Here is a 121896-nt window from a genome sequence, read left to right on the forward strand (position 1 = left end):
GATTACCCAGCAGGCCATCTGGCATCGGCTACGGACGCTGTCATGACAACAACAGCAACAACCACAACAGCATCATGTGACTCAGTTTTCAGAGTTTTGAGTCGTGCCTTGCTCAAGTTTTCAGGGTTTTTTTTTTTTCTGAATTCCCGGGTCCTTTAAAGTCAAACGTTTCGGCCAAAACCCTAACGTTGGGTTTTTGTCACAATATTTGGTTTCACAAAGTTGGGGTATCTTGTAAGTATCTCTCAGGAAAATCATTCTAAATTATTCTAAAAATGCAGACGGAAAAGAAAGAGGTGGATCCAAAACTTTTGCTAGAAACCCCAGAACTGATTCGAGGTAAATCGGAATATTCAAACAACGTATCAGGGATTTTTTGCTAAACCTGAGCTCTAAGTTAAGATTCTGGCAAAAATCCGAATATACACTTACTGTCCAATTTTTTCTTTTTTTATGCCAAGTTTAGGGTCAGCTCCAAATCAAAAAAGATTTTCAATTTTATTCCCATTTATACCTACATTTTCAGGTTTTAACCTTTTTTTTGGGTTTGTTTTCACTCAGTTTTTTCAAGTTTGGTTTCACCCAAATGTTCTTGTCGGTACACGTATTCTCATCAAATGCTTACAAAAGTGTGGGGTCGGGTTTTTTTCTTTAGCTTTTGTTGAAAAGAAAAAACTACAAAAGTGGCCAAACCTGACTCTTTTAACTGCTCATCTTCATGGAAAACTGTGACATTCTTGGAAAAACTCTCGTGTTCTGTTCCCGCCCGGGGTCAGATGAGCAGGCTGACATGTTTGATGCCGGCTGCAGCGAACGCAGCCCCGCTGTGTGGTTTGGCCTGATAACTGGGACACGGCTTGTGGTGTAAACCTTCCACGTGAAGGGAAACAGAGGCTGTAATGGAGAAGCTAATGGGGATCCAAAGACACCAACAAACAAGCCATCTATTAACTAAACAGCACGTCAGTGGAGGAGCTTGTTGTGGTTTTAACCTCGGCTCGACAGGCTGAAGTTCCGTCGGCCTGTAGGGACCTCTGGTGTTCGCACAGCATCACTGCAACTTACGTTTGTATCACAACAGCCTCGTATGGCCTCTCGCTGACTCCTAAAAGCACAATGATACCCTGTTTAAGTTGGGTGCTTCATTCTAGATCGTTCTAAAAGCGCACGCAGAAAAGAAAGAGGTGCCTGGAAGATAATTGTGGATGTTTTATTGAGGAATATTTTGTGCCAATATGTAAATTAGTTGGGGTTTTTTTTGTTTTTTGTTTTTTTAAATATATGGACACATTGGGTAACTGGGTCATTATCTCCAAAACATCCAGATTTTTACAGCAGTCTGTAAAAAGACATTTCCAAAGTAAATAAGTAAATAAATATGTGTGAGATGTTCCTGCTTTTAACATTTGCAGAACCCAATTTTAGCATCTGTGGACATGGCCAAGTTTTTCACGAGTTAGTTTACATCCTGGTATAAATTGTTGTGTCTTGAGGTTAATGTTTCAAAGCAGAGGCGGAAAGTAACTAAGTACTTGTCCTAAAGTGCTGTACCTAAGCACACATTTGAAGTGCTTTTACTTTACTAGAATATTTTGTTTTCATTCTACTTTATACTTCTACTCGACTACATTTAAGAGAAAAATATTGTATTTTTTACTCAATGACACTTATTTAACAGCAAAAGAAATAATTACTTTTTTACAAGTAAAACATATAATCAGATAATAAAATATGATGCACTGTGGATTAAATTTGACAACATTAAAATTCAGCATACATGTTAATGCGTCTGCAATAATATTCCAAGTATGTACAGAGCTGTGGAAAAGTTTCAGCCACTGAGAGTGAAGTGAGGATGCTTTCAAAAATGATGCCATGAATAGATTTTATTTATCAATTAACTTCACACAAAGTGTAGTGAAGAGAAAAAACCTAAATCCGATCAGTATTCGCTGTGACCCCCTTTGCCTTTAGACCAGCACCGGTTCTCCTCGGTACACCTGCACACAGTTTATCAGGTTCTTGTCAGGTAGGTTGTTCCAGCATCTTGGAGAACCTGCCCCCTTTCTTCTGTGGATTCAGTCTGTCTCACTGTCTTCTGTCTCTTCATGTGGTCCCAGACTGACTCCATGATGTTGAGATCAGGTCTCTCATGCACTTTTTTGGTTCACTCTCACCGCTCTCATAGCACTATTATCGGCCGCAGCAGGCAGATGTTTTCAGAGAAACAGCTGTAAAAAGCCACATTCCACTACCTGGTCAGCAGCAACCAGCAGGCGGACACAGTCAGAGACCAGCTGGTGAACATAGTGGAGCATTTAGCAGCTAAAGAGCCAGATGTTTTCCCTCAGGAGCTGGTGGAGACCAAAACCAGAGCTAAAAGAGAGGGAGCACTGGACTTGCATCAGACACCAACACATCTCCAATGTGATGATGACGTTGCTCTGTATCTGATGGACATGTTAACAGCCAACTGTTTGCTAACACGTTAGGCAGGACAACTTTATAAGTCGATAATGTTAGGACTGTGTTTTTCAACTTCTTGTGGGGCTCTTCTGCCCTCATGTGGCCAAGAAAACCCCCAATTCATGCTGCTTTAGTTATTAACATTTACATCTGTTTCTCCCTCAGAAAGGAGTGGTGTTGGTCCACTGCAACGCCGGCGTGTCCCGGGCACCGGCCGTGGTCATCGGCTACCTGATGTCATGTGACGGCCAGTCCTTCGATGAAGCCCTCTCATTGGTCAAATCAGCTCGACCCGCCTCCTCACCTAACCCCGGCTTCCTTGACCAACTCAGGAGCTGCAAAATGCCGACGATGAACGGATCCAAATGCTAAAGGATCAAAAGAAACTGTTCATGGGGGTTAGACAGTAAAAGAAAAAAATATGTTTAATTTTAATAAGAACATTTTTAAGTCTTTCCGAGAACTAAAAAAAAATATTGTAGTAAACAACTTTTAGTGGTTTTTACAGTGTAGGATCTGTTTTTGGACTGAGAAGAAAGGGTCTGGTTCTGTTTTGGTTTAATAATCTATTATGTCAGAATGTGAGGTTGATATGAAATACCACTTTGACTCCTTAAAATAGGCTTGACTCAAGATACCACAAGCTAGAATGAAAGGATGGATTTGTCATCTAAATTAAAAAAATATGTACATTTCTTCCTTCCCTCTAGCAGGAGCTGCTGTACCTGTGCAGATTTGATCGAACGTGTCCAGATTTTGAGACAAAGTGGCATTATTGACTTCAAACGACACTCTTGTTTGCGTGTTATTATTAATGACGTCTCCCTTGTGTTTTGGTGCTGTCGTTCTCGTAGTTATCTCTGTGTTTTGTTAAATTAGATTAATATCTGTGGGGGAAATGTATCCTCTGCATTTAGCCCCATCTTCACTGTTTCAGTCACAAACTCCAGAATGTTATTTCTAAACGTGAAAATCAATAAAAACTGCAATGACAGAAGCAGAAATGTTTGCTGTAACTTTTCACCGAAGTTACTTTAAGTATGAAACCAGCTTTTTTTTTTTTCCTTCAGCCACAGACTGTGTTTTCATTTCCACTACATGGATCATCAACTGTTGAGGATGGACACTTTTTGCCTTGGACGTGTAGCAATAGCGTCAATCTGTCAGCGTAATATCATGTATGTATGTTGTCATCTAGTTCATATTTAAGACCCTGTTACAGGATTCTCGTTGGAGAACATTAAAGAGCCCTTGAAGCTAACTTTACTTTAATTAACTAGGCAGCTGCATTTGATAAAATCTGCTGAAGTCAGTTGTCATTTCAGTTGGCAAAATCAGTGGTCGCCGACTACAAAAAAAGGAGAGGTAGTGATGAAGCTACAGAGAATCATCATCTGAACCTGCAGCTCCCGTCGGCTTCACAGAGCATTATAATGAGTTTCAGATCATTGTTTATCCGTCCGGACCACAGCTTTACTGCTCTGGTTCACTCTCACCGCTCTCATACCGTCGTTTTCGGCCACAGCAGGCAGATGTTTTCAGAGGAACAGCTGTAAAAAGCCCCTGTCCACTACCTGCTCAGCAACAAACAGCAGACAGACCCAGTCAGAGACCAGCTGGTGAACATAGCGGAGCATTTAGCAGCTGAAGAGTCAGATGTTTCCCTCAGGAGCTGGTGGAGACCAAAACCAGAGCTAAAAGAGAAGGTAAACTGGACTTAGATTCATCCGGTGACACAGACGCCAGATCCAGATGAAGGATCATGTTGCTCTGTAACTGCTGGACGTTGAAAGACGCAACTGTTCCTATAACAAGTTCAACAAATCAACTTAAAAGGTAACGATATATTAATGTTGCGTCCCATCCTGTTTCAGGTTTAAAAATGACTGTGAATTTCAATGGTAAATCTGCTACTATTAACAGTATAAAGTGCATCGGGAAAAGCCCGACAGGTGTAGCAGCAGAAGAAGGGTGGGGCTTAGCTAATGGTCAGTTCACATGTGAGCAGAGATTCAGTGTTAGAACTGGAAACAATCTGAATCCAGTTAGAAACTTTTAACTGGCGTAAAATTCTGCTGTTGCAGTAGGAATTCAAATTGAAAAAAAAAATCTGATCTAACACACACACACACACACACACACACACACACACACACACACACACACACACGTACAGAGACACACACACAAAAACTGACCGTCCTTTCCTGGCTTCAACCTCCTGCGTAAAAGGGCAGGAGACCTGAATACACTTCTGAGTCTGAGAGAGGGAGGGAGAGAGCCAGAGTACGACAACCGTGGGAGAGAGCTGTGCTGAGCAGCATGTGGATGAAAGCAGGGGGAAGATGTCTCTCCAACAGGTAGAAAAACACAAAGACAGAGAGTCCTCCGTCTGCTTGGAGTCTCCTTCCTCCTGCTCCTCCCGTGGTTTCTGCTGACGATGGGCTCCTTCTGCTCGGCTCTGGACAGGAAGATGGTGGTGGTGACGGTGACGCCACGTGAGGAGTCGCCGGTTCAGATTGTGACAGGTCAGGCGGTCATTTTTTCTACCTCTCCACACCTGTCCGAGCTCTCTCTAATGTAAACTTGCAAACTTACTTTTGCAGTGAACGTGGATTTTGTAATTTTTTAAATGTCTTCCATGTTCATTGTCATTCGTCGCCTCATCATTTTGATGTTTGTCCATGTAATACGTAGCCGTCAGACAGTTTTGGTGTTTTATGAGCCGTTTATACGTGCAAAGACGATATTGCAGTTGATATTTTATACTGACATTTGGCCAAGTCTTCTTGTAAAGGAACCATTGCATCTCAAGAGACGTCCTGGTTAAGGTAAAATAAAGCGAAATGAAATACTGGGTCAAAGTTTGGACACTTTTCCACTTTTCAAAATGATCTGGAAATGAACCTATTTGAATTTTTCCATTAAAGTGATAGTGAAAGACTGATTTGTTCGTTTTCACATTTATCCGCGAGTTTTCAAAAGCAGCACCTGCTGCATTTAGGAAAGCATCGCGACTAGTGGGGGCCAAATCACAGCCCAGCCCAACACTTTACACAGGCGTGACGTGGAAACGCACCGTAGCACCTCCAACATTTCGGTGGAGTAGGAGAAATCTTGTGTCCGGCAGTTCAACTTGTGAAATGAAAAAATATTTGCATGTGTTGAGTTTCTGGATTTTAAATGTCCCGAAACATGTCCCGAGGGGACCTGTAAGACGTGCTTCATAAAATCCAGACTGTTTTAGAGCTTCTGTCAGACGAAGGCTTAAAAAAACAACATGTCCCTCAGCTCTGCCCGTGTTGTGCTACTTGTTGCCTCAACAGCCTTTTGACAAACAAAGACCTGAATATATTAATAAAACACACACACACACACGCACACACACACACACACGAACACACACTCCTCCAGCCGCCCACACAGTCATCTTTAATTGTCTCCTAAGTGTTGGTACTGATTATGAAGAACCAATTAGCAGTCAATTTGCCAGCTGACCAATCAGATGGTCCGTATGTTGCCATGAGGGTTTGTTTATAACCACAAGAGCTGCTGTGTTGGACATGGTGGACTCACATGGACTGTATCAAACACCAACACACATGAACACACTCTGCTAAACTTGCCTCACAAGTCTGCAGTTGTCTGTTATCATAAGGGACACAACAAAACCTCTCAATAGACAGACAGAAGCAGCTCCGGGTCTCCTTTGGTCTCTGGTCTCTTCAGGTGTCTTCTGGTCTCTTGTCTGGTCTTTTCTAGTCTCCTCCAGTCTCTGTCCTGGTCTCTTTTGGTCTTTTCTGGTCTTTTCTGTCTTCTTCTGTACCCCTCTCTGGTCTCCTCTAGTCTTATCAGGTGTCAGTCCTTGACACTTCTGGCCCGTTCTAGTCGATTCAGGTCTCTCATAGTCTCTTAAGATCTCGTAAGGTCTCTGGTCTGGCCTTATGTAGTCTCTTATGGTCTCTAGCATGGTAACTTCTGGTCTCCAGTCTGATCTCTTCTGGTCTTCTCTAGTGTCTTCTGGACTTCTCTGGCCACTTTTCTGGGTCTTCTGGTCTCAAGGTGGATCTCCTCTAGTCTGTTCTGGACTCCTTTAGTCTTTTTTTGGTGTCTTCTAGTGACTGTTAGTCTCTGATCTGGTCTCTGTTAGTCTCTGGTCTGCCTCCTCTGGTCTCTTTAGTTGTTTGACCTGCAGCATAAATGTACTAAAGCAGCTCCTTTAAATGAACCAGTTTAAACCATGTGGGCACAGATTAACCCAGGATCACCCACACTAACCCAGATCCAGATCCGGATTAGACCATATAAACCATGTGGGACAATGTGAACCCAGACTGATCTGTCTAGGTGAACCAGTCATATACGGGTGTAACACAGCTGACTGACCAGCAGAGGGAGACAAATTCACACGAAACACACACACACACACACACACACACACACACACACACACACACACACACACACACACACACACACACACACACACACTCGTCTTGTTTCATTCTCTTTGTTTTCTGCAGTCATTTCTTAACTGCTTTTATTCTTACTCGTGTCAAAACTAATGACCAGTAATAGACAGGAAGCAACAGGAAGTGACTGTATTTTCTAACGATAATGTATAAATGTTGAAATTGAGATCATCTAATCATATTTATTGTAATTTTACTCAGAGCACAACATTGAATTTTCTCCTACAGATGTGAACAGAAAATCCCGTGAAGTCTTCCCAGCATCACATCAAAGTTTCCTGTTTCCCTGGTGTTTCCTCTTTTCAGTCTGTTCCAGTTGCTGCTGCGGGTCCCTTTAATTTCCCCTCTACAGTTTTGAAAATGGACTGAGTTTCTGTGAAACTCGGTTGCAGTTGTTAAAACAAACTTTTCCCACCTCTCCCTCCCTCAGGTGACTCCTTGGAGCCAATCAAAACAGTGAGTCGACTGCAGCATCCAATCAGGAGCAGGTGCAGCATCGGGAGGCGTGTCCGCGGACCCACCAATCACTGCACTGTGAAAAGCCCCAAGTCCTGGTAAGAGAATTTCAGATTCAAGATTCAAATCTTTATCGTTTAAGCTGCTCCGTAGAATGAGATTCTTAGGTTTTCGCCATCTCCGATTACCATCTGCAGACCGCAGGCAAGAGTTAGAACAGGAGAACAGTAGAAGTAGAACTGGTGAACGAAAATCACTAGATATAAAAATACATATCATAAACGTTACAAAATTGTACAATAAAAAAAAGTCTGTTCTCCAACAGAAGTGCAAATTCTAGTTTGGTTTAGATTAGTTTAGCTCTTTATGTTTATTTGCACAAACACATGAATCTCAAACAAGGAAAAGAGAAGCATTGTACCAGATTTAGCTACTAACTAATTTCCGGTCCGCAGTTCCTGGGCAGGTAAACACCAACACTAATATAACAAATGCAGTTAATACAAATATTATTTCAAAATGCAATAAAAAAAGTGAATTCAATCATAGATCCAAACACATACAAATTTCAATCATTAAACACAACACTATGCCATATACTGCATATGTATAATATCAGCCCCCTCACTGACCCGCCAAAGTCAGTTTAGCAGCCACTTGTTCGACATCTCTCCCATGAGTGTGTGCAGCTGCTTTCACACATACAACCCTGCAACGCTGAACTTATCGAAACATTACCTGGAGGAGCTGTATGTGGGAACTCAAATGTCCATATTGGTTGGACCCGACGTTAAGCGGACCTCACCCTTCCGGCTCCCTAGCTCAGGGTCCCCTGTAATGTCCGCTTGAGCTGATGTGTGAACAGAGCCGACTGTTCATCTGGATCATCTGCGTACATCAGGATTTCTGAATCATCACAGACAGACAGGAGATCATTGATGTACAAACTAAATAAACATGGCCCTAGTATGGAGCCTAGTGGTACTCCAATAGCACGAGGCTCTTATCGATGACAATATCAAAAGCCCAGTGTTACAGTTGGGCACATCAGGGGCCCCTGTCACCAAATTTACAACATGTAAGTTGGAGTTTGCAAAATGAGATAATGTCTTCCTGCCAATTGGAGGTTTATCTGCAACTTATTAGCAATAACCAGTTGTGAAACATTTCCAATCTGTGTGCGAGCAAATTGTGGTTCTAAATGGGGCTGCCATATTACATTGTGTGTGCAGCAAAAATGTGAGTTTGTACTGTAGGTGTGCAGTTACAATGTTTGGAATGAGGCAGCAACTGATTAAAACAAGTTCAGCGTGTTTGCTTAGATGGGGGGTAGAAGTTTAGCTGATGACTGAGACTCATTTTCCATACTGTCATTTTATTTTGGTCTATTCCGTTCCTTGTACATGACGTGTATTTCGAACCCTGTCTCAGAGAAATGAAATAAATTAATTTATATATTCCTAAATTGTTTTCTCAGTTACGTTGTGGTGGCAACATGATCGCCGACTGGATTATGTTCAGAGGCATTCAGTATCAACATGTTTGTGACTTGACAACATTTTAGTTGTGGCTGGATGATTTTTAACCCGCAACATTGTCTGACAACATCACTTGCTCAGAGGGAAAGCTCAGCCTCTCGCTTGCACATTTTGTGAAGAAAAGAAATTAAATGTAAGCGAAAAAAGCGCTAAAAACCCCTTGTGACATAATAGAAACTGTTTGCACCAATTCTTTTGAACAAATGGAGAAACTCCAACACGGCTGACAAATATTCCTGCTCTCGTGAGGACAAACCCATTGGATTTTAAGGGATAGTTCTGGTTTATTTCAACCTATTGCCTATAAATGTATCAGTTGTGGCTCTTTGGGTTGCGCTAACTTTGCACTCACCACCTTCGTTCTAGAGATTTTGGGAAACGAGGACTAGAACAGCATAGATCAGGGAAAGCTGCGTGAGCCTCCTACAGCTTCCCAAATTAACACAATATTTACAAACTCTTGTCTCCGAGTCTGACCCAAAGTAAACGCAGAGTATTTGCCATAACAGCCTTCATGGCTAACTGTGTATGGATCTAAATCTGGAACAACTTGGAGACTGTTTACACGCGAGGCTGTGGATAGCTTTCCATTTAGCCTGTGCTTTTGATAGAGAAGTAGTAGCAAACGACCGCCTGCAAGAATAAAATGACATACACACCGTGCAGCTCTCTGAACGATAGACTCCAGTTGTGACTGATTGCTCTGCAAGTTGACTGAAACACTACTCCGAGATGTCGCATTCTTTCTATTTTTTGCCTGGTTAATTATCCAACACGGTTGTAACCCGTAATGTCAGATCAAAGTGGGTCCCCAGAACATGACCTGATGCTGGTGTTTTAATCCCTCACATAGTGTTTTGCATGTTGTAATCGCTTTTTCTTGTCGTATGGAGCTGAGTGTTTGTCCAGACGGCCGCGACCTTTTCTTCAGCTGATTTTGGGGAAGGTCTCCAGGGGGACGATGTTGACAAGCGCAGCAGCTTCGTTTGCTGTAGTTGCACAGCTGGAATCACTCTTATCCGTTGGCACATCTGTGTGAGGTGCGTTGTCTTTGTGAAGGCTCCGTTATCTTTCTGCGTGTCTCAAAGTGAAATGACTCATCCTCATAATGCTCCACAGGATGATCTGCCGCTGCATTTAGCAGAACGAGACGGTAAAACCACAGATGATGAGCGTGTAGGCGTGATTGGGTCAGAGACGGCTACTTTCTATGCTCAGGTCCGGTCAGACTCAGACACAGGTGTTTGAAATGATTCATGTAAAACCATGTTTATTTGGAAAGTTTATTCTACAGGCTCGCACTAGTCGCCTCGCTCCTTATGCTTGAGTCTCAAATCCTTCTTTCACCCAAATCTCTACCACGGAGGTGGCGAGCGCACAGTTAGCGCGACCCATAGAGCATCAACAGCCACGTTTGTGGGAAATGCGCCGGTTTGAAAATAAGCGCAGTCCTGTCCAACATTTTTATACTGTGGATGTAATGACTGCTGTGGCCTCTAGGGGGCGCCAGCAGGACCTTACACTGATTGTCTGGGTCTGCCACTTGACTCGAGAGATTTTGTGACTCTCATTTTCAGGAACATTACATCATCATTGTCTAAAATCCACCCACGCGCACACACACACACACACACACACACACACACACACACACACACACACACACACACACACACACTCTCAGATGCAGGGGATGAGCGAGTGGAGGACAGATTGCGATGCCTGTTTGCTGTTTGCATCTGAACGGAGTGTAAAGTTATGTGTGCTTGAATTTGGGAGGGAGGAGGAGGGAGGTCTGTCCGCTGCAGGATTCCATCACTCTTAGCAACCGTTGTTGAGTTACCACGGAAACGCTCTGCGATGTTCTATGCTTCTCCTTTGTCCTCCTCCATCGCTGCCCCCCCCCCTCCCTCTCACTCCATCCTGTCTTTATTGCTGGTCGACTTCCTCTGTGTGTTGCTACGGCGATGCTCTGGGACGTTCAGCTGGATCATTTTGCCGCCGCAGTGCTGGAGTGCAGAGCTGGACTGAGGAAAGTCGTCAGGATGCCGTCAGTCTGTTCCTGCTTTTCAACTTTGTAAAAAAAATAACCTACACTTTCTTGCGACCTTTAACACTTCTGCTTCCCTTACGGACCACATCAAAGATCGCTGTTTTGGATTGGCCGGGGCGAAATGTGACATCACAGGAAGTTGGGTGAAGTTTCACAGAACCAAAAGGGCTTTGATCGGCGTCGATGTTTTCACGACTCTGTCAGTCTGAGAGACGTCCGGACGCTTCTCAGAGACCGAACTCTGCTCCGTGAACACAGCGACTCTACAAACGCCTAACATAACCCCGCCACCTCCTTCTCCTCCTCACCCGCGCCGAGATGAACGAGGAGGCGGAGGAGTCGCAGATGCCCGAGCAGGAGCAGGAGCAGGAGCAGGGGCAGCAGGAGGAGGAGCAGGTGCAGCAACAAGAGATGCAACAGGCAGGAAAGCCAGAGGAAGAGGAGATGCAGCAGGATGAGGAGATGGAGGTTGAGGAGCAGCAGAAACAGGAGGAAAGACAGTCTGAGGAGGAGCAGCAGGCGGAGGAGGCGCTACAGAAAGAGGAGGAGCGGGTGCAGCAGGAGGATTTGCAGCACCAACAGAGGGAGCAGGAGGAGGAGGCGGACTTTGAGGAGATGCAACAGGAAGAGGAGGTGCAACATGAGGGACAGGTGCGACAGGAGCAGGTGGAGGTGCAGCAAACTGGGGAGGTGCAGCAGGAGGAGGGGATGCAACAAAAGCAGGAAGAGGTGCAGCAGAGTGAACAGGAGCAAGCAGAGGAGGAGCAGCAGGCTGAGGAGCTGCAGCAGTGGGAGGAGGCGCTGACTGAGGAGATGTCACAGACTGAGGAACAGCAGACGAAGGAGGTGCCGCAGCGGACTGACCAGGAGTCTGAGGAGGAGCAGCAGCGGCAGAGTGAGGAGGTGCAGGACTTGCTGGATGTTCTGGAGCAGAACCACAACAACCAGGTCCTGATTCGACTGAGAGGAATGTGAGTAAACACACACCACACGGTCAGCTGGCTGATGACGCAATGCTGATGATGATGATGATGATGAGGTCATAATTGGTGACTGCGTTGCCAGGATCAGTTGATCACCGTTAGTTTTGGAATCGGAGCGACAGCCTCGGGGGTGATGGCACGGACCGAGGACGGAGGGAAGAGGGGTGACGGAAAATAAGTGGAAGACACTGGGCGTCCAACATGACTGAACATAAAAGAGAGAGAGAGAGAGTGTGTGTGTGTGTGTGTGTGTGTGTGTGTGTTTGATGAGATGACACGTCTGTCAGATAACGAGCGAACGTCGCAGCAGGGAGAACATCACCGCATCCGTCTGAACCCGGGGCTACGGCAGCACATGTAAAAAACAGCATGTCTCTCCGTTCTCCATAGTTTCCATGGTAATGGCAGAGCGTTGCGATGCTGCAAAGAAAGACAGATCGGGAGAGAGACAGAGAGAAAGAGAGGGAGAGAGAGAGAGAGAGAGAGATAAAGGCAGGGCAGTGAAACACGGTGGATGAAGAGGAGAAAAAAGGAGGGGAAGATGTAAATGTTCGATTTAACTTCCTGTTGATGCTTCACATGTATTTTTACTTCCTCACCAAAGCCTCATCACATGGTCACCACACGCACCGAGCACATACACGTCTTCAATGGAGTCCTGGCGAGGAAACAGCATCGCAGCTGATCGCGAAAGTTAAGAAAGAGCCGGACATTTTTTTTGGAAATACGCTCATTCGCGAGAGTTGACGACGAGAAGGTCGATGCCACTCTCAACTGGCTCAGTTAAGAATGAAGCTACCACCAGCAGCCGGTTAGCTTAGCTTAGCACCAAGACCGGAAACAGGGGGAAACGGGCAGCTAACAGCTAACCCCCCTAAAACACATATTGTCATTTTTACGCTTCGGTTTTTGTACGACTGCATTTATCCACGCCCCCACAGTCTTTATGCTAAGTGAACTGGCTGCTGGTGGTATGTGAATACGTTGAGTTGTTCCTTTGACTTTTCTCGGCCTTTACGGCCACGACGTCCTAAATCGAACGAAACGTCTACCTGCTTCCCCCTTGTCACAACTTGCACTTGCCATTAGATTTGCGTTCTAACCTCACGACCAACCGTTAGCGGCCTGAAACTGTAAAAACTCTCCTGCAAATCGCAAGAAAAAGCAAGTGTCAGAGCAAAGTCAGAAGGAAGGGGAACTAGTTTTGTGTAGATGAACGTGGTCCTTCCTTCTTTCCTGTCCCATGACTCATCTTGTGACCCATCGCATTTATCCTGCGACCCTTTGATGGGTCCCAAACCCCAGGGTGGGAACCAACGTCACAGAGGATACACAGACTATTATTTGGATAATTTCTGCAGAGTCATTTTGAATCTATCCACAGCAAAATGGCTGAGTTCTTACCATGAAAACACAGGTTTGAAAAGTTAAAAAATCCGGGGATGTGGAGTTTTAGGAGCTGAGTTTTTCAGACATCTGTAGCCCCCCCCCCATCTCTGCTCCAGGCTGCAGGCTCCGGGCTACATTAACCGCTACTGACACACTGTAACACACCTGGATCCTCAACCGATCTGTCAGTGGTCGAGTTGCATTGTGGGTAACGTAGGCGCCAGGTTTTGACAAGGCAAAGAGACGATGTCTCTGGTTCGGCTGCTTTTTTTCTTCTTTTTCTTTTAAACTGTCCATTGTGGATCCGACAGGAGCTCAGTGCCAAATTGGTGGGTTGCTCTTTTAATGCTGCAACATGTCCTGATATTTTAGAAAATAGCGAGCGTCCGTGCAGATGTGTGTGAACAGGTGAATAAGAGGCTAATTGCAAAACGCTTTGGATTAAAAAGCTTCACATAAACGCGACCAGTTATCATCCACCCTTCCAACTTTGGTCTTGGAGTAAGACACTCAACTATGAGTATTTGTGTGTCCACCTTCATGTCACCGTACGGTGTATTTCAGTCCTGATGTGTAATATTTCCCCCGTGAGCGCATGAATTTAACATGCGCTTTATTTGTCGCTGAACCGCGACTCCTCTGCCCGCAGACCTCAGTCCTCCTCAGACCTCAGACCAGTCGGTATAAAAGCTGTACATTTCTGGGAGGACCCTCAACATGCGGCGGCCACAGTGCTTGTTATGACCAGTGGTGGAACGTAACTAATGCATTTACTCAAGCACTAAATCCAACTACGGTTTTCTACTTCAGGCTTTATACTTATACTCGTTAAAGACTACATTTATTTGCTTCACCGCAAAAGTCTTCATCTTTCAAGTGACTTGTGTCTATTGCTGATTCATAAAAGTCTTATTTTCTTAAAAAGTGAAGAAATTGGACATTGCGCTTAAATAATTTCCATCTGCTTTAACAGAGGTCAAGTAGTTTTTAATTCTGCAGAATAAGGTGACGGTCTTCTTTATTCTGGAGCAGCGATCCCTTATTCTGTCTGCTATCAGGATTCTCACACTGAAATAATTCACTTCTTTGAAGGAGAAAAACAGACTCAATATCTCAGTAATAATTGCTTTGTAGGGCAGAGATTTTGCAGTGCAAAATACAACAGGATCATCAAATAAAATAGTTAAAATCAGCTCCACTTCGATCAGCTACCATCAAAATGCTGCTTACCAGCCGTGTATTCCCACTTAAATAACATTTTCAGTGCAGGACTTTCACTTGTAACGCAGCATTTTCACACTGTGGTGCTGATACTTTTATTTAAGTAAAGGATTTAGCTGCAGGTCACCAGCGATGTTTGGTCTAAGGAACGTTCCCCGTATCGGCGGCAGCGGTGAAATGAAATGTTCCTGGTATCATTTCCATCAAACGCACACAGGCAAATGTGTTCCCTTTGCCAACTCTTCTTCTTTTTTTTACCAGCAGAAGTTGGTGTGCTGGTTGAAGAAGTGGACGTGTTTCATTTTAGCCAGATCCTGTAATAAACATTGGCATGTGGATGTGTCCGTCTGCAGTGGTTCGATGAGAGAGAAACACTGAAGGTGTAAAAATAAAAAAGCAGAATTCACCACGGAAGCTCATCTTGTAACCTGAAACTCAGCCGTAAGGAGCGAGACCATCCTATTCAGTTAGTTTTAGAGGAGCTTTGTCAAACCTGCAAAAACAACCCAGACGATGTAATAGTGAGTTCATCAGGGTTATCTCATGCTGCGTTCAAGTCATGTCGGAGTTCCCACAATTACCAGGTTTCCACTTGTAAATCAACAGCATCGAAGTCGTATTTCTCTGAAGGCTACGATACGTCTGACGTGGTGCTAAGACAAAAGGGGGGAAGTCTGTTGTTAAAGGTAATTAAATGCTGAAATTTAACAGCTATGGTGCTGAATTGAACAAACACAGTCCAACTCTGAAGAAGAACAACCGCCACTCGGCGTTGGTGCACATAAATGACACTCCCGTACAGTCGCCGTTGATAGCGTTACTCAGCAGAAATGTGGCTGCAGCGTTTGTGTGTACTGGCGAAGACAGCTGGAGTCTCCAGTAACGAGTGAGAGGCAGCAGCATAAAGAGAGCGCCGGCGGCCATCTTGTGTCGTCTGATGACGTTTGCGGGTCGTGAACATGGGAACCGTTCCCATCGTTACCTTCCCTCCCACATGTGCTTGGAGCCTATGAATTTATAACAGAAGGCCTCTGTTAAAACCTCTTTTTTTTCTTTCTTCTCTGCTCCCGTTGAAATTGAGCAGAACTCACCTCTTTCTAAATCCACACCCCCGCACTTTATTACTTTTCAGACTCGTGGTCTCCAGACCCGCCCGACGCCGACTCAGGTGATTTATCAGGCTCCACACAGCCCCGTCTGGAGACACCTCAGGCTTTAAACTGCCGTTTTCACGCAAGCAGCGGAGCGCCCCGGAGTCGCAGGAGTAGATATGTTGACGTTGCCTCCTCTGGCACATTTTCTATATCAGCGACACTACAATACTTAGCGACCAGTACCGATATCGAAACAGTACTCTGTTTGATACGTCCGTTTGGGGAACACAAACATGTTTTGTGGGGTTTTTTTTGTTGTATTTTTCTTTTAAACCTCTGTAACAGATTTTTCGGCCACTTCGGGGCAGTGGAATCAAACTGTGATCTCAACTGATAGGTCTATAGATAAAAACCGTATCTTCAGATCAACAAACAGCAAATGTCTGTGCTGTTTGGAGGGAAAACAAATAAGTAGATTTGTGTTTTTTTTCTCCTTTTTGTCGTCCTCCCTAGTTTCCATGGTAACAGCAGAGCATTTTGATGCAGCAAACTCTCCGCAGAAGAGAAAGAGAAAGAAAGAGAACAGCACGGCTTTTTATTTTGGATTCCTTGATCTTTACATATTGTGATTCATATTTTATCTAATTCATTTTGTATTAATTGTATTCCTTTTACTTAACCTTCCTTTTTTATTGATACGCTTTGAGAGAGAAAAGAGAGGATGTGAGTGCATCAGGTTGTTCTGTGAACCATTAAATAGAAGAGAACTCAGTTGAAGCGGTTTCAGTCACGGCAATAAAAACAGGATGAAAAAAGCCAGGATAAATAGTTTTTTCATGTCCAGTCACTTTAAAATCCCCAAACCAGTCTGTCCAGTTCAGTCACCGAAGAAGCAGCAGAAACCAGTTTAATGCCTCCAGAAAGCGGCCGAAACTCAGTAGGAACCAGAATGCGATTCTTGCTCTGCGTTCTCGCTCCTATTTAACCACTGGTGTGACTCCAAAGCAGCATTAATGGATGTTCTGCTTTTCCCTCACGCTGGGGCGCTCGGCCTTGACGTAGGCGGTGTGCATGGAGTTAACCACTAAGAAAGCGAGAAACGCATCACAAACGGAGTCGTGCGGAGAAGCAATGCACGTAGGAGCAAAATACACTTCACACGCTCAGCGGTGATTCTGCAGGGAAGAAAGCGTGTGAGGTGAAAGTACGAAACACGTGCTCATCAGGACAGAAAATCAGAGAGGGCAAATTCATATGAGGAAGAAAAAAAAATCCATGTTCTGTCAGAGAGGTGACTCATTCTCCAGAAACTCTCTCCGTCCTCACCTGTCAGCGCTGCCTCTGCAGCAGGCTTTTGTTTCTCGACTTCTGGAAACACACTGCAGCAGCCCGCTCTGCGCTGCTCTCCGCTGCCGTACCCTGCTTTGTAATTCAGCGCTGATCTGCCCACGCAGGCCAGTGCTCAATTACCAGTCGGCCGTGAAATAACAGGTCCCCGCTGTCACATTTCAAAGCCGAGACGCGTCAAAGCCCTGATTAGCAGTCGGGGTCGGATCCCAGAGCTGCCATTGGCTAATTTCAGGCCAAATGCTCCACATCAACATGTGGACTTTATATCTGGTGCACATATTTATATCCCTGGGGGGGGGGGCTTCATCAATGGTCCACTTCATGTCACGGATTCACCAGTGAGCATCGACCATGAATTTATGAACTCCTGTGTTTTCTTGACATTTTCTCACTGTCCCACAGTTCAACAGTAGCCGTACATCTAATAACAGTAATAGAAAAATCTATATATGTATATTTTCTTTTCTTCTGACCTTATTAGAACCAAAGAAGGAGAAAAGTAATGAAGATTCACTTTGTCACAAACTGGGCTAGAACATTTAATGAAGGTGACAAAATATGGAAGTGAGCAGCGAGCGTTGCTACAACACCAAATTGTGTCTCTTTTTTTTTTTTCTGTTTTGTTTGTTATGTTCCGTGAAACCTCACATGTGGAGCAGCAGCGCAGCCGACACCAAGCGTAGATACAGAGCAGCCGAAAATCCATTGTATTCACCCACGATTTGCAGAAGTAGAGCCTCACTTTGTGTAGCGGACGTCTCCGACATGTCATCGGTTCAAAAACCATGCTAAAGCTGCGCTCACACGGCGGGGAGCGTCGGCTGACATGACCCGATACCGGACACGGTCAGGTCCTATTTAGATCATGCGACACAGAAGCACAAAATACAAGGCAGAGCAATGAAATGCTGAATATTAAGCTTTAACTAAATGAGACGACATTATGCTGCTTTATTAGACCCTAATGGAAACATGAAGAGCGGAAGCACGGACATAAAAGGTACATTCATTACAGAAACCACAATAAATCACGTGGTGATTGTAACATAGCAACAGGTGACAGCACGGACAGAGAGATCTTCTTTCAATGAGCTCCAAAGGAAACTGCATGCGTCCATTTCTCCAGTACGTACGTGCCTGGACAGCGTCCCGTCCTCGTGCAGCTTCAACAGAAAACTGCTGCTTCGTTTATTCAGGGACGTTCCACTGAGAGAAGACGAGCTGGCCCAGAGTTGTCCTGCTGGTCTGGGGGTTTGCATCGGACAGCTTCGCTAACCTCTGGGCCACCGCTGCAGTTGAAGCAACTTAAAGCTGATATTTTGCCCAGCAAATGTTTTTAGTTTTAGTTAATACGATCGCGATGTTTCGATATTTAGAAATGCTCCTCATTCATTTGTCCTCCATCTTTGTCGCAGCACACAAGTCGTGTTCAGCCACTGGCGAAGTTCTTTTTTGCGCTTTGTGGCTACACTCTCCTCCACCGACCGCTTACATCAACACAAGACCGTCGCACAACGGGACCCGGGGCTCTCCAGCCCCCCAAACCGAACATTAGGGTAGGTGGAAGTGGCACAGGTCGGCGTCTGTGTTTCTGGGTAGAGGAGCGCTTCCCCTCACACTGAAATTTGCAAGCTTCCAAAATGTTACTGGTGCAACTTTTTTCGACCTCGGAGGTCTCGGTCAGGCAAACGTCAACGTCCCCTTCAGCATAACGCGGGAATCATCATCCCACGTGGATTCAAATGCTGTGCTCGAGGCAGTGAGTTCAGCATCAGCCGTGATGTCCAGATGACTCCACCGGAAAGACTGGAGTCAGAAATAAGGTGCAACACCAGGAGCGTGTTTGGAGAACAGACGCTGGACAGTTTGCACATCCAGCCAAGGAAAAGAGGATTTCAAAGGCTGACACTGTGCGTCTGCCAGACAGAACTGAGACAAATGCTGCGGCAAATAAGTTGTGGAACTGCATTTCCCATAATGCTCCGGGGAATGTAAACGTGAAGTATAACATCGCCATAGTGTCAGTGAGTTACGATGCGCTCCTTTAGCCCGATTTTGTTTACATTTCGGCAAATGGGCGACATTAAAGGTCCTGAATGGGCGATTAGGCGTCCGTGTTTGCCACTGGATGAACTGACCACTATCGCTGGAACAATGTGACACTGAAGAAAACTTAAAAACATGAAGGTTCTCAGGCAGGTTCTGCAGTGACAAGGAGCCTCTTGTTTTCTCTCTTTTTAAAGTGGATTACGGACATTTATCCGTGATTAATATTGGAAACAACAATATCCACAGGAAGTGTAAGTCACGTGAGGTCTAAAAGAATGTGTATCAAGTCTCTGTGTTCAGATTTGACTGAGTTGGGCAACTCTGAGAAGGAATGCGAATTTTGATGCAGCCTGAGGAGCCTCGACGAGCTGCGTGTCGCAGCCACCGCCGCTGCAGCTGCTGGCTGTGTTGCTAAGTGGCGTCTGCAATGTGGCCGCTGTTCAAAAATGTTCCTGGAAGCTCGGCCTTGACCACCTGAACACACACACACACACACACACACACACACACACACCACACGGACAGTTTATGACTTCATCAGCGTATGATGAGGACTGTCCGATGGCAGCGTGTGATTGGCTCATTTGACTGACTCTGCTTTTTTTTGTTTCTGTTTACAGGCAGAAATATAAAAGTGCATCGCAGAGGTAAGACACACACACACACACACGCACACACACACACACACACACACACACACACACACACACACAAAGAGGAAGCTCTCAGGCTGAATTACAGGACTGAAGAGGCTCTCGGTCCTCCTACACACACCTGGACGGCCTGTCTGTCTTCCCACCTGTCTTTTTGTCTCTATTTTTGTACAGACAGCCCCTTCCACACTGTCTTCACTGTTTGTCTGACCGTATACATATGCGGGTTTTTGGTGTGACGCCGTGTCCGCCTGTTGCTCGGCGACAGGGGTTGTGTTGCTGTTTCGACCACTCATTAAACAGACGCTCCATCACACGCTCCCCTTCCCCGCGCTCCTCCGTCAACCGGAGAAAACGCGGAGGCGTCGAACCGCAGAGGGCGAGACGAAGACTGACTCTCCCGTTCACGCCCACAGGCTCAGACGCTGACAGGCTGTCGCCCACTGTCGCCCCGAGCCGTCAAGATTCAAGACGAGAGAGTCGTCAAGCGGCGCTGCCGGAGTGTAACTAAGACATTTACTCCGGTACTCTACACTTCTCTACTTTAGTACACATTTGAAGTTATACTTGACCTTTCATGCCACATACAGGTAAAAGTCCCGAATTCAAAATGTTACTTACGTAAAAATACATAGGTACTGACAACAAAATGTACTTCGAGAACCAAAGGTCTCCATGTTGCATTATAAGATCAGTTATTATTGGATTTGTAGAACAGATGTTTATGGAGCATTGTCATGTTGCAGGTGCCGGAGTCGTATTTTTCCGGCAGTTTAATCTGTAACAGTGCATCACATCTTGTCAGTGGGTAAAATCTACATCTGCAGAGTAACTAGTAACTACATGTGTCTGACACATGTAGTGGAGTAGACGTATGACGTAACACAAGCAGGAAATTCTCAAGTAAAGTACAAGTCCCTCAAAACTGTACCGATGAACAGTACTTGAGTAAATGTACTTAGTTACATTTCACCTCTGCTACTACCACTATTAGTACTAATAGTAATAATAATGATAACGAGAGGATTTTAGATGAAAGTGAAACGCTTGAATCTCTGCAGTCCTGAACTTTAGTTCTCTCTCGCCCCGTCTCCCATGCTGACTCCAGCTGTAGCCATGACAACTAAAACAGATTTCACCCAGTTTACGAAAAACGGTGTTTGGTCACCATGACGACGGCAGGATGCCGAGTCTTTATGTCTCCCCGTCGCCGTCCCTCCGTCCTGCAGTGGGAAAAGACTTCGCATCCACCCATCGGTCCCTTGACCCGTCCCGCCGTCCTCAGTCTGGATACCAGGGCTGCATGGTGGAAGCTGGCTGAATGCACAGCATGAGCCCTCGTCGGGGCACAAAATGTGGCCTCGTGCCCCCTCCTCACTCTTTTTTTCTCAGAAAAACCTTTTAAAGGAACAGTAACAGTGTGGTGGGAAAGCTCAGGCGAGGAATAAAGTATTCACTGTGCTCAGCGAAGTCAAGTTCCAGTCGTCTCTCCGGACGGCATTTTAACCAGCGGGAAACCAGGACGTAGACGTGGACATTCAGCAGGGACAAAGACGAAAGAGAAAGACAAAAGCCTGCTCAGTGGGATGAGGGGGAGCTGAAGCGGAGGCAAAGATCAAAAATGATCCTCCTTCTCCGAGTCCTAACTCTGAACACACAGACATGAAACACACATCGATACGATTCGGTGCGGCTTACGCTTCCCGAGGACATCATCATCTCTGATGTCCACCCAGAGTAAACCTCCATAAATCTGATAGAAATCAAGTTTTCTTCAGTGTCACAGTGATCCAGTGGTGGTTGTCTGGACATCCATGGGTTCACTGCTGACAGGAGCTGATCACAGCTGGTTCAGCGGCTTTTCACGGAGACCCTTTGCCAGAAGTGTAAACAAACACGGGCCAAAAAGAGAAGGGCAGCACCCACCTGACGCTGGCATTACAACAGCACGTCTGGTCGGCTCTCGCTCTACTGATGGTTTTCATTTTGTCTGTCGTCCCGTTAGATCCCAAATAGACCCGCTTGTATTCGCTGGACAGACCAGTGGGACGTTGCAGATTTAATTATTACTGGGACGGGGTTGAAAAACTACCCACATGCCTGCTTTGGACCGGATTAAAACGGCTGAAGTTAAAATTAAGAGAAATGAACCCAGTCTGGATGCGGCTTCAAAGATAGAGCCATGTCTACCTTAGCGTAGTGTGCTACGACATTTTGTCTTCAAACCGAGATGAGTTGCTGTCCTGGCTGACGGAGACACGGTGAGGATGAAGTTTATGAGACGACGCGTTTATTTCCTGGAGGAGACTCCCGCTACTAACTGTGGGTGTCAGCTGATTGACAGGAGGCAGACCATCACGTGTCCATCTGGAGGGAACAGATCGTCACGTTCCGGTCGTGCGCTGGGAACAGGACAGCAGCTGTGTCGGTTAGCAGGTGTGCGAAGCCTGCGGGCAGGATTTCTGAGGACTGTCATGGTGCTGGGCTGAGTAGAGGACCGTGCACCGCAACAGAGGACGTTGCAGTATACAACAGAACCTGCACTCGATGAACAAGGAGCGTCAGACTCAGGTGGAGGCGGGGCTTTTGAAAGCTGTACGAGCTGCCCTACGAACAGCGGCGGCAGCAGAGGCGGAGAGCGACACCGTAGCCTGATGGCGAGCGGCAGAGTCCGAGGAGCGGCGACGGTGTGAGTTCCACCGGAAGGTGAAGCAGCAGGCCTGAGTTGCCATTAGATGTTGTTGGATGAGCTCTGACCTCTGTCTCCTGCCATTTCATTCACCTTTAAAACATTAAAGCCATTAATGTCAAACCTGCAATGTTTCTCTGTAAGAGAAAGAAATTCATGACAACAAAAAGTAGAGAGAAAACATTGCTAACATTGTCTAACTCTCAAGCGCTCCGCCTCATCAGGACTGTGTGTGCGACGGTGGCCTGGAAACAAGCAAACAGCCGCACGGCCGTCATCAGATGTTGGTGCAGATGTTCAAACGCTCGTCACGTCAAACGAGTGAGAAAAGTGAAGACGGAAACACAGAAATCTATGAGATGAAATAACCAAAACTCTCCTAACTTTGCCCCCGAGGAAGATGTAAGAGTGAACAATCACACCAGCCCACAAATGTATTGCCACCGTGATAAAAATAACAGTTCGGTGAATAACTGAGTGGTTGATTGTGTAGCTGTAAGAGATTTTTGTGTTGTCTACTTCATCTTCTGTGGCCATCGTTACGGGGGCTCTTGCCTCTTGACTCACACGTGAAGCAGCACCACAGTCGCAGATACTGCTGCCTTCATTTCAGCTGATTCCTTTTTTATTCCCACTTTTAACGAAGAAAAAACCTGGCAACGCTGCTGAGTCTGACGTGAGGTCAAAGGCTGAAATCCGTCCCAGCCATCAACAACAGTTTATCGTCATCCTCCAATGAACTAAATTAGATCCAAGAATAACTGCTCAGAAAATAAAATAGTTATTAATTCACGAGCCGAATCATTTACATTATTATGTTGCTAATTTAGCGATCGGGAGACATTAAACTTTGTAAATGGCTCTAACATACAGTATTGTGTAATCTGTCCTCTCATGTATATTCTAGTAACTGAGCTCATGAGTGCGCTGTGTGTGTTTGCGTTGTCAGGCTGAAGGGGGTCCTGGAGCAGATGGACCGCGGCATCGTGGACCTGCAGGAGCTCCGCAGGAACCTGGAGCTCGCTGCTGCCATGTTGGACGCTGTTTACACCGATGAGACCAGGTGCGATGGACGGAAGTAAGAAAGGAGTGAAGGCAGGAAGGGCAGGCGGGTGTGCGGAAAAGAAATCTCTGCGCCCAGTTATCCAAGCCGTGACACTGACGGCTGTTTGTTTTCTGCCCGGCAGGCGTCTGTTGGACACGGAGGACGAGCTCAGCGACTTGCAGGCAGAGTCGGTGCCCAGCGAGGTACGCGATTGGCTGGCATGTACCTTCAGCAGGAGGATGGGCTTGGCCAAGCGTCGTCCCGAGGAGAAGCCGAGATTCAGGAGCATTGTCCACGCAGTGCAGGCCGGGATCTTCGTAGAGAGGTAAACGCTGCTCCTGTCAGGTGACGGTGCAATGGAGATCATTTCTCCGGAGGTCTGCAGCAGATGTTTCCACAGGTTTTTGTGGAGTGAATTTTGGGGAACACCAGCCTTCACACTCTCACTCTAGCTGGTACTAATGGCCACCAAATGGTGTCTGCAGAAGGTGTAATCACGTACACAGGACTGGTCCACAGTTTACTGAATCAGTGTTCAGCATATATACTGTAAAACTGTAGGTAACCGTAGCAGCAGTACTGCAGTTAACTGACTAGTGAAACTAACCGCACCACGGATTAAACCACAAACACGCCCTAAATCACGGAGGAGGATTTAAACAGCCTGTCTTTGTTCCCTTTTGCTCTTCCAGGGGCGCTGATGTGGAAAACAATGGTCTCACCTGCGCCTCGCCCATTGTTTTATTACATTATGGTCCTTCATCATGCATCGTCAAGCGCTGCACATTTTCACTTTTAAACAGAACAAAATTACCACGAAGTAAAAATAGCAACTAAACAAGCAACACAATAAACAAAATAAATGTCAGAATGAAGAAAAAGGGAAAAAATGATTTTAAAAAAATGGCCGACAATGACATTTTAGACAATAAGGTTCTTCCAACTTTGTGGCAGCCGTTTGTGTTTGTCCCTTTCCTGTTTCAACGCGGTAATACCCCCAGTGCACGAAACTGGTTGTCCCAGTTTGGTGTGGAAGAAGTTGACTGGTCTGGCCAGAGCCCCGACCTAAACCTGAAGCGGAACGCAGACTAAATCAGACCTTGTTACCCAACAAGACCTGGACCTCACTAACGCTCGCTGTGTCTGAATGGGAGGAAAGGCTGAAACCAGAGGAGAGGAAGCTGTTAGAGCAGCACGTCAATGGAATAAGATGTCCGACATCCATCTATATCTATCTATATAGATATATATTTGTCCAGGTAGCGATTTAGACTAATAACAAGTGAAGGTCCAGTCAGGTGATTGTCTCAGACTGAAGTCGGCTATTTTTGTCTTCAGCATCTGAAGAAAAGGCAGAAAACAATCAACGACTTCTTCAAAACGCACATCAGAAAGCATCCGGCCGACTTCGCCGCAGATTCGATTAGCGGGTCGGACATGAGGTGTAATGATGTTAGCGTGTGAGTGAGCTGGAGATGCAGATCACATATAGGGAAGCCACGAGGTGCAACATCATTACAGTGTAAATGACTCATAGTGGTAGAATGATATCAGTTCATCTTCAGCAGCTTAATGACGCATGAAATCAAAAAATATCTGCTGCACCAAGGCAGCGCTCGCCGTGTGTGTGTGTGTGTTTGTGTTTAGACGACGGTCACCATGGCGACAAACAATCCATCCTGGTCACAAACTGTGGAGGAGGGTGGCTGGAGTGGGTCCATGTGAGGACTGCGTCTGTGCCTACACCCGTCCGTATCCATGTGCGAGATTTGCGCATGATATTTTTATCTGTGTGTTTGTGTGTGTCTGTGTCACATCAGGATGTACAGACGGACATCCAACATGGCCGGTCTGACCTATCCTCCCACCGCTTTGACAGCTCTGAAGGTAAAGACTGTTTTGTTGCTGCGCTCCCACCGGCAGGAAGTGACATCGTCCTACTGTATTTACCCTGCGGTTCAGTAGAAGTTGAAAAACTCCAGTTAGATCAGAGTCAGCACAGTTTTGTTTTCCCAAGCACCAGTTCACAAGGTTGGAAAAGCCCTGATGAGTTCCATTAACTTAAGAAGGAAAAGAGGAGGGAAGGAAGAAAGAGGTAGGCAAGGAAAGTGAAGTAAAGAGGGAAAGGAGACTTAAGGAAAGAAAGGAGGAAACTAAAGGAAGAAGTAGAGAAGGAGCGGAGGGGGAAGCACTGCAGCGAGAAAAGAGGACGTAGAGAAGGGAAGGCTAAAAAAAGGAGGATGAAGGGAAGGAATGCATGAGGTGGCAAAAGGAAAGGAGGAGGTAAAGAGGGGAAGGGCAGAGGTATGAAAAACAAGGAGGTGGGGATTAAAACGATGGAAGGGCAAGAGAAGAAAGGGAAGTGGTAAGGAAAAGAAAGGAGGAGGAAGTAAGGAATGAAGGAAGTGAAGAAGGACACGGAGGTAAGGAGGAAAGAAGGAGGTAGGGAAGGAAAGTTGGAGGCAATGATGAAAAGAGGGAAGAGTGAGGTAGGGAGAGGAATGAAGGAAGTGAAGAAGGACACGGAGGGAAGGAAGGAAAGAAGGAGGTAGGGAAGGAAAGTTGGAGGCAATGATGAAAAAGGGGAAGAATGAGGTAGGGAGAGGAATGAAGGAAGTGAAGAAGGAAACGGAGGGAAGGAAGTGAAGAAGGAAACGGAGGGAAGGAAGGAAAGAAGGAGGTAGGGAAGGAAAGTTGGAGGCACTGATGAAAAGAGGGAAGAGTGAGGTAGGGAGAGGAATGAAGGAAGTGAAGAAGGAAACGGAGGGAAGGAAGGAAAGAAGGAGGTAGGGAAGGAAAGTTGGAGGCAATGATGAAAAGAGGGAAGAGTGAGGTAGGGAGAGGAGTGAAGAGATGGCGTACGACAGGAGAGGGTAGAGGGAAAGAAAAATGACATGAGCTTCCTGTACAAAGGCAACTGTTCTGCAGCCGTTTCACATTCCTGCTTCTCTCGTGACATAAAACAAGTAGAAACAATACAAATTGTGTTTAGAGGTTGGAAAACAGCTCTGTATTAACTGTAACGTAACCAACCTCTAATGATAACTGTCATCTAATGCACAATTATAATCATTAATGTAAGTGGGTGTGATGGTCCAACGCCTCCCAGTGTGAGCAAACATCTTTCTCACACTGCCCTCTACTGGCAAACATCCTACATTACCCTGGATGGAGGCTGGATGAGCGGAGCCACTCGGCTTGATGTCACTTGATATTAGATGTTTGTTCAGCGTATGAGATGGTGACGTTTTGCTGGTTGTTTTCCAGGAAGTGGACCAGTGGTCGTTTGATGTTTTTTCCTTCCACGAGGCCACCGCAGACCACGCCCTCAAGTTCCTGGTCTACGACCTGCTGACCCGCTATGACCTCATCAACAGGTTCAGGGTACACATAACAACTTCATATCATTAACACCTGTGGAGAAAAACCTACCCCGACACCACGTGCGTGAATTGATTTTCAGATAAGAGAGACCGGATCTGAGGCGGATCCGGTCCCGGCCAGACCCGAAAAGACCCGGGGCTCAATAGATCCGATCTACAATGCGGTGGACCCGAACAGAGAAAGAGCGCAAACACCGGCAGCAGCATCAAACACTATCAGCTCATTCCAGCAATTAACAAGCAGCTGCAGTATAAAGAGACGCACTGTAATAATAACAATAATAATAATAGCAATGATGATGATGATGTCCTGACAACGAAAGCAAAATCACAGAAACTAAAATAATCTGTTCATATGTTTGATGGGTGAATTGATAGAAGTAACTGAAAGTCTTATTTCCACCTCCTGCACCAACAATAAAAGATTCTGCTGCCAGCTGACTGATAGATCGGCAGTAGCGCTCTGACCTACCAAATATCTGTGACTCAAAGTCCCATAAACCCTCAGTTCACTTTAGTGGTAGTGATTGTCACAATGCGTCACGCGCCATGTGATCAGCGCCGATACCGGGCGCACTGGGGTCTCTGCGGGTCCGCTATTTTGGATCCAAGACCCGTGGCAGTAAAACGAGATCCCAGCCGACCTGATTAGAACGAGTAGAATTTGGACCTGGCTCGACTCGGATCCTGGCTCAGGTCCAGGTTCCTCAGAACCACAGGGACCCCCGAGGACCTCTGCTGTGGGGTGGGTGGGGCCTAATGTCAGGATGGGTGGGGCTAAGTGTACTGAGTGGGCTGGGCTGATTTTGTTCGAGGCTGCAGGTTAATCAGTTTCATTCCTCTGAAGACACAAATGTGAAGCTACAGCCAGAAGCCGATTAGCTTAGCTTAGCACAAACGCCGGGTTGGAGGTGGGCTGGCTTTCTCTGCGTCCACTAACCAGCACCTCCCCAGCTCACTAATTAACACATTGCACTGTATCTTGTTTGTTCCGCACAAAAAAGTGAAGTTGTAGTTTTATTGGGGCGGGGGTTGTGTGCCAAACTGTTTCCAGGAAGTTACTTCGCCCAGCCAAGAAACAGTCCTGCACATAACCTTCCTTAAAACCACAACATGTAGCTGTCTGAAGAGATTTCTTCTTATTGGGCAAACAGGTCATTAGCGCATTACTTTTCTTTGCTTTACTTTACATTAATGATCTTTTTATCACAACACACACATTTTTTGTTCGCTAACGAGATGCTGTAATAAATACAAGAGAGTGAAGTCATAGTTACAAGTAAACCCCTCGAATGCACTTCCATCAAACAGAACGATGCTCCGTCTGCCTCAAAGTTTAACCCTCTGCGAAGATGAGAACTTGTTTTGGATTCAAGGTTTGACCTGGTTGACTGCATCTTCACTTACAAACAAATCACCAACTGGCTGGTTTACTGTATGTACAGATGAATAAACAAAACCAGTGTAGTACTCATACCGCCTGTATCCCCAACCTGTGTCACCTGTGTCACCTGCGTTCAGATCCCAGTGCAGGCTCTGGTGCAGTTTGTCGAAGCCCTGGAGACTGGCTACAGCAAACACAGGAACCCCTACCACAACCTCATCCACGCCGCTGATGTCACTCAGACCGCCCACTTCCTTATGCTACACACTGGACTCATGGTAACACACACACACACACACACACACACACACACACACACACACACCCTTACCGTAACCACTAGCCTAACTCTTACCCTAAACTTAAAGTCTTCACTCTAAAATTTAATAATTTACATGGTGCAGACAGGACATGAAAAGATTTTTGTCCGCATAAATTCGTGTGTGTGTGTGTGTGTGTGTGTGTGTGTGTGTGTGTGTCTGGTCAGCACTGGCTCAGCGAACTGGAGATTCTCGCGATGGTTTTCGCTGCAGCGATTCACGACTTCGAACACACTGGAACCACCAACAACTTCCACATCCACACCAGGTGACGCAGACAGTTACACAATCAGATTATACCATGTTCTATAAAGACGATCGGAGAATCTGTGGGATCTGATCGAACAAGGACGGTGACCCCCTTTGGGATTCGGGTCTTTAGTTTAACTTTGAGGAGACACTCAAATACCAACTGATAACAAAGAAACAAGAGTCTACAGCCATGCCAGCAGCTTGTAGCCAAGATGGCGACCATTGAGGGGGAGAAGGCGTTTCACACTCAACTTTTTGACCGTTACGACCGGGTGCTCATAGTGCACCGCACTTATGCACTCAAGATAGAGCGCGAAATGAGACACAGTCAGAGTCTTGTGGGCACACGAACACAGTGCTGCAATATGTGTGTGTGGTGGTTAAAGAACTGCGTTTGAAAGCCCTTTAACGATGCATTCACCTCATGAATCACGACACTACATTATTTCTCTCCCTCACATGAGGGTACGTCAGCTGCTTTTAACAACAAAAAGTATCGATATCAGTATTGGTATCGGTGATCCTGGCACTGGTATTAGTTGGGATCGGATCGAAACCAGATTTTGCGGCGTCTCTCACCCCATCATAAAGCAAAGATATGAAACAAATTGGATTTTTGACTAGACCGTGATGGCACTAGATGGAAAGTTAAGGGTTCACCAGAGCATGAATGCCCGAACCTAATTTTACAGCAATCTCTCCAATAGTTGTGACATTTCATTAAAGATCACAAGTGTCAACCTCAATGTGATGCTAGAGGACAAGTCAGCCGAGAAGCTGAGGTGGCTGGAAATGCTAAAAAATTGTTCAAAAATATGAGATTGACTCTTTTAGACGGTTGTTGGGGGTTCTCGATGTACATCTATATATAAGGCGACAGCAGTCGTCAGCGTCTGATTGGATGCTGTGTCTGTCTGTCAGGTCGGAGGTGGCCATTCTGTACAACGACAGGTCGGTGCTGGAGAACCATCACGTCAGCGCTGCCTACAGGCTGATGGCAGAGGAGGACATGAACATCCTGGTCAACCTGAACAAGGACGACTGGAGGTTCTCACACTCACACACACACACAAACACACTCACACACACACACACACACCGATCGCTGATGAGTTAATACTTGTGTACATGAAGAGCTGAGGGCCCCGTCATGCTGATCGATCACCGACTGTGTGTACTGATTATTGGCAGGGAGCTGAGGTCTCTGGTGATAGAGATGGTGATGTCCACAGACATGTCCTGTCACTTCCAGCAGATCAAGACCATGAGGAACGCCCTGACACAGACACACAGGTCAGTTCTGCCAACGTGACCTCTGACCTCTTGTCTTAAAACACAAGTGGAAAGAATAGAAGCCAGTTTTGAATGAATTTTCTATAATCGGGGAGAATTAGCAGGTAGTTCAAGGTGTAATTGCAGGGTGGATAATACTGAGTGCTTCAGGTTCAGCCAAAAGGCAGTGGAGAAGTTTTCAACCTGGACTTAAAGGTCGTCAGCGTCAGTGTTGGAAGAAGCACTCAGATCCTTTACTTAAGTAAAAGTAATAATACCACACTGTCAAAATACCCCATTACAAGTAAAAGTCCTTTATTGAAAAGTATGTAAGTATTATCAGCAAAAGTACTGAAAGTATCAGAAGTAAAAGTACTCCGTGCCTTTTTTTTCCTGTTTATTCCTGTTATGCATCAATGTGTGAGCAGAACTTTACCCTTGAAGTTGGTTAAGAGACAAAAAACTGTCTCAAACAAAGCTGCAACTGACGATTGTCTGATTTGGTTCGGCCTGAACAAAGTCAGGACGTGATGAGAAATTCCCGTCACAATCCCCCAGAGCCCAGACTGACACCCTCAAAGCCTCAAATGATTCCCTTTAATGTGACTGTGTGCCAAAGAGAAACATGAGGCTGGAGCTGTCACGCTCGCCAGCTCCCACTCGGATGAGATTTGGGGGAAGACGCCGCCATCGGCCTGTCGACATGCTGGTCCTGCTGGCGCCGCTGCAGCGTCTGGCTGGAGACCCGCACTCTGCACGCGATGATCAAAACCCAAAATAAAAGACACAACACTGCTCACCTTTCATACAGTAGACCGTAGGAGAGCAGTCCTGAGACACCCCTGAGTGTTGTTTTCCTGACTTTACATAGTCACAGTTTATTATTGGAAGAAGTTTGATTGAGGTTTTGTTCTCTCCCTCTCTCTCTCCAGCATAGACAAAGTGAAGGTTTTGTCTCTGATGCTTCACGCTGCAGACATCAGTCATCCGGCCAAAGCCTGGCCGCTGCACTACCGCTGGACTCACAGTCTGATGGAGGAGTTCTTTAGACAGGTGTACACACACACACACACACACACACACACACACACACACACACACGCACACACACGCACACACACAATATTTGGGAAAAGACCACTCTGCCAAATATTACTCCATCTGGAAAGACTGTTAAAAGAAGAGAGGTGGGAACCAATACATCAATGTAACACACGCGTCAAATGTCAGCGAGTGTGTTGTGCTCCCTCCACATGTTGCAGTGGTGTATATGGGGCCGTAGTGAGAGCCAGGTTCCACATTTAAAGAGTTTGGAGGGAGGCACCTTTCTTCCAGCCTTTCCAAAAAACCAAAAACACGAGCAAAAGTGTAGCTGACTGAACTAAACTATGTGTTTATCTGCTCTAACGTGAGCTTCAGTCGACAGCCAACAATACGCCAAGGTAGCATTACGTTAGCCAGACACGTTGTTTGTTAGTATGTCAGCTAAGCAGCCAAGCAGGGTTACACTAGGACGTAATAACAGTCTGATCTGCTCTACGCTGCAATACGAAAACAATGCTGTTTCTTCATTTGACCGGTTGAGGATGCTGACTTTTTCGCCTGGGACATGCAGCTTTAGCCTCAGTGGTTTTAGCACAACCTTATGTTTGCGGCCACCAAGTACATGAATATTCAGCACTCCTTTGGTTATATGGTTTTAAAACGAGTCAGTCGAAAAACACTGAAAAGCGAGTCGTAGCTAACAGCCAACAACCAGGCAGTGACAGCGTAACTGGACCGACCCAGACCAGTGGAAAAATTTATGATTCCTTCACACGCTGCCTGCTCTGAGATATAATCCTCTCAACTTTACCGGTCTGTCCTGAGGTTTTTGCCGTTTTTGTTTTACATGAGATAACCCAAGGAAATTCCTGTCCGCTATGTTGAAATGGCATTGTATTGAATCTTGAATTCACTTATTACTTATCGATCGAGTATTGATCCTCTGAGATGGTCGTGGGAGTCTGGACTGACTGTGTGTCAGTGAAACAGCTTGCTATCCATCAGCCTTATCCTCTCAGTGTAGCATGTGAACCTGCTATAGGAAATGTTCGTTGGGGGGTCAGGTTGCCGGTTTCTCTCCCACCCCCGTCCTTGTTTTCATTCACACTGCTCTGCTGTGCTCAGGTGGCAGAAAGTGGATGCAAATACCACACAGAGTTGATGTGAGTAGTTAAAAAAACCCCAGACACACATGTTCATGTTGCCTTAGTGACTGTATCTTTTCCAGGGAGATAAAGAGGTGGAACTCGGCCTTCCTTTTTCTCCTCTCTGTGACCGCAAGGCTACCATGATCGCCCAATCACAGATAGGTAAGAGCAACCATCGACCAACCGCGGGCAGGCGAGGAGTGCCGTTGACTGGTAGCAGGCACTGGGACTATGACAGGGGGCTGTCAGTGCTTATTAACTTTGGTCCAACTGTGACACCTGCTGGTGGTTTGAAAAACGGATCTCAGATGAGTCTGACTATTGTATTTTAAAAAGAGGAGGCACCGATGTTTGTCTGCCATATCGACCATCTACCTTTCCCCCCTTCTACACCTTTCCCTTCTCTCTATCCCGTCTGCCCGTCGCTCTGTCTGGCTGCAGGTTTCATAGACTTCATCGTGGAGCCGACCTTCAGTGTTCTGATCGACACAACAGAGAAGGTGATTGGTCCTCTGATAGAAGAGGACAGGAAGGCCAGAGAGACTGGAAACAGGAGGTCCAGGTACTACTACTACTACTACTACTACTACTACTACCACCACCACCACCTTATGTAAGGTCTTTGGGCCTTGGATAGATATGAAACTCTCCCGGTGTAATCATCAGTACAAAACAGCATTAGAAAATATCTGGTTCTGTGATGAAAAGACAAAGGCAGAGCCCTCTGGACATAAGAATGGAAGGAGAGGAGTCAGCTCCACCTCCCATGGTGTATTCCAGCAAGCGGATGTTCAGACTGAGCTCAACCCTGCCGTAGGACAGGTCAGGGGTTTGTGTTGTGGTGGGGGCGTGTTGCCTCGGGTACCGGTGGGACGTGGAGTTAAAATCCAGGAAGTCCAGTTTGATTAACAGATCTGTGAATCGGAAGGAGTCTCATACGCCACAACACTGCACAGCAGTTATCATGCAAGTTGCCATGAGAGGCTAAATGCAACCTAACACACACTCAGTCACAGACTTAAAAACTCTGCCGTGAACGCTGCTAACGTGGAGCTGAAGCTACGGCCCAGCTAGCGCTAGTGCTAAGGCCCTCTAAAAAAACCATTTTTATATTTTATATATATTTTTCGTTTTATATTTTAACCTCTCCCCTGATTCCATAACAGAAGCTGTCTGAGTGGCTGTTCAAAACATGTGCTAATAGGTTTCCTCGTCCAAGACACAGAGTCACAATGGAGACTCATCTGGTTACACTACGGCACACCGTCCATTCTCCATGAAACGGGCTTACTCTTGTGTAACATGCTATTTCTATTCCAAATGACTGTATATCATCAGTGAAATGTTACGTCATCATTTAAATTGGTGTTGATAAATCAGATTCCAGACCAACGAGGTAAAAATCAGCCGGTTCGCCGATCGTTTGTGAAGACTGCAAATGATATTAATAATATAACAACAACCAAATTTAGTTTAATCCGATATCTGCGGTGGATGTGGCGTGGTCAGCTCATGACCTCCTCCTCACAAATTTGGACGTGCCTTACCAACTTTTAGCAATTTATGGTGCGCTGCGAGGACCTTTTTTTGACTTGAGTTTACTAAAGCCAACAATCGCAAGCGGAAGTTAAAAGACAAACCTGGAAAAGGACCAAACCTAAAAATGGACGGGCCGCATAAGGTCAATTGGCAAGGTCGTCTACAAAGTCACAGAGGAACCGTCAATCACAGAGCTGAGTGACGTGTCTTTTACCTGGTAACTAGCCAAGGGGAGATTCTGTTTGGGCGGCAAACAGGGGGATTTGTATTCATTTCTGTTTTTAATTTGCCCAATACACAAAAATTGCAGTGTTTCCTGGCAATTTTTGACTTGAAAAACATTTTGATTTTATGCTAAATGATTTTTAGAGTACGAGTAAATATAAACTGATTCATTCATCTTAGTCTCCCTCCAAGGGCTTAAAGGGCCCTGGTGGTTCCCGCTGGTAGAAACCTGATGAAAACCTGAAACCTGATGTGGTTCACTTTCACTAAATCAGGTTACATAGTATATGAGCCTTTTAGTTGCTGGAGACGAGGTCGTGTTCTTATACAATTGGACAAAAAACAGAACGTGTGACTTTAACTGTAACATGAGGCCCCACTGGTTCGGACCCTCGGTATGTGGTTCCTCCTGGTCCATAACCCTGCTCTGTTCCAGTTTAACAGGAAGTGGCTCCGTTACCGTGGAGTCGGTGCAGAGACATAGTAGCGGTCGCCAGGGAAACAGTGACGATGGACAGATGGACTTTTCTCTGACCGCCATCGACCTGCCGGCTCTGAGGCTCCACCTATCCGGCGTCATCGCCAGCAACAAGGACCGCTGGAAAGAGCTGTCTGTGCAGGGTACACACACACACACACACACACACACACACACACACACACACACACACACACACACACACACACACACACACACACACACACACACACACTAATCTTAAATTAGTTGTGAGGGCACTCAATGACATAATGCATTCCCTAACCGCTAACCTTACCCTAACCTAAACCTAACACTAAAATCTTCCAATTACTAGAAATATGTTTCAAACACAATGACTTTGAATTGGATAACCAACAGTACCTACAGGTAGAGGGTGTGGCAATGGGACACAGGTATGCGCCGTCCCACGCGAACCTTCACGAGAGCGAGAGGTGCTCGACGAACTTTTTACCTCCGACTTTTGGATGACAACATCGGAGTGCGGCTGCACGGCAGGGAAAGCTTTTAGGAATTCATAACCCTACTGAACAAACATCACCCCTCTGTTCGAGCGAAAAATAATTTGGTCCCGCGTGAATTGAATTTCTCCAGTCACCGGAGGTTTGTTTACAGGCGGCAGAGGACGAAGGGATGCCGCCAGGCAACAGTGAGTGAAGGACGGTGACGGAGGTTGAACGACAATAAAACGCTGCGTGTTTTACACCTTTGTGGGCTGCTGTTGTTAGCCCACTGGCCATGCTAGCTCCTGCAGGTTGTTTACAACCGTAACCTCGCTATTTTCTGTCCCCTCCTGCTTTTTGTCAAACCCCGTGACTAAATTTCACCGGGCGGACTCTGGTCTGACTGCACCCTAACTTTAAAAGCCTTGGTCAGTACATCACACGTTTTCCCTCTTACAGATTTGGAGGAAATGTGATCCTTTGGCAAATTTCCTGTAACTCAAATCTTCCCGTGTGTCTATCGTGCGTAGAGCTGGCCAGTAAGGAGCAAGAGGAACAAGAGAGGGTGGAGTCCAACATCAACCCGGACATCCAGTCGCACGCCTCACCCAACCACAGCATCCCTGATGGACACACCTCCGACCACTCACAGAACTCAGACAGCTCCCCACCTGATGAGACCCACGACGACGAGTCACCTGACCACGTGCCTGCAGAGCACCTGACCTGGAATGGTATAAAACATGAAAATCCCTGCAAACCTTTCACAGACACAGTGTCATACATAGACACTGACACATCACCGCTCGCTGCCGTTCACCGCGGCAACGCGTCAGCGAGGCCCCTCCTAATGCATGTACGTCCGTCGAGGCAGGAGGTCAATCCACAATAAATATCATCACAACTCACTGAATTTTCAGTTTGGCTTGTAACTAATGTCAGACGTGTATTTATGATACAGGATACTTGTAAGTTTTCATACCAAAATACTTTATCTGTTGTAGATAGTAATCGTAACGTTTCTATCGTATAATATTTAAAATGAACTCATGTAGATAGATGGATGGACAGATGGATGGATGGACAGCTTTAGTTCAGGATATTCACCTAACTTTTTGATTGATTGTGTGGAAAACTGAGGGGGGTGTTTCTTACGTTCGTTCTAGTCCAAAATCTCGTTTTTGTGGCCGACGTTAAGAAGCAGCTCCAGCAGCTGGTCGCCGCTGATCTGACTGAAAGTCCACGCAGAACAGTTGCGTCCGGGCGCAGAAAACAACACATGAGAGCAGCCCATGAGCCGTGATACGTAAAAACACCGTCACGATACAGGATTTACTGACGGCACATAAAGTCAGCTACAGTGACCAGGGCAGAGCTGTTCATTTAAAAATTACCGATGACTTGAATAGTTCATCGTAGCGTTAGAAAAGCTAATGGTTGTTTGTCAGTTTTTTGAGATATGCACCCGATGTCTATATGTATGTAAACTTTTCCAAAACTTACGCTCTCAATGAGCTGACCTGTTGCTGTGGTGACTGCTGCAGGGGCAGGGCCTGGCGAGGACAAGGAGGAGGACGATGACGAAGTGCCTGAAAACGCCTGATGACAAGCCGCGGCAAACTCACCACTGTATCTGGCCGTGGCCGATCACCATGGCGACGGGTGGCGCGGTGCAGTGACAACAAGAGTTCGGACTCGTCCGTTCTCAGTGGCCCCTCGGTGGACCCCGAAAGGCCACCGGACCTTATGTTTACAACCGACCATGAAAACATCACATTCAATGTGACAGCATTCATCAGACAACAGCTTCTTAGCAGCTTCATGGTCCGTCCACAGTGGTGAAAGTGTTTTGTGATTGTATAAGAGCCTCAGAGGAACGTTGTCTTTGAAATAATTGGAAATATCAAAATTTAAATCAAAATAAAGAGCGACAGGTGAAAATCAAAGCGCGCACAGCGACTGAAAAATTCCTGTTTGTGGCTAAGGCAGGCTAAATGTTCTCCATCTGGAGGACTGAGTCATGGAGCTGTTGAAAAGCAGACGTGGAGGTTTTGTGAATGAAGCTCATCACAGCGACACACGTGTTCTTATACATTGACCTGTAAAGAGTGATTTCTGCCCTTCTCTCTGTTCTGTGTTCAAATTGTTAAGCATGTCGTGCTTCTGGCTTCACCCCAGCTGTCAGAGCTACAGAACAATAGTCGATCGATATCTTCAGGATATTGTTGCTGTTTAAAGTCAAGTCAAGTCAAGTCAAGCCGGTTTTTATTTATTTAGTGCCAAAACCATAACAGAGGTTATCTCAGGGCACTTTTCATACATTGCAGGTCTAGACCGGACTCTTTATAGTTATATTTACAGACACCCAACATTCCTCCAGCACTTGGCGACAGGTAGAAACCTGGGGGGGGATGTGTACAGATGGAGACGGAGAGGAGCTCGGTGCATCATGGAGCGTAACTTCCGGATGGTTCAAGCCAAGTCTGAGCCAGCCTCACCTATGAGCTTTACCAAGAAGGAAGGCTTTAAGCCTACTCTTAAACCTGGCGTCTGCCTCCCGGACCCAAACCGCACTAGAGGTCCACCACCTCGGTCTAGACTCAAATAACTCAACAACTCTTCGACGGATAGCCATTAAGTTTGGTTCAGGATAAATAATGTCATTCCCATCAGCCTCAGCTTGACTACTTTGTGTTTAGTGCTAATTAGCAAATGTTAGCATGCTAAAATGCTAAACTAAGATGGAGGTAAACATTATACCTACTAAACATCAGCATCTTGGCATCAGTGCTACTGTGAGCACGTTAGCATGCTGATGTTAACATTTAGCTCAAGGCACAGCTGGGCTCGAGTAGCCTCACACAGATGCAAGCATGACTGTTCCCTCTCAATGTTGTTACTTGAGTTGTTGGTGATAATTTGTTTCCTGGGATAGTAGGGAAAGGCTGGCACTTTTATTTATTTTTTTCCTCCAGTCGTTAAACCACCACAGAAGAAGAGGACGCGGCGAGACGAGGTGGTTAAAAGAGCTGATCAGTCAGAGCTCAGACGACGGGAAACCACGTGGAGAACGTGATGGAAATCTGACGTTTCTGTTGGTTCCATGTGTCAATGTGATGAAGGTTCCAGTCTCCTCATGGCTCCTCACTGATCTGATGCTTTCCTCTCTCCATGATTCATCTACGTCAGCGTTTAGTCACTTCGTCCGTTTCCATTGCTCCTGAGTTTTTTGTCTTTTCCGCTCAAGTTTTTTTTTGTGTGTGTAAATTGAAAAGTCTTATAAAAACAGGTGGATGGAGACACACCTATTGACTCCTGTCTGACTGGGAGAAAAACCATGCCTCAGGCAGGGCTTGTCCCGGGAGAGGAATCTCTGGAATAAACCTTACGCGGTCAGAGGTCGGGCACGTTTGACAGTTTGAACCTACAGAGAGCAGAGCAGCAGCGTGTCTCTGACCGTGGGTCGCCTTGTTGTACTTTTTGGCCAAAATACCCGTAGGTTGGCATAACATTTCACTCTCCGCCGTCGTCGTAGAAACCGCGGACACGGGCACCGGGATGGAAGCGGGTGAGGCCGAGGAATTGCGGTCGTCAGAGAACACGTTCAAACGGGCAGGAGCTCAGAGTTCAGGCAGCTTCTGTTGTTCCTGTTCTCGGTTGTCAAACTGTCACTTCTCCTGACTGTGAATAAACAATAGTGCCCTCCATAATATCACCATGGTGACGAAGGCAACGGAAAACACCAGTTTCTATAGCAACGGCCAACTAGCTGATGGCCGACAGTGAAAACTCTTTCGATCCTCTGGGCACTGTGTTTGTTAATGCAATGTGTGCTACAGTCATCGTATGCTCTTTGGCTCTGTGTGCGTGTGTGAGTGAGATTTTGAGTGTGTGTGTGTGTGTGTGTGTGTGTGTGTGTGCGTGCGTGTGTGTGTGTGCGTGCGTGTGTAATGTATACTGTACAGCTGTTTTTCTGTATTATTGTATTAAACATTCAGAACCCCAGTCCCTTCCTGGCATCATTTTATTTCCTGCCTGTGCGGTCAAAGGTCATCTCTTACACAACATTTTAAAAAGTCCCCGTGGGAGGGGGGGGGGTCTGTTGTTGGGACCGGCAGTGAGCGGCAGTCGGATGGGAGGGCGGAGAAACCTCAGATCGATAACCACACTCAGATTTACCTTTTGTAAATCTAAACCCCCGCAGCACTTAAAGGAACAGTGTGACATTTTGGCAAATACGTGTCCACTTTCTTACATGAGATGATTGACAGGACTCTCAGATCCATCCTTTCACCTCAGTCAAGAAAGTGAGCTGAGGAGAAGCGGATTTCCCAACATGTGCTGAAAAGGTTCATGAATTCATTTTAAATCACTTTAAATAACTTATTTACTGTATCCGTGGAACTGTTTATAAGCCTGTTGCCTGTATAACACATCAACTACAAATCATAAAAGAAACTAATGACTTGGTAGAAGCGTTTATTCATTGAGTAGGTCGTTCATATATAATATCTACAGTATAGATATAGATTTCTATATCTATATATCTGTATATAGATATAGAAATACCTCTCTTTGAGCAGGATGGCAAGTAACAAAACTGGCAAAAGAAGTATGGAGTTTCCAACTGAAGTGTCTGAAAGTATAAAAACCAGCTGGTGAAGGTGCAGTAGAATCAGCTGAGGACCTAAAAGCAAGTGTCGTAAGGCGGACTCGTCCACACTGTTGACGTAGGGCACGTGAGTAAACAAATTCAGGTAAAATAGTTTTATTGTTTTATGTTGTGGAATATTATCCCCAAAATTTGGATCGAAAGACACCTGAATAAAATGGTATCAGAAGAGGCCTAGGATGTATCGGGTCGCTGTGTTCCTGGTTTTTAGGTTTCTAAGTATTGGAAGTACGCGGACCAACTGACAGTATCACAGAGATTTTAAGATGCTTTCTAGCAGTTGGTTTTCTCCGGGAGTGTTGATCATGGAGTGACTGCGTTGTCTCATGCTGAGGCTGCACTGTACATACACACCAGCAGAGAGCAGCAGATGATTAAAATTAGATACAAACAGATGCAGTTTAACACGTTTTCACTTCCACTCAGTTTATTTGATTTTTTAAAGCTTGTTTTGTCAAATTTCTTCCCAAATGGGAGAATTTGCTGCTTTTTTTTGTCGAATAGTTTATGAAACACCTTCTAGTTTGGGACTGAGGGACAGACAAATGAAGGCGTGGGAAGTCTGAACGGGTATTTTTCACTTCTTGTTGACATTTCCCAGACTAAACAAATAATTGAGAAAATAGTCGGCAGATTAATTGACTAGGAAAGAATAATTTGTTGCAGCCTTATCAAAAAATTTGTGACATGGAAGCAAAAAAAGCATTTTTGAGTCTTGCAGCCGATCATAATTGCAAATATAAGCTTGTTTACACACATTGCTAATGTAAACAAACCTTTAGGTTTTTAAAGAGGATGAATAAGTTTGATTGATTTGTTGTCTGCTGTCAGTCTGTGCATTAAATGACCCGCTGAAAGCAGTTACCAAAAAAATATTATTTTGAATTTAGTTTAGATAATCAAGTCAAGCAGACTCTGTTTTATGAAGCCCAAAATCACAAATCACCCCCCTCCCTATCCTTAGACCCCCGATTCAGATCATGGAAAAAACCCATTAATGGGGTGAAAATGGAAGAAACCTCATATGTTATGACTGAATGCAGGAGATGACATTCTATTATTTCCTTATTATGGATTGTCTTTGTTATCTCCAAATGAAAGAATCCAAAGCGGTTTGTTTTTGCACTGACACACTCTGCTGCTGCTCCACTGATTGGTCCAGTTCAGAGAAACTACAAGTGTCTTCAGTCACAGTCAATCAGCTCCTGATTAACGGCAGCGGCTGCAGCAGCAGCAGCAGCAGCAGCTGCAGCAGCGACACAAGAAAAGACCGAAACAACACGCGGCGCTCTTCAACCCAGACCTGTGACGCAGCTGTTACTCCAAACACGTCCTGATGTGAAGATAACTTTAATTAAGATGAACAGCAATCATTATTGATGAGCAATAATAGTATATTTGATCAACAACACGTTGACATTTTATCTTATTTTATTTCTCTGCGGTTTGTCTTTGCTTGACAGCAAACAGTCGAGACAGAAACGTGGGGAGAACAGGCAACAAAGCTCGTTGGCTGAAGCCAAACCGGCGGGAATTGTGTTTACATTTTATGCACTGGGATAAAAAGGACACCCAGGGGTAATTTTTAACGGGTCAATCAACTAATTTTTCCTCGTGAAGATTACTTTACTCCTTGTGAAAGGCACTGTTTATATTGTGAAAACAGTTGTAAAATGTCGTCTGTGGCTCTGGGGAGTTTTGTCAAGTCTGACAGAGTAACCCGATGATGTCGCAGTGATGTAATTTTTTTAACAGAAAGTTTAAAGCTGCAGTAGTCAATAGTCCACTCTTGACTGTCCACTACCTGCTCAACAGCAAACAGCAGACAGCAAACAGAGCAAACAGAGAGCAGCTGCTGAACATAGTGGAGCATTTAGCAGCTAAAGAGCCAGATGTTTGCCTCAGGAGCTGGTGGAGACCAAAACCGGAGCTAAAAGAGAGGGAATACTGGACTTGGATTCATCAGGTGACACACACACCACATCCAGATGAAGGATCATGTTGCTCTGTAACTGATAAAACTTTTGGCCAACAAGTTCAACATATCAACTTAAAAAGTGATAATTTGTCAGTTGTTGTGTTAACAGCTTGTTTCCGCCGCCCCCAACTGGCCAAAATATCAGTTGTTGCAGGTGAAGAAGTTGTATGTGATTATGGCATCTTTCAGTTTAATCTGATTGTGCTTTTTTTTTTTGTTTCTTTGTTCTGGCACTGGGAGGCACTAAAGGACAGTCTGTACAATCTTTTGTGTTCTGTGTTTCCATTTATGATTTTGCGATATCTCTGAGTTATAATCACAAGAGTTGTGATAGCAGAAATGTTTCCTTTGCTGATAATGACTTTCACCTGGAACTCACCTGATCAGTCCGTTTCTCTGACATCTGGATCCATCTACCTGAGACCCTGGTTTAACTAAAGCTCATAATTAGCCCATTTATCGGATTTAAACATGATTTCTTTCACTATAAGCAGACTGTCATTCATCTGTTAGTGTAACAGACATCTACCTGACTCGGCAGAATGTCGCCATCCAACAGTTCTCATTATAATGAAGACTATAATTTTGATTGACAGTGTTTGCGAGCAGACGCAGGCCTGTGAAGCTGGAGAAGGCGTCACCTTTGCCAACTCAATCAATTCAAAGTGGCAGGGCCCCGATAAAAAGGCTGAGCCTCAGGTCAGTCTTTTAAAAATCTTCTGTTTACTGTATGTCTTGGCAGATTTGCATCTGAAGTGTTGATTGATTTTACTGAGCCAGTGTGGAAATAAGGCTATTGCAGCGACAAATAGGGGTACAGGGATACAGCTTGGGAAAAATACTAACATAGGCATACACCCATCAGCCAAAACATTAAAACCAGTAACTGGCTGTAATGTTGTGGCTGTTCGGTGTGTGTCTGCAGCCCTGCTTGATGTTCCCTTCATGAAGGTCTAGCCAGCCTGCCATTTGACTGGATTAAGAACATCCATAATTATGTGGCACTTTGCACTCAAGGTCAGAAAAAAAACTAGTTTGTAGTACAGAGGTGCCCTGAGGTCAAATGACTGTCAAAATAAAAAACAAAAACATGAAATCCAAGCTTGGCTACATGTGTAGTTTTACTGGTTTGGAATAAACTGGTGCTAACTGGAGCAGCAACTCCGGGGACCTACCAGCAAAAGGTACCATCCTACCTGTTAGTTTAAAAATCATATTAAATGGAATTTAATGACTAAAATGTAGATGCAATATGAAATTGTATACCACACCTTATATATATATTATAAATACAAAATAAATATATAAATATACCATATATTAGGGATTGCAATGTTTGTTTGGTCCCGACTGAAATAATGTATCATTATATATAAGGTACCACAGCTATCAGATGGCTTGCCCTGAAATTCTGGACAGACTCTTATGTTCCCCAGAGGATGAAGCCTAGATATTTGATGATCCTCTGACTTTTTCTCTAGCCCCACCAATCGATTGAAATTTTTGCTTTTTAGTGGAATAACTCAACAGTTATTGGATGATTTTCCCATGAAATGTGGTTCAGACATTTGGTGATCCTCTGACTTTTCCTCTAGCGCCATCATCAGGTCAATATTTTAATACGTCAGGGGTGTCGAGCGTCACAACTTAAACCACCTCCTTCATCTTTACCTTTGTTATTTCATTATCTTTCAAACACGAAGTGACATTCATCCAACCAAATTGAAATTTTCAGTAACATACTGTCAAAAGTATGTGGACACTTTTGGCTTGGGAAGTTTGTATTTGTCCCTTTCCTGTTTCGACATGAAACCAAACCAATATGACAATGTGACATATATGTCACTGGCTCTCTCAGTTTTGGTGATGAAGAACTTGTCAGGTCTGCACAGAACCCTGACCTCAACCCCCCTCCTACACCTTTGGGACTAACTGGAACACCACCTGTGAATCAGAGCCAGCATCGGTGCTGGACCTCACTGATGCTCTTGTGTCTGAATGGGAGCGAATCCCTGCAGCAGGTTCAACATCTGGTGGAAAGACTGAGACCAGAGGAGCCCAGAGCCGTTAGAGCAGCGGAGAACTTCCCCTGGTTTCAGAGAGACATGTTCAGCTATCACATACTGGAATATTCAGGGGTCCACATATAATTTTATGAATGCATTTTTCTCAAATAAACACAGAGTTAGAAATCTATCAGGAACAAATGCACCATCTAATCCAATCCGGTACAGCAGCTCTGCAGTAAATCTTATCTTTGTGAAGCTTGTAATGTCTGAGAGGGGTTAAGAAGACCTTTATGGTCATTTTTACAGCTGTAGCTAGAGGTGTTGTTGTATTGGATTGTTGCATTATACTGAGAGGCGTATGCTGCTTCTACCCCCCCTCCTTTCTCTCCCCAAACAATAACCTGATCCCTGACGATCATAAACAGTCCTGAGCTCCAGTTTGTTAACTTCTTTTATTACTATGCTGCTGCAGGGTGGTGGTTTTGACATGAGAGAGCGGAGGAAATTTAAATACCTGTCAGCGTAGAAAACATCTGATGACCAATGTGTTAGGAAAAGGAGTTTTAATGCCTTCAGAGAACCGGCCGCCCGCCGCTCATTAATCTGTCTGTTCAGATGTGAATGAAGAGTCTGTCTCGTCGTTGACACTCAGTGCGTCTGCGCTTTATTTTGGCTGATGGCGTGACTAATCCCATCAAACTGAAAGGGAGGAAGAGGTCTCGCCACACCGAGGATCATAATAATTGGATTGTGAATACAGTCATTTAGTTTGCTGCTGAATGGGAACGTTATTAACTGTGTTTGTTTCATCACCCAAACTTAATCCCTATTGGTGATAAACGAGAGGTGCAGCAGCATAGAAATGACACCCATTAGGGTAAAATAGGATGGAGACAGTGCAAGTGTTGAACCTGATCTCATGGAAAATTTTTGCACAAAAACAAACTACATGTTTTGTCACAATTCGTATGAAAACCTTAACCTTATCTCTATCCAATCACTTACCATCTAAATTAGATTAAATTCTCTTTTTAAAGACACAAAGAGGGCGACATAAAAACAGTCTTAGAACCATAAACACACCACAGACATCATAAACAGGCCAAATAAAAATTCTCCCAAATTTAACCTCACCTCAATGCTTCTCTGAGCACGTAAACAAAACGTGCGTAGGTGTCGTTCTTCGAATCCGCCTCGGGCCAGAAAGTTGGATGAACCAGTCAGCCTGTTGAACCACACCAGGTCCATGTTGAGATTACGGAGGCCTGCCTCTACAATTACCCATAACACCCTTCCCGGTGTAGATCTGCAAAGGTTTACATCTATCTTCACAGAACTTTAATTCTAGCCCGACATTAATGGTAATGTGAAACGATGTTGGGAGTACGTGTTGAGTAAACGTTAAATTGGCTTTTGTTCAACCTTTTCAGGAATAGCACCTCCGCGGTGGGGGAAAGTAACTAAGTACACTTACAGGTACAAGTACTTCTACTAGAGTATTTCCATTTTCTGATGCTTCATAATTCTAATCCACTAAATTTCAAGTCGAGACTTTATTGAAAATTCACAAGCTACCCAGCAGCGTACAAATAACTGCAGTCCAATAATATCATATACTTAATCATGATATATACATTATTATGAAATGGGCCATTCTGCAAAATTAGTACTTTTACTTTTGGCACTTTAAATATATTTTGACGCTTTTGTAATTTTACTTAAGGGATATTTTTGATGCAGGTTGCATCAGGATGCATTTGTTGTTTTCAGCTGCAGCAGGCAGCTGTAAAAGCTGTAAAAAGCCACTGTCCACCACCTGCTCAGCAGCAAACAGCAAACAGCAGACAGACCCAGTCAGAGACCAGCTGGCGAACATAGTGGAGCTGGTGGAGACCAAAACCAGAGCTAAAAGAGAGGGAACACTGGAGATTAGATCCATCAGGTGGACTCAGACACCAGATCCAGATGAAGGATCATGTTGCTCTGTAACTGCTGGATGTGGAGATAAAAAACTGTTTGGTAAGTTCATCACATCAACTTGAAAGGTGACAATATGTCAGTGTTATGTTCACAAATTTTTTCCACTGAAAACAGGTGGCCAAAAAAAAAAAAAAAAAACACCTGCAGCAAACAGATATTGACTGTAAATACAGAAATGCTGCAAGTTGTACACAACACAACAGAAGTGTCTGAGAGACAGATGAACACACCTTAGGTCACACACTGGATGTCAGCCAGCGTAGTAAAAAAAAAAGGCACAGGCACAAGGTGACACACGGAGAATACGAACTAGGAACAGGAACGGCTGCAAAGCTTGACGGACAGATAGTACGAAGACAGTCTGGCAACCGAAAGGGGGAGAGGCTGGACGACATATACACAGAGGACTGATTGGCTAATGAGATGCAAGTGAACACAAACTGGTGGGGGAAAAAAAAAAAAAACCACAAAGGCCGGAAGAAAAACAACCACAGACGCATGAGATAAGTTACAAAATAAAACAGGAAATAGTCACAAAGAGTCCGGGTGGGACGTCACGCTCCAGAAAGAGCACCTGAACTCCGGTTTCCTCTGGGACGCTCCGCCAGCTTTAACGGCCCGTGGCCCGGCTCCTGGAGGGGTGGTGCGTCACATCGCCATTCACCGTGCTTTATGAGTGGAGAATGAAGTGCCTCTGTGGAGGCGGTGGGCGGTAACGAGGACGCGATAGAGGCAATTCCTTCCAAATCAGAGTGAGATTTTACATCGCAGCCCTCGCTGAAGTGCATTTCTGATGGGAACAGAAGACAGCGCGTCTTCGTGACATTTAAATGCCACTGGCTGTATTGCACTCAAACCCTGCATGAATACAGTGGATCTCCTCATTAATCTCCTCTTTAATCAAATATTTATTATCTTTCTGATCCCATAAGCAAAGCTGATTGAATCTGTAATTCAGCTCCTATCTCATGTAAATTTGATAAGCCTGAGCGGTATGTTGGACTGCGTTAATGTAACGAAAATGGGATTCAGCTCCCCGGGATTTGTACCCCAGCCTTTCAGATGGATGATGTGTCGGTTTCCTTTGTGCAGCCGGGGAGAAAATCACGAACCAGACACGTGGTATTGATGCTAGAGTGAGATATGCGGTCTCACCTCAGACCACTACCTTCACACCTGCCAATGACGACTGTGATTTGAATTCTTCTCTTTTTTAAAGATTTTTTTCGTTCCCTGCCGTCACCATTCTTGTTCCGACGCTGCAGCGAAGGCTTCTGATAAATAGAATGTCTTCCCGGTATTTATATTGCAGGAAGTTGGCATGAAAAGTTTACCTGTCCTTCATTTTGGATTACATTGGTAAAAACACTAATGAAAGAAAAAGTGAGCGCTGAAGAACGCAACCTACATGTCATTTTATGTCTTTGTGTCTTAATTACGTTTACCTCCTTTTAATGCTGTGGTTCTTACATAGTGCTGCATATTATGACATTGTATTTCATTTCACCATAACAGCTGCCAGCCGGTGGGTCAGTTGCTCAAAGCGTCATTTAAAACACACAGAAGTTTATTTGAAATGCCGGTGAGTGAAGATTCCAAGGTTTCCAATAATCCCAAACCTGTCAGGCTGAGCTTTGAGGAAATGTGCACAAAATGATGCACGAGACGTGTGGAGTATTTCTATCTGACGGACTGGCGCGGAAGTAAAGAAACGTGGCTTTACAGCACGATGCTGTCAGACAGTGTGGAATGAGAGGATTTCTCTCACCTTAAAGCTACTCCAGGGGAAGCGAAACAAAAGGGGTGAACTGGATGTTGAGGGGTTAACTGTTATTTTATCTATAAATGAAATAATGAAGCCTGCTGCCGCTCTCTTCGAGGAGCTGTGAGTTCGCTGCCGCTGCTGACAGATGACGACTGGAAGCGGACGCCTAGCGTGAGAAACGTTTGCTGCTTTTTCAGAGGGGGGGGGGTGTTCGGCTAGTAAGCAGCGGGTGCTCTCCGTCTTCCGTGTGACGGCCGGCAGAGAATATCGGTCATGTGGCCGAGGAGCAAAGCGGCGTGTTTGATGAGCCGCACCAGGTGGGTTAATGTTGTCTGTGTGGGTTCCAAGCTTGGGAAATAAAAAAAAAAAGAAGAGAGAGATTACGAAGAGAAGAAGGCGAGAGCCAGGGAGAGAGAGGATCGTAGAAACTTCATCCTCATTGCTGAAGTACTGAACCTCAGCTCTGATCTCTCTGAGGAGATGAAAATGTACAAGGGACATTTTTCTCATCACATCCTGAACCTTTCTTCTCGTACGAGTCTTCCCAGTTGGATTCACCAAACTCTCTTTTTTCAGCCTGATGGGTGACACCCGTTTATGTGGACGTACGCGTTCAGGAGATTTGACCGTTGGCGTAATTAAACCCGCCTGTTCTGGTCCGTTTGCAGGCGAGTTTCATTCATAATCCACAGAGGTTAGAAACAAGCATCTCACACTGCAGAGCTGTCGGAAATCAGCCAGCGAAAACGCAACAGGTTTAGCAGCGCTAGCCGTGTTAGAGGACCTGAAACAACTAGAAACTATTTGTACGGCTGCGTCATCACAGCATCACAGACTTAAGAGACATAAAGTTAAATGCTAACTGACGTGTTTTCAAATGAAAGGGGTCGTGACTGATTAAACTCCCAATTCATTCAGATTGAGACATCATGGTTCTTTTTATCCCTGTGGAGAGAGACTATCTGGACTATCTGACTCATGCAACTGGACCCCTGAGAAACCTCTCTTTGTTCATAAATACTAAATGCTTGATATTAATTGGTGAGTGTGACAAATTCTCTTAAGTCACTCGTACAAACAAATCTGTCTTTTGCCATTGGTTCCTGCCTGAGGCCTAACGTGTGTTGAGCAACGACACGTGTTGTTACGCGCAGCATCGGGCCCGTAAGAGGAAGAAATGAACATGTTATATTTGTCTGTATCACTCCCTAACTTAAATAGAAGGTTAAGCCGGATTTGCCTTCACAACTGAACTTTATCAGTGTTTTTAAAACGAGTCCTTAGCTCTGTGTTTCACAACCACTTGGCAGCCAGGAACCTGCGCATGCCTAATTGTTGCTCTTGATATGTTACAGGGGTGTGCCGTGAGCACCTTTTTTTAAAGCCTCGGAAATCTTTGAAAGACACGGCCGGGCACTTGTGTTAACGCCAGCATCACTTCATGCTTAACGAAAAAGCTCCACTGAGACGATGATAGGGCTGGACCTCTGGAAACCACGTAATCCTAATTACCATAATAATGTGAGGCTGTAATTTTAAGCCTGAGGGCTCGTGAAGGGAAGAACTCTGACAGCTGAGATTATGTCTTGTGCGCGTTGACCTTTGAGAGACAATCCAACGTGGGGGAATCTCTTATCTCATTATCTTTGTACAACACAGAAGAGCAGAGACGACGTGGAGCGGCGTGACCGAAGGGAAACCTTTCAACGCTTGAGACCTCACCTCACGCAGACACTCTCAAGTTTTAAAAACAAGCGTAGCTAATCACGTCTGTAATGGCTGCTTTCCTCTCAGGTGCCGGGGGCCGGTGTTGCCCCTGTGGGATCACTAGCTCTTAATGTTACTAGTTACACCTCTGCCATGACAAGTCAAAACGCCTGTCATGAGCGAGGCCATGTCCTCCTGAAACCGAACACCGCCCCAAAGTGTCCTGGCATCTAATAAGGCTTCGGACCCAAGGATCTGTTACTCCAACTGGACTTGCTGCGTCCCGTTTCAGCAAATCTGCAACACGCAAGCGGTGATTTTGCAACAAGACATTTTCCTCTGGTGCTTATTTTGACCCGTTTCACTGATTGAAACAAACACCATACATGACCCAGGCATGAGAATGTGAGGGTTCTGTAGGACCTGCAAAGACGTACCAGCACTTGAGACATGGGATGCTGCCACCATTTGCAATCCACATGCAAGCAGTTCTCATAAATCTTTTCTGTGGAACAGAAGAAAAATCTGTGGTCAGTTTGGTAGCGGTTGCTCGGACAAACTAACCAATCGCCAGTCAGTTTAAGAGTTAATGTTATTTCTGCAAACCTACGTACAACCATCCGCACAGTTGCATCGATCTCGCTCGCGCCCGTCGCTATTTTTGTGGCAATTTTTCTGACCAGTTAGCTATGTAGCAAAGATTTGGTTGGTTGACTCTTTGACTGTGCCGTCAGTAGGGCGGCAGGTCAAAGGCCCGGAACCAGCCTGGTCAGTCAAGATTGCGGGCCAGCCTGCACAGCACCAGGGTCCGCGAACTGGAACCCTCAAAAGGAGCAGTCATTACGCCGTTCCTCTGTGAATTTGCAGTCTTGCAATCATAAAGAATCATCACAAATTCAACCGAGCCTTGCAATACTTCTTCAATCTTGCAGTTTTTTCAACCCGTAGGAATGCTTGCCAACTTTTCCACATAAATATAATCCAATCAGAACTCCTTCTATGAGGTACAGTCAAATAAAAATCAGGCACCAATCTTCACAAACTCTGTAACCACAGAGGGGGGGGTTCGCTTCCCTAAAAGTTGTATTGTCAGGCAGCACTGACCCTTTTTAAAGTTGCTGAAACACAAAAATGTAACACATTAAAGGTACAAATGGTTGGTCACAGAGCTTGTTTGCGCTACCTGCCATGTAAGGAAAGACTAAAGCAAATGTATTAACTCAGTTCAGGGAGGGGAACGGTTAGAGAAGCGTCTCCGCCTTCCTGCAGACCTAACTACACAGGCTGCGGTTGCTGACGGAAATGCCCACAAACAGGTTATTTCTCAGATGCCAGGGGAACTAAAGATGTACTCTTACTGGAACTCATTTCCAGACCATGATTATCAGTAACTTCAGTCACAGGTTTGTTTCTTTCTTACCTGCAACTTTTAAAAATCAGTGGTTATAAATTTCAGCGCTTTGGTTGTTTGAGAAGCAAATTCATGCGTTTTTGGCCTCAGTGATCACAAGAAAAAAAATCTTCGAGATCCTGTAGGGGGCGATTATTGTGTTATAGTTTCACCTGCGCTCAACAAGTCAGGATGTCGTCTGTGAGAAAGCTGTTTTGATCCTGTGATCAGTTTGAGTGGTTGGTCGATGTGAAGCCAAACATTGGTGTTTAGCGAGCTTCCTTTTCCCAACAACAGCGCGACTGACTGCTGAGGGGCTGCTTGTGATAAATATTTGATGATGTTTTTTCAGCAGATTTCCTCTCAGGCACTTGAGTTGCACTCGCCGCTGTGCTGACAACTTCGCCGGTGCAGTTTTTACGCCGCCTCACAACCACAGGGTTATTACAGTCAAAGTTATTCCGCACAGGAATCATCACTTTGATCGAGAGCATCTACTCAGACTCGTCTGTCCTGCAGCCGTGCTGGTTTGCCTTTTGCTAAGTTTAGACACAGACAGTATGTGATTCTGAACTCATGCTCTTGTATGTTATGATGCCCTGAAGTCAGTTAACATCACTGTTTGAAAGCCGGCTCACAGAATAATGACGTCTTACTCTGCTGAAATTCTACCAGGCTGCTATTCATTACCGACGAACTTTCTAACCGCCGTCTCTCTAACTATACATTCATCCTTCCACCCATCAGGCAGCGGCCAGTTGAAATCTGCTCTGTTTATCAGGAGCTGGGACGTTCTGAGTGGTTTCTGTCGGCAGGATGAGATTTTTTTTTTTACAGAGGGATTGTTTTCTGATTAGGTGCTTCTGCAGATCGCTTCATGGGTTTGCTGTTAAGACACAAATACAATTCTGCGGTAATTTTCTTATCTTTGGTGGAGGAAATTCAAAATAATGAAAGTTCCTTCCCTTATCGTCGAATCTTCCCTCACCACGTTGTTCTTTCACGTACCTTCTTCAAGCCTGGAAACTAGAAACTGTTCTGCAGCGGTGGAAGAAGTACTCAGATCATTTACTCCACTAAAAATCAATAACATTACAATACCAATACAACTATGTAAAAATACAAAGTCTTGCATTCAAAATCTTAAGTAAAAAGAATAAAATTATTATTTTCAACAAAATGTGCTTAAAGTATCAAAAGCAAAAGTTCTCACTTTCCTGTGACTGGTCTCTGATTCTCTCTGACGTGATCAGATCATTGTTCCTGAGTCACGGAGGCTTCAGCAGCATTTTACTGGTGGAGCTGCTCCAGGTGGAGCTGCTTTTAGCTACGTCACAGACAGGGAGAGAGTTCAGTCCACTGGTTCCCAACCTGGGGGTCGGGACCCCCCCAGAGGGTCACCAGGTGAACCTGAGGGGTCTTCGGGTGATTCATGGGAGAGGACAGAAGAAGAAACACTGGTTTGACACCGAAAGCTGGTTTCAGTTTTTGGACTTTTCTCTAATCTGCTCTTTTTTGTGAAATATTGTTACAGTTACCTCTTTGGGTTTCCATCAGATAAGTTTAGAGGGGGAATCTCTTTGTAGAACTGATGACAACTCATTGACATTCAGAGTAAAAAATCTGAAAAGCAACTAGTAACTACAGCTGTCAGATAAATGTAGTGAAGTAGATGCATAAAGTAGCATAAAAGGGAAATACTCACGTAGAGTACAGGTATTTAGAAATTGTATTTAAGTACAGTACTTGAGGAAATGTTCTTAGTTTATTTTTCCACCACTGCTGCTCTTCTTTTGCTACTTTAATTCTTTTATTGAGAGATAAAACCGACAGACGTTTGAAAAACAACAGAGCCCTGAAAGTCACTTTTTTTTTCACATAGAATAACAAGGAAATTGAATCCGTTCTACCAGCGGGACTTCCAGGTTTTAAAATAGTTTTCGGATGTGCCTACAGATTAAGTGAAGGTGTGTGGATCAAGTATAGGTTTGTGGAGTATTGTGAAGATGATGCTTTTATTCTGAAGGACATAAGTGTTGTTGCTGTAGGAGGACCAAAAGCAAAGTACATCTTGGGAGGATCATTCAAAAATTTTCCCGGGACGTCCCAGAAGTTTTCTCCTCCTGTGTGTAATATCTTGCTCCATGTCCCCACCACGCCCCTGTATCGAAACACAACTGCGTTACTGGGAAAAGCTGAGATCATCTCGTCACACCCAGCACCGGTTACCATCATCACCACTCTGCAGATACCGAGCTCGTCTCCTCCTACAAATAACGCTGATATGAAATGAGATTAACATGTTTTATCAGACAGGAAGTTCGTGTCGTACGTGACGGCAAAACATTTTCCGGAGGCTGGTTAAAGGATTGATGTAGTGTGGTCTTCCATGTTCTTTAGACATGTCAAGATGCTTTTTCTTTACTGTTCCAGACAGCAATTTGGTTTCTACTTATTTTTTGGTAGAAAAACAAGTAGTATTTTAAATCTATTGATGATGGTTGAAATGTGTTATCCATCGGAGAAAACCACAGGCCTGCGTCGCGTCAAACTCAAAGTATCACTTTGAAATAACGCAGTGCATGTTTTTCAAATGAATGTGCACTGAAACTGCTCAGTAACAACCCCTCAGCGACGACGGTAACAAAAATAATGCAGAACCGAAGTTCACCGAGTGAGACCAAGGTGGTGCCGTGGCACCCAGGGGTGCATTAAGGTCCCGGCCAAGCGTAAGGGGGGATTCATTTCCATTTTACTGCACATTTTAATAATGTTTAACTACTTAAAATTTACATTTACTACATTTTTATATTTATGTTGAATCGGAAATCAGGAATAAAAATCAGAACTAAATATGCATTTTGCTGCTTTAAGACTGCTGAGGACAACTCACATTAATCGGTTATGATGGCAATGCGACACGCAGAGCAGGCGATGGAAATGTGCTGCTGCTCACTCCTCAGGTCCAACACAGTCTGAGGCCACTGAACCTGAACCTGAGCCGAGCAAAAGAACTCGAATCACAGTGAAAGCTAGTGCGCTTACCGCTCTTCAGGAAGAAAGGGAAGCCAGAATGACTCCTCTGCAGGAAAAACTGTTAAACACAGTAATAATGACAAGCAAGCTCAAGAGACATCAGCAAAGATAATGAATACTCCCTCACCAAGTGAGAGCGGGGAAAAAAAAAAAAAGGTTTTTGTCCTTGGAAACCTAGAGTGAAAGCTGAAGGGGTGCCCTGGTTTAAAAACATAACGGCAACCGCTGCGTCACAAAACACGGCTCAAGGTAACATTAAGTGTCTGCTAATAGATTTCCATACAGAAATGAATGGAGACCGACGGCTGGATGGAAATGCACTGTGGGAATAATACATCCAAAAATCTAAAACGGGCGAGGGACACGCGCACCGCAGACACTGGTGTGGCTCTTAATGTTTACGCAGATAAGCCCACCTACTTAAGTCAAGCGAAAGACAATAGTCGTGGTTGGACAATGAAAATGTCAACACTGACCGAGACTAAGACAGAATGTGAATGTGGGATGTGTGGGTTCCAGACAAACACTTGTCCCCCCCCAGTCTTCATTTACTGGCCAAACACTGACCTGCGTGAACTTTGCAGTAAATATAAATGGATTATACACAATATTGTCACGAAGTCAATTTGGTGGAAAACTGCTTGAACACTCTGTGCTGCCGGTACCAATGAAAAGCTGGACATGAGTCGACTTCTTGATAAAAAATGTAGAACTGTGGCCGTGGTGGAAGTTCAGGGAAACAAAGTGTTTGTCCTGTCAATAGCCGCTCAGAGGTTGGTGTTCCTTCCTTTGTTTGGCTACTTCCAGCATTTCTTTCAGAGGAACAGCTGGGGCTGACATCTCCCGCAGGCCGGGGGCTGAGTCATGCTTTTCTATGCTTAACTGGGCTTCACTAAACCGCTGCTGGTTAATTTGCTCACGGAGACAGTGTGTTTGTACCATCACTGTTCCAGAACGTTCGTTCTGGCTCTGCATGTTTTCCCTTCAGCTAATTATCTGTTAGATAAGATAAGACAACAGTGGAGGCATTTTATCTTTTTTTTTTTTTTTATGTTATTTTTTATCATCAGGAGTTTTTCTGATGAAGCCAAAACCAACAAAGAACCCGCACTGATCTGATCTGTGTATCCTGCTGTCGTTTTATATGAGGGTAGAGGTGTTTGAACTAACTCGGCAGGTAGAGCTCTGGGATCAGTACTGAAGTTTCAGATTATGCTACTGGTACGTTGGTATCTCCGTAAACAGGTCAATTACAACACCGTACTTTTCAAAAACAGGTTACAGAGTAATATTCATAACACTTAGTTTTACTTTACAAGTTACTTTTTGCTATCAGTAATTTTAATTCACGGGTATATTTGCTAATTCAAAATCAAACATGTTCCTGACAGCAAATATCTCTCCTTCAAAATTTGTGATATAAAAGCAGGTTGATGATTTGCACTGAGTATCGTTAACAGATCTGCTGGATTGCTTGTATGAAGCCACAGGTGCTCAGCGGTGCAGTACTCCAGAAACAAGACAAAATGACACTATTGGCATCATTTCCCTGACAAACGTGTGCAGGAGGGATAGTTTACACTACATCCATTAGCAATGGGTTTGTCCCTTATTATACCCGCACACCTCTGGGGGTTTTGATGGTACGCCTGGTCAGGAGAGGGTCTGAATGTACACACGTTTTCATACCTGATCAATTTGATCGTATGCGTAGAAATGAGTGTGTGAAAGGTTGATAAACGAGGCCCAAGATCTTGCCCATGAGAAAATTTCACAAGGCCCCCCCCCGGAATTTATTTGAAGTAATTTTTTCTCCTATTTTTATTGTTTCGCAGTCTTTTATTTTGGAGTAATCCTTTAGCGTTCTAGCTGGAAAATTAGGCTGCAAAGTTGAGGGCATAACAATTGTCGCTTTATTTCACCTTTAACATTCACACTAACGCTCCTTAGTTCCCCTGGAGGGAAACCTTAATGCGATATTTTAGACAATAGTAGTCCTCCAGCTTAGGGTCAACAGGTTGTGTTTGTCTCTTCATTGTTTCAGTACACACAGTCCCCCTGTTCACAAAACCTGCCCTAAAAATAAATTTTCCCAGTTTGGTTGTGAAGAACTTGACCTCAACCCCACGCGACACCTTTGGGATGAACCGGAACACCGACTGCGAGCCAGACCGTGTCACCCGGCGTCGATGCTGGACCTCACTGATGCTCTGGTGTTTGAGCAAATCCCCGCATCAGGTCCAACATCTGGTGGAAAGACTGAGACCAGAGGAGTGGAGGCCGTTACAGCAGCAGATTAATGCCTGGAAAGTTCATGCGTCCACATACTGCATTTGGGTGTCCGTATACTTTTGGCCATGAAATGAACTCTCCGGAAAGAAACTAAACCTCCAGCGATGACTTACGAGTTTTTGTCCGTGAAGTCAGATGTGTACACAGTCCTCACAGCTGCTCAGTCTACCCAGAAGCCATCAGTGCATTTTACCGTACGTGGTGGAATTTTCTGTAACAATGGCCTTAATATTTCACCACCGTCTTTTTTTATATAGGTATAGACAGTATATGTGTAAGCCAGTACATTTCATCCATGTCTTCCACTGAATATGAATCGAGATTATTCTTCTGGCTGCTCATTGTCTGTTCTTTTGTGTTTTTTTTCCTCTCTCTTTCTTACTTTTTGGAGCATGAAACATCAAACAATTTGCTAGGTGTTCTGGGTGGTTACACAGTGGACATTAGCTGCAGATATGTTATGGACTCAGGATCTGATTTGCTGCAGACAGGCAGGAGCTTCAGAGTCGATCAATTCCTACATCTCCACCTTTTCATTCATCAGCGGGATAATGACGACGCTCGAGACCATCAATCAATCGGATTCTGCTTTTTCTCTCTTTGTACGTGTTTGTTTTCAGCCATGCTAGTGGCTGGCGGTGGCAGACTGAAACATCTTAACAACTGTTGGATGTATGGCAATGAGCGTTTGTTGATCACTTTCCCCCTATTGCCTCCATGAGGTTGACATTTTGTGGTTTTACTGGGTAAAATGTCTCGAAAACAATTACTGGATAAGTAGCCATGAAATCTGGTACAGACTCACGTGTCGCCCTAACCAGCTGTAATAACTCCGGTGATGCCTTAACAGCATTCAAACATTCCCATCAGCATCACCTGTCCTTTCTGTTTGGGGCATCGACAAATGTTAGCGTGCTACCGTGCTAAAGTAAGACGGTAAACGTGTTACATATTAAACCTGGTCAAGATCAGCATGTTAGCGTACACGTTAGTACAGGGTTTGGATTCCAGTTGCCATGTATCCAGTAGCGTAGGTTTAGCGGTGCGTGAGCGCCCCCCCTCTCTAAAGGTGGTAGAGCGGGTTGCCCGCTAATCGCAGTGGGGGCGGTTCGATCCCCGGCTCCTCCCCTCCCTGCGCCGAAGTGTCTGAACCCTGAGGTTCAAAGCGTCTGCCGAATGCTGCGTCCGAGTGCAGTGGATCTATTCTGTTCCTATCCAGACAATAAACAGGCAGCACACGAACAGACCGCCCTCCCATCATCCCTCTGCCCAGCACAACACAACGCAGGGTCGAGGGGTCGCTTATGGCCATCGGCAGCCTCTAGCTGAGCCCACATGCGTCACGTTGCGCTAGCAGGATGACGACATTAGCGTGAACTAGCTGAATGCCCCGCTGCACTGAGGTGAGGCCTCTCAGAGCTGCCAGCGTGGCTGTCGCCCCCAGGGAGGCTGTTGCCTTCAGCGTCTGCTGTCCTCGCCAGCGTCTGCTGTCCCCACCAGCGTCTGCTGTCCTCGCCAGCGTCTGCTGTCCCCTACTCGCAGTCTCCAGCGCTCTCGGTGTATATGTGCAATCACGTGGCACCAGGCGGCAGGTAAACTTTTCGCACATCAGAGAAATGCCGACGCTCGGTAGGCTCAGCCCACACTGGACGCACACTGGTGCGTCCCACAACTCACCACGGCCTACTTCTCCACCCCAGTCCCGTAGATAGTTTGCCTATGGGCTGTCGCCGTTCCCGACAATAATCAATAAAGTCGAAGCAGCTGAAGTTTGTTTCGAGCCGGATTCAGTGTGAATATTATTATTAATATGCCAACACTATGCAGTAATGGCAGAACCCCCAAGGATGGTCATGAGTTGATATCGGTTCTTCCTAATGAGACCGATAAGAATGTCTCATATCTGACACTGCATCGTCAACATGCAGTAAATATCAGCTCTCATATGCTTTTATATTGAAAATTTATCAGTTGGAAAACCTTCAGAATAATGCGTGACATGTCTCTTATGTACAGCAGGGCTACGGGCTTTTAACTTGATTTAACTGCCTTATTAATTGTGTTAATCCCCTGAGCTCCTGAACTTGTGTGTGTGTGTGTGTGTGTGTGTTTGTGTGTGTGTCCAGTGCTGTGATGCCGTGTGGCCGATCCTGCTTATTTATTCATTATGCGGGAATGAAATGAAACTTTGTCCTTGCGTGCGCGATGCAGCAGAAGAGCCACGTCCGCGTTAGTGTCCCAGTGAGCTCTGATAAATCTCCAGGCGCTTGTCTTTTCTCAACGGGGGGGGGGGCGCGTGTCACACAGGCAGGCGCTTGACCAGTGGCAGGCGTGGGTTATGGGCCCCTCTGGGGGGGGGCAGTGGCTGCTTCAGCCGCCCAATCCTCTGACTTTTACTCGTAGCGGCAGTTTATACTGACGGGACACGATTCGTCTCGGTGACGGACAGTGTAACAGAATTCAGCTAAAACAAAGAATGTCGTGGTCCCGCAGATTTTAACGGACTCTTGCAAAGACTGCCACCGTCATGGAGGGATGGAGCCTCTTATCTCAGATGTGGAGTCTCTGTGGAGCTTGAGGCTAAATTTGAGATTCTGTTCCTGCAATTTCCAGCGCAGATCATAAATGATTCTGTCAGACGGTTTAAAGCGTGAGTCAGCCCCGTACCGTCGGCCGGGAGTGGCCGTCCATGTCGGCCTGTTTTTAGCGCCAGAGCCTCTTTAAATTCGGTGTAAATTTCGAGTCTCACAACGTTCGGCGCTAGTGGTCAAACCCGGGAGGATCCGACCGTGTCTCTGATCACACGCGTAGATGCTGACATCTCTCTGACCCCCCCACCCCCTTTAATGCCGGGTGGTGGTCCAAGTGGAGCTAATTTAAACAATTGCGTATTTACACTTTGCACCGCCGGGTTGGTCTACGACAATGTGTCGTGGAACTGCATGTAAAAATCCTAATCTGCAAAGTAACTAGTAATAATGTGAATAAATGAAGGGGAGTATAAAGAACAAATTTTGCCTATAAATTTAAAAGGAGAGAAAATGGAAATACTCAAGTAAAGTACAATTACCTCAAAGTTGTACTTCGGAGGACTTGAGTAAATGTACTACTTTACTTTCTACCTCTCATTACCTACGACTGTTATATTAGTTACATATTGTAATGCGCGTAAACAGCGGAGGAGGAAGGACTTAGATCCTCTGCTGAAGTAAAAGTACAGATACATTCACGTTAAATACTCCGTTGAAAGTAAAGTTCCTGCTCTCAAAGTCCCACTTCAGTAGAGGGACAAAAGTATTATCCACAAAATGTACTTAAGAGTATCAAGTGTAAGTGATGTGAGTTCTCATGGAGCCGTAAAGTGTCTCCGGTGACTGGTCTGATTCTAATGGATCATGGATCATGGGTCCCGGAGGCTTCGGCAGCGTTTTAGAGCTGGAGCTGCTCCAGGTGGAGCTGCTTTTAGCTACGTCAGAGACAGGGAGAGAGTTCAGTCCACCGGTTCCCAACCCGGGGGTCGGGCCCCCTCCAGAGGGCCACCAGGTGAACCTGCGGGGTCATCGGGTGATTCATGGGAGAGGACAGAAGAAGAAACACAGGTTTGCTATAAAAACGTATATTTGGCTTTTTATTGTGAAATACTGGATCATATAACCTGCATGAACCACCAGACGTCTGAGACGTGATTAGGGATCCGGACTAGACCCTGCGTTTTTTTTTTGTTGCTAGTTTCGATGTCAAATCTGAGAAGTGAGAGAATTTCCCTCTGAAACGTTGTGAAGTGGAAACATGACAACATGAAAGTCAACGCACTCTCCCCCTAAACTGTACCTGAGTAAATGTACTCAGTTACTTCCCAGCGCCGCGTGCAGCCTCTGGCAGTCTCTCCTGATCCAAACTATCACTGTGTGCTTGATGTTGTAGTTTTGTGGGGGAGCTGTTGCCTTGTGTGAGAGTCTGGTCCCACTAGTCCTCCAACCCCGGTCCGCGCTGGCAGCGCACTTCTCCCTGTGTCCGCACCACATCTGCGCGGAGTCGGAGTCATTTGAACCAGAGAAGTGACATCACGTCCTTATGGAAATGTGTCCCGGTGAGGCCCCTCCCTGTCCCGGTGACATCAGCCGGAGCTCGGCTGCTCTCCTCCAGGAGGACTCGGTGGATCCGCGCATACGCGACCAGCACGACGGCCGGGGAGGGAGCTCGACGGGAACCGCGCCTGCTCGGCTGTTATCGCCTTCTTCATGGGACGAAACGAGACTTGAGCTCCGCCAGGTAAGCCGCCACCTTCCCCTCGTCTTCATCCTGCTCTGAGCCCCCCCCCAACATGGAAAAGTGTTAGAGCCGCTTCCACCTGGAAGCGACTGGTTTCGTCCCGACGCCTGCAACTTTTTACTTTCTGGCCTCGGCGTAACGCGTTCCGGGGCCGCGGGTCAGAAAACGACGGTTAATCGACACCGAGCCGGTCTGCTCCGAGTCTGGAACGTGCTCAGAGACTCTTTTCTCCCGCCCCCCCCCGTTCGTTGGACCGGTCTAAGTCCCAGAAAGCCTGTCCCAGGGTGTAACTGTGTCGTACCTGCGGTGAAACTACACCGACGCCTGTTTCTCCGCCACGCTCACGTTATCCCAAGTCCTTTCCAAATCCGTTTTAAGTGTGAAACCCGCCCGAAGGACGACCGGAGCCCCCCCTAGAGCCCTAGCGGCGCTCGGAGCCCACGGTCCGTTAGGTCTCGCCGCGGTGCCGCTGAACGCGGTGCGACGGGGGTCCGGGTGTAGCCGAGGCGGGACCGCGGGCGACGCCGGTTGCCATGGCGTCGGATAACACAACCCCCCCCCCCCCCCGATTACAGGTGAGGATTTGACACCGCCATCATCTTCATCACCTTTCCGGCCGTGGTCAGGGAAGAGCAGGGCCACAGAGGTTTCAGGCCGCAGGACCCGGTTCAGTCTGAACTGTGTTTTACCAGGAGCTCAGGACGCCAGGAGCCAAAGTAAACACACGAAGGAAGAAGAGGGGGACCGGTAGAGGTGAAGCGATCGGTTCGCGGATTAGTCGATTAACGGAAAATGGATTGGCACTGCATTTCTTTTTTTTTTTTATGGTGCCATCTTCACGAATGATGACGATCTTCGGCGACAGTAAACCGGACGTCTGAAGACGTCGCAGTCTGCAGACCGAGTCGTCGATTATTCGGTAAGACTCCGCGTCGATCCGTAGGTAAGGTGAGGGTCCGATCGAGTCTCCCCCGGAGGTGGGTTACTAAAGGTCTGCGTGCCGGGGCGATGCATCCTGTCACGGTCGAGCAGGAGCCTCAAGTTAAAAGTCAGCGACGGAAAGTTGCCTAAAATAAAGCGTCACCGGAAACGGACTTACAGCAACATCAACTCCGAGTGAAAACACAGACACAGGAACAATGTTAAAGTTGAATTAAGGCGCGGAGACGCAAGTTTCTTTGTTTATCAGCAGCATCAACACCGAGGCAACTGGAAGGGCTTTATGCATTTGAGCATTAAAAATACAGAAAGAGTGACAGTGAATTTATTAAAATGTACATAAGATGAATGGAATAGAGTTTAAACAAAGATAACAGACAATAAATACAGTTGCTCTGCAGTTATCAGTCAAACCACGTCATGAGAATGAAGAGAAATGAGCATAATAAAGCATATATTACATTAAAGTTGGCCTCCAGATACATGAGTCGGGCTCTGCTGAATGTCTGATGGTCGAGACTGAGTCAAAGCAAAGGCAGAGTATCTCATGATTCTGACTCTGTATCCTAACTCTGATAACAGACTCGTGTCAGGTCTCCATCCGTTACACAGAGGCCACCGAGGGTCCCGTAGCACGTGAACCCTGAACCCGATCGTCTGAAAGCGTCCTCGTCGTCGGGCGGTTTCGGGATTAGGTGACGTGAAGCATCATCGTCAGTTGCTTCTCATGCTTCGGCCGTGGGTTTCCCGGCAGCAGTGGACAGAGAAGCCGTAAACACGCCGAGGCCCGGTCTCCTGACTTTCTCCCTCTCATTCTCTAAGCTGACCCGCTGTTCTCCACACATACCACGTTAAGTGGCTTAGTCCACATCTGACAGCAACCCGCTGGGTTTGTTCCACTCCGTAAAGTTGGCGCTTTCAGGCCACTTTTGGGGGAAAATCACACCAGTTTAGAAAAATACCCTGGCTCCGAGGATGTTGTGACACCATTGGGATTGTTATTCAGACAGTCAGGATGAAAACGGTGTTCGGGCCTTTGAGCTAAAACCAAGTGATTTGTAAGAGAAGGCGAAGGTGAAGGTTAGAGTTTGAAAATAAGTCTTCTGTGAACATCCATCATCCGTCGCAGACCGACTTCCTGCTTCAGTCTTGACCCGCTGTACTCGCCGTACACAGTTTTCCTGTGCCGTGAGGGATTATTACGCACACGTCAGGTTGAACTGGGAGCTTGTTTACAACCTGTCTGACGGTCCGACCGCTTGAGTCCCTGCTTCGTTGGAGTCGTGCTGCTCTCCACTCAGTAACGAAGTCAGATGTTTTAGTCTTGCTCACGGCGTGGATCCAGGGATGGCAGTATCTGTCCGTTTTACCCTGACATCGCATTCACGTTCCCCTCAGGATGAACTGTGATAACTTTTAATCACCCTCTGTCTTCTCATTTACAGACTTAATTTGTCCAATAGTTTGGTTTTTGACCAAATATCTGCAAAACTAGTGACATTCCCGTCGGCGTTTTGTGCTAATTAGCAAATATTAGCATGCTAACACGCTAAACCAAGATAATGAACATGGTAACATTACGCGTGCTAAACGTCGCCACGTTAGCATCATTGTGAATGTGTGAGCATTAGCATTTAGCTCAAAGTACCACTGAGCTGCTAGCATGACTATAGTAGCCATGTGCCCGCACGCTAAGTCTAGTACCCACGCATGGCATCCAGGCAGTTTAACTCATGAGCACGTCGCTAGTGGGGGATAACTGTCAACAATCTTGTTTTCAGAACGGTGAATCATTTCTTATCTCATGTTGAGGAATGACAACCACGGATGGAGAGAAAGAATAAAACGCTAACGTCTAGGGTCATTGAAAATTTTTACATCACAACTCATGGACTCCACAACAAACACAACCCACTTAAAACAAGAGATGTGATGTCTGTCATTTTCGGCAAGCATCAGCCGTCTGCAAGTTGATGTTCAGATTGTACTGAAATAAATAGAAACCGATCATTGCTGAAGGAAAAGCACATTTGTTTGTCTGGCAGCAAAGCTAGTTTGACATGAGAAGAAGATGTGATAGTTTCTACTGCTGCAGAAACAATGTGAAAAGTCATAAACTGGGTGATTTCCCAGCTTGCTGAACTACAGCAGCCAGTTTCTCATTAATTGGATTTAACCTGCATGTGGCATCATAATCACAGACTGTTATTTACTCGTCATATAATTTTCGTATTGAATAATACATGAACCTTTTGATTCAGAAGTGCCTCACGCTGCTGCAGCAGGCGGGGAAGATGTGCACATTTCCAGAGCGCTGGACCAGACACTGTGACATTGTGACTCACTCAGTTTACCTGTTCACATGAAAGGAGCCAACACACAGCTGAACACAAACACTGAGGGTTGAGAGAGAAAGGAGGGTGAGGAAAATAACAGATAAACCTTCATTTCGGCCTCTGACTTTCTGTCTGTCTGTGTTTCAATTTAAACTAGCTCTTTTCGTGCTCATCTAATGATCCATTTATATTTAATTTAAAAACAGTTACATTAGCAGTAATAACACATGAATGTTTCCTTTATTTTTTTAAAAAAAATACATTTTTTTAATTAAATAATGTATTTTCAGATAATTAATGGCACCAAATGTTACATGCTGTTTGCAATGACCCAGATTGATTAAAGGGTGGTGTCCCCTGCTGTTGTTTATACATTAGATACACCAATCAACATTAAAACTGGTAACAGTATCACAGCTCTGGTATCATTACAAAAGATTTAATTTTATAGACATTTTATTACTTTTATTGACTTTGAATAACACTTTTTTTAGGAGACTAAAAAGGCACCACACCAGTTTTTCCGAATGTTGCTATAACTCACATGTACATTACAGACGGGAAATGAATCTGCAGCTATTTCGATGATGAGGAAGTTATTTTAGTCACTTTTTAAGCAACAAAAGCTCACATTTCTGCTGGTTGAAGCCTCTAAAATGTGAGGATTTGATGCTTTTCTTTGTCACTCATGAGAGTAAACTGAACATCGTTGGGTTCTGGACTGTTGGTCAGAAAAAACAAGACAGTAGTAGCCATCACCTTGGTCTGTGGAAAATGATTACAGGCATTTCTCAGGTCTTACTGTCATTTTATAGACAAAATGATTAATCAAAAAAACCAAAAACGGACAGATTAATTAATAAACCAAATAACAGTTAGTTGCAGACCAAAGCACACACAGTGTTTTACACATTGTTTTACATTATTAAGTCCGGTTTCCATTCATTGTTGACACTATGAAAATCTATTCAAATTTGACTGAGATAATCCATCACAGTGACCATTGTGTCTGCAGCTCAGTTGATAACATACCATAAATAGACCATAGTAGTTCATTCTTGACCTTTGAAGCACTAGACAGACAAGGAAGTCCTAACTCAAGGGCCACAGACTCTCTTCTCTCTTTCCCCGGAGCTTTCAACCAGATCTCGCAGTTTTCCAGAGTGGATGAAACTTTGCTCGGTTGCCATGGGGCGTAGTTTTGGCAGTATTTTAGATTTTTGTTATAGTCAGCAACTCAAATGAAAAGACCAAAAGCGTGTTGGTCGGTCTCTCAGTAATTTCTGACTTCCCTCCTCTGTGTGCGGCTCTCAGCTCCAAGCCCATCGGTTCCTACTGAATATGTAAATCATCGTCATTAGGGCTTCAGTAGGAACGCAAACATATAGATTCATTTCAAGAAGGATCAGTCATTTCCCCAAAAAGCTGATCGCTGTAGTTTTTAACAAACATTGCTGAACAGGATCAAATGGTGCATTTTCTTAGGGCCTACTTTCAGCGGCGGATTAATCCACATCCTGTGCTGTAGTGAGTATTCGGGGGAAGCAGGACGGTGTGTGTGTGTGTGTGTGTGTGTGGGACTGAGTCAAAATAAACTACAGTGTGTGTGTTGATGGGGATGAAGGAACGTGTCTCGCGTGTTTAAATAGTTGTTGAACAACAACGGAGCTCTGTGTCACAGATTGTGATACACACATCATACGTTAGTAGAATCGGTTTATTGACGGTTTTCATCTTTTCACAGGATTTGATGCCAATAAGAAAAAAAATAATAATATCATGAGACTTGTCCTTGACGTTGTGTCTGACGGAAATGTCCGTAAATAGCAAAGGTAGTGTCCTCAAAATCAGTGTAAGACTCCAAGAAATGTCTTGATATAAGTTTTCGGTTTTGCAAACATCCGTAGCAACAAACATAGAAAACAGTGCGACTAGTATCTTGACAAAAGGGTAAAAACAGGAGTTACTGTCGAGATCTTATCTTGTCCTTTATGTCTTCTTACTTCAGATTGGCTGATGTGTTCAAACCATGTTTGCTTTGGAGCTTTCGTTTGTCAGCTTCGTCTAAGAAGACAAGCGTCTCCTCCTCAGTCCTGTTTGCTCTTCTCTGAAGGGTTTACCAGATGTTCTTATTCACTCTGCTGTGAATAAACCCACAACAGAAACATTTTGGATTACAGTCGAGATGTGATCAACCTCCAACGTGAATGGTGGGAGCGTGGAAATCGTACCTGCTGGACTGTGAGAATTTACCCAGAATACCTCAGTGTATGAATCTGTTTGTGGAAACAGTTTCTGGAGATTTTATCGCTTTCTGGGCAAAACCATCCCTCCATCATTGAGGACCAGATCTTTGGTTGCAGCTGGACCTCAATAGACCTCATTGTTTGAATGAATGCATGTGATTCCAGATAAGCGTCCCCCCACCTCCTCCCCTCCAGGGGTGAACGTGCGTCTCCCGGTGTCGCCGAAGCTCAGCTCCAGCTGATTACAGCACGAGTGGTGACAGCGAGGGCACGGCTGTGGTTGGCAGCTGGTCCCCACCCTCTGTCCCACCCCCCTCGTTCTTGCCCCCAGCCCAGGGCCACCCCTGTCAGCTTTACTTGTCAGGGACTGAAGCCAGCCATTATAGCAGGGGTGAGTCATCCTTGAGCTAAGTCTTTCCCTAACAACCCCCCCAGCCTCCGTCATGCTTGGTGTCAGCTGGAGCCCAGGGTGAGTGTTCCCGTTGCCTGCGAGTCGTCTCTACCTGTAATCAGGACAGAAACTCTGCGTTTGTACTCTACTTGGGAATCGTGGTCTGGTCCAGTGGAGTATGAGGTTTCTGGCACTAATTCAGAGCAGACTGGGTATCAGCAGATAACCCATGTTCAAGGCCTCGGACCGGGCCTTAACTTCTGACCGCCAGTATGGCCACAAAATAGTCTTGTTGAAGAAGGGAGTCTGAGTGTGTGTGTGTCTCTAGGATGGGTGGTGTTGTCGGGGGTTAGGGGCGTGTGTGTAAAGGCATTGTTTTCAGGTGCGTGACAAGACTGGCAACAAGGAAAGCGGCCCAATGAGTTTCCTGATAAAAGCCCAGAATGACAGCTGAACACGATCTCTAACCTTCTCTTTGTCGTCTAAAGAACGATAAGTTCTCCGGTTTTTTCTCCTCCTTCACTTGAATAATGCATGATTTCATTTGGAGCTCGGCATTCCTCACATTCCTCCTCACTTTATCCCTGCAGCCACTCCACCTTGGTATGTTTATATTGTGCGGAGGGATGAATGATGGCTGCAGCTGCTGCAGCACTGACAGAACTGCACTGAATACAGTTCAGAAGAGGAAAACAAACTAACTAAAATGGCTCCAGCTGCAGAATATGTAGCATAAACATATGTAAATATGCACTTAAGCAAATGTTTGCCAGTGTTTGCAGCCCAAATATTTTCACGTGCAGTGTTTATTTGCCCCCAGCCAGCAGCATACTACTCCCTGGAAAGTTTGTTAATCTACAAACACAGACACCGTGCGCCTTAAAAAAGCCAAAACTGCTCTGAAAATTCTTAGTCTACATGTCTGCGGCTTTGTCTCAGATCGGGCAGTCGGTTTTCAGGCTGTCCGGACCCCAGGCTATCAGGAGTTCTGGCTGCAGACTCCCCAACGGCTCCGACAGCGAGAAAAGCGTGAAATAATGAATGTGGTTGGTAAAAAGGAGCGAAGCTGGGATGTGATACGTCCTCTCAGTGAAGCTGGCAGATCACACAGAGTCAGAAGGGTTTGGTTTTTATTTTCTAGCTGGAAGACTTTGTGTAAAGGAGGTGGAACTTTTTTTACTACACCGCTAACATGTTTTTGAGTATTTATTTTTTGCTGCTTTCGGCTTCTCAACAGCGAGGATTTGCTGCCTTTTCCTTGATTTTATGTAATTGGCTCGTCTTCAGCCAAGCAGCTCCAGGAACTGTGGAGCTACAGAAACTAAAAGTCCCGCATCCCATTCCTGTTTCCATTTTCACCACATCTAAAGAACTGTGAAGATTAGGAAAATTGGCTGATGATGGATTGATGTCATTTCCACGTGTGAGGATGAGACGACACAGTCATCGTGTTGTCCTTTGTGTTTACTTTGGCATCGAGCTGATGTTTGAATAAAAGGGGACATGCAGAGGTGGGGACTCCAAAGCGGTGGCAATCTGCTGTGTGTTTTATGGTGATTCACTTCTGCGTTAGAAAGTATCCGCAATGAGAAGAACAGAATATTAAGAATATTGTTTGTCTCATTGTCCCTTTGCTTATCTGTCCTAGTTGCCAGTCTCGCTTCTTCACGTACGCTCTTGGTATCTCGCTCTTTTTAGACTCGTCGAGAAGCCGACAACACGAGTCTGTTGTCTTCAGTAAGCGTCACAAGAAATCTCCGTCCCTAGTGGCTCTCGTCGCTGCTCGCCGTGAGACTGAAGCTGTACGAAAGCTGTAGTAGCCTCGAATTTGTGTTTGGGACTTTAATGGCAATAGGAAGTAAAGGCCCTTCCAGACATGCAAACCGTTACATTAATCTGATGGTAGCTTAACGTGTCGGACTCGTGTCCGATTAAGCGAGACGGCTGATCTTATTGGGTCGGACCTAGTAGCATTTCCATATCGACACGACACAAGTCCGAGCCGTATGGTGTCAGGTTAACGTAAAGGCTGCAGCAGCGCAGGGCAAAATATGCACAGAGAGAGACGGATTGATGCCACGCGGCCTGTGAGAGAACAGAAAACCCTCTTCTTCCTTTGAACTCACGGCTCTTTATGCAGATAAAGTTTCAGAGTTTCAGACATAGTTCCCCTGATTACTGGAAAGGTCCCTGCGGTGGAAACCAGCTAACTGTAAACTGAATACACTCGGGCTTTGGGCCGTTTGTCAAAGTGCGCCATTCAACGTATACAATAGACAGATTCCCTCAATAGCGGACTGAGTCGTTAACCTGCGATTCAAGCTAACCGTCGCAGTTTTTGACCTCCTTCTTTTGTCGCAAACAAAGACGGCCACAATCAATGTGCCGACAGATGCGGGGAAGAAAAAGACTGCTGGCAAGTAAACGTGGATTTAAACAATACAGGTCAAAGGAAATACAGGTTTCGAAATGTCCAAAGATTGGCTTTGCTAGTGCTTTATGAGGAAGGAAATGCATTCTGCACTTCTGTTAGAGCTCGGGGACAGACACAATGCGTGCAAATGTAACGTTCGTTTGTTTACGAGAAGACTCAACAGGGCACCTCCAAATATTCATTTTATTTCAGCGATAATGTTTTAAGGCGTGGTTGTGACGTTGAAGTGGGAAACATGTCTCTCTGACAGTCACCGTGTGGTGTGCTCCGCAGAGTGGCTCCGCCTCGCTCCAGGACGTGAGGGACTGGGGCTTTTTTTCCCAACACTCAAGGCCTCAGCCGTGTTGACTCAGTATCAGTGTTTGTGTTCTTGCTGCTCTCTCCGAGCTGCTGCCTGAGAACGCTGCACCTGGGTTTCTCTCGTTATCCGATGAGCTAATTCGGGGGCAGCGAGCTCGTTCAGCCGACGCTCGTCAGCCGCTACGGTCTCCCTCGCTGGAAATAAAACCAGCCGGCTCTGCGTGTTTGTGGTTCTAAATGCGAGGCAGGGCTGGGATCAGCCTAACTTCTGTTCGGTCCACATGTGGTGAGAAAACGTGTGATGAAAAGTTTGCTTTGTTGCCTTCGTTTCAGATAATAAACTCCGGATGTTGTAGCACTTCACCTTAAATACAGCTTCCCTTGTATCCTCTCTGCTCCTTGTTATTTAAAGAATTCATAGATTCAACAGAAGTAATTCAGTGCATTTTAGAACATGAGACCGTGGTCATCTGAGCTGTGGTTTTGCGAGAGTCATACCTCTAGCCTTTCTCCCTCCGCTGTCATGGTCTACACTTTGTAGAATATGGGCTGTGTCTGTCCATATTGTGCAGTAATATTAATTTCTGTGGTTGGTGTCGTTGTCAGAGCATTAAGTGATATCTAAAGAATACATCGCATTTGTCCTAACGAACGTCTTAACTGCGTTTCATTGCTCTTTCATTTGGATTTATACTTTACGCAGGGGGTTCACAGAAGTCCCGCCGTGACGGCACCGACGGGCGTCATGTATCGCCCATTGATAAACCGTAAAATTCCTGTAGTATCACTGCAAAAACACAGATATTGTTTTCACAGCGGTATGGATTCTTTTTTTTTTCTTTTTCGCTTTTTGTCCATTACGTAACAGGGTGCCAGACGGACTAAAGTCATGTTTAGAAGGCAGTCTGCATTTTATTCTTTACGTTCCTTCCTGTGTGGAGATGGTGTCCATACGTACAATCTGATATTTTTTTTGCCCTCGCCTCTCAAACATCCTTCTGGACTGTGAGTGAGCAGATGAGAACAATGCGTTGAAGGTGGTGCTTTGAAGAAACTGTGGCAGGCTGGGAGAGTCAGCAGAGATCTGGCTGCCTCTCATCACAAAGGCATTTCCTCCTCAGCCACTTCCTGCTCAGGAGCACTCGTCCTTAAACTCACAGCAGAGACTCGGCCCAAACTTGGGGATAACGCGGAGCCAGGCTGTTGGTCATCAGGATGCTTTTATTGCTGCGGGGTGAAAGTCGTATCTTTGACCTTTGACAGTGATCCGTTTTATAGCTCAGGCCTCACTAATGATCTGTTTCCTATGTACGGATAATTAATTAATGTAAGAAACACGATGGGTTGTAATGTAAACACAGGTACTAATACAAGACAATAACTAAATCGGACTCATTTATGTTTTCTGATGCTGGTAAATATTTGTTAAACAAATAAATATTTGTTATTTGTAAAAATACATTTTTTTCAGCTATGATCAATCGATCAACACAATACAAAGGTTTCATGTAAAAACTTGAACTCTTCATATACTTAGATATGGTCAGAAACTGCTTATTGGGCTTCTAATATTGAAAACACTTTTGTGATCTGATGCCAGTAGCGTTCGTTATATTGTGTTAAGGCTGTAACGTTTAGGGCTGCAGCCAAGAGTCCTTTTCATTATTGATTAATGAGGTGAGGATTATTTCGACTCATTGGTGAATAGTTCAGTCTGTGAAATGTCAAAAAATGTCCATCCCAGTTTTTCACAGTTCAATATGATGCCTTCAAATGTAGGTTTGGTCCAACAAACAGCCCCAAATTATTCAGTTTACAATGATATGACAAGCAAAACAGCAAATTATCTCATTTGAGAAGCTGGAACCAGAAAATGTTTGTAATTTTTTTCACAAGTTTTGCTTGAAAAATTACTGAATCATTGAGGAAATGATCATCAAAATAAAATCAGAATCTGTCGATTGATTAATCCACTAACAGACCAATAGTCTGTACGGAAGACGTACACACAATTATTCTAGAGTCTAGTGGAGAACCCAAAGTTTCCAAAGATGCCAAATGCCAGGCTGAGTTGTGGGGAAATGTGTCTAAAATAATGCTCGGGACGTCTAGAATATTTCTGTTTGATGGAACAGCGTGGCCGTTAAAAACAGGGAGTCGTGAGTCTTAAATATTTCCCTCAGTGTGAACATCATAGAGCTTAATGAAGATCTGCACTCCTCAAACACTGAAACTAAAGTGATGCAAAGGAGAAAACAGGATTTTTCATCTGTAAAGTGAATATATCCACTCTTCATATTTCAGTGACCATACCTGTACATGGTCCAGAAAGGACTAATTGTTCCTACTACTGTTTGCCCTCTGACTTTAATCCCACCTAACACATCGAATACATCTCTCCAGTTGGAGAAGGAAGCAATACAACTAAATTATTTACACAAGTCATTTAACAGGCTCCAGATTGTCCAGTAAACGTGGGTGCAGTGGACTTTTCTGCAGGCTGGGAGAAGATAATTTGGTCATATCTTGTGTTTGTTGCCCTGCTCTTCAGAGTTGTTTACGGCACTGATACACTGTGAGCCCTGTTAAAGCTCAGACAGCCTCGGGACCTGCTGGTCTGTCCCTCCAACTGTCTGCAGCAGGAAGAGGAGGAGGGAGGCTCTGTTGTGTTAACTGCTCCTTCAGACTGATAGGACTTTCCCAACACAAACCAAAGCTATGAATAAGAAATTATAATCACGTCTGAACTTCGCCGACCTCTGCTCTCATTTCCTGTCTGGGCTGTGGGGTGGTCATTGTCAGTGGGCAGGAGGAGCATCAACGCGTAGACCCTGCCAAGGCGCCGTAGGCTGATTTCCACAGTTCAGTTCACTGCAGCGGCCGTGGGAGAATAGTCCGTCTATAAAAAAAATATATAATCATTCAGCTTTTCCCTCAGAGGAAGTGCTCTATGAAGCTGTCATCCGTGCCACTTCTTTTATCCAGCAGTTCAGTTCCTGTGGAGTGGATGTCCCCCAGGAAAAGGCTGGTGCCAAATCGGTTTTTCAGTACAGATTCACGGGGAAAACACAAAGCGTCGTCGATCGGCTTCTAGGCCGCAGCAGGTGCTCACCTTCATCTACGAAAAAGGACTAACTGTGCGGTAACAGACCTGAGGATTTTTAGGAGCTACAGTGACCAGACACCCAACACAACAGCCTGTTCTGTTCCTATAAACAGTTTTTCTCATGAGGTTCAGACGGAAGCACATTTTGGACAACTCTGCCAATACAGAGGACAGCACACTGAGCCACAGGGGACTCTGTTTAGAGTAATGAAGCTAAGCAACTCCCCAGATCCTGAAAGAACATGATCATGCGCCTTTACCAGAGAGACGGATTAGGTGGAGATGGTGTTGATGTGGATGTTAATACCGAGGTAAATGCAGCCAAACTCTCACTTAAGCAAAACAGAGAAAAGTTAAGTTGGATGTCTGTCGTGATTTTACATCACTGATGATCAGTGACCACTGATTAAGTTCTTTTGAGATCCAGGTCTGTACATAAAATCTAACATAACAGACAAACCTAGAGTGAAGGAGTTTCCGTGATGATCTCGGATTACTTCTAAAATCGACTTTTTACTGTCTCCAAATGTTAAGTTCCACCCCAACGTCCGCAAAGACTGGTTTCGTAGACCGATACACCAACATTAACTTTATACACTGAATCAGCAGTTGGATCTTGTTTCTGTGTTGTTTAGGTTCTGAGGAAAGTACCGGCATTACAGCCAAGGACTTTCCTTCTTGACAAAATCCCCCAAGGAGACATGGAATATTGTAAAATGTTAATTCCACACATTATGGAAGTCTGTGCTAAAGGCCGAGTGGTTAAACTCCGCAGAAATGTTATTAGAGCGGTCCAGAGGGAGAGTTTTTGACACGCTGACAGCAGAGAAGCTGGCTGAGCCTCATTACGGCCTCTCCAAGCGCCTTATTACCAGGCAACATGTGGTGATTTGCATGGCAGAGTTTTCTTGTAGCCGTCCTTTCTCAGATTTACATGCTGAGCCGTCCCCACCCACAATTGTTCTGTGGTGGGAGCTAAACAGTGCAGGGTGGTCAGGCCATAGGTTTAGATAGCTGCTGCTGCAGACCACCCAGAGTTTACGTCTGACCTCACGCCACCTCCCTCTCCCCCACACCTTCCCCACCTCCCCCTGCTTCAAAGAGATGAGATCCAGACGTCATGTCGTCGAGGTTGCAGAGCACGTTAACATTAAGGTGGAATTAGCAATGACAGAGTTGCCTTCAGGGTCTGACAAGCATGGGTTATTGAGTGGGATACTAATATTTTTAGGTCAAAGTTGCTGATAGCTAAGTATTTGTACTGCACCTTTTATACAAACCAGTGCAGGTCAAAGCGAAAAACCAATAAGACAGTAGAAATAAAAACAGTAAAACAACGGTCAAAGTACTAGAAGATCTTAGAAGATTCAAATGTGAAGAAATATAAATTGTTATAAACAAAAGCCTGGCAAAAATAATGAGTTTTAAATTAATGCATAAAGCTGTCAACACTTTCCGCTCCTCTCACATCCTTGTCAGGCTGTTACAACAACACAGAGCTAAAATCTGTCTCAAGTAAAATTTTTGTCCTGCACTTTGGAACAACTAAAAGGCTCCTTCAGAGGACCCGACGGGCCATCTGGTTCCTCCAGCAGAAACATTTCAGGCATGTATGTTGGTGTACGACCATGTAGTCCTTTGTAAACAAGTAAAATACATTTAAAACCAGTACGAATACTGACAGACAATCAGTGCAAAAACTTGAAAATTGGTGCAATGTGTGTAATTTATAATCTATATCAAGCTGTACAGTTATTGAAAAATAACCTGCCAACACGAAGTGTGTTATTTTTCATAATGGAGGGGGACTTGTTTTGGGGGAACATTTGCACTTGGGGAGGTGTTCAGTGTCATTAAAATGGCTAATTCCCCGCAAAGAAAACAGCACAAAAAAGTCACAAAAAAGTCTACATCCGTTGAGTCAGTCTAGTGTCACCTGATGAGTCTAAGACCAGTACTCCCTCTCTTTTAACTCTGGTTTTGGACTCCACCAGCTCCTGAGGGAAACATCAGGCTCTTTAGCTGCTAAATGCTCCACTACGTTCACCAGCTGGTCTCTGACTGGGTCTGTCTGCTGTTTGCTGCTGAGCAGGTAGTGGACAGTGGCTTTTTAGAGATGTTTCTCTGAAAACATCTGCCTGCTGAGGCGTAAAAAAGGCGGCATGAGGGCAGTGAGAGTGAACCAGAGCAGTAAAGTCGTGGTCCGGACAGCGAAACAATGAGCTGAGACTCACTGTAACGCTCAGTAAAGCAGAGGGGAGCTGCAGATTCAGCTGATAATGTAGCTTCATCACTACCACAGACTCCTGAATCTTGATTTCCTTATTTTATTTGATCATTTTTATTATAAAAATATTGATTAAAGCTACTCTAAAGTCATTCATCAGGCAGAAACGTCAAACCTCTGGTTCCATCTTTTTTAATCTTAATTGAATATTAATTGTGTTTTGGACTGTTGGTCAGACAAAACAAGTACTTACATTAGGACATGGTTATGGGCTTTTCTGACATTTTACAGGCAAAATTAATCTGAAAAATGATCATTTGGCTGATAATTCATACATTTGTTAGTTACAGGCTTAGTTCCATCGTGTTTTGGGGAACTAAGCTTTTTTTTTACACTTTCTGGAAGAGCCTGACTGATATTGGATTTTTCACGCCCGGGAAATCGTTGAGCAGAGGTGGTACACCACCCAGATCCTGAACACATCCTATCTCATGATCAATTTTTACTGTAGCACTATGCACGGAACAATAGGAACACTTAGTAAATATATGGCATTTGCTGCATGAAATATTACCCCCCGCTCTTTCTCACAGAAGGGTAATGTTTTAGTTGATAATAATTTATTATTTTTGGCCACCTCTGCTGTGGGAACAGTGTGGGAAGTCCCGGATACTGATGTGAGCCAGTGATAAATGTTGGATAATATATTGGCTGATGATCATGTTTTTGGTAGGAATTGTACAAATGTGGTTATTAAAAGAGTTAAAACTGAAAATAAAACTAGCTACAAACGATTTGTCACGTTTCTTCCCACATATTAGTGGATACAGATTTCTCATTGGGCTTATATCAGTCGGTAGTGTAGCCTTGTATTGTCCAGTCTAATCAGGCTCATGCACTATCCACGTGTCGGCTGGTATAGCAGACTGCGATGCAGCTGTAAAGTAGCTGACCTTGCAGGTTTTAAACATTAAAATAATAATTCAGCCTCAGTGAACGGTCTAGTAACGGTTTTAAAAGCCTACTGGAATATTTCCTCCTAAATGTCAGCAGAAGACAGTGGGAAGTTGTTACATGGTCACTTCTTGTTTTGCAGCTGAAAACAAACACTTTAGGGGCAGAACTAAAAGCAGAGTCACTGCTTGACCACTCGTTTCAACCTCAGTGCTCCCTCTGTCTCAGGCCAGTGTGCTGCACATGTGGATGTTTTACATGTAGCAAGAGGAACAACGGTGCCAACTGTAAGTGTGACGCCCACATCACATTGTTTTCCTTTCTAGATGTTGAAACAAACTGGTTTCCGTGAGCGTCACTGAAAGCAAGAAATAAATCTGAATTTGATTTATTTAAACATGAGCTGGCTGATCTGGTTAAATCAATATCATGATATTATTAAGAATATTTCTTAAAGAATCTAATATGCTAGGGCTTCTCACCCTGCTCTATGACTCTCTCTGCCTTCCAGTGCGGCCATTTGGGTCAGGTATGAACACTTTTGAGATGTGGTCATAGAGCACATCTCTCAAACTGGTTCTGACAGAGCATGAACAACCGCGCTAGCAGCTCTGTGAGGCTGCCCTTAGGCACGGCAGTTAAACAGAGTCTGACAGCTGCATGCTAACGTGCTCACAATGACAATGCTAACGTGCTGATGTTTTGCAGGTATAATGTTTTCCGTGCTCACCATCTTAGTTCAGCATGTTTGCGTGATAAGGTTTGATCTTTAGCACTAAGTGCAAAGATCGGATAAACCAAGATACTGGACAGATTGAAAGTTTTGACTTAATTATGGCACTGGATGAAAAGTTAAAGCACCGCCAGAGTTACTGTGATTCATCCTGAGGGGAACATGATCGTCAGTACAACATGTCAAGGCCGTTCATGTAAAAGTTGTTGAGAAATTTCAGCCTGGCCTAAAGTGCTGGACCAACTGAACCAACCCACCAACAGACCAACATTACCACAGAAAAAACTTGATTACAGGATGCTCAGATATATACTCAAGTAATAGAACTATGGGAATGAATGTGATATGAATTCCATTTAGCTGCTTCGGTTTCAGGGTCCTGGTCCTGGTCCTGGTCCTGGTCCTGTGCATGCTGGCCCACTACCGCAGCTCACTGGGACGCTGGATTAAGACAGAGCAATCATTAATGTTATCAGCGAACACCTGTGCTTCTCTGACTGTGACAAATCCAAAAGTCTGCCGTGAAAAAGGCCGTTTCACCTAACAGCTAAAACCCAGAGTGCCCGAGGAGGCAGTAGGTGAAATCGGTAAAATAAATTAAACTAGCAAAACAAATTCATCAGCAGTGGATTCTCCCACTAGAGATTCCTGTATTTTTCCAATCATCTCAATCCAGGATACTGAAACTCTCCACTGAACCATGTTTATTGAAGCTTGGTGAGGCAGATTTCTCTGCAGGTGAAATCAAAATATGTGCATCAGTATACTGTATAACACAAACATATAAAACGGTGTTAAATGAGTGGAGCAGTTTTTTGGCCTTTGCTGGCAGAGTTCTCCTCAGAACTGTTCCAGCTGAATGTCTTCTGCCGTGGGAGCGTGTCAGTAGTAAATTATCATCAGCCTCCTCCTCTCTGGGCAACGCGTCGTCCCTGAGCTGACACTGTTATGAATTATGGATTCAACTAAAAAGCCTGGTGTGTCTCAAACCAGTGTGTGTTCCACTGACCCACATCTGCTGTTTGTGGTTTTTCACCCTTTTTTAAACAACAGTGGCGTAGATATTTTTTTGTAGTTAGTTAAAATTAAGCATTATCAGCTGAAACAGAACTGTTCAGTGTTAAACTTTCCCCTCTATAATCTGCTGGAAATGCAATGGATTTGCAAAATGTGCTGACTGAAAACAAATGACAAACCATAATGTTTCCAGTGTGAATTCCAACAAACAGAGCTTGGTTACTGTGGGACATTTTATTACAATGGTATGTTGAGCAACTAAACATCATTCAGACTAAAGGCCCCGTCACACCAGCATTTAAAATGGCGAGATTTTGCAGAGGAAACAGTCCATTTCAATGGAATCACTGCAAAATAGCGGATTCACTGTCCATTTACCTGCCCAGGGTCTCAGATGGAGCTAGTAGCTAAATCTGGCACAATTCTTCTCTTCTATTTGTATGAAATTAATGTTTTTTTGTACATGGGTCCTGACAAAACATTTAATAAATTAAACTAAAAATTCTCTGTTGGAGTACGAACTGCTCCACAAGAGAGGAATGGTTTTCAGACAGCTCTTAGACAGGAGGCGATGGTGCGAATACGTCTTTTCAATGAACTGTGTGAATTCATTACCCTGTTAGCGACCAAGCTAACAAGCTTGCCAACTATAAGTTAGCAAGAGCTTTTCTTGTCCTTCGGCGAATCCTTTGGTTGATATAAAATAAGATAATATATAATCCTGAGAGCAAAATGCTGGGTGGAGTAGACATGCAGAGAAAACAGAGAGAAGCTAGTGCTAGCTAGCTAACGGTTAGCTAGCCTGCTACAGAGTAATCGTTACACCACCAAGACTCTAAAATCCACATATTTTGCCAGGACAGAGGTGAGATTCGCTTTGCCACTTCCTGGTGTGCCCAGAATATGACACACTAGGCCGAATCATGAAGTTTCTGAAAGTAAAAGCACAATTACAGCGTGTTAAATTATGCACAAGACGTCCATCTTAATTGCATTTGATGTAATGATGCGGTCCACAATTCAGTGTACTGTAATTAAATTCAATATAATCATGACATAGCTTGTTGTCAGGCATGAAAAAATATTATCAAAGATAAAGGTTACTTAAGTCATTTTTGAAAATATAAATTACAGGTGTATTCACATATATTTAAAGAGTTTGACCCTATGGATGACACTAAATTTTCAACTGCTTTTATAGAAACTACTTTTTACAGTAGGAAGAGTCCCTGTGAAAACTGTCAAAAGGTTAAAGGTGTTAAACATTGAAGGTTGAGGATAAGTTTGTGTCTTATTCCGTATTTTTCTAATCGTCAACAAGTCTCATTAAAAGTCAACAGCAATGAATATCCCCTACTGACTCGAACTGTGTGTGTATCACAGCCTGATGAATGTTACTCCTCTGAGCCTCAGAGCGCCACTGTTTCCAGAAACTATTAAAAACGCATCAGTGAGTCACACTTGTTGCACTGGGTGACATGTTCCTTCATCACCGTCAACACACACACACACACACACACACACTGCAGTTTATTTAGACACAGTTCCACAAACACCGTCCTGCCGCCACAGATACTCACTACTGTGGATCGGTCCGCCGCTGAAAATAGTCCCCAGCAAATGCACTTTTTCCTCCTGTTTGTTTGATAAAAACTAAAGTGAGCGGCTGTTTTAAAGATGAAACTATATATTTGTGAGTTGTTTTTAAAGATTTCCATCTTCAGTAGGACTCATGGGGTTTGGAGCTGTGAGCTACAGCTATGGTAGGGCTGTCAAAGTGCTGACAGATGAACTGACAAGTGTCGGTTTTGGTCTTTTCATGGGATTTATTGACAGTAAGGAAAATATAGAATACCGCCAAACTTACCCTTTAATGGGTTAATAGTAACTTCTATGGAGGATGCGCTGATAATGTGCTATGTTTTTGTTTTGTAGCTGTATTCATTTGAAGCAAACAGTTGAGAGTTAGCAGCAGTGTAAGTACTGCTACACAATCCAAAGGAGAGAAAATATGTTTTGGCCAGTACTGTAAAACAGCTTTGCAATTATTTATGTTTGGGCACATTTTCAAAATATCTTACCAATGAAGTTAACATATGGCTAATGAGTCATTTCATCACATGTGGCAGCACATACTGCAGTCAGTTTTTCCTACTATGCTTTGAAAACCACTGTACATTTTCTAAATAATGAAACAAACTACAGATTTTTAAATATTCATTTTCCACTCAGTTTATCAGTGTGTTAATGATCCATTAAATCATTTATCAGTATGGGCTAAATTGGTATAAATAAATAAACTGATGTCTACGAACATTAATCAAACATCTGCATTTATGAGTCAGACAGCCGAAACTCTGCGTGATATAATTTGTTATTCAGCTCATGTTTATTTTCTGATTCTCCTCTTGGTCTGATTCTGGACATGAAGATCCAGACTCCGAAGCGGAGGCTGGAGGATCAAAGTTACTTACAGGACTTTAATCGCACGTATATTTATTCACATCCACTTTGTACTGGAAATTATTGCTTAGTTTATGTCGATTTGTAGCATGTTAAAAGCTTATAGGCAACAAACAGAAAAAAAACAAACTGTTCAACGGGGGTTGAAAACCACAGTAACAGGGCAATGAGCAGGATCAACATCAACAAGACAAATTTCAAAAGGCGAGAGGACGGGGAGTCGTTTGAGTATGTTGTTTCACACACACAACGCTGTACATCTTAAATAATGACAAGAAGGAAAGAAAGAAACACTTAAATTTTTTTATTTTTATTACTTCGTGTGTATTTCAGAGACCATGGGAGGCTGTTGACATCCGACTTGGCCAGAAGTTCAAAGGACAGCCAGCAGAGTAGCCTGAACACATCGGCCGGTGCACAGAGACGGGTCCGAACATGGCCGCCCATCGAATCAGAGCCACCACCAACAACAACAACACTTCTCTCCCTCGCTGCAAGTCCGAGGGGACGCTCATCGATCTCAGCGATGGAGTGTCAGAAGCCAGTCTCACTGATGTCAAAGGTCAGCTGCCCAAACTGAAAGATGCACTTAACAGAAACAGAGTCGCCTCTGTAGTTGTTTAGGCCCTGAAAATGTGTTTCCTCAGTCAGCTTCCCGCGACGAAATTAAAAACCATTTTGGTTTTTTCACATGACAGATTTCTGTGCTCTTCTCCCTGGTTTGAAGTGGTTGAGAAAAGGTGATGTACTTCTGTGCACCAGTCATAGGTTGGCAACATTTACAGTAAATCAGAATCTGATGGCAGTTGGAGGCTGGGTCTTTGAGCATTAAACTCATAATAAATAATACCTGTGTATATTTGTTTTAGCTTTCACTTTGGTTGTTGATTAGTCATGAATATTTAATGTTATAGAGAAATAGTTAAGATTAAAACCAAGTTTTCAGGGGCTTTAATGACATAAAACTAATGAATAAATTTAAAATGATTTATTCATTAGTTTTATCTGTTGACTCATCTATTTATTTCTGTTTTTGTGTGATGGTTAAAGTATGTAAAACGTGGAAATCAAGTTATCACAGCGTGCACTAAAATATTATAAAATATCACAGATGAAAGCTGGTTACATTAGACTGTGGATCGACAACTGACTGGTTTTCTTGTTGCAAATCTCAGACTGAAAAAAAAAGGTTCTTCACACATCTACGCTCTTGGTTTGTTGATGAGATGTTAGGCTGCATCTGGTTTGAGAGGTGAAACTGAACAAGTAAAAAGATTCTGGTTCAGGATATCTGCAGGCACTGAATTGAGTTTCCTTTAAAAAAAAAAAAAAAAAAAAAAAGGCCTTAGAAGCTTTTAAAGTCTTAACCTGGAGTTGGCACATAATCGGCAAGTGTTGATTTTAGCACTTAAATGATCTTTATGCTGCTTATCTCGGTCAAGTTTGTGCTAATTTACTAATTTACATCTTTAGAAAATATTGTTATGTAAAATGCTGGGGAGTAATGAGAAAAAGGAACAATAATGAATTATTTGAGGGCATATTGTATCTAACAGTGTTACATCGTAAAACTTTGTAAGATTACAAAACAGATGTTAAAAGTCATTCTACGTGGCATTGAAAAGATCTTGATCCCTCTGATCCTTGCAGGAACCCTTAGTTTAAGCATCTGGGAGTGACAGTCCATAGCTGCGTGGGATAGCCTGTATTTTTCTAAAGATGCACAATGACGACGTCCCTGTTTATTATTATTTGTTTCGCACATGTAGGTTTTAGAAATTTAATTTGAAAAATTCTGACTGAGCGTCCCCAGTGGCAGTATAAAAAAAAAAAAAAATGTGTCTGCTGTGTACGCTTACACTCACCCTCACCCTCACGAATCTGACCCAGGGATTCTGAAATGTAAAGGCGAAGAGCAAAACATCGACTGCACCTGCTGTGATGTGACAGATGCTATAATCGAATTCAGTGCTACTCATGGAAAAATCAAGTTTTGCAATTCAGCCCACGTCATCCACCTTTACCTGAATCTATTCATTGTTTTCCCTAGTGCCTTCTCCCAGTGCCTTACGACTGGACGCGACTGCCTCCTTCGGTGCTGCCAGGGAAGTTGTTGCCATAAAGGACTACTGCCCATCCAGCTTCACCACCCTGAAGTTCTCTAAAGGGGACCGCCTCTATGTTCTGGACTCGTCAGGAGCAGAGTGGTGGTACGCCCACAACAACACAGAAATGGGTTACATCCCTGCAGCTTATGTGCAGCCCATCAACTACAGAGACTCATCCTTCAGTGACAGCGGGATCATTGACACTGTGGGAGACTGTAATGAGGAGGCAGCCAAAGAAATGGACCTTTTAGGAGAGTGGGCAGGGGTGATTCTGAAACCGACCACCTTCCAAAACGGAAATCCTTTCGCAACAACCCATACCTCTACGAACCCTTTCCTAAACGGGGGTCCTCAGAGCTCACTTGATCAAAACAGTAATGAGAAATCACTTGACCTCCTTCTGTTTGACACGCTTACTCCATCAGTGCCCAATTCCACCAGCAGCACTGCCGACATCCATGGTTTTGGCAGTGGTGTGTTTAATTTGAACCTTCTTAGTCCCACTGTAGGGTCGGGGCAAACGTTGCGCAGGGACAACCCATTTTTTAGAAGCAAGCGGTCCTACAGTTTGTCTGAGCTGTCCATCCTGCAGGCTCAGTCCGACGCCCCTCAGGCCTCAACCGGTTTCTTCGGAGGCCTGAAAGCACCAGCGCCAGAGCAGTTCCAGAGCAGGGAGGATTTCCGGACAGCGTGGCTCACCCACCGCAAGCTGGCCAGGTCCTGCCATGACTTGGACTCACTTGGTCAGAACCCAGGCTGGGGTCAAACGCAACCGGTGGAAACCAACATTGTCTGTCGGCTGGATAGCTCAGGAGGTGCTGTCCAGCTTCCAGACACCAACATAAGCATCCACATACCCGAGGGCCACGTTGCCCCAGGGGACACCCAGCAGATCTCAATCAAAGCTCTGCTCGACCCGCCGCTAGAGCTGAACAATGATCGCTGCACAACCGTCAGCCCTGTGGTGGAGATCAAACTCAGCAACATGGAGACCAAAACCACCATTACCCTGGAAATGAAAGTGTCTGTTGTGGTGAAAATGGAGAACAGGCAAACAACAGAAGTCTTGTGTGTCAAGAGTGATTGTAAAGAGGGACCTTACACTCCCATTCCTCAGGCCTACATGTACGGGGACACAGTTCAGGTATGCCTGGATAACCTTGAACCATGCATGTATGTGTGTGTTGTGGCTCAGTCCCAGTCCATATCTCCAGACTCCACAGTTTGGGAGCATGTGGTTAAAAAGATCACCTTAGGAGTGTATGGTCCCAAACATATTCACCCGTCCTTCAAGACAGTCGTGGCTATGTTTGGCCATGATTGTGCCCCAAAGACATTATTGGTGAGTGAAGTCGGCAAGCAAGCACAGTCTGCACCGCCAGTAGCACTGCAGCTCTGGGGTAAACACCAGTTTGTCTTGTCCAGACCGCAAGACCTCCGCGTTGGAGTTTACTCCAACATGGCCAACTATGAGGTGAAGGCTAGTGAGCAGGCCAGAGTGGTCCGGGGCTTCCAGGTTAAACTAGGCAAAGTCAGCAGGCTTGTCTATGTCATTGCCTCACGCAACACTGAAGAGGTTTCTGATTTCACCTTAAGAATCCAGGTCAAAGACGACCAAGATTGTATACTGGCTCAGTTTTGTGTCCAGACACCAACACCACCACCCAAAGCAGGACCAAAGACATCAGTGCAGCGGCGCTTTCTAAAGAAGAAGGAAGTTGGCAAGATAGTTTTGTCCCCGCTTGCGATCGCCACCAAGTACCCTGTTTTCCAGGACAGGAGGATAAACAACCTGAAGTTTGGTAAATTAATTAAAACTGTCATCCGACAAACAAAAAATCAGTACTTGCTCGAGTACAAAAAAGGAGACTTTGTAGCTCTGTTGAGTGAGGAGAAAATCAAGCTGAAGGGCCAGTTGTGGACAAAAGAATGGTACATTGGATATTATCAGGGCAAAATGGGGCTTGTCCATGCAAAGAACGTGCTAGTGGTTGGCAAAGTTAAGCCCATTTACTTCAGTGGACCCGACCTTACAACTTCATTGTTTCTGGAGCAAATACTTAAACCCTGCAAGTTCCTCACATACATCTACGCCTCCGTAAGAACTATACTGATGGAGAACATCGGCAACTGGCGAGCGTTCGCGGACGCGCTTGGATATGTCAACCTGCCGTTGACGCACTTCTGCCGCGCGGAGCTGGACAGCGAACCTGAGAGGGTTGCATCGGTGCTGGAGAAGCTGAAGGAGGACTGCAACAATACAGAGAGCAAAGAGAGGAAGTCCTTCCAGAAAGAACTCCTGACGGTAAGTTACAGCTTTGGAGTCCTCCTCTGTTCTAGTGACTTAGCATTTTCTCCAAGCCGTTGAGAAAATGCAAATTGTTTTCCCCAATTTTTAAATTTTTAAGTGTCAGTTGCATATATTTTGTCCCTCATGTGTCCAACTAAATGGCCGTGTGTTTTTGTGTGTATCCTCCTGGCAGTAGATTTCTCTCTCGGGGTACAATTCAGCCTTTCCCCCGTTATCTGCCCACAGTTGCTTTAGGCTTTAGGCTGTGGTCCAGTCGGCTAATACAGCTTGGAGTGCAGTTGATAACTGCTGTGTAGGCACGGAAGTCTAATCAGGGCCTGAGGAGCAGTGGAGATCAGCAGAATACTTTGTCCTCATATGGGCATCTGTTGTTTAAGTTAGAGGTAGTGTGCAGTTTGTGTGCACGATGCTGATCTTTTAACTCCACTTGATTGCTCAGGCTACTCTGATAATTTTCTCACTTTATATACCTATGAATCAAAGCCCTTAGGGGGAAAACAGCACAGTGAAACAGAAACAATTTCAGTGTACCAGTGTTATGAACGGTTTAAAAAAAAAAAACAGAGCCACGGGTGCTTGTCGTTTATAGATTGACAGTAAACTCACAGTATAACTTCTGTTCTTACGGTAACGATAGAACTGTGTCTTTTCCAGAAAGTATTCGGCTGTAATTAGCATATCCGACGGTTTTTCCTTGGCCATGTTCGACATCAGTTGGGATTTTATTTGTGTCTTTCTTCCAAAGTGAACAGATGTGTCTGCAGCGGACAGAGGCCCGTTCATGCGTCTTGCATGTTTCTTTTCACTATATTCAGCTTTTCTTTAAAGTAGACAAAATGCTGAGCTGTGTTCACTGTAAATGTGCAAACCAGCTCTTTTGACAATTGGTTGTTCACCTTTTGTCGTGGAAATGTAGATTTTCAGTGTCAGTGTCAACATCATATACAGTCTGACTTATGCTTTGGCCTAATGCTCCATAAAACTTTTCATTTTCGTTATTTCGTGTCTGTGCTTGTTTGAAATACTACAGAGGGTTGAAGCTTTCCCTAGTGCCTTCATACCAGTGTTCCTTCACTCTGTTTCTCTTTCCGTGTAAAATCCTGCAGAGAGTCTGTCAGAGGTCATCGACGTACTACAGCTGAAGCAACACGTAGCAGAAACACTGTAATTTACGCAAGGTTGTAAACACTAGTTAGAACCATTTAAAGACAGAGAAACTGCAGTGTGGAAAAGAACATAATAAAAGGTGGTGACCAAAAATGCCCTTTCTGGGAGTCAGCACTGTACAATTCATTTCTGAATATAGGTCTGTTTTTATGTTATTTCTGTCAGGAATACAGCTAAACCACTGGTTACTGTGGGTACAATCAAAGCACGCAGCAATCCAGCAAATTTGAAATCAAGAGGGGTTTTTGTTTAACCGACAAATATGCTGTTTGCGCCATGTGAAAACACGATGTTTGTTTTCTGTCCTCTGAAAAGTGGATTTTGTTGCGTGTGTGGGCCTCAGAGTAAAGCTCGGTGACTCTACAAGACTGTCGGATGAAATCCTGATCTTCCTCTCTTCTTGCAAATGAACTGTTTTCTATGTCAGAGAGGACTATCTCGTATGATTTGCCAGTGTGTCATTTCAAATGGACGGAAATCTATTTTTAGAAGAAAGAGAACGAAATCAAAAGCACTGTGGTCGCAGCAGAGAGCTGCCTTTGTGCTCAGATATCTGAATGCACTCTGGCCTGCTTTGATTGCTGGTGGAGAAAGGGACCATAGGCAGTGTACGTACACACGTACAGCGTATACGTCGTACAAATATAGAACGTTCCCTTCCCTCCTTTCTCTATTGAACTGCTTCTCAGATGGGTCAATGTTGCCTGTATAATAAGATTAAAAACAGAGCAAGATACAAGTGTGCTGAATGTGTTAATAATGGCCACGGATGGATCCTATAAGCCAGAGAGACAAAAATGTGACGTGAGCTATGAGTTCTTGCATCTGGAATCACTGTGCTTCACTTTTAAATGGCCTTGTGACAGAGTTGCTAGAATTTGTTTTTTGCTACAACATGGAAAATCCGTAAACAGTGTCAGTAGCACAACATGTAGGAAGATATCACTTAAAGTAATACACAGTAAATAATCACAATGCTTGTAGGTGACTGAACGAAGAGCTGCGTGGATACTGAAGTTAGAAATTAAGAGGCAGAATTCAGCATCCTTGCTGTGGAACGAAAAAGCCGTTTGCAGTACATACATACAAAACAAACTTTATTGAACAGTATCAATCCAAATATTGTCTAAAGCCTGGTAATAAAAACCCTCATAATGAAGCCGGAGGGGCTAAGAATAATGTCTGTTAATCAGCTGTTGCTCCATCGCCAGATTGGTTCATAGCAAAACATCTACTGGCCTTACAGCCATGAAGTTTTCAGAGCACATTCCTGCTCCACAGAGGATAAATCCCATCTATTTTGATGACCTCCTGACTTTTTCTATAGTGCCACCTTCCGGGCAAACATTTCCCTTTACCAACATTTTGTTAGTAATAGAATACAGTCTGATTTAGATATTCACCGTACTCAGAGGATAGATTCTGATTATTTTAATGACCCCTGCCCTTTCCTCTCGTGCCACACTCAGGTCAAACTTTCCACTTCTACACAAGAAGTTTTCAATTGGAGTTTTCAACAGAAGCAGCAGCAGTAGTCGTTGTTACATGATGAAAGTTTGCAGGCTTAGATGTTGCATCTTAATAATAATCAAGGTTTGTGCCGTCAGTCCTGTATTCTGAGCTAAAGGTGATTATTAGTTATGTTTACACATGATACAAATTACTTGTTTGTAGTACAACGTAGACCAGTGCATACAGTGTGTTTCCAGCTCTGAGGGTTGGATCTCAAGGTTTGTCTTTAGCGGCAAGCAGTAACAAGCCTGAGGTTGAGATTTACGGTGCGTCGCTGTGCCAACTACCTGATGGGTCGATGCCTCGCCCAGCCATTATTCTAAAAAAAAAGGAAGAGAAAAAATAAACCAGTGGAAAGGCTGAACCGAGTGGAACAGAGTGCACCCCCTACTGCATGTTTGTGCTTTTTGAATTATTATTATTTCTTACATTTTCACCTCGTTCAACATTTCAAACATTTCCTGTTAATCTCCGTCTTTGCCTTTGTATATGGACAGATAATTCTTAACAATACCAAATGGACTGAAGCAGACTCCAAATTTGTTTGATTCATTCATTCGTTCTGGATGTTTCCAGATAATAATGTCTGAGAGGATGAGGCTTCCATCATATAGGGATCAGTCTGGACTTATAGAACAGTCTGATGCGAGTCCTGTTGTTTTGTGAAGCGCTTGTCTTGTTGTCAGCGGATGATGGAACGGATCCAGGTTGTGTCTGTTGGATCTCAGGCCTGCAGATGTTTCCTGCTTCATTGTTCAGAATTGAAACAGAAGCTCCAGTTGTGGACCTGCAGGCGCCTGCGGTCCGTACGACCTCCGTATCCTTCCCATAATCCTCCTCGACCCAGTGGCCCTCTGCACATTCGACCAGCCACAGACTCCTAACTCGTACATTATCTCTGGCAGGGGAAATTCGTTACATAATAGAATGATTTCTGTTTAATGTCAGCGTATGACTGCACTACAGATGGTCATGTTACATAATTCATTAGATTGATTGATACTGAATATCTTTAATGAGTAAATTATTAACTCAGTTCTTGTCTTGTGGTTTTTAGCCACATCTTAAACATCCAACCAGAATATTGGCCACAATGTGGGAACACAGAACTTTATTTGTTCAGATCCCCTTGCATGGAACCTTCTGCAATTCCATCTGAATTACATTACAAATAATTGCAAAATCTGGTGTCTTGTGATGTATTAGTATCTTCAGCATTTTTATTTTTATATGATTGTACTAGAAATGCTATTCCTGACTTTATAATCACATTTTTGTTTATTCCTGACTTTGTAGCACATGTTGTGTGAGTTGTCCTATGTGGTTTGTCAGTAAGTCACTGTTATTTTTTCCTATCTTGGTCAAGACACTGTGAAAAAGAGATTTTTAATTGAAGCGATACTTTCCTGGTTATTAACTGTGACTGTAATTAATATTTCTGCAGTAACAATGGATCAGTTTTACTTTGTCTAATGTTAAAGGGATTCGCTCATAGTGTTGACCCCACAAATAATTATAATCCAACTCTGCCACTGTCCACTTCCTGCTCAGCAGCAAACAGTAGACGGCCACAGTCAGAGACCAGCTGGTGAACGTAGCGGAGCATTTAGCAGCTGAAGAGCCAGATGTTTCCCTCAGGAGCTGGTGGAGACCAAAACCAGAGCTAAAAGAGAGGGAGTACTGGACTTAGGTTCCCCAGTTGGACTCTAGTCTTACGCACTGGATGTAGACTGCAGGTATATTTGACAAAGATTTGGATCATGTAATCCCACAGTGGCCATACGTCTTTTACTGTTTTTTGTGCCGTTTTCTTTGCTGTCCGCGCGCAAACGTTCCACCGAAACAAGTTCCCCCCAACACTATTTTGCAGGGGCACCGTCGCTGCATCCCGGGCTTAGAGCCGCCCAAGATGATTATGATTGGTTTGAAGAAATACAGACAAGCCAGCGCATTATTTTTTCCCCTAAAGCGGAATGATAATAGGTGCAGCCAGACCCATCCTCCAGGGCTGACACAGCACTGTGGAGATAAGGTCTGGCTAAGCGAGACACAACCACCACTCCGATGAATGATTCTGTTGTTCCGTAACTGCTGGATGTGTAAATAAGTAAATGTTTGCTAACAAGTTCAACATGTCTACTTAAAAATGATTGATTATATGTTAGTGTTGTGTTCAGGTTGTCTCTGCTGCCCTCAGTTATTGCAGGTTTAAATGAAGGCTAAATATTTCAATACAATAAATAAAAGATAGCATTTAAATGTAGGCAAAATGCGACATAATCAACATGACATCTCCTCATCTCTTCCCTCTGGCTGTTTGGGATTCACAGCCAGCTGTAAGGACTTCACTTAGTGTTATTCAGAGATGCTGTATCACAGAAAACAAGAATTCTTTAGACTCTGGGAGGTTTTCCAAATCAGAGATTTGATTTCACTGCTTTTGAGACATGACGCTAATACTCCTCAGTGTCTCCCCAATTTTATAATGTGATTTCAACATAGGCATTCTGGACTGACTAAATTCATTCTGAGTTGGCCTTTACAGGTTCTGTCCATCTCTCACTCTCTCAAGCTGCTGCCAATACCTTTGTGGATTTAGGCACATCAAAAATGAAAAGCGCGAGAAATGATTGTAGTGGTTGGCACACTTCATTCTGAAGCAGAAATATCAACTTCATGGTGGCACCGGAGGAAGAGTGATTAAATCGTCTGGTAACACAAAGTTTGTGCTGATCCATTTGGTAAATGTGGAGATTTTCAACTGGAGAAGGGAAATCTTTGACCTGGTGGTGGCGCTAGAAGAGCAGTCAGGGCATCACCCCCCGTCAGCAGGATTCATCCTCGGTAGACCCTGAATGACGGAGCAAAATTTCTCAAGTCCATCCAGTAGTCTGGAGCAAAATGGTGGGACGACCATGTTTATTCCTGAATATGTATTTATCAACAACAACAGTAAAGACACTGGCGCGTTAATAGCTAAATATATCTTTTTCTCTATTAATATGATTTGAAAAATAATCATTTACTCTGTATTTTCTTTGTGTGTTCATGGTGGGTAAATGCACCAGACCCTGAGACCAGTCTGCGTTGGTTTTACCGCAACAACATTCTTTGCCACATGACGTGAATAAGACTTGAGCCGCACCGATCAATCGCTTAATCCCCTGACAGAAAATTAACTGGCGACTATTCTTACAATCCATGAATTGTTTGAGTTATTTTTCAAGCAAAAATGCCAAATGTCCTCTGGTTCAAGCTTCTCACCGTGAGAAGTTCACCCTTTTCGTTTTCACATAGGAGAATGAACCGAATACCTTTTGGTTTTAAACTGTTACTTGGACAATCGCATTTTCAGTTTCAATCTCTTCAGCTGTGGGAAATCATGACGGGTCCTTTTTGCGATTTTCTGACGTTTCATTAACAAAGAGATTAATTGAGAAAATAATGGAAACACTAACCAACAATGGAAGTAATTGTTTGTGGCAGACCTAAATAAGACTGAATGCCACTGTGAGCTCCTCTGCTTTAGGTTCAGTCTGAATTCCTCCCGTTCAACTGGAGCAGAGAAGCACCAGGGAAAACCCTCCTCCTCCTCCCTCCTGTTCTGGATGCGGACAGAAACGGTTGTAAACGACTGCAGATTCCATGAAATCTTGAGGCATGAGACCACAGAGGTGGATCCTTTGTTGTATCTTGGTGCTAAAAGGGGGTTTTCATTTCAAAGCTTTCGCTCAGCTCTGCAGCAGAGCGTCCGACCCGCCCGAATTATGTGCAGTGAGATCAGTGCGGCAGATAGAGCCTGGGAATCATAATAACAACCTATTTCTGGAGGAGGACTCTGAAAAATGGAGAGGCCCCCAGGCCCATTATGTACAATTAGCTCTGTGCTTTCCCATTTTTGTACACAGATCAAGATTTTTTTCCACCATCCCCGGCCTCCTTCCTCTTTTTTTTCCCCTCACTTCCTCTTCTCCCCTCCTTCAGCGGCTGGGTGTGGCAAGCTGCTGCTTTTGGAATAATTGTCTGAACGACAGATCACTCACTCTTCAGATATTTGGCCTTGTTTGGGAATGTGCCGGTTATTTCGGGGCAAGTTTGTGAAGAATTACGAGAGTTCACATGTAGGGTAAAAAAGTGGAAACCGGCAGCCACAACTGTTAATCTCCCCCAGGATCCCCAGGTGTGGGTTTTTTGAGGTTAAGGCTTGTTCACAAAAAGGTGAGGAGATGAGAAAGGAGCTTTAAAGCAAAACTGGAAGAGGAATGAAATTGCAAAGCCGCGCGGCTTAGGTGGAGTGTAGAGGCTGCAAATGGGAAAGGTGGAGGAAGTGGGATGGAAAATGAAGATGGGATATAGAAATAATAAAGAAGAGATTGGGAGAGAAGTGGAGAGATTGAGTGGCAGTTTTGGAGCTGAGAGTAAAAACAGAAACAGGATGACGGAAGAAACAAGTCATTAATCAAAAGCCTCACTGTTGGTTATACCAAGGGTTTAGCTTTGGGAGTGTGTGTGTGTGTGTGTGTGTGTGTGTGTGTGTGTGTGTGTGTGTGTAATGACAGACATGATTGAACTGCCCGCTTCGTTCCCACATCAACGTTATCTCTGAAAATATGTCTTCAGGAATTTTCTTCTCGTTTTGACAAGCAGATGATTTAGGTGGTGGTGGTGGTGGTGGGGAGGAGGGGGTATGGGGTTTGGGTGTGGGGGGGGGCGCTTCAGGGCGCTGATTGCTGAGCTGGTGAAACATACTCTCTGGCATTCAACTGAACCGCACACACACACATACATTCAGAGGGTCCTGCAACCCGTCCACATAGACCAGCTGACATTTTAGAAAACAACAGCGCAGCATTTAATTCCTCCACAGTGGCAGAGTATTGTTGTGGCGCGTCAGAGCTGTTTAAACTGCAGCGACGACAGTGCACCCGGCCTCGTCTGCTGCAGCGCAATTACTGCTTTAAAATCCCGCTGCAGACTCACAGGCCACGACTCCGTGATAAATTCTTTACGGCACGCCATCAAACATTTACAGCGGCCCGAACGTTTCCAACCGCCACCAGATGAAAGCGCAGCTTCACGGAACTTCTTAAAGCTCTGACCAGCGACGCCGACCTCAGAACAGCAAGACACGGGACATTCAACGCACTCTGTACTTTAACAGAAGTCTCGGCAGTTTGACATAATCATGGACAGATTATGAGACAGCAGTCCCGCGGGCACAGACAAGGAAAGGGCCCCCTCCCATATAGGAGCGAGACCCCCAGACTGCAAGAGATGTCCTTTGTGGGGATTTAGTGTCCCGTTGTGGTGCTGCTGAAGAACGGTTAATATCGAGGCCCCGCTCTCAGAATACAACCCAAGCTGTTACCACGAGACGCCCTATCGCTGTTTATCAAACTGTTTGACATTGTTATTCCAACTGCACTGCAGTGAATGAACAAGACATAATATCGTTACCAAGCAGCGATCCTGTCCAGTGAGCGACTTAAGGCCGTAGTAAGACAGGAACTGATCTCCTTTATTTTGGCAGCGACTGCCTGTCGTCGTTATCAAGCGAGGAAATAGGAGCTTGTCAAGGGTTTATCTCCCTGACAGTTTCTTCCCCTCAGCATCCACAGAGAAACAAACAAACGTCACTCAGAGCCAAAAGGACACGTAACTTCGAACTGGTCACTGAACTGTCTCGGGTTTCTTCTTCCACGGATTTCATTTGGTGGCAGCTCGGCGGTCAGCGGCGTCCGATTGGTCGACGGCGGCTGCCATCTCGTCCTCCGGTCTCGTCTCAGAGTGAAAGAGGCTGCTGGATCATGGCATCTGCATTCCTCCCCCCCTTCCCCCAACCCACTCCGTCCTCCTCCCCCTTCATATCCTGTCATTCCACACATTCCTGCACGTGGAACTGGAGCCCAAAGTTTAAATTCACCTTCGCTCTGTTGAGTCTGTAAATCAAAGGCTGTATCTGACTGTGTCAGGCCATTGCTCTGTCTTTGTGTGTGTGTGTGTGTGTGTGTGTGTGTGTGTGTGTGTGTGTGTGTGTGTGTGTGTGTGTGTGTGTGTGTGTGTGAGAGAGAGAGAGCGAGAGCGAGAGTGTGTGTGTGTGCTGAGAAATTTAGGCCAGTCTTTCAAAGTGAGGACAATTTGCAAAGGGATGACATTTCTGGAAAGTGAGGAAGTGTCTTGGAAATGCGGACATTTTTGCCATGGTGGGGAAATGTTGGAAACGTCAGGACAATCTTTGAATTTTTGCAACATAAGGACACTTTTAGAAAGTCAGGACATTTTGCAAAGTGCGGACATCTTGAGAAAATGAAGACATTTTAGAAAGTGAGGACATTTTTAGAACATTTTGAAGGTGTGGACGTTGTTGTTTGAGTGTTAGAGGAGACTCTGTTTTGTGTTAGTATTTTATTTTTCCTTGAGTTGAAAATCAAATGACGATTTGACCTGAAATTTACTTTGCCATTGTATTCTACTTGATTTTTGCTTAATTTATCTTATTTCTAATCTAATCTGGTTTAATATCTTTAATCTACGTTTTTCTTTAAGCTTTTGTTGTCATTGTTGGTTTTTACCTTTTGTGAAACACTAAGTTACAAACACTAAAGACTAATTATTATCATTACTACTGTTAAGCTCAGGAGGCAGGTGCTAGGGACTTTATTATTTGAATCAGGATCCTAGTTGAGAAGGATGTGTGGAAATGTCAATGTAGTGCATGAGTGAATGCATTCGTATCCATCAGTGCACTTGTATTTGCATGTGCCACATTTGTATTTGCTAATCCCTCCTGACATGCTGCAGGGTGAGTCTGCCGTAGGAACAGACTGAGTCTCCACGGCGTTTTCTTTTCCCCACACACACACACACACACACACACACACACACACACACACACACACACACACACACACACACACACACACACACACCGGTCGTCAAGGCAGAATTGATGGAGACAGATGTGCTGATGGGAGGAGCCGTGCTCCTGTCAGGACCAGTTAGACCCAAACAAACAAACAAACAGGAGCCACTTCAGCACGTTACATTTGTCTTCCTCATTTCTCGCCTCGGCCTGAGGATGGAGATGATGTTCAACCGTCCAGACTCTGGTCCAGAGCATGAAAAGCCTCACGATTATCGTTCATTAGTGACCCGACGTTTTCTCTAAAACCACCCTCGGGAAAATCTGCCTTTGAGAGATGCTAACAGTGCTTTAGACCGTGATCTTGTGAGCACAGCACTCGTCGTGTCCTGCTGTGTATCCTTGTCCGCTCTGTGTCCCTTCAGTGTCCTGCTCTGTCGATCAGTATCGGTTACCGGGCATTTTCCTCCCCTCAGTTCAGATGTGACATAAATCCTGAGCGGTGCTGCTGAAGCAACACGAGGCTCTTATTTCTGCTTCCAGCAGAAAGCATCTGAAAAATGCACAAAGCTGAGATTTGCAGGGGGATTGGGGAGGCATGCTGTGGAAAATAACAGCGGATCAGGTCAGTGGAATGAAACCTGTAGATGTACATTGATTAGTCTCTTTGTAGTGTGTGGTTTTAGTCAAACTCCACTGACTTTTGCCAGTTTTCTGTCGTCCTCTCTCTTACCCCGTTCTCTGATCCCCCCGTCAGCTCACATCTGGGTTTTTTTTGTTGTTGCCCCACGTCTCATGAAACCAGGATCTAAAACCTCTGCCTGCCCCCGTCATTTCAGGCTGTACTGCTACTCTTCTATTTATCTACCTGAGTCTAAAGTCCTCTCGTGTCCCTTCTCTGCAGGCTCTTTTGAAGATGGACTGTCAGGGTCTCGTTGCCAGACTGGTCATGGACTTTGTCCTCCTGACCACGGCTGTGGAGCTGGCCGGGCGCTGGAGGGAGCTGGCCGAGAAGCTCGCTAAGGTTTCACGCCAGCAGATGGACGCTTACGAGGCGCCGCACCGCGACAAGAACGGGGTGGTGGACAGTGAGGTACAGAGATTACTATTCCCCCATTCACTATACATAGAAAAAAATATACACCATATACAACATATGAGTTTGCATTATACACCCATTGGTGTGTGTTGCCCTTAAGAAATCATTCTGCATGAGAAATACAAGTCACAACTAGAGAGGAACAAAACACTCAAGGCACAGCTTGAATAGTTGCCTCAGCTACGTAATTACAAAGTTCCGGGGGTGTGTGTGCGCGCACAAAAGAGACATTCAAATAAATAAAATAAAAGTTTGCAAACAGAACAATAGAATACAATTAAACATGATAGAATTATGTAGATAACATTTAAAGTAAGATAAAAAGAAATAAAACAACTGGTAGTTATATTCAGTAGAAATGAAGATACAGACTGATTAAAGCTAAGATGGAAAAGTTGAGATGCTTCTTAAAAAGAAGTGACAGAGGTAACATGGCGGATATTTACAGGAAGCCGTTGCACGGTTTTAGCCCATAGTAAGAGAAGACTGCCGCTCTGGACTTAGTCCTAACTGTTCCTACACTTAATGCTGTGGCGTTCGTTGACCTGAGGCAGCTTCGCCTTTTGCAATAATTCTCACTGGGCTTAGTGATGTAGTCGGTATGTTTACTGAGCTTTAAATCACATGGGTGTCATTTCATGATCCGACAGAGGGTCACACATGCTCCCTGCTAAGGCTAAGGGTAGTTTTTTCCGACAACAGAAACAAAGATGTCCAAAACAACGGCCCCTGATCCGACACGTAGAATCAGCAAACACTGATTTGGAGGAGACAGGAAGTTGCTGCTGCACACGAGTTCTTGACATCTGTCCACAATCCACACCACAACAGAATCATCGGGTTCGGATCAGTGCGTTTTGTAAAAGCTTTGATTTTTGTGCTGAAAAAAAAGGCGCAGAATACATTATCAATCTGCAGGCCAGAAGAAAATCGGTTCTGTTAGCACAAGGTGGGTCAGTGTGTCAGCAGATCAAGCAGGATATTTGCAGCTCAGTTTCCTAAAAAAAAAAAAAAAAGCAAAAACACTGGAAAATCTCCAGAACCGTTGTTCCAGACCTCCGATGTTATTTAAAAGTCATATGTGGACCTGAAATACATTTTCTCTTTGGTTAATCCATCCATCCTTTTTCTGCTGCTCACCCAGGTCGTGTTTAATGATCCGTTAATGATATTAATAGGAATTATTGTTATATCCAGCTCAGAAGTGCTGACTAAAATGTGATCCAAATGTCAATAAATTCACGACTGGGTAAATAATTCCAGGCTTCGTCATCCCTACAGGTTTTCTGTCATCATTTGGTCAGTATGATGAATGATTGTGAAACTGAAATGATCTTTCAGTCCATGTGGTTTTCAAAAGGCTTTAAAAAGTCTGGAGTTTATCTCGTTGAACCCTGCAGAAACCCTGTCATGAGACCCTGCTCTCTCTCCGTCCGCAGGCCATGTGGAAGCCGGCGTATGACTTCCTGGTCACGTGGGCCGCTCAGATCGGGGACAGCTACAGGGACGTGATCCAGGAGCTGCACATGGGCCTGGACAAGATGAAGAACCCCATCACCAAACGCTGGAAGCACCTGACCGGCACGCTAATCCTGGTCAACTGCCTGGACGCCCTGCGGAGCTCGGCCTTCAGCCCCGCTGTTCAGGATGACTACGCCATCTGAACTCTGCTTCGTGACTCCTTATCTCCCCCGCCGGTGTTCTCCAAACACCAGCTCACCTCGCTCCTTCTTCTGGAGCATTTTAAAAAGTTACACAGTGTGAAATGCTGCATATCAGCTGTCTGCTCACTCCGAATGCCACCACTGCTGTCCTATATAGTCGTTTTGTTCCTGTGGCGCTGCCTTTAGATCCTCGTGCCCAGGGATCATCACCGGACTGCCCCCATGTCTCCGCCAAACAACCTAGTGCCGTATGGAGCTCACAGTATTCACAAAGACTCTTTTAATAGTTCCTGTCTGGCATAGTTATGTATTTTTGTACTCTTATTATGGCACAGCATTTTGTAAAGCAACACTTTGAAACCTTTTGGTGTAGAACTGTGGATTGAATGCCAAGAAAGACGCCTTTTCAAAAAAAGACTCGTTTAGATATCGTATCCTTGTTGCCGTAGCCTTGTCATGTGTCAATCCTGTTCTGTTTATTTATACATCAAAGAGAGAAGTCACATTTTCTTCTCTTCTTCAGGTTCTCTCTCACTGTGGTCCTTCTCATTTCAGAGATCCGGATATTCTGCAAGTTTTTTTAAGGCCTGGCACTGAAGAAAACAGGATAATTCATTAATCTTGAACACCCGAGTTTTGAAATCAAGCTGCCCACTTGTGCTGAAATGATAAGTCGGTTAACTGAAGTCATCTTACAGAAAATTAATCGGCAACAGATTTTGATCGTCTAAGCTGATTAATTGCTTGTTGTAAAAACTTAAAAAAGGTCTCTGGTTCCAGCTTCTCACGTGCGAATTTGCTGCTTTTTTGTTTCATATCATCAGAGACCGAATTTTTTCGGGTTCTGAACTGTTGGCCGGACAAAACAAGGAATCTGAGAATGCCATTTGAAAATTGTGACAGACATCTTTCAGTTCTCTGATTAAACTGTTAATGCATGGAGTTGACAGTTCATTCTCTACAAACAATCTCAACTCAAGGTCCGCCTACTCAATTTGTTCTTGTACTTTTGACCATATCACATATTCTTCATCAGCAGCTTGAGTTTGCTCATCCGTCATGAAACGGTAGATGGTCGGACGTCTAGGGACAGGGGTGTCCACACGTTTCATGCCACGGGCCACACGGAGAACAACATACACAGTCCTTGGCCATGAGCCTTTTATTATAAACTCATTTTGATAGAGACTATCTTATCTAGGCACTTTGCCCTGTGCACTTGAGTCTGCAGTAAGATGATATGGTCACTTAAATTTTACTCAGCAGTAAATATCCCTCCTAATAGGAGCACTGATGCTGGCCTTTGGACTAAAGAATTGCTGGCAGGTCAGGAGGGAGTCTTAGTAGTGGAGATTCATCACCGAGGTGACCGTCGGTCTTGGACCTCAGTCTGCTCTGGGTCACTGTCATCAGAGAAAATGCTTGCTCACATATAAATGTAGAGCCAAATAAACTGAGCATCCTTTTGGCATCGCCAACGCCTCGTCTGGGCAAATCTGGACTTCTACAAACCCCAGTTGAACTCTTTAGAGAGTATCATCACATTGCATTTCACAACAACATGTCCTCCTGTACTCCTTCCACGTCAACAAAGGAAGGATTTGAGAAAAGGCCCGCGTCCGCCTCAATGGCAGCCAAATCTTGAAAGTGCTGGTTAAATTCAGTGATCCGTGATGTGAGCAGAGTCACATATTTCCCCATTCTCACTGAAAATGCTGGCGTTCGGGAACATGGAGATCATTTCCCACAGGGTTGGGAAGTGTGCAGCACTGCAGTCATGGATTTGCCTCAGAAAGTCAAAGCTTCACAACAAATGATTTCATGTGTGCGTACGCTTCAACTAAAACAAAGCGAGTTCTGCAACCACTCAGGGCTGCTCAGTCCAACGAGGTTGTGGTCTGTTTTCCAAAAAACAGAAAAAAAAAAGTCCCTCGAATAAGCCAGCACACATCTAAATGGTAGATTACGTCCCAGTATTATGCTTCATTTTCTGACAGGAAGCCCGAATTTCCCGGTGATTAAGCGTGTTGAAGAACTGACTTGTAATATAGTCAGCAGGCCAGATATAATTTTAAAATGTCTCATGGGCCATATAAATTAAGGTGATGTGTCAGACATGGCCCGACTGTACGACATCTCGTTGCTGCTGAGAATCGTGCGATCGTTTTGATGAAGCCGGAGAACAAGCTAGCAAGTAGACCTGGAGTTGAGATTGTTTTCTCATCAATGAATCAATATTTTTTTGATTAGTTGATTAAAATAATTATTTTCAGTCGTACCCTCCATATAACAGCTGAAGATTATCCACTCTCTGCCGTCTCCTGCTTGTAATTTTCTTTGTCCCATAGAGAGTACCTTTTACCAAAGCTTGCCAAAAATGAATACAGTTCTACACAGCTTGTACAATGTTGAGACCACTGTTGTAATGACACTGTCCATCAAAGCTTCTGGTTAGGGTTTGTCTCAGTGCTGCATACTGTATAATGTGGTAGTAACACATCCAGTGGTCAGTTTGAAAACCTCTTTGTGACTGCATACTTTTGTTGAAAAGACTCTAAATAAAATGTAAATATTTGTACATGCAATTGGTCAGGTTGTACCTGCTTTTGGCCGCAGGCTGCGGTGATCATTTCCCTGGAAAAGCAGACACCAAACAGAACATCACAGTCGGGAGGATTCCTTATCTGAAACGGCGGCGACAGGTCAACATGTTTTGTGTGTTATCGACGGTCCGTTTTTGGCAAAAGCCTCCGAAAATACACCAGCTGGAGAAAAAAAAAAGGGCAGTGGAAGGTGAATGTCCACGTCTTCCCTCCTGCACCACCCCAGAGTGTTCAGGCCAGCTTCCGGGTACAGACAGAGCAAGGCCAGTGCAGAGCAGCGGCGGGTGGTCAAGGCCACATTAAGATACCGTGGGTCCGGGGACTAAAACTCTTTCAAGGCTGATGTGTGATGATTTAATGCATGAAGTAATGCCGGATGTATCATGATTTCCCATCGCTCACCAATAACAATGATCAAGTCACTATGACTTTGTGATTAGTTTGCACTTAATAGATCATCAGTCAAGGAATGTTAATTCACAGTTACTTCATACAGTGATGTGTGAGCAAATTAGCTGGATTCCTCTTAGATGAAACTTTATCTCAGGACCATGCGTTTGCTCAGCCACTTGGATTAAAAAAAAAAAGCTTAATATTTCTGAGAGCAGACCCAGTGGTGTTTTTGACACATTGACAACTTAGTGGGTGGAACATGTATTTATTTATCTACCGAAGAACGGCAGAGAAAGATGCACCAAACCCAGAATAATCTAGCAGGTTCCAACTGACAGATTAGAGGAGAATGATCTGACGGTTAAATTCAACAGAAGTTAAAAATGCTACGATGTTACGTGGTCAACTGCAAACATGTATATTGAACAAAATGTCTGTGTAAAATTTCCTTGCAACAGGAGTTATTAAGAGCTGCTCCACAACACGCCCCAAATTCCTGTCGTCACACACGTCGACCAAGGTGATTAGTACGACAGCTTCTACCGATGTCAGATGTTAAATCAAAGTGTAATTTGCGTGTTTACTTGCTACTGTTACCTCTCAATGCTCTGGAAGGACACGCCCACAAAAATAGAGACAATAGCCCGCTGCTGCCTCAAGAGGGCAGTATATTACAAGATGAATGCAAAACAGGCAATCGGGTATCGTTCTAATCGATGTCTATTTTTAGCTTTAACTGGTCAAGCGCTGCTTGCCCTGCTTGTCCTCACGGCTTCGCCACCGGTGCAGAGAGACAAGAGAAACTTAACGAGAAAGATTAGAAAAAAGCAGGATTCTGCAGCACATAAATCTCGACGGCCTCCAGCAGCCTGTCCGTTTATCTTCACGCTGCTCTCGTCATTTTACATTTCATATGTTTAACAGCCTAAATTCATGTTTGACTTACCTTTATATATCCCAGCAGCAGGGGTCCCTTGGAGGTAGAAATAATCACTCTCTTGTTAGAACAAGACTAAACTGCCGTCCCTCCTGAGACTTAAGGGCCATTTAACACAGAATATAATGTTTTGGATGAATGAAAACCATGCAACATGTCTACAGTTAGCATGTTATGACGATATTAACATGTCAATATGCTAGCAGTGTAAAGTATATAATGTTCAGTTTGTTGGCCTGCTAACATTAGCACTGTAAACATGTTAACATGCTAATGTTCAGCATGTAATGCACATGGCACATTCGCGTAGTATTGCACAGAGCGTAATCACAATTTGATGGTTACATCAAGTCAAAAGCATTATGTATAAATATAGTGTTCCATATTCACCGTGTTAGTGTAGCACGTCAGCATGCTAATATTTGCTAATTAGCATTATATTGAAAATACAGCTGGGGCTGATGGGAATGTTAGTTTTGCAAGTACAGTACTGTCCAAGAGTTTTAAGCACGTTAGATGTTTACTGAGGCGTCTTATTGGCCCAAACACATGGCCAGAGTCATAAAGAACTGTCTTCAGAGACGAGAACAACAAGGAGTCCTGCAGCAGATGGTCTGGAACCCACAGAGCCCTGATCTAAGCATCATGGAGTCAGTCTGGGATCACATGAAGACACTAAATCCACAGGAGAACTCTGGTAAGTTCTCCAAGATGCTGGAACAACCTACCTGCCAAGAACCTGATAAACTGTGTGCAGGTGTACCGAGGAGAACTGGTACGGTTTTAAAGGCAAAGGGGGGGTCACAGCAAATACTGATCTGATTTAGGTTTTTTCCATTTACTGCACTTTGTATGAAGTAAGTTGATAAAAACTATTCGTGGCTTTATTTTTGAAAGCATCCTCACTTCACTTTTAGTGCCTCCAACCTTTGCACAGTGCTGTATTTGGTCATACACCAAAGAATTAGACAAAGTAACGTTTTGACCAGATGGTGGCACTAGATGAAAGGTCAGGGGGTTGAAGTTATTATGATTCATCCTCTGGAAACCATGAATGTGTGAGCACAATTCCATGGCAGTCCATCCACTAATTGTTCAGATATTTCAATAAAAATCAAAAATGTCATCCTTATGACGGCACGAGAAGAAAAGTCAGAAGTTCCCCAATCCATCCTGTAGATGTTGAAGTTCCTCACTGCGAGAAGCCATGCTGTCAACAAAGTGGAGAGAAAATGGCTGCAAGCCCCCCCCCATCACTGACAGGTGAATAAATAAAGTCTAATGCTAGTATTAATATTATGAACTGTTTTTATCCTGTTTCAACCTTTACACTTTGACAACCAACAAACTAAAAACTGTTTAGGCTTATTTGCCATTTACCTGGTTTGCCAACAAGGTCAGAAAATGGAGTAACCATCTTGGAACAATGTGTAAACTCAAATTGTAATAAAAGGAGCTTTTTTCCCCTTGTTTCTACCAACATGGGTTGAGTGCAGCATTAGCAAGTTAGCATGTGAAGACATTTTGTCAGTGCAACAACCGAACAACAGTACAGTTGAGGCTGATGGGAATTCAGTCATTAGCTCATGAACGGAAACACTGAACAAGTTTAAGTTTCGACCTGCTGGTGGCTCCAGGGAAAACGTAAGGGGATGACCATAATTATTAGGATTCATCTGGTGGGTAACCACATTTCATGGAAACTCCTCCGCCTGATATGATGATTTCATATGATTGTGGTTCTTAAGGCCATGGTGGCATTTTACCATCTCTTCACAATGTCCAGCTGCTTCGCTGTAAATTATGCACAATGGTCTCATGCTTCTCTCCGACAGAATAAACAGGCATTTTTCCGTCTACTCATCCTTGAGTGCACCTTTTCACTGTCGACCTCTCCCTTCTTTTCATGGCAAGTTTTGGACGTGCCATTTGACTTTTCCCAACTTGGGCTCCATCCTCTGACAGCAAGCTGGATAAATGCGACTACTAACCTGAGAGATGACAGGTGAGGTGATGTGATCGCAATGTGTCATTCACGAGCAGTCCGGGTCTGGATGAAAGGGTCTGGATTAAAGTGCATTTCCACCAGAGACCAGAGTCCGCCTATGTATTCTGCTTCTTTACTCTGGTAACTGGGAGGAATTCTCCATAGAAGCTAATTTTCTCTTCCTCCCTCTCTCTTCCCATTCCTCTCTGTCCTTTTTCCTGCCTCTCGCTTTCTGTGCCGTTAAAGCAAGCAGACCTTAATTAAATAGACAGATTAATGGAGGAGAAAAAAAAAGAGCCAAAAAGAGTGGAATTAATTACGGCAGAGTATGGGCTGACATGCTTGAAATCCCAGCCTGGAGTGCTGGTAATGAGCTCCCCTAGGGTGACGGGGCTCGCAGAGCAGCACACAGCTCTGTACTCAGCTCCAAAATCCAGGGATAATCTGTACAAAGAGGGGACTCAGGGGCCGCTCATTCAACATGTTGACTTTTCATTGTCATGTTCAACATGTCCAGCCCGTTAGTATGCTTATTTGGCTTTCAGCTTTGGTTTAAAAGAAGACAGAAATCCTAAATAGGGCAGTTGCAAATGATGCTGTATCATATTTGAGAGGATTATTGTTTAAGCCTCATAAACACCTGCCGATCTCACACAGGTGCAGATCAGAATGGAAAATTTAAAGTCAATAATCTCCCTGGTTTGGTTGCACATACCGAGCTTTGTTATAAGTGATGAAGTCTTCACGTCTCTGTCTCCCTTTCTACTCACTGATGTACAGGATATATTTTCATTTCCATAGTGGCGTCTCTAAATTTTTCCCTCTGTGGTGACCGAGCATGAAGCAGGGAATCAAAGTTCCCCAGACATGCAGAGAGGTCATGCAGAAGAAAATAAGTTTGTTTTTCCATCTTCCTCAAATCAGAAACCCGAGTTCTTTATTCTTCTTGGTTTTTACTTCTCACTGGTGCTATTTTCTGAGACAGTAAATGAGGTTTTTGAGCCTTAAGTGCACTAGATGGAATGTGGGAATATTGTCATGAATTAATTCTGATTTGAGAATCCCAAATACATTTATGCTTGACCGTTCCATTAGCTTAATCACATGTTTATTATCGCAATCGTAACGACGAAGGTCCGGTACACCTGCCACAGTAGGGGCGCTATTTCAGGAGACACTGCTGTGGGTCGTATTAAAGGGAGGGACAAACAACCAACATGGTCATTTAGACTGGAGGACTTGTTGGGTTTCAGGGTAACTATGGAACTCTCGAGCTCTTTAGCTCTGTTTTTGGTCTCCACCAAATTCTGAAAGAGAATAAAAATCCAACTCGCTAGCTGCTAAAATGCTCCACCATCTTCATCAGCTAGTATCGACACACCGGGCACCTGAGCAAGTATTGTATAGTGGGTTTTTAGAGTTTGCAAATGGAAAAGACGCTGTAAGAAGGGCGAGAGCAAACGCGAACAGTAAAGTTGTGTTCTGCAAAACCAAAATAATGACCCTTTCAAAAAAAGGTCCACAGAGCTGGAGGCAGCGGCCGAATCGGGAGATAATTCTCTGTGCAAGGTGTCCATTGAAGTCACAATTTCATAAACTGTACAAGTAGCAATGTACTAATATAAAAATACTGATTATAGCTGCTTGAAGAATTTTGCATTTTTTGGAGGAACTGACTGAACAGTCAGACACAGGCAGGAAGGGGGACAAATCTGGACTCAAGACCAAAGACTGTTATAGGCAGTGGTAGGAGACGTACTGAGATCTTTTAGACGAGTAAAAGTAGTAGCACAGTATAAAAATACTCCAAGTGAACATCCTGCATTCAAAATCTTACTCAAATAAAAGTACAGAAGGATTAGCATCAAAATTCACCTATGCAAAATGGCCTAAGGAGCCCTATATATATTCTATATACTGTATATTATTGGAATATTATTTTTGATGCATTTACATGGAAGCAGCATTTTAATGGTTGCGGGGTAGAGCTCATTTTAACTACTTAGTATTCTATTTGAAGAATGCATCGTGTTTTTTTTAAAGTGATCATATCTTTGACATGAAAAGTAACTGGTTTAATGCAGCTGTCATAAATGTAGTGAAGTGAAAAGCACAGTATGCCCCTCCGGCATAAAGTAGCAGAAAATGGAAAAACTAAAAGTAGAGTACAAGCCCCTCAAACACTGTACTTAAGTAAAGTACTTGCGTGAATGTACTTAGTTACTTTCCACCACTGGTTTTGACCAGTCTACTATGGCGCTCATGAAGACAGTAAAATATTCTTTGGCAGCAGGCAAGTCAAAACCTGCTGTGACTCTCATGACTCTCCACCACGGTTTCATAACGACTACTTGGTACGCTACAGGGTCAAAAGTATGTTGACACGCAAACGTCACTCCCACGCGTGACAGTTGAACATCGAACCACGGGCACGGGTGTGCTGCTCTAACAGCCTCCACTCTTCTTGTTTCAGTCTTTCCACCACATGTTGAACCTGCTGCAGGGATTTGGATCAGGTCTGGCTCACGGTCTGTTCTAGGTCATCCCAAAGATGTTGGATGGGGTTGAGGTCGGGGCACTGTGCAAGGCCGGTCACGTTCTTCGTCACCAAACTGGGAAAACCATTTCTTCGTGGAGCTGACTTTGTGCACGGGGACATCATGTTGGAATGGGAAAGGGACAAACGCAAACTGCCGAAACACAGTTAGAAAAACTATGGTCTAAAATATTATCGTATACTGTGGCGACAAGATTTCACTTCACTGGAACTAAGGCGTCCAAACCGGCAACAACCTCAGACCAAACGTTCAAAAATGTGTGTCCACATAAATATTCAATTCAGACAGCGTGAGATGCCACCAAACCTATTTTCTCATATGCGAATGACAGCCCAGCGAAATCTAATTGATTCTTGAAAGACTTCACATGGCTCTGGTGGGTCTGTCTCCCAGTGTTCAGAAAGTCTTCAACATATTCGCATTTTGTTTCTGTAAATTTTCTGTGATTTTTTTCTCTCCAGCTGATAGTAACCAAAGCCGTGACGGCAACAAATGAAACAGCGGTGTCTGACACAGTGATCGGTGTGTTTTTGTTTTTCCACAAAGAGCGACGGCTCCCTCCCTCAACGCCAGCGGATCAGTGTCAGTTTAACTAGAGCTGAGACTGCGGCTGAAGCTTGGACGCCCCTGCCAGCTGAAGAGGCGCTCGGTGTAATTCGAGTCATTTTTTTCCATTGCGCTGTCATTTCAGCGCGGCAGCCGTCAACAGCACCGAGGAAAGGTCAACGTCTGGATGAACCACTCAGCCCGAGAGCATCAGCGCTGCTTAATCCATTTTCTTCTTTTTTCAGGACTGGAGTTTCAGAGACAGGACTTTTGCTTTTTTTATTTTCCCACTGAGCACCATTGCTCCCTTGTCTTCTTGTGGAGGTTAGTTTAATAGGTTTCCGCGACACTCCGTCTCATCTGAAACTTGTTTTAACTTGTTAATGCTGATGTGACTTGGCACGTGACGTAAGAGAGACCATCCATCGTCCATTTATTTTGGGCCGAGAGCTGATTTGTGCACGTTCATCCATCTGACTTAACTGGGTTATTAATGAAAATGAGAGATGCCTCATTTCATGCTGTGACATGTGACATTTTATAATGAATTAGTAGTTGAACATCAAACGCTGCACTGATCAGTATTTGAATATAATGGACTAAATGACGTCGTGCAGTGTGAGAGCAGTTGCTCTGCAGCTCTACTTTTTGGCCTCTAGTTTTGGTTTAACGGTTCATTTACTGCGCTAATTTTCTTCAAACGAGCGCCGATAAACCCACAGTACGCTACCTTTATGTTTTATCTTTCGAAAGTGCCGAGAAATGAATAAATGCTTTCGTGTTGTCGCGACTACATTGCCGTAATTCGTTCTACTCTCTGAGACGTGTGCAGAGGGACCCGCAGCTCATGTCCCGGTAGTTCAAAATGCTGCAGCTGGTGCAGGGAGCACATTACCCCAGTGTTTGTCTCTCTCCAGCAGAGTTTAGAATTCAATATAAACTCAATCACGCTCTACACGGTGAAGCCCCCCGATCGCCTATTTCTGAATTGTGTCCATTTAGTAACTTACAGTGTCTCGGGTCAGCTAACCAGAGCTCCACTTTGGACTAGTTCACCTCTTACTGTTAAATTATACTCATTCACCACTCACGTAAGTGAGCCTTTTTTTAAAATTAAGTTATATTCCCTCACTTTTTTGAACTGATGTTTTGCTATTTTGGAGATTCTGTTTTTTGTTCCTATCCGGCTCGTTTCATATTTAATGCTTCCAGTGTGAAGCACTTTGTATGTTCCATTTTGAAATAAATCTTTACTTATTTACCTGCTGAGCAGCAAACGGCAGACAGGCCCAGTCAGAGAGCAGCTGCTGAACATATCTGGCTCTGCGGCGGCTAAATGCTCCACTGTTTCCCACAGGAGCTGGTGGAGAGCCAGAGCTCAAAGAGAGGGAGTACTGGACTGGGATTCATCAGGTGACACAAACACCAGATCCAGATGAAGGATCATGTTGCTCTGTAACTGCTCTGCAACCCTCAAGGCGGCTTTTTGCTAACAAGTCCAACATTTCAACATAAAAAGGTGATAACATATCAGGGTTGTGTCCACAGTGTCAGTTACTGCAGGTTTAATCTACAGCTCTGTGTTTATGACCATTTGGCAAAAAGGTGCAAAAACCAAAACATCAACAACTACTGATTTAATTTCCATCAACACTGCTGAAGAAATTCATGTTCCCCAGAGGATAAATTCCAATTATTTTGGTGACCCTGACTTTTTTCTCGTCCCACCATCAGAAAAAAATTTCCACACGAAATATTAGCGTCTAAAAAGCAGATTTCTGTTAAATTTTCTGAGAACGTTGCTGCTCCCTGGAGGATAATCTCTTTTGATGTTAAGGGCTGCCTGACATTTTCTCTTGCTAAAAACAAATTTACATTTCTTTAGACCCTCGAAGAAATAATTTTCACTTTAAAAAAAAAGTTGAACCAATTTTCACGGTGAAAAATAAGATGGAAAAACACCCATGATTGCGGATCTCATGACTCCCGTCACACTCGTCACTGTTTGTTTTTCAGATGATTAGATGGCGTTTTCTCTCTCCATATTTCTATCTGTCAAAGTAGACTCTGACCCGTCTTCACCGCCAGGGACGTACATGAATGAACATGTTTTCTAATACTGGTGTTGCAGCAGGAGTTTGTGCCTCCGCCGATGTGACCAGAACAGAAGCGTGTTTGTTCTCAGAGCAGCTCTCTGATGAGAAAGGTGACTAAGATCGAAACCTGGCAGGGAGTCCGGCTCTCTGTGTACTCAGCACTGTCAGCCCCCTCCCCAAACCAAACCCTCCTCTGTGTTTCTACTGCGTACACGTGTGTGTCTGTGCGCACGCGCGCGTGTACAAAACACACTCGGTATGAGGGTTTGTGGGGAGATAAGGAGCGCCAGCAAACAGGAACCAGAGCTAAAGGAAAGACGCATTCAGAGAACTGAGCAGGCGTCAGAGGCCACAACCAGCTCCGTGTTTACATGACACACAGGTGCGGCAGAAGCCCGACAAACGCAACATGTCCAGAGGGTATTAGAGATATCTCTAAGCTGGTAAGGGGAGCGAATTTCTATTAAATAAAATTTCATTTAAAATGTGGAATGGTGACACATGTTTAAAGGATTTCATGAGCCACACAATTTCACGAGATGACCAAAAAAAAAAAAAAAAAAGAGAAAAAGCCCACACAGCATATACTCATAAATAAATATGTAAATACACATGTAGCCTATGTTTATACACAAACACTGGAGAACAGATGTATACCAAATGTTCTCCCTTCCACATTAAAAGGCACCCCGTGGAGTTTATGACCACTGGTAGCACTGAGAAGCGATGTTTGTATGAGCGGCTCCCCATTTTATTTGCACTTTGAACATGCACGAGATCCTGCTGTTGGTTTCACACTATTTCACTAATCAGAAGTCGGTGATCAGTGCAGTTTATGCACAGAGAGTCGGAGGAAAGTGTCACAGTGGCGGTGAAGGAGAAGACGACGAGCTAGCAACAATGAAGCATTTTAATTTCTCTTTAAATAACAAATGCTTTAGAAATGTTTTAGCGGGAACAAAATGCAGTCAGATTTACACACAATGCGTTTTGGTGAAAAACACTGAATGTAAACATAACTTTTGTTTCTTAAAACAAAGAAAAACTCCACGGGGCACCTTTAAATAATGTCCCAGAGATCATGTGAAAGACCCCAAGCTGATGCTCCAGGATCCAGACCTGTGACCCTCCACTCTCCCTTCCTCCCGGTTCACCCTTACCCCCCTCGGATCAGCTGATTATCTACTAACAATGGACAACAAGACAAAGAGTCTACAGCCATGCGAGCCGCGTGTTAGCATGCTAACATTTGTTAATTAGCACTTATGTTATCGGACAAATGTAAATTTGGACTGATGATGGCGCACAAGTTATTCAGAAGGGAACATGAATCTCCAACCAAATTTCATGCTAATTTATAGAATAGTTGTGGAGATATATTTCAGTCTGGACCAAAGTGGTGGACCAACAACTGAAATCCCGACTCACTGCGCTGATTCTAATCACTTCATTCAGAGCAAAGATTCGCCGTCAGCGACTCTGCACTTTGTTCATTTTTTTCCCCTCAGCTAAGACAGTAAGTGAACATATCCCAGCTCATTAAGCCCCGATGTTCAGGGCTGATTCTGACTGCTAATCCAAGCTGTCACAGTCAGTTCAGTACAAAACTAGCCTGGGCACTGCACATGAGGTGAATAGCTCAGCAGCCTAGTATTTGCGACCGAGTTATGAGATTATGATTATATCCGTGGCTTGTGTGATCTACCAATGCCGTCAGTGACAATGGTTTTTCAGTAAAGTTGGAAAATTCATCAATAAAGATTTAAGTACCGAACACATTGAGTTGGAACGTCAGCCTGCCGTGCCAGAGCTAATCTTGCAGCAAGTTCTCCAAAATTAAAAAAGCCAAATGACGTCGTTTATCTGTTCCCTCTAGAACAACACACCGGACTACATTTGTATGAAACAATACAAAACTCTTATGAATAAAAAAAAAAAGAAGTTTGATTTGACAACGCTATGGTTGAGGTTTAGACACAAAAACAATTTGGGGGTTAGGGAAAGGTCACGGTTTGGATTGAAATGGCTTTTGTGAGATAGCGACTCAGATGTTTAACCAGGCTATTCCTCTGCCCCCTACTGGTCAAAACTCTATTAATGCAGCTTTAAGTTGCACATTATTATTGTTTAACTTCTCCCTCTGGCTGGATTTATGCTTGCAGAATGTTAATTAAATGGCATTGGTGGCCTTTCCTGTAACTAAGTAACTGAGTCCGTACAGAGAAGTGCTTGATAGTGCTCCGGGGAACAGAGAGCATCGATTGGCTGCATGTTCTGCAGACAGAGTCCCCAGACTGAGGTTTGGAGCTTTGTCGGATTTTTACGGGGATTTCCTGTAGACAACAGGATGTGAAGGTAAAACTGGAGACGCCAGAACATCAGCACTGTTTACTGAGGAGTGTCTTAACACAGCAGCTTAATGAAGGCGGCCTTTTTCTTTTTCTGCCTGTTTTTCTCCGTTTTCGACGACAGAAAACTGCTCCGTGAGCGATGTTAGCCCTTCGTCTCCCAGGGAAACCTCTCCGGATCGAAACCTACTTGGTTTCAAGGAGGATGGGTTTGCCTGAGATAAGGACATTTCATCAGCATTAGACTGGAGACCAGCTTAAGACATATCTGCCTCTTATCAGCGGAGAGCAACAGAACTGAACATTTCAGTCAGTCTTGATTGCATTTCCATGGACACAGACCAGTAGAAGGCCTCCCACTGCTCCTGCAGGAGCCCCCGACTGAAAGAGACACAAAACGACGTGACCGCTTTGTTTGTAGTTGATTCACGTCTCTTTGTGGACATGATGTGTTTCTTTTTGTTCAGTTTGTGACAGTCATTTTATACAGAGGCTCTGGCCCAGGGGCCCCTTGACCTCTCCGGCCTCTGCGCCTGTGCCCAGTATACCCACTGAGGAATCTATCCCTTCTTACAGCCAACTCTTTTTTCCCCATAACGATGTGTAATTTTAGAACTTAGAAATGAGAGACTCTGCTCTATACGGGAATTAATTTTTTTTTGTATCAGATTGTTTTCTGTATTCTGGACGAATGCATTCATCAGGCTCTGGACTGAAATAAGCAACAAATAGAATAAAACATTACAAAATCTACGGGTTGCACCAAGCGGAGAGGAAGTCTATTCATGCTGTTACCTAGAAATGGGAATTAATGTCCTGCTGGATTCAGACTATTAGTCTGTTGATATGTCTCTTCCGCAGGCTCCGCCGACTCTCTTAACGTACACCAAAACACAGATGGAGGATTTAGATTTTTAAGAGTTTATGGTAAAAACAGCGTGACTGAATAATAAGTTACACTTTTCTTTCTTAATCTGGGCTGTAACGCCGCGTATCGCTGCCTTTCTTCCTTTGATTCATCCTGGGATCCCTGCTCGGCACTCGCAGCCACTCCGGGGTCGTTTTTCAATCATCAGACCGCAGCTCATCTACGAACACAGCCCTCTCTTACTCTCTGTCTCGCCCACATCCTCCTCTTCCTCGATGTCAGTCACTATGATCCATTTCAGGAAACATCAGTCAACATCCAGCGCCGCTTTCGACAGGCACAAACATGCTTTATTAATTTGAGCTGCCGGAGGAGGCAGAGCGACCACCGCGCCAACAAAACACTCTGCTCCCGGTAAACACTGGTGCCATGGCAACCTCCAGAGCACAGCATGCAGGTCTCCAAGGCAACCTTTGTGTGTTTGTGTAAGTGTGTGAGACACAGTGAGGGAGAAAGAAAAAAAAAGAGAGAGAAGGGTAATGGGTGAAAGACATCAAGACAAATGACTGTCAAAAGTACGATAAACAGAAAATAAATTTATACTCAGTCCGTTCACACTTTTCTCCGACGGCAGCGTCCGGGAAATGAAAGATGTGGGGATGTGAGAGCCGAAGGGCAACGGAAGGAGAAACAACAACAACAACAACAACAACAACACAATATCCTGATAGCCAAAAACCCCCAGAGCCCTGTTGTCTCCTCATTTTTCCATTCACTGCTCCAGTTATACGAGGTAAAGCATCAGTTCCCCCACATCGCAGAGCCCCATTTCATGGGTAGTAGCAAGCGTCTACTCTGGAGCCGGTGAAGTTTTATGTGCAGCCATTCTAGCGGCATGGCTCTGGGAGTGGCAGTAGGTCAGCTGGTCCGGACCCGAATATCTCAAAGAACCTTCAACCTCAGCTGGACTTTGTGTTTACCGTTAATTAGAAAATGCTAGCACGCTTAAACGGCGAGCTGAAGATGGTGAGCATGGCAAACGTTACACCCGCCACGCATCAGCATGTTAGCACGTTAGCACGTGGACACAGTAGTGCTCTTTTTGTTTCTGCAACTTGGGCGAACTGACCTTTTCACTAAGTCACAATGAAAAATGTTTAAACTGCTGCCGCAGGGATACTTGTTCCCGATTGGCTAGAAGGTGTCCATTAAACTCCTAGGCTATAACAGGACACCTCGGACAGAGTCGACAGTTCTACGTCGGTGCAACATCCAACTGCATGTAACCATAGCAACAGTACCTCTACTGTTAACTGACGTAGACTAGCCTTGGAGTGTCCTATCCGTCTAATTTCTTACTCAGTCAAGGGATGGTGAAGTTTTGTACTTGTCTTATTGTCAACAAACCCCATGTGCAGAGCCACTCAACACTGTCCCCTACTGACCAGAACTGTGTGTCTCTGCAGCCTGATGTGTCTGGTTCCTCTGAGCCTCAGAGCTCCACGGTTTCCAGAACCAATTAAAACATCAGTGAATCACACTGTCGCACTGGGTGACATGTTCCTTCATTACCATGAACACACACACACACACACACACACACACACACACACACACAGTGCTGCTGCCACAAATAATCACGACAGCACCAAATGTGGATGAATGCGCCGCTGAAAATAGTCCCCAGCAGATGCTGTATTTCCCCGAGCTTGTTAGAAAGTTCAGTGGTCAGCTGTTGAGACTTTTTTTAGAAATTTAATTAGAAAATTGTGAACTAAAGGTGTCGGTGTTCAGTCGGAATGAGAGCCACGGTCAGGGTCGAGAAGATATTGATGGTTTTGGTGTTCGCTGTCGTCCTTGGCTTTTTGTGGCCATAACTCTTATTTTGTTTCTTGCTTAGGTCTTTTTGTCTCGCACCGAGTTTACAGGATGGCCCTAATTGCCTCCAGATTTTCAGAGACACTGCTGCCACCTGCAGCTATTCACTTTTCAATCACCATTTCTCATTTCGTATCCAACAGGGGGCGTTAATGAACGGAGCTCATTGCTGTGTGTGTTACCAGGCTGCTCACTGGGTCTCCATCTCAGATCTGGAATGATCTGGAAGCAAACAGTCGCAGAAACCTTGTCCTCACTGCGGCTGCGGTGATGCGGCTCAGCGATGCCGCTGTCCTGTCTCGGTGCGTCACCGCTGTGTCTGACTGGAGTCGATTCAAAAAGGCCATTTTTCTTCGGAGAGGTGATACATTCCTGGCCTGCGGCGCAGCAGTGGTCAGGTGTTGGTCAGGTGGGTTCACAAACAGCAGAAGAAGTCAACACTTGGCGTTCTGTCCAAACAGCAGTGCACAGACTCCGCCTTCCTGGGTTTTAATCTTCTCGGGCTCCGTCTAAACGCTGAAATACAAAGACCACTAAATCTGGATGGTGTGGATTCGACATCTTCAACTGTTTGCCCTCAACAGTCATCCCGCAATTAATTACACACAAACCTGTACTTCTGTCTTTGTGAGGACCTGTGAGGATTCTAACCTGAACCCTAAAACCAAGTCTGAACCCTCAAACAGCCCTTTGAAGGTGTGAGGACCGGACAAAATGTCCTCGCTCCATAAAAGGTCTATAAGGCAAATGGTCCTCAAAAGATAGAAACAAACACACACACACACACACACACACACACACTAAAAAAGGAAAATAAAATCCACTTGAACAAAATTTAAATGAGATCTAGAAAAATTAGGTAAAAATAAAGGACTTGAAATATAAGTGCAGTTACAGTAATTAGATAAAATGCACCAAAGTCAAAGGAAGTAAGCGAAATTAACAGATGAATGAACAAACCAAACATAGGCATAAATTGATTTTGCAAACAAAACGTAAACAATACAAATACAAAACCAAACTCAAAAAACCCCCAAAATAAATCAAAAAACAAACACCACAAAAGTCTTAATCCCAGGCCGAAGACAGATCTGGGTGTCTGCTGAAAACGGATCATGTCTCCGGCATCTAATCTCCCACAGTGAAAACATTTGTGTCACTTTTCATGAATGGATCATGTGTTTGCATCATGAGATATTTTGTTATCGCGGATCACATGGCAAACCATGAACAAATATTCCTTTACCAGTAAAAGCAGCTCACTGTTGGTTGTTTCAACACCCTAAAAAAACTCTGAAGTGAACCACAGTACGGTATCCTACATTAAATATGCTATGGCCGGTAGCTCGTTAGCTCGCGCACACAGAAACAGAGATAAACAACCCTCCGCTTCCATCAAATGCACCTGAGTTGCGATGCGACGCGTGAGCCACGTTCCTGCCTCTTTCATACTGCCCCACAACCCTCTCTGTTTGTCCGAGGAGCTTCTAGAGTCCGGACGCTCTCTTCAGGGAGGCGAACTAGTCTCGTCAGAGTAGGAGCATTGATCGAATCGGTGAATGCATCTGCCGAAATATCCTCCACTGCAAGAAAAAAAAAAAAAAAAAAAAAAGATTAAAAGTCAGTGCTCCCCTCCATTCGTTAAAGGTGCTGTATGGGAGTTTTTGCTATCGCTACATAGCCAGCGTCAGCATTAACGGCTGTTTACTTGCCAAGAGCTTCGGCCACCGTTGCGTTTACACGTCAAGAGGTTAGACTACGTCCTCTGGGCCGAGCTACATGTTGGACGGAGGGCAGACTGGACACTACAGTGGTGTCACGAGACGGGACAGGCCGGGGCTAGCTGGTTAGCATGCTAAATTCAGTAGAAGAGGAAATGTGATAGAAGCAAAACAAGAGTCAACATCGCCGTTGCTCTCCATCGCTGGAGGCGAGTAAAGGAACGAAGCTTGATGCTGAACCTGCGACGTTTCCTCTGGACTGGTCAGTAAACAGCTGTTAATGCTAACGTTGGCTATGTAGCAATAGCAAAAAAAACTTACATATAGCCATAAATCAGCTGCAGCTGATTCAGAAAGCTGCTGCCGAGTTCTCACTAAGACCAGATCACACCACTCCAGTTCTTAGATCTTTGCAACGGCTTCCTGTGCGTCGGTGAATGAACTTTAAAATACTACTCAACGCTTTTAGCCAAAATACATACGATACTGTGGCTGAACTAAAATTATATTTTGCTTTTACTTTTTACATTTCTTGTACTGCCTTTGTGTCTTATGTAAAGGCTTCTGTGTTGCTTCTCAGGAAAACAGAAACGCGGGTCGTTTTTCGTCGTCAGTTAAAAAGGGAGACAGCATGTGACCGCAAAAGGCGACTTCATTTGGGGATATGGAGCCAACTGCCGCTTTTTGAAGTGTGTCAGTCATACAGTGTATTTAATGAACACTGTATAAGGAACAGGTAAACATTTTGGGAATTTTGGAGAGCGATAGCACTTCTCCTGTCTGAGAACGGCGTTGATCTTCTCTAAGTCCGAACAAGAAAGCAAACAGAGTCAGCTCAGCCCTGACGGTCCGGTCTCCCGACCCCTGAAAGGAAGAGTCATATTTTGGGAAAAGCCCCTGTCATCAGCATGATGAAAATGCTGAATCAGCGCATCAAGGATAGACTGGTCACTGGGATTCTACATGAAGGCCCAGTTAGAACAGTTGTGGCCGCTTCTGCGGCGGCGTTCCCGTCTGCGCTCGTCTCGTTGGTAGAAAAAGGCGACGTAACGTTGTCCTGACATCGACGGGTGACTTCTTCCTGTTACGCTGCCGTTTTCCCCCTCAGACCGTGCTTGGATTACCCACCCACGACTGCTCAGGAGGAAAACGGGTGGAGGTCAGGGATAAAAGACATTTCCTGATATTTTTCCCCGTCGGCAGAGTTTTGAACGAAATCTCACTTCGTGATTGGAGTGTGAGCTCAGCTCTGAAAGCCAAAGACCCACGAGTCGTCTGAGACGATTTCACAGCCAAAGGCCTCAGTTACATCACTCATCTTTGATGGCTGCTGCCGCCCAATTTTGTTCTATAGCCGTCCAGTCAAAACTGGGGAAAAGAAAAAAAAAAAAAGGAAAAGCTTCCAACTTAAGAAATGTGAACACTTCGGGGTCATTAGTGTGTCTGGATGTTATATCAGCGTTGCGATATCCCGCAGATCAGACTTTGAAGTCTCCAACAAAAGGACGGACACGCGGCAGCTGAACTGACATCACTTTTTACTCGACTCCCTCATGAAAATGAAATCTGAATAAGGCCGACACTCATTTTATCTTCCTCCAGACTTCAGTCATTGGTTATGAAACATTAAGCTTGCAAAACAGCAAACAGCGGCAATTATGGATATAAGGCACCTGAACATCATTAATTTTTATGGACGTGACCCACTTTGAGCTTCGTGAGTGAATGTTTAATATCTTCAGACAACACTGAACTACGACCAGAGGAAACAGAGGCATGAAATTTACATAACTCTTCACAGAGCTGTAGCCGGTCTGCGGAGGAGAGGAAGTTCGACACACCCGGGCATCCGAAGCCGAGGGAACGCCAGATAAACATGCCCACACAGATGCAAACTACCCCCATCGGCGGATCGGAAAACTCCGGCTGACAGCACGAAGATGCTTCTGGAAAAACAGGCCTGATAAGGCCGATAAATCCGGATTTTAGAGATTTGGCTCACACACACACACACACACACACACACACAAACACGTGGGGCCTTTTGTCCAGGCAGTGAGGATGACGTGTGCATTTCAACATGCTAAATGTCGCAGGCTGAAGACGGACACATGGAACAGGGCTAACGTGATAATATTTAGCATTCAGCTCACAAGCTCAGCCCGTCAGTTCCTCATCTCCAAACTTGGCTGAACGTTTCGTCTCCAGCGTAGAGACGTTCAACCATTTTGACACAGGCGACAACAAAGCTTTCCCTCATTTCCTTTTTTGTTTTGCTCCATTTGTAGTTTTTAGTAAAGTGTCCAACAAAAAACAAAAACCTGAAAATAAATCACCAAACTCTAGTATCTAAAGAAAATTAGTAAAATATCCTAAAATATCCAATAAAAAAATAATATATCTGAATTATATTGGATGTTTTTTCAAAAAATTAACTGTTTAATGGATATATTTATATAATCTGATTAACACATTTTTGCCTGGATAGTTTATTTTCAGATATTTTACTAATATTTTGGGGATATTTCAGGAACAAACCAGCGTCTGCTATAATGGACTTGGTGTTTTAATGAGGCCTATTGTTATATTTTCTGCCATAACAACAGAGTATCTCCAACCGAGGACGGGCTGAAGCGTCTCTAAGATGCTGCTCCGGCACAGTTAACAACATGCTGCATTTCTGACGTGCTCGGCTTTAGTTTTTGTTTGCGACTCAGGGACGTGAGGGCAAAAGAAAAATAAAATTCAAAAAAAGGTGTGTGGGTGGTGGGTTACTGGCTCCACTGCGCACTTGCTCTCGTGAAGATAATATCCATCAATCTAAAAGAAAAAAAGAGATTGTGAATGTTCCCTCGGCTTCTGGGAGGAGGGAGAGTGGAGTTTTATTTACGTTTACCCTCCACTACACCCCCGGTAATGACATCCTGAGAAATGAATCAGGCTTCGGGGAACAAGTGCAGCCAGCAGAGGGCCCTCACATATCCAGGGAAATGGATGTGTGTGTGTGAGGAAGAGGGGGAGATGTGTGTGTGTGTGTGTGCATTTATTTGGAGAGAAGAGGTGGGCGGAGTGGTGCTCCTGCAGGTATCCTCTCTGGAATAGTGATGAAGGAGAAACTGAGGAGGCTGGAAATGTGTGTACAGTGTGGCACAGTGTGTCTGTCTGTGGTAACACCTAACGGCTACTTCGTGGAACCGCGTGTGTGTGTGTGTGTGTGTGTGTGTGTGTGTGTGTGTGTGAACTCGCTCAGACCTCCCCCCTCATTCCCTTCGAGCTGCGGAGCTCTCTGCGCCGACTTCCCCGAGGAAATGTGCAGAAACTCGAGGTTGAAAATCTCCCTTCATCTTGTTCGTGCCACAGCTCTCACACGATGCTGTGATGAAATGACAACGTCCAACAGCTGAACAGACATTAGCAACAACACACTGCTAGTGTCTGTTTGGGTTCTGGATTTTTGGTTAGACTCTGCCATCTAGTGGATGAGTGTAGTACAGCACATCAGTGCCACAAACTGAAAACTAAAACATGGACCAGATAATAAAATGCACAAATCGATATATAGGTGTGTGTGTGTGTGTGTGTGTGTGTGTGTGTGTGTGTGTGTGTGTGTGTGTGTGTATATATATATATACAGTGACTGTACTTGTGATCAGCTTCCTGTTCTGAAGCTTTTGGGAAATGAGTAGAAATGTGTCAAGACTCAAATTTAAAGCCCTGCTTCTTGGCAGTAACACTACATTTCCCATAATTAACAGTTTGGTTCTTTACTCAGCGTAAACAAATAAAAAGCCGAAAACAAACAACTTCAAATATTCTAACATGAAATGATACGAAGAAGTGGCTGCTATTCGTGGACAGATTGAGAGACAACGGGGCCCCTGGACACAGACACGAAAGAAGGCCCCCGCCGCTCCTACAGAGGAGCAGGTCTCCCAGACTGAATGAGTTTCCCTTTGTGGTTATCGTGCAACTCGGTTGGCTTGTGTGTCTGTTTTGCATAAACACACAACCAGAGGTGAACATACTGTGTGTGTAGACCTGTTTAAACCTGGTCCTGCATGTGATCTCATGTTGCTCACAAGGTGGCGCTGAAGTGCTACGCTGATGGAAACTCTGCTGGTGAAAGGCCTGCGCTGCAGTAAAAGTCCCAGTGAAGACATTTACTACAACAGCAACACAAAAGGGAGCCGCAGCTGATCGTGACCCACGTGAGACCACACGGCGGCAGGCGCTGACGCGAGGGGACTCTGGTTTTACAGCTCGGCCCCGTTCAGCTTTGTGGGACTCTCTTCACGCAAGGTGCTGCAGCCGGGTCCGGAATCTGGTGGAGAGTCTGAGGCCGGGGAGCGAGGGCCGCTGCGGCAGCAGATTAAGGCCTGGGGTCGTGGAGCCAGACGTATGGGTGTAATGTTCACCTGTCCACATACTTTGGGCCGTGTGTTTGCCTCCACCGTGTTATTTAACAGTCCACATTCAGTGCGTCCATGATCACTTGTCTCACATTTCAGTCTGTTTTACTTATTGTACTTTGGTGGGTTTTTTTAAAAATGGTGCCTCTTTCTCACCTGATTGTAGATTCACGACAGAATGTCCTGTCTCACTCGGGACATTCTGGTGTCCCGAGTGAGACGTCCACCGGTGTCCCTGAGGGGACAGGTCGATCACATGTGTAGTGCTAACCAGTACTCTCATTACTATTGTTAAACTCACCTTTATTCAACATGACTGATCTCCTGGTGTGCACCAGGGCATCATCAGCGAATCGGAGACTTTTCATGAAAACCTCTGACCTGGTTTTAACCGTATCAGGGGCAGGCAGGATGAGAGACTCACGGATGTCAGGACCACATTTTATGACCCACCATTTGTTTCAATTCTGTTTCCGACTTTGCGTTTGGCTGGCCGCGTGGCGCCCTCCCCTATAATACTCGGTGCGGTTTCCACATGCTGCGTGTGCGGTACGTCTACAATCCCCACGGAGCGCGTCAGCGCGAACGTGGTGCGGTTCGGATCCGGAGGGGGACTCACTTTCGGGGAAGGGTTCGGCTTCAAGAACGTCACCGACGCTTCCTGTCGTGCCCAGTAACCAACCGAAAAGCCGCGCGTCTTCAGTGGGTGTTTTTGACAGGAGTCATGACCCGGACCCGCTCGGGACCATCCCTACTCTCCTGTAACTTCAGGGTGTAGATAACGGTTCACTGCCATCTCCCTTCAGGATTCATAGAGTTTGGTCTCTTATCCTTCAAAAAAAAGGCTCAGGAATGACTGGAGTTGTTTGTTAATGAGAGGTTGCACCTTCAAGACCAGACTCTGGTCTGGGTTTAAGCCCAAAGGCTCTTAGTTCACCTCGGTGTTGGGTCCAATTGAACACGGGGAAGGTTTGGTCCCGTTGTTTCGTTGCTCAAAACCTTTTCTTTTGGTTTGGTTTTTCTTCACCATCGCAGAAGCGGCGTCCTCGGAACCCGTACATCCGCGGCCCCCTTCGTGTTCTTGCCCACTTGTACCGGAAGGTGGCGCCGCTGGCCGCCATCGACTCCAGAGAGTCGCCGTGAAGAAACGCCGTTTCTTCGGAAATGCCAGCCTTCGTTCGGCGCCTGTTTGATTCCTTCTCACACCGGAACCCGGAGGGATAAAACCGGGGCTGGGGCCGTTCGAGGGCAGACCGGGCGCCGACTAGCCTCCATTTTTATTTCAAACGTTGGGGGAGCTTGTGCGTCTCCAGGAACCGGATCGCCGCGGTAGCTGGTGCCTCATTGGCACATGTCCCGGCGGGGTGGAGCGTAGCGGGGCTGCCTCTTGTTTTGCGGTCGTGTTTTCTCAGCCTCACAACAGTGCAGCTGCAGCGGCCGTCGGGAGAGGAGGGTCCGGCACCAACCCGCTGATCGAATCGGTGGATTCTCGGTCTCGTTTTCCCGGGGCTCAGCCTGAAACCCGAGGGGTGAATCTATTTCCGTGCGCAGTTTCCAGGGCCCCACAGGGGACAAAGCGACAGAGGGACTGCCGGGGCTGGACAAGGTCCGGGATCGTCGTGGACACCGTCCCCGCTGTCCCGAAGGAGCGTTTCTACTCTGGAGCTTCTCGGTCGCCAAATGGGTGCGAGTGCGTGAGGAGAATACTAATGAACGGCGCGCTGCGTCCTGCCGAGGCGCACCGCGTCCCCCGCTGCTGCTGAGGGCCACCGCAGAGCCGACCGGTCATCCACAGCGCCCCGGGCTCCCCCGGAGGGAATTTTATGAGCGGGGTCTGAGCCCCAGAGCTGCGGCTAGTTCCAGACCCGGGGTGGGCAAAACCCTCAGCTGCTGCGGAGAAAGACGCCAAAATGGGCAACAGCTTCTCCAACATCTCAGCCTTCCAGTCTCTTCACATCGTCATGCTGGGCTTGGACTCTGCAGGGAAGACCACGGTGCTTTACAGACTCAAATTCAATGAATTTGTCAACACGGTCCCTACGATCGGGTTCAACACGGAGAAGATCAAGCTGAGCAATGGCACCGCCAAGGGCATCAGTTGTCATTTCTGGGACGTGGGAGGCCAGGAGAAGCTGAGGCCCCTGTGGAAGTCCTACAGCCGGTGCACCGACGGCATCATTTACGTTGTGGACTCGGTGGACGTCGACCGGCTGGAGGAGGCCAAGACCGAGCTGCACAAAGTCACCAAGTTCGCGGAGAACCAGGGCACGCCGCTGCTGGTCATCGCCAACAAGCAGGACCTGCCCAAGTCTCTCCCCGTGGCGGACATCGAGAAGCAGCTGGCTCTGCACGAGCTCAGCCCCTCCACCACCTATCACATCCAGCCTGCGTGCGCTATAATAGGCGAGGGGCTCCACGAGGGGATGGACAAGCTGTACGAGATGATAGTGAAGAGGAGGAAAACCTTAAAACAGAAGAAGAAGCGGTAACAGCTGCTGACCCTGGACAGCGTGCTAGTCTCGTTTACTGTAACCAATCCGGGTTCTGCCAGCGTTGCCCTACACAGGTTTACTTTGCAGTGGCTTTACTGTTACTACTCTTTTTTTTTTACCTCCTCAGTTTGGATTAAAAGCTGTTCGATGCTGTGAAGCCCTGCTGGGTGATGCTTTTGCACACAGGAGGCCGCCTCAGTGGCTGCAGGATATGAAAACAAAAAAGGTGAACCAAAAAGACTGAGAAAAGAAACTTGAAAATGACTCTTCAGGACTACAGCAGGGGGAGGAGGGGGGGGCAGGCTGGCCTGTCCATCTGCTGCTTCAGACTTTGGAGGAGCTCCTGTGCTGTCGCTCCCTGAGGACTTTTATGGAGGAATTGTTTTCTTGTTTCCCCCCATCCACAGGACGTGCACTGTGGAAACACTAGTTTGATTTTGCACGTGACTCGGGCCAGTCGTGCCCCCTGCCCTTATTGTTTTGTTTTTTTTGTGGGGGGGGGTACATCCGTAGTATGGGTCTTTGATCATGGATGTCACGCAGACTGTTTTCTTTCTTGGAGCATTGAAGTAGCCTTTCCTCTGTTTGGTGGGCTGAGGACAGTGTCCACTACTTTGCACTTTTCATTTCCTGACAGTAGACAACTACACTGTATTAATAGAGGAGCAGATCCAGGTGGTTTATGTACTAAGAAAGCAGAATTGAAGTATTTTTTGAATATTAAAAAGACATAAAATGACATGATTCGGGTGAATGTTCTTCATTTACGTGTGGTTGAAGGAGAAGTGATGGTGGTGATGGAGGCTACGCAGTCAGCAGGAAGTGGGTAATACGAACAGCTGGGCGCGAGAGGGACCTGACCGACTTCTTTATCCAGATATACGCGCAGGTGTGGATCAAGGAGGTCAAACGGGTCACAGAGTTCCTCGCAGAAGGGTTAGTTGAGATGTCGGAAAGGCCTCGGCACAGATTTGCCTTTTGACCTTCAGCACACGAAGCGAACGCTCGGAGCAAAGCCGGAGCTCGTTTGTGAAATTTATGGTTCTGCATTGCAGTGCCGTGCGCTCCGCTCCGTGGGTGTGTTCGCAGCGGGACCCTGCGCGTCAGACTTCTGTGCTGAGGG

At 44.9% G+C, this 121896-nt stretch overlaps 4 protein-coding genes across 6 annotated transcripts in view; all 4 read left to right on the forward strand.

Annotated features, from left to right (window-relative positions):
- The window catches only part of LOC120801713 (dual specificity protein phosphatase 19-like), a 6542-nt gene extending 3704 nt beyond the window's left edge, over positions 1–2838 (forward strand). The window contains exon 4 of the mRNA XM_040148901.1: positions 2632–2838. Coding sequence (XP_040004835.1) covers positions 2632–2838 — 207 coding nt within the window. The remainder of the gene's footprint in view (positions 1–2631) is intronic.
- Positions 2839–11303: 8465 nt separating this feature from the next.
- Positions 11304–36570, forward strand: pde1a (phosphodiesterase 1A, calmodulin-dependent). The gene is made up of 17 exons (XM_040148675.1): positions 11304–11537; positions 11856–11956; positions 19692–19718; positions 23363–23476; positions 23601–23783; positions 25279–25345; positions 26726–26842; positions 28363–28503; positions 28713–28813; positions 29719–29844; positions 29989–30090; positions 31002–31122; positions 32342–32423; positions 32703–32823; positions 34462–34646; positions 35498–35701; positions 36512–36570. Exons 1-17 carry the CDS (start codon positions 11304–11306, stop codon positions 36568–36570), a joined length of 2085 nt encoding a protein of 694 aa, XP_040004609.1.
- A 23403-nt stretch (positions 36571–59973) lies between these two features.
- On the forward strand, positions 59974–98696 carry LOC120801722 (SH3 domain-binding protein 4). 3 transcript variants are annotated; one of them, XM_040148925.1, is made up of 5 exons: positions 59974–60068; positions 79548–79776; positions 81265–83627; positions 94079–94267; positions 95713–98696. In XM_040148925.1, the coding sequence occupies exons 2-5, from the start codon at positions 79650–79652 to the stop codon at positions 95935–95937; spliced, it is 2904 nt and encodes a 967-aa protein (XP_040004859.1). In that variant the 5' UTR covers positions 59974–60068; positions 79548–79649; the 3' UTR covers positions 95938–98696. The 3 variants fall into 3 exon arrangements, with proteins under 3 accessions (XP_040004859.1, XP_040004862.1, XP_040004861.1); XM_040148927.1 differs by lacking the exon at positions 59974–60068 and adding an exon at positions 65536–65584; XM_040148928.1 differs by lacking the exon at positions 94079–94267.
- Positions 98697–119410: 20714 nt separating this feature from the next.
- Positions 119411–121607, forward strand: LOC120801920 (ADP-ribosylation factor-like protein 4C). The gene has a single exon (XM_040149259.1). The coding sequence runs from the start codon at positions 120192–120194 to the stop codon at positions 120768–120770; it is 579 nt and encodes a 192-aa protein (XP_040005193.1). The 5' UTR covers positions 119411–120191; the 3' UTR covers positions 120771–121607.
- Positions 121608–121896: the final 289 nt, after the last annotated feature.

This window comes from Xiphias gladius, chromosome 16, assembly GCF_016859285.1.
Source record: "Xiphias gladius isolate SHS-SW01 ecotype Sanya breed wild chromosome 16, ASM1685928v1, whole genome shotgun sequence".
In the NCBI taxonomy this organism is placed as follows: domain Eukaryota; kingdom Metazoa; phylum Chordata; class Actinopteri; order Istiophoriformes; family Xiphiidae; genus Xiphias; species Xiphias gladius.

Bases quoted from the DNA above. Each gene is read 5' to 3' on its own strand.
- pde1a (XM_040148675.1), top strand. From the start codon at position 11,304: ATGAACGAGGAGGCGGAGGAGTCGCAGATGCCCGAGCAGGAGCAGGAG. The intron at 25,346-26,725 runs GTAAAGACTGTT...GTTGTTTTCCAG, and splicing joins CCGCTTTGACAGCTCTGAAG to GAAGTGGACCAGTGGTCGTT. The intron at 28,504-28,712 runs GTAACACACACA...GTGTCTGGTCAG, and splicing joins TGCTACACACTGGACTCATG to CACTGGCTCAGCGAACTGGA.
- LOC120801722 (XM_040148925.1), top strand. From the start codon at position 79,650: ATGGCCGCCCATCGAATCAGAGCCACCACCAACAACAACAACACTTCT. The intron at 83,628-94,078 runs GTAAGTTACAGC...CCTTCTCTGCAG, and splicing joins TCCAGAAAGAACTCCTGACG to GCTCTTTTGAAGATGGACTG. The intron at 94,268-95,712 runs GTACAGAGATTA...CTCCGTCCGCAG, and splicing joins ACGGGGTGGTGGACAGTGAG to GCCATGTGGAAGCCGGCGTA.
- LOC120801920 (XM_040149259.1), top strand. From the start codon at position 120,192: ATGGGCAACAGCTTCTCCAACATCTCAGCCTTCCAGTCTCTTCACATC.